The sequence below is a fragment of the Myotis myotis genome, unplaced genomic scaffold, assembly GCF_014108235.1.
Source record: "Myotis myotis isolate mMyoMyo1 unplaced genomic scaffold, mMyoMyo1.p scaffold_m19_p_1, whole genome shotgun sequence".
Taxonomy (NCBI): domain Eukaryota; kingdom Metazoa; phylum Chordata; class Mammalia; order Chiroptera; family Vespertilionidae; genus Myotis; species Myotis myotis.
Window position 1 is genome coordinate 148219960 of NW_023416313.1, and position 142146 is coordinate 148362105.

The 142146-nt window shown below is 46.0% G+C and overlaps 5 protein-coding genes, 1 non-coding gene and 1 pseudogene across 9 annotated transcripts; 2 read left to right on the plus strand and 5 right to left on the minus strand.

Annotated features, from left to right (window-relative positions):
- Positions 1-7919: 7919 nt before the first annotated feature.
- MMP14 (matrix metallopeptidase 14) lies at positions 7920-19473 on the minus strand. The gene is made up of 10 exons (XM_036356005.1): positions 19122-19473; positions 13755-13903; positions 13385-13507; positions 12717-13021; positions 12097-12258; positions 11675-11832; positions 11359-11497; positions 11089-11239; positions 10301-10416; positions 7920-9956 (listed from the first exon to the last, which is right to left on the minus strand). Exons 1-10 carry the CDS (start codon positions 19224-19226, stop codon positions 9625-9627), a joined length of 1740 nt encoding a protein of 579 aa, XP_036211898.1. The 5' UTR covers positions 19227-19473; the 3' UTR covers positions 7920-9624.
- Positions 19474-21805: 2332 nt separating this feature from the next.
- MRPL52 (mitochondrial ribosomal protein L52) lies at positions 21806-26038 on the minus strand. Of its 3 annotated transcripts, XM_036356028.1 has the most exons (5): positions 25904-26037; positions 25751-25808; positions 25609-25676; positions 22349-22413; positions 21806-21985 (listed from the first exon to the last, which is right to left on the minus strand). In XM_036356028.1, exons 1-5 carry the CDS (start codon positions 25929-25931, stop codon positions 21836-21838), a joined length of 369 nt encoding a protein of 122 aa, XP_036211921.1. In that variant the 5' UTR covers positions 25932-26037; the 3' UTR covers positions 21806-21835. The 3 variants fall into 3 exon arrangements, with proteins under 3 accessions (XP_036211921.1, XP_036211911.1, XP_036211927.1); XM_036356018.1 differs by lacking the exon at positions 25609-25676 and having other exon boundaries at positions 25904-26038; XM_036356034.1 differs by lacking the exons at positions 25609-25676; positions 25751-25808; positions 25904-26037 and adding an exon at positions 23013-23036.
- Positions 26039-33349: 7311 nt separating this feature from the next.
- On the plus strand, positions 33350-67067 carry SLC7A7 (solute carrier family 7 member 7). 2 transcript variants are annotated; one of them, XM_036356052.1, is made up of 10 exons: positions 33350-33642; positions 38185-38730; positions 61857-61982; positions 62760-62904; positions 64261-64384; positions 64611-64714; positions 65001-65097; positions 65976-66125; positions 66334-66517; positions 66729-67067. In XM_036356052.1, exons 2-10 carry the CDS (start codon positions 38232-38234, stop codon positions 66833-66835), a joined length of 1536 nt encoding a protein of 511 aa, XP_036211945.1. In that variant the 5' UTR covers positions 33350-33642; positions 38185-38231; the 3' UTR covers positions 66836-67067. The 2 variants fall into 2 exon arrangements, with proteins under 2 accessions (XP_036211945.1, XP_036211938.1); XM_036356045.1 differs by lacking the exon at positions 33350-33642 and adding an exon at positions 36538-37166.
- A 1111-nt stretch (positions 67068-68178) lies between these two features.
- Positions 68179-76589, minus strand: OXA1L (OXA1L mitochondrial inner membrane protein). Its single transcript, XM_036356061.1, has 10 exons — positions 76479-76589; positions 75916-76077; positions 74752-74965; positions 70411-70554; positions 70077-70162; positions 69346-69510; positions 69049-69153; positions 68775-68937; positions 68610-68690; positions 68179-68531 (listed from the first exon to the last, which is right to left on the minus strand). Exons 1-10 carry the CDS (start codon positions 76539-76541, stop codon positions 68404-68406), a joined length of 1311 nt encoding a protein of 436 aa, XP_036211954.1. The 5' UTR covers positions 76542-76589; the 3' UTR covers positions 68179-68403.
- A 9479-nt stretch (positions 76590-86068) lies between these two features.
- Positions 86069-87954, minus strand: LOC118672480 (annotated as a pseudogene).
- A 45042-nt stretch (positions 87955-132996) lies between these two features.
- On the minus strand, positions 132997-133932 carry LOC118664876 (olfactory receptor 49). The gene has a single exon (XM_036325550.1). It carries the CDS (start codon positions 133930-133932, stop codon positions 132997-132999), a length of 936 nt encoding a protein of 311 aa, XP_036181443.1.
- A 1695-nt stretch (positions 133933-135627) lies between these two features.
- Positions 135628-135734, plus strand: LOC118661325. The gene has a single exon (XR_004969282.1). It is a non-coding gene; the product is annotated as a U6 spliceosomal RNA (small nuclear RNA).
- The last annotated feature ends 6412 nt before the right edge of the window (positions 135735-142146 follow it).

Consider the following 142146-nt stretch of genomic DNA (forward strand, 5'->3'; position numbering starts at 1 on the left):
AGGAATCACAATACCAGACATCAAGTTATACTACAAAGCCATCATAATAAAAACATCCTGGTATTGGCACAAGGACAGGCATATAGATTAATGGAACAGAATAGAGACCCCAGAAATCGATCCACACCATTATGCTCAATTAATATTTGACAAAGGAGGCAAGAGCATACCATGGTGTCAAGACAGTCTCTTCAATAAATGATGTTGGGAAAATTGGACAGATACATGCAAAAAAATGAAACTAGACCACCAACTCACACTATACACAAGAATAAACTCAAAATGGACAAAAGACTTAAATGGAAGTCATGAAATCATAAGAATCCTAGAAGAAACCATAGGCAGCAAAATCTCAGACATCTCTCGTAACAATATGTTTATGGATACATTTCCTAGAGCAAAGGAAACTAAGGAGAAAATAAACAAATGGGGCCACATAAAAATAAAAAGCTTCTGCATAGTAAAAGAAACCATCAACAAAATGAAAAGGGAGCCCACTGTATGGGAGAACATATTTGGCAATGATATATCTGATAGAGTTAATATCCAAAATATAAAAGGAACTCATGCAACTTAACAAAAAGAAGACAAACAATCCAATTTAAAAATGGGCAAAGGACCTAAATAGACACTACTTCAAAGTGGACATACTGATGGCCAAGAGACATATGAAAAAATCTCAAAGTCACTGATCATCAGAGAGATGCAAATTAAAACAACAATGAGGTATCACCTCACATCTGTCAGAATGGCTACCTTCAACAAAGCAATAAATGACAAGTGCTGGCAAGGATGTGGCGAAAGGGAACCCTTGTACACTGCTGGTGGAAATGCAGACTGGTGCAGCCATTATGGAAAACAGTATGGAGTTTCCTCAAAAAATTAAATATGGAACTGCCATTTGACCCAGTGATTCCACTTCTAGGAATATATCCTATGAAACCTGAAACAGAAAGAATGGATGCACCCTATGTTCATAGCAGCACAATTTACAATAGCTAAGATCTGGAAACAGCCCAAGTGCCCATCAGTAGATGAATGGATAAAAAAGCTGTGGTACATTTATACCACGGAATACTATGCAGCAGTAAAAAAGAAGAATTTCTTACCCTTTGAGACAGCATGGAGGGACCTGGAGACTATAAAGCTAACTGAAATACGTCAGAGAAATATAAGTATCACATGATCTCATGCATATGTGGAATATAATTAACAAAATAAACTGATGAATGGAGTGGATTCAGAGATATGGAAGCATGGAACAGAATGCAGAATCTCAGCAGGAAGGTGGGTGGGTGGGAGGTAATTAACCAAAGACCTTGTATGCATATTTGCATAACCCATGGACACAGATAATAGGGTGGTGAAGGCCTGGGGTGTGAGGCGGGGGTAGGTTGGAGGGGGTCAATAAGGGAAGAAAGGGGACATATATAATACTTTTAACAATAAAGAATTACTTAAAAACAAAAAACAAAGATTAAAAAGAACCATATTGCTATGAAAGATGTCTGAGATTTTGCTGCCTAGGGATTCTTCTAAGATTTTTATGGTTTCACATCTTACATCTAAGTCTTTTATTCATTTTGAGTTTATTCTTGTGTATAGTGTAAGTTGGCGGTGAAGTTTCATTTTTTTTTTTTTTTTGCATGTATCTGTCCAATTTTCCCAACACTGTTTATTGAAGAAACTGTCTTAACACCATTGTATGCTCTTGCCTCCTTTGTCAAATATTAATTGAGCATAATGGCTTGGGTCGATTTCTGTGTTCTCTGTTCTATTCCACTGGTCTATATGCCTGTTCTTATACCAAAACCAAGCTGTTTTGATTACGATGGCTTTGTAGTGTAACTTGATATCTGGTATTCTGATTCCTCTAACTTTGTTCTTCTTTCCCCAGATTGCTGCGGCTATTTGGGGCCTTTTTTTTTGTTCCATATAAATTTTTGGAGAGTTTGTTCTAGGTCTGTGAAATATGCTCTTGGTATTTTAACAGGGATTGCATTGAATCTATAGATTGTTTTGGGTAGTATGGACATTTTAATGTTGATTCTACCAATCCATGAACATGGTATATTCTTCCACTTGTTTATTTCTTACTCTGTTTTTTCAATGTCCTGTAGTTTTCCAAGTATAGGCCTTTTGCCTCCTTGGTTAAGTTTATTCCTAGGTATCTAAATTTTTTTGTTGCAATGGTACATGGAATTGTTTTTTTAGTTTCTCTTTCTGTGAATTCATTATTGGTTTATAAAAATGCCATAGATTTCTGGTGTTAATTTTGTATCCTGCTATGTTGCCAAATTTACTTATTAAATCTAGTAGTTTTCTGAAGTCTTTAGGGTTTTCTATGTATAATATCATGTCATCTGTGAATAATGACAGTTTTACTTTCTTTTTTCCAATTTGGATGCCTTTTATTTCTTCTTGTCTGATTGATATGGCTAGCACTTCCAGTACTATGTCCAACATGAGCGGTGAAAGAGGGCATCCTGTTCTTATGGTTTTAGTTTCTGCCCTTTGAATATGATGTAGCTGTAGGTTTATCATATACAATTTTTATCATGTTGAGGTATGATCCCTCTATTCCCACTTTGCTGAGTTTTTATCAAAAAAGGGTGTTGGATAGGAGAAACCAAGATGGCGGCATAGGTAAACACCAGAAATTGCTGCCTCGCACAACCACTTCAAAAATACAACTAAAAGACAAAATGGACATCACCCAGAACCACAGGAAGGCTGGCTGAGTGGAAATTCTACAACTAGAAGGAAAGAGAAAAGCGCAACTGAGACTCAGAGGAGGTGCGGAAGTAAAGTGCAGAGGTACGGAGGCGCATGTGGAAAGGGCTGGCAACTGAGGATACGGTTGTCTTTTTCAATTGGGAGGGAGTCTGAAGATCCCGACTGCTCTGAACTCCAATTCCGGGCGACTCTCTGGGCACCCAGACTCATATGGGGAGAAACTCGACTGTCTGGCATTGGTTGGAACTTGAGGGCGGCTTTCTCTCAAAGGTGCTTGCAGCGAATACCAGGACACTGAGACTTGGGGCCTCTTAGGGTAGGACTGAGGAGACACCAAAGCTGCTTGCTCTGCCCTGTTTATCCCCTGAGACCCCGCCCCACCCAAGCTGTGTGCAGAGGCTTTTGCATATGAATGCCCTGGCCCTTTGCAATCTGAAAATTACCTAACAAACTGCAGCTGGGTCAGAGAGACCCAGAACTTCCAAAAGAAGGCCCAAGGACCCACAGCAGTTTGCATTGCTTCACAGCTGGGCCTCATCTGGGCACCACCAAACCCCAAACAAAGAAGATGAATCTGTAGATCTCTCCATAGCTCCTGCTGGGTAGCCTCAGGCAGAGGCTAAATTAGCACCTCCTAAGAGATCCAAGAGCCAGTGTACCCAGTGGTCAGAGTGGGACCATCCAGATTACAACTCCTCAGATCCATAAGGGACACACTCAGGGGGCAGACTCCGTGAGCACCAAAGCCCCACTGAAGCAAGTCTTGCCCTAGAAGGGTGTCTCCAGCACAGAAGTTCTCCCACTGCAGACACAGCTGATTCTCACAGCCAATTGGCTTGGAGGTCAATCCCTCCCAGAAGTACCTACAACAATCAAGGCTTAACTACAACAAACTGTGCACAAAGCCCACAAAGGGGTGCACCAAGAGTGTCTACCTCAGGTAATTGGGGAGGCTGAGCCACTGGGCCCTATAGGACACCTAGCACACAAAGCCACTCTACCAACACAGGGAAGCATAAAAAATGCGGGAACAAAGAAACAGGTCACAAATGACAGAAACGGAGGAAAGCAAACTACTGGATATAGAATTCAAAACCATGGTTATAAGGTTTTTCAAGAATTTTCTAGAAACCACCGATAAATTTAGTGAGATCCTAAAGAAATCTAGTGAGACCATCGAGGTTATGAAAAAGGACCAACTAGAAATTAAGCATACACTGACTGAAATAAAGAATATTATACAGACCCCCCCAACAACAGACTAGAGGATCGCAAGAATCAAGTCAAAGATTTGAAATACGAAGAAGCAAAAAACACCCAACCGGAAAAGCAAGAAAAAAGAATCCAAAAATATGAAGATAGTGTAAGGAGCCTCTGGGACAGCTTCAAGCGTACCAACATACAAATTATAGGGGTGCCAGAAGAAGAGAGAGAGCAAGATATTGAAAACCTATTTGAAGAAATAATGACAGAAAACTTCCCCTACCTGGTGAAAGAAATAGACTTCCAAGTCCAGGAAGCGCAGAGAACCCCAAACAAAAGGAATCCAAAGAGGACCACACCAAGACAAAGCATAATTAAAATGCTAAGAGCAAAAGACGAAGAGAGAATCTTAAAAGCAGCAAGAGAAAAACAGTCAGTTACCTACAAGGGAGTACCCATACGACTGTCAGCTGATTTCTCAACAGAAACTTTGCAGGCCAGAAGGGAGTGGCAAGAAATATTCAAAGTGATGAATACCAAGAACCTACAACCAGGATTACTTTACTCAGCAAAGCTATCATTCAGAATTGAAGGTCAGATAAAGAGCTTCACAGATAAGAAAAAGCTAAAGGAGTTCATCACCACCAAACCAGTATTATATGAAATGCTGAAAAGTATCCTTTAAGAAGAGGAAGAAGAAAAAGGTAAAGATACAAATTATGAACAACAAATGCACATCTATCAACAAGTGAATCTAAAAATCAAGTGAATAAATAATCTGATGAACAGAATAAACTGGTGAATATAATAGAATCAGGGGCATAGAAAGGGAGTGGACTGACAATTCTCGGGAGGAAAAGGGGTGTGGGGGGTTCGGGAAGAGACTGGACCAAAATTGTACACCTGTGGATGAGGGCAGTGGGGGCGGGTAAGGGTGGGGTGGGAACCGGGTGGAGGGGAGCTATGGGGGGAAAAAAGAGGAACAACTGTAATAATCTGAACAATAAAGATTTGATTAAAAAAAAGGGTGTTGGGGGGAGAACCAAGATGGCGGCATAGGTTAATGCCGGAGTTTGCTGCTTTGAACAACTACTTCAAAAGTGAAACCAAAAAAACGGAAGGGACATCACCCAGAACCACAGGAACGCTGGCTGAGTGGAAGTCCTACAACTAGGAGGAAAGAGAAACGCATACGGACACTCAGAGGAGGCGCAGTGCTAAAGTCAAATTCTGAGGTGCAGAGTGCGCGAGCGGGCTGGCGGCGGAGGGCGCGGTTGGCGTTTTCAATCGGGAGGGAGTCCCAGACTCTGAGCTCCAGATACAGGCGAGTCTTTAGGGACCCAGACTCAAACGGGAGAAGCGGGACTGTCTGGCTTCCGTCAGAGCGAGTGCAGCTTTCTCTCTGAGCTTTGCAGCGGGTGCTGGGACTCAGAGAGGCAGAGCCCCTGGGGACGGGACTGAGAGCCGCCATAACTGCTCTCTCTGGCCCACCCTGTTGATCCTGTGCGACCCGCCCCGCCCAAGCCCTGCACTGAGGCTTTTGCCGGATAGCCTCAGGCAAAGGCTAGATTAGCACCTCCCTAGAGGATAGAAGTTCTCTCACTGCTGACACAGCTGATTCTCATAGCTACTTGGCCTGGAGGTCAAACCCTCCCTGGAATTAGCTACAACAATCAAGATTTTACTATAAGACTTCGAACAAAGACCACTAGGGGGTGCACCAAGGAAGCATAACAAAATGCGGAGACAAAGAAACAGGACAAAATTGTCAATGGAAGATATAGAGTTCAGAACCACACTTTTAAGGTCTCTCAAGAACTGTTTAGAAGCTGCCGATAAACTTAATGAGATCTACAAGAAAACTAATAAGACCCTCGATCTTATATTGGGGAACCAACTAGAAATTAAGCATACACGGACTGAAATAACGAATATTATACAGACTCCCGACAGCAGACCAGAGGAGCGCAAGAATCAAGTCAATGATTTGAAATGCGAGGAAGCAAAAAACACCCAACCGGAAAAGCAAAATGAAAAAAGAATCCAAAAATGCGAGGATAGTGTAAGGAGCCTCTGGGACAGCTTCAAGCGTACCAACATCAGAATTATAGGGGTGCCAGAAGATGAGAGAGAGCAAGATATTGAAAACCTATTTGAAGAAATAATGACAGAAAACTTCCCCCACCTGGTGAAAGAAATGGACTTACAGGTCCAAGAAGCGTGGAGAACCCCAAACAAAAGGAATCCAAAGAGGACCACACCAAGACACATCATAATTAAAATGCCAAGAGCAAAAGATAAAGAGAGAATCTTAAAAACAGCAAGAGAAAGAAACTCAGTTACCTACAAGGGAATACCCATACGACTGTCAGCTGATTTCTCAACAGAAACTTTGCAGGCCAGAAGGGAGTGGCAAGAAATATTCAAAGTGATGAATACCAAGAACCTACAACCAAGATTACTTTATCCAGCAAAGCTATCATTCAGAGCTGAAGGTCAGATAAAAAGCTTCACAGATAAGGAAAAGCTAAAGGAGTTCATCACCACCAAACCAGGATTATATGAAATGCTGAAAGGTATCCTTTAAGAAGAGGAAGAGGAAGTAAAAGATAAAGATACAAATTATGAACAACAAATATGCATCTATCAACAAGTGAATCTAAGAATCAAGTGAATAAATAATCTGATGAACAGAATGAACTGGTGATTATAATAGAATCAGGGACATAGAAAGGGAATGGACTGACTATTCCTGGGGGGGAAAGGGGTGTGGGAGATGCGGGAAGAGACTGGACAAAAATCGTGCACCTATGGATGAGGACAGTGGGTGGGGAGTGAGGGCGGCGGAAGGTGGGGCGGGAACTGGGAGGAGGGGAGTTATGGGGGGAAAAAAAAGAGGAACAAATGTAATAATCTGAACAATAAAGATTTAATTAAAAAAAAAAAGGGTGTTGGATTTTGTTGAATGCTTTTTCTGTATCAATTGATATGATCATGTGATTTTTGTCTTGCAATTTGTTTATGTGATGTATCACATTTATCGATTTGCAGATATATTACTGGCTTTGCATCCCTGGGATAAATCCCACTTGGTCATGGTGTATGATCTTTTTAATGTATTGCTGGATCTGATTTGCTAATATTTTGTTGAGGATTTTAGCATAAATGTTCATCCGGGATATTGCCTGTAATTCTCTTTCTTTATAGTCTCTTTATCTGGTTTTGGAATTAGGATAATGCTGGCCTCTTAGAAAGAGCTTAGACTTGTTCTTTCCTCTTGGATTTTTTGGAATAGTTTGAGGAGTATAGGTGTTAGTTCATCTTTGAATGTTTGGTAAAACTCCCCCGTGAAGCTGTCTGGACCAGGGCTTTTGTTTGCTGGAAGTTTTTAAAATTTTTTATTACTGCTTCAATTTTATAAGTAGTTATTGGCCTATTAAGGTTTTCTGATTCTTCCTGATTTTTAGAAGATTGTATTTTTCTAGGAACATGTCTATTTCATAAACAAGATTTATGAACCTCCAGCCAGACTCACCAAGAAACAGAGAGAGGACCCAAATAAACAAAATCAGAAATGAAAGAGGTGAAGTAACAACTATCCCCACATAAATACAAGGGATTATAAAAAAATACTATAAAGAACTGTATTCTAACAAATTGGACAACCTTGATGAAATGGACATATTTCTAGAAAAATACAATCTTCCAAAACTCACTGAGGAAGAGTCCATTGATTTTTAGAGAGTGTGGAAGGGAGCGGGAGACAGAAACATTGATGTGACAGAGATACATCATTTGGTTGCTTCCTGCATGCACCCTGACTGGGCCAGGGATTGAGCCTGCAACTGAGGTATGTGCCCTAGACTGGTATCGAACCTGGGACCCTTCAGTCCATGGGCCGATGCTGGTTAGGACTCTCCTTTTCTCTTGCCCTCATAGCCAATCCCGTTCACCCTATGAGAGAACTGAAGCCACACAAGGAATGTGAAACACCATTTATTTTTTGTGGAAAGGTTGAACAAGGTCAAAAATATCCTTAGAGGGCACTGACCCAGCCCCGCCCTGCAGGTTCCTGGGGTCAATGCCTCTGCCCCCCCACCCCCATCCCTCCCCATGCCCCTTGTTAACAAAAAGGAACGATTTGAAGGGAATTCATATATAATAATTATAATAAAAATATACATTAAACAAAACAAAAATCCCAAACAAGACAAATTTAGCTGAACTGCCAGCACCGTTCACCCCATTTTCCCCCAACCCCCCCAATGCCCCACCCCTGACATCCCTCTCTTTTCACTCCCAGAAGGGTCTCTCACTTTCCCAAGTCCCCAGTACCATGACCACCTTAGGTGGCTGAAGGAGACTTCAAATGGATGGGCTGGGTGGGGATGAGGGGAGGGCAGGACACAGATAGGACGGGCTGAGGGGTGGGGGCATCAGGAAGTGAGGAGGTAACCTGACCAAGAAACAAGAAATGCACAGGCACCTGCCCTCTCTGAGGCTTGCCGACTCGGTGCTGCCTGCTGCTGGGAGCTTTCTGCTCTCTAACTAGGTAGCTACTCTCATTAAGGGCCAGTTGCCAGTCCTCACATGTGCCATCTTTGCTGCTTTTTCTGAGCTCCTTCCCCTTTCCCTCTATGCTCTCTGGTCAGAGGGAAGGCACTAAGCGAGCAGGTGTGCCTTTCTTGGGCTCTTCCTCTAGCGCCAATAAAATGTGCCTTCCCCCAGGTACCAGTCCCCCCTGTGCATCCCTGATGGCCTGCTCAACCTCCAGCTGTCCACTCCTGCTGAACCTCCTTTTGGTCCCATCCTATCCCCTCTGACTGCTCTGCCCCTGGCACTTGCCCCAGCTGCCTGCATTTAAGCAAGCTTCTTTCTCTGTGGCCTTGAGGCTCACCCCCAGGGCTCCGGACTGAGTCTCTTCCTATAGAGACTCACTCCAGGCACTGCACTCCCTGACCTCAGCTCTTCCAACTTGACATCCGCATCCAAGGCTAACATTTGGGAGAGTAGGGCTGTCCAGGGTTTCTGCAGCCTCAGTTCACTCCATAATGGCTCAGGCTCCTTCCACGACGTTCTTGGGGGCAGAAGGAGGGGGAGGCAGATCTTCGTGGAAAAGACTGACCCTCTCTGAACTTCCCTCCCTAGGTCTTACGGTGGCTATGCAGCTCCCCCTTCACCTTCTCTCAGGTTCTCCCCAGACAAAAGGTTAGATTCCTTTTAGCCAGAAAGAGTGGTGGGAGGCTGCCAATTGGGTACACCTGGGGGCCTGCCGGGGCTGGAGTGCCCAGAGCCTCCTGAGGTCAGAGTTCAGAGGTTAAAGGTATGTCAGGGAATGGAAAAGGAGCAGATGACCCCATTTGACCTTTACCAGTGAGGTCTGAGGGTCCTGCCTTCAAGTGCAGAGACAAGACATTCAGATGGGGCTGGACATACACCAAGCTACAGGGGCCCTTGAGGGGCAGGGACTGGAAGGGGTGGCCCCTGTTCAGCCCCCAGGGGACCCATCTAGGGAAGAAGCAATGCCAGGGTTGAGGTGGGAGGGGCCAGTCATGGAACAGAGAAGGGAGGCGGGGTGGGGAGAGAGCTTGGATGGGGTGGGAGCAGCCCACCCACCACCATCTGCTGCCACTGGCCTTCAGAGGCAAAGTCCACGTGGTAGGAGTGGGCGGGCAGCGATGGGGGTCAGACCTTGTCCAGCAGGGACCGCTGGCAATAGAGCAGTCGCTTGGGGGTCCCGTGGCGTCTGAAGAAGAAGACTGCGAGGCCCACCGCCAGCACCAGCACCAGCAGCAGCACAGGCAGCACCACAGCGGCTGCGCTCACTGCCCCGCTGCCTTCCTCGTCCACCTCGATGATGATCACCTCCGTTTCCTCCTCAGTCCCCCCATCTGGCCGGCCCTCCGAAGGGCAGCCCATCCAGTCCCGCAGGGCTGACTTGGGGTAGCCTGGCTCTACTTTCAGCTTCTGGTTGTTGAATTTCCAGTATCTGTTCCCCTTGTAGAAGTATGTGAAGACTGCAGGCGGCAGCAAGAAGGTGGCAGAGAAGACACAGGCGGGGCAGCATCCAGGAGACCCAGAGAGAAGAGCAGAAAGAAAATCTGTCAGTGTGTGGCTGGCTGAGTTAACTCTCCTAACAGCGTTTCCTCAGCTGTAAACGGGGTAATTCTAGTACCAGGCTGGAGGAGTGGTGGGGTCTACGGGGTCTGACACATGGAAAGCACTAGCCCAGTGACTGACCCATGGGAAAGGCTCCACCTTATTATCATTGTCATTATTTTCCCACAATACTCTCCATCTTTCTTCTTCCTCTCAACTATTTGTTCCAATCCCTCACAGACACTTCCCAGGCCCTTCTCACCTTCATCACTGCCCATGAATGACCCTCTGGGAGACTCAGGAATTCCTTCCCAGATCTTGATGTTTTGGGGGTAGTCGTTCTCCACCATCCTGAGCTCCTCGTTGAAACGGTAGTACCTGGTGGAGAGGAGAGGAGGAAGTGGTTGGACACTGGGCACTTCCTCCGAGGGTAGCAGGACCCGGGACTGAAGTCACCAGTAAGGTAAGGACAGCTGTGCACAGGGGTTTTGAGTAATGAGGGCCTGCAGCTGAGAGCAGCGGAAGGTGGGAGGGAGGGCCCAGGCTGTAAGGAGCCACCAGCAGCCCTTAATGACAGTGCTAGGCTGCTGGAGCGGAGGCACCGTGCCGGGGCAGGAGGCGTCAAATGACCAGGTCTGAAATGGTGACCCGGTCACATCCCACTCACTCAGCACCCAATGGAGGCTGCTCATTGCTAGGCAACAACAGAGGCTCAGCCAACTCCTTCTCCAGGGAAACAACCCAGGCATAAAGTGGGTCTTCCTCCAGAATTGAGGGACTCTGGTAGCTGAGGAGGCAGGCCTGGGGTCAAGGGGTTAAGGCAGCCGTGGGCAAACTACGGCCCGCGGGCCGGATCCGGCCCGTTTGAAATGAATAAAACTAAAAAAAAAAAAAGACCGTACCCTTTTATGTAATGATGTTTACTTTGAATTTATATTAGTTCACACAAACACTCCATCCATGCTTTTGTTCCGGCCCTCCGGTCCAGTTTAAGCACCCATTGTGGCCCTCGAGTCCAAAAGTTTGCCCACCCCTGGGTTAAGGTCTTACTTGTTTCCCCGGAAGAAGTAGGTCTTTCCATTGGGTATCCAAAAGATGGCGGCGTCAATCCTATCAGTAGGCAGGCCTCGGCCCAGCTCCTTAATGTGCTTGGGGTAGCCAGGCTCCAGGGACGCTTCGTCAAACACCCAGTGCCTATCTCCTGGGGAGACAGAAGGGCAGGATGGAGGGTCCACTTGGGTTCTAGGGTCTATGGAGGAGTCAGGTGGAATCTGCTCATCCAGGGAGACTCCCCAGACCCAAAGACTAAGGCCTGGTTACCTTTGAAGAAGACAAATTTGCCATCCTTCCTCTCGTAGGCAGTGTTGATGGATGCAGGCAGGCCCCGCCAGAACTGGCCGATGGGCATTGGGTAGCCATCCATCACTTGGTTATTCCTCACCCGCCAGAACCAGCGCTCCTGGGAGGCAGTCGACGTAAGAGTACATTATGTCTTGTCACTTAGTCCTCAGATTCAGTTCCCGAAGCTCCCCCACTGCCTCCGTTTTCGTTTTTAGTCCTCATGCTGCTGTTTCCACCCTGCCTCCCGGGCATGGAGCCCTTTTGTCCTCCAAACCAGCCCACTTCTTCCTCTCACCTTGAAGACAAACATCTCCCCTCGAAGCACAGCCACAGTGTCAAAGTTCCCGTCACAGATGTTGGGCCCATATGTGGGGTTTTTGGGCTTATCAGGGATAGAGGGCCTGGAGGTGGTCCTGGGTTGAGGGGGCATCTTGGTGGGGCCTGACTTACTCCCTGGGGCAGAGAACATGGGAGCACTTCAGACTTGGTGGCAGAGGGAGAGGAAAGGACGGGCATATGGGCAGACAATGCCCTTGGAAAGGGTAGAGAGAGGCTGAAGCAATCAGCTAGGAAAGAACCGAAGAGGTGGACTCAAAAGTGGGAGCAGATAGAGGCAGAGTCAGGAGGGGGATGTGGGGCGACGGGAAGAAACAGGAAGGCCAAGAAGACACAGGCAAGGAGCAGAGAGAGGAGCAGATGCGGGCATGGACTACTTGCCATAAAGTTGCTGGATGCCCCGGCGGTCATCATCGGGCAGCACAAAGTTCTCTGTGTCCATCCACTGGTAAAAGGGCGCCATGATGGCCGAGGGATCACTGGAATGCTCGAGGCCCAGGGCGTGGCCCAGCTCATGCACGGCCACCAGAAAGATGTCATTACCTGGAGGGAGGAGAGAGACTATGATGGAGGCCGGGATCTCTTCCCTCAGGCTCCCAGCTTTCCCATCAGAGGCTTTAGTTTCACACCCAAGCCTGCCTGCTGTTTTCCACTCAGAAAAGCCACCAAACCACCATGCTCTTCTGGGAGGAGGTGAGCGTGCTCTGGGACTAGACCCCAAGCCCAGGAGACTGTGTTGAGGGAAGCGGAGGGCTCTCCCTGGGCCTCTTTCTCCCAGGATGAACTTGTCTGGATAAGCGGGTGATGGGGAGGCTTTGAAGCCTTTGAGGAGTCAGTTATTGGGCGAGAGAAGGAACCACATATAAATAGTTTAAAACTGGATTCCTGCTTTGTTGGAGATCTTTGTGGTCCCTGGTAGCCCTGAGATCTGGGGGTATGAGGTTTTGGGAGGAGGCAGGAGAACCCTGTACAAATGATCTTTGACTCTCCCCAGGGCTCACCATTCAGATCCTGATTTTCGACAGTCCAGGGCTCAGCAGAGTCAAAGTGGGTGTCGCCTCCGATGTGGGGACCTGGGAAGTAGGCGTGTGCGAGGAAGCCACCCTCGCCATCGAAGGGTGTGCTGTCGCCATGGAAGCCCTCAGCAAACATGATCATGATGTCGGCATGCTCATGGCCATTCTCGATGTAGGAATAGGGTATCTCTCGGAAACGCAGCGGTGTGTGACTCTCCCACACGCGGAAGGCCTTGCGGATGGCCTCATAGGTGCGATACTCGCCTACCTTGGGGGTATAATTCTGGATGCTGAGGTCCAGCCACGTGGGGAGAGGATTAGAGTATGTTAGGATCACAAGGGACAAAACTCTCCTTCCCTATACTCTCCCAAGTCTGACTGAACTGCTCAGCCACCTTTGCCACCTCCAGATGCCTTTGCCTCAAGTACTGAGAGCTCAGGGACCCTCAGGCTTTGGCTTTCTGGTCCTGGGGCGTACCCCTTTTCCCTTACAGGCGGTATCTCTCTCGGGGTTACAGCCATTACCCTCCCACTCCCAAGGATGCATCCCAAGGAAGAGGTGAGTATGGCAAGATGCCTCTGAGTCTCTGTAAGCACAACTGATAGGGAAGGGTAACCTGATGTGAGTAAGGCCACTTGCCTGTTAGACTCACCAGAAAGTAATCTCGTTATGCTGCCATTTGGGGCCCTGGATGGCATAGCGCTTCCTTCGAACGTTGGCCTTGATCTCAGCCCCAAACTTGTCTGGAACACCACAGCGGGGGCGCTTCATGGCCCTGAGGTAGTTGAAGTGTGAAGACGGGTCAGTATAGTGTAAGAAAGAGGAAGGTCTTTGGAGGACAGGGGGACTCTCTGGGCCCAGGGTCAGTGTGAGGAAGGTTAGGGTAAATAAAAAGGCTCAGGATCAGCATGTGGCGATGAGGTACAGGGACACGCGTCAGGCATTCACGGAGCAGCTTCTATGGTGCTCAGTGTTTTGTCAGTGTGTGCTGGGCAGAATCCCTGCCAGGGTCCAGCACTTACTTCATGGTGTCTGTATCCATCTTGCCCGTCACTCGCAGACCGTAGAACCTCTGCATGGCAGCGATGGCAGCTGAGAGTGACTGAGGTAAGCGCTGCGTGTGGGTACGCAGGTCCCCAGGGGGCAGGTAGCCATATTGCTGCAGCCAGGCCTGGAGGGAAAGGGATGAGGCTTAGAGCAGCCCCACCTGGCCCCAGGGAAGCCTCCGCCTCCTCACGTTACCTGGCATGCACCCTCCACTTGCTGAGGAAAGGGCAATGAGCCTCCAGCCGGGCTCTGGCAGTGGGTCTGGAGGAACTCCAGGGCTGGACCTGAATTCTGGCCCCGGCCCCAGTATGCCTTGTCCTCTTGGAGCCTCAGCTCTGGACTTTGGCTACAGCTGTCTTCATGGGAATGAGTTTAACTGAGTTCTCAGATGTCTTCTCAGGGTAGAGAGGGGAGAGGCTGAGGCCCTCCTGGGAGGGGGATGCCAAGCCTCCAGGAACCTCAGAGCTGAGATTTTTTTAGAGAAAGGAGGGCAGAAAAGGAGCTAGGGCTGAGGTTGGCTGCTGATAGGGGAAGTTGGGGCTTCTGCAGGTGGTGAGAAGTGTGATGCAGCCAGAGCCAGGATCCTGCCACTGTTTCCATCCAAACGGCATCTGACCTAGGGCCTGGGACCTGCACTGTCCATTTAAGGATCGCAGTAGAGGGTGTGGGAGCTGGGAGTGAGGTGGATAGTCGGTGACGGTATTTTTTTTATTTTAGGTACGTTGTGAATGGTGTAATATAATGCTGACATGTAAAAGCAGGGGTGGGGAACATTTTTCTGCCAAGGGCCATTTGAATACTTATAACGTCATTCTCGGGCCATACAAAATTATCAACTTAAAAATTAGCCTGCTATATTTGGCCAAACATTTAATTATCTCACCCCTAATGCCCTGGCAGGGCCAGACCAAATGAATCCACAGGCTTTTATAATCTAAAGTTAGGTTTTTGGTGTTTGATTGAAAGGACAGCCCTAGCTGGTTTTGCTCAGTGGATAGAGCATCGCCTTGGACTGAAATGTCCTGGGTTCGATTCTGATTCTGGGCCTTAATCCCTGGTCCCCGCATTTGGGAGGCAACCAATTAATGTGTCTCTCTCACATGGATGTTTCTCTCTGTCTCTCCCACTCCCTTCCACTCTCTCTTAAAAAACAAAACAAAAAAAAAACAACCCAAAAAACAAAACAAAAAAAAAATGGAAAAAAATCCTTGGGTGGGGATTAACAAAACAAAACAAACCTGTAAAACCTCATTGAGAAAAAAAAAAATCAACCTTTATTGTAACAGCAATGGAATATTTTCCTAAAGCCTGAAAAGTAAAATGAGCCAAATTATATATGGGATATGAAAATACTTGGATTTTCCTACAGGGAGACGCTACCCCGACAGCTGGTCCCTGATCCAGTGTTGCTTTCCTAAGCAGTCCAGAGGGGCTGCACGTTGCCTGGGATGGGAGCTTGAGGTGCAGAGGGGTTGAGGCTACTGGTGTTAGGTGCTGTGCCCTCCATCCTAGGTTATTAGGATAAATCTCCATGTGGCCCTTCACCTCTAGGCACACGCCCCAGTGATGAAACAGTACTCTTGCATAGGGGCTAGAGGTGATTCAGAAGCAGCTGATTGGGAACCGGAGCCTGCATGGGCAAGAACTGCAATAATGGGTCCTGCCAGTATGGCTCAATGGTTGAGCATCGACCTATGAACCAGGAGATCATGGTTCAATTCCAGGTCAGGGCACATGCCCAGGTTGTGGGCTCAATCCTCAGTAGGGGGTGTGCAGGAGGCATCATTGATGTTTCTATTTCTCTCCTGCTCCCTGCCTCTCTGAAACCAAAAAAAAAAAAAATAATAAAAAATAAAAAAATAAAAAAATAGAGAATTGCAACATGGTTTTGGGAAGTGATCCCCCAAGGATGATGGAGGTAGGGCCTGAGATGTAAACAACCCAGCCCTTCCCCAGCCAACAGGCCTGGCCAGAGTCACCCTAGCACCACCTGCTCCAGGGCCCCACCTCAAGGGTAGAAGGAGTGAAGTTTAACACCTGGTACACCAGAGGGGAGCAGAGAAGGGTGTTGCAGGCGTGGGCCGCTCTCCAACAGAAGAATGCTTGCCTTGACCTGTGCTGGCTGACGCTTCAGCTAGTGCCTGCAGGAAGCCTGCTGTGGCATATGCCTGAGTATTCAGGAAACTCTGTGCCCCTAGTCTCACCTGGACGGTATACACCCCAGGCTTATGACCTGGGTAGGAGTTCAGCTTTGGGGAAGGAGTAGTGACCTAAGCGGAACCGGAAGTCAGGAGGACTGAGGTCAGGCCTCCTCAACCCTCAGGAAGCAAACCTGAGGGGAATTCTAGGACAGGATGACAGAAGGGTGCGTGGCAGACAGGTGGGGAGAATCCACAGCCAAGAGCTCTGGGATAAATCCCTCTCCCTGATGAGTCTTTCAGGAAGGCAGGCAGATGAAAACATTCACACCCACAACCTCCACCCCACACCCAGGAGTTAAAAGTAGAGACTTAGGCAAAAAAGGGACATCCCTGGAGTCAAGGGAACTGCAAAGCTTGGAAAGGAGGTGCCCCTGCCCCACTCCTCCACGCCTAGGCTTTCTCCCCTCACAGGGGCCAGCTCTGAGCAAAGCAAGAACCACAGAGACTGGGGCTGGAACCACAGAAGAGAGGACTCCTGTGTCTGCGGCTGGGTGGGGGCAGGGCTGAGTGCCAGACAGGGAGGAGAGGGCTGTTCTGAAGCTGGTGCAGGACTACGGAGCCTGGTGGAAGGAACCGGCTGCCTGAGGCCTGGGCCACCCCAGCTCAGCCTGGAGAGGGAGCAACTATGTTGGGTCAGAGAACTTTATTGGTTGGCTTTGTCTTGAAAACCGAGTGGTGGAAGGTATTCCCCTAGGGCCGAGGTCGGCCAACGGGCTGTTCTGAAGCTGGTGCAGGACTACGGAGCCTGGTGGAAGGAACCGGCTGCCTGAGGCCTGGGCCACCCCAGCTCAGCCTGGAGAGGGAGCAACTATGTTGGGTCAGAGAACTTTATTGGTTGGCTTTGTCTTGAAAACCGAGTGGTGGAAGGTATTCCCCTAGGGCCGAGGTCGGCCAACTGCGGCTCTCGAGCCACATGCGGCTCTTTGGCCCCTTGAGTGTGGCTCTTCCTAAGCCTTAGGAGTACCCTAATTAAGTTAATAACAATGTACCTACCTATATAGTTTAAGTTTAAAAAATTTGGCTCAAAAGAAATCTCAATCGTTGTACTGTGGATATTTGTCTCTGTTCACTAATGAGTTTGCCGACCACTGCCCTAGGGCAGAGATTTTCAACCTTTTCCATCTCATGACACACATAAACGAATTACTAAAATTCTGTGGCACACCACAAAATATATTTTTTGCCGATACGACAAATAGGTATAATTTTCATACCTTCACACTGGACGGCTATTGTTGTGTTGGCTGTTGTCATTTGTTATTTGACAATCAAAGGGAAAAGAGGTCAATGGCCCTGACTAAATAGTCAAGTATTGCACAGAGTTTTAACATTCTTGCGGCACAGGAACAACAGTGAGCCGCAGCATGCTGCAGGCCAGCTGAAAATTGCTGCCCTAAGGGAAAGTCAAGGGAACCCATCCCACCTTTGGCCCAAGAGTAGAGGGGGTGTGGGGGGCGATCTCTGGCTCTCCAGCAGGCCCGGATGGGAGCCTCTGGGCCTGCTCCTCCCTCCCTCTGCCTCCCAACCCTCCAGAGCCCAGAAGCAAAGGGTGGTTCTGACACTGGGACTGCCCATGACCCACTTAAAGCAGAGACAGGGCTGCTGCCCCTCCCTTAGGGGGCCTAACGGGGCAGGGGCAGGGAGAAGGCAGGGCAGGCCATGATGGCAGTGGGCTGCCCCCAGATGCCCAGGCTCCTACTGTAGAGAGCTCTCCTTTTAGGCCTCAGTGCACACTTCATGCCTGGAAAGAGGACGCCTCCTCCTCCCGGCCAGTGCCAGGATTGGCCACAGGGCAGATTTTCACACTTCCTGGTCACCCCATTCCTAGGGCCACCTTTTCCTTTCAGCCTCAGAGCCCTTCAGGACAGAGAGTGTGTTCTTTCTGGAGATGGTTCCTTGGGGATGGAACCAGGGCGCCGAAGGGGTCGGAGGGAGCCAAGTCCAGATCCCCTCCCCCTTCTCGGGCACTTCCCAGCCCCTCCAGACCGCCCCAGGCACCCAGGCAGGGCCGAGTGGGTTGGGATGTCCCAAAATAAGACGCTGATCAAATCCGTCTCCCACCTTCACCCCAAAATAAAAGGGAGAGAGAGGAAAAACCTCCTCAGACAACTCCCACGCGACTTCCTCCTGGCCGGGTGGGCCAACGTCGGCGAATGGGTGGGGGGCACCGGAGTGGGTCAAGGCCTGTGTGGGCGCCCGGGGCCAGGCCCTCTCCCCATTCCCCCTGTGCGACGTTCCCAGTCTCTATGCAATTAACGCAGAAAAACAATGAACAAAAACAACAAAAAAAGGCCTAAAGGCGCGGAGGGGCGGGGGGCAGGGGAGGAGGCGGCGGCCCCGGCGAGCCCCCGCTCACAAGGAGAGCTTTGTGTGGACGGAAGGGCGGCCAGGGCGCCAGCGCCGGGACCCTCGACGCCAGGGCTCGGGGGCCGGGACCCAGAGATCCGCTCGGGAGGCGGGGGCGGGTGGGGGCCGGGGCCGCTCCGCCGTCCACCCGCGGCCCCACCTGGGCGCTGATGCGCGGGTGGAGGGCGCGCCAGCGGGCAGCGGGGAGCGGGGAGCGGGCAGCGGCCGCAGCGTGGGGGGCCGGGGCCACGGTCCTCCCGGGCCCTCCTGGCCTCCCCGGCGCCGGTCAGCGCGGGCGGGCGGGCGGGCGGGCTGGAAAGTTGCAGAAACTGCAAACTCTCGCACATGACAAGAAACCAAGACAGCGCGGGATCTGAGCGGAGTCCAAATAGGTCTCAGGCTCCCAACCGGTTCCAGAGCTGAGCGCGGAGCGCAGAGTGCAGAGCGCAGAGCGGGGACTGGGGCGGTGGGGTCCGGGGCGGTGGGGTCCGGGGCGGTGGGGTCCGGGGCGGTGGGGTCCGGGGCGGTGGGCGAGGGTCTGACCGGCTGTGAAGCTCTTCCCAGGAAAGCAGTGGGAAGGAAGGCGGCGGCGGGGGTGGGGGAGGTGGCAAAAGTTGGATCGCCAGGGAAGTTTGGAGATGAGGAGGGGAAGGGAAAGGAGGGGGTCCTGCAGGCCGGAGCCAACGAGACCTGGAGAGCCCTCCTCCCCGAAGGGGGCTGTCCCCCGGGAGACCCCGGGCTCGCCTCCGCCGCCGCGCGGCTCCGGGCCGGGCCGGGCCGGCGGAGCTCACTTACTTCGGGGCTGAAGCTGCTTTGGGCCGAGCTGAGGGGGGCGAGCGCGGCGGCGAGCGCGAGCAGAGGGAGCAGCGGGCTGCGGGCGGGCCGTGCGGCGGGAGACATGGTCCGTGGCCGTCCGGGCAGACCGGCGTGCGGCTCCGCGGCGGGGCCCAGCCTGGGGGTCGCGCCGCCCCTCCCTCGGACGCCTTTGTCTCCCGGAGGCACGGAGCTGGGATTCTTGGAGAGCTGTCCGCTGGGAGAGGAGGCGCTGGATCCCGAGCGCGCCTGTCTGCTCGTCGCCTCCCCTCCGTTCTCTGGTCTTTCTTCTGCTTAGTCGGCGAACTAGATGGCGAGCCCTCTCTTGCTCTCTCCTCTGGTCCCTCCCTTTATCCCACAGCCTCTCCTCCCGCCCACGCCCCAATGCCCTCCTTTCCCGGTGCGGACGTGGTTGTTTCAGTCTGAATCCAATTACAGCCAAGAGCCCGGTAAAAAAAAAAACCAAAAAAAGGAAAAACCAAACCTAAGTTGACTTTCTGTGGTAAAGGCTGCCATCTCCAGGGGTTGAGGCCATAGCCGAGAGCAAGAAACTGTGAGTGTGGTGTGTGTGTGTGTGTGTGTGTGTGTGGGGGAGGGGGTCCAAGGGGACGGGATGTGGGAGACTTTCCCCCCCCAGGCATATTTTGGATGGCTCGATTCCTCTGGTATTCAGCGTTTGCCTCACCTCAGATGGGAAGTACTGGGAGGCTCATGGGAAGTACTGGGAGCTCAGTGGCTGGGGCAAACAAGTTCAGAGTCTGGGACGTGGTGGGGGGTCTTCCATGTCCTGAGACTTGGGTTAGGGGATTGTCTGTTGGGACCTGTGACTAAACCAAATTGAATCTTTGTCTCTTATTCTTGACAACCACCTCTGTCCCTGTTGCAAACAAACAAACAAACAAAAACAATATCAGCCCTAGCCAGTTTGGCTCAGTGGATAGAGCATAGGCTTGTGGACTGATGGGTCCTGAGTTTGATTCTGGCCAAGGGCACGTGCCTGGGTTGCCAGCTCGATCCTCAGAGCAGGGTGTGCAGGAGGCAGCTGATCAATGATTCTCTCTCATCATTGATGTTTCTCTCTCTCTCCCTCTCTGAAATCAATAGAAAAAAACCCAACCAACCAAACAAACAAAAACACACACACAACAATATCAAAACCCAACTACCCATCAACAAACCCCACAACCACACTGGATGGGGGGGAGGGTCCTATCCTTGTAGAAAAACAAATGTGCTTCCTTTACTATGCCACTTGCAATCTGACCCTTAAATTAGAACTGGTTGGGGGAGGAGAGGGGTGCAAGGCCATGGACTCTGGGTAAAGGCAAATCAAGTTTGGTGCAATTGTTAGAAGGGCGATTGGAAGTTGGAACTTAAGGATTTAATTCCTTACCCTGGAAAATGAGGCAGTTCCTTCAAGGGTAAAATCTCCTTTAAGGACAGACTAATCTCTGAGAACAAAAGGTGGAGGTATGCAGGGAAGGGGGAGGGCAGGCTAAAGCTGAGAAAGGGAGACAGATAAGAGGTTGAGAACTAGATCTGGAAAGGCAGAACAACAAGCAGGAAAAGTGTGGGAGACAGAAAACTCAACCATCAGCGAAATCTAAGACCCAAGAATTACATTGGTCAGAGAGAGGGGAAGGGAAGGAGGTATTGGGGGATAGAAGGGAGGGAAAGAAAGCAAGGGAAGGAATAACTGGGAGGCTGGACAGAAATTAGGTCTGGTAAGAAACTCCAGAAATCCTAGAGATCCAGGAACTAACACAAGTTTGTGACATGAAAATGGGAAAAAAAGTCCAGTGTTCTATATTGGAATGAGAGCAAACGTTTTTCCACACAGAATCCACGGGCAATAAAATGAAAGTTTTGCCCAGCCAGTGTGGCTCAGTTGATTGAGTTGTCCCTTGCACCAAGAAGTGGTCCCGCGTTTGATTCCCTTCAGAGCACATGCCTGGGTTTCAGGCTTGATCCCCAATAGGGGGCGTACAGGAGGCAGCCCATTGATGCTCCTCTCTCTAAAAGGTTTCCTGGGCCTTGGGGGGCAGCTAACAGGGTTGTGGGAGGTATATGGGATATCCCTAACCCACAAAGCTGTTTTTGGGGTTGAGTATCTCCAGGGCCCCATACGTAAATTGGGGCCAGGAGGACAGTCCTCTCTCCAATTTCTAGGATTCGATCAGAACCAGGGAAACCTCAAGATCCAAATCTTTAGAACATGCAACACCCAAGTCTGGTTCTTCCCATGTCAGCCTTCCCAGTGTCGGTATCCTCTTGGGCCATGTACCTGGTTTAGAAAAACTGACATCAGTTGCTAGCCAAGAAATGGACCTCAGCTGGAAAGTCTTTTTCATTGAAACATTTATTAAATGTGTAACTCTATGCAGACTGAGCTGTGTATAGATTTTTCAAAGCTTGAATGGTGGCTAAGACCAAGTAAACCGCGGCCCCCTTTTCATGTTGGCAGAGAAGTAACTGCTCAAAGTTGGGCCAGTCCTAAGACCTGCAAAGGAGAGGGTAAATATCCCAGAGCAAGATACCCCTGAACTGGAAGGGAGCCAGGGGTGAGGGCCTGTAGCCGGTCCTTCCAGGCAGTGCTCTTACAGCCTGTTCTTCCTGGGGCCCAAACTCTTTTGCTCTGAAGATGGATGGGGAACAACAACAACAAATGCTGGGAAAAAGAGATGAGTTGCTTTTTATTAACGTGGTAGTGGGCTCTTCAGAGCAGCCCCTTTAGGTTTAAGAGCATTTTTCTTCTTCTGTTCTTCTTCCTGCAACTTCTCCTGCTGCCTGAGCTGCCATGCCTGTAATCCAGCATCCATTTCCTGTGACAGCAGTACAACTCGTCTCTGAAACAGACAGGAAAACAGTGTGAAGAACATCTGGGGCTTGAGCTCTGCACCATATATCCTTTCATTCACAGATCAAAGTCAGAGGTTTCAGCTGGAAAATGACACTGCTGACTGGGAAAGGGGTGGGGCCAGGTCCTGGGATGGGAAGTGGGGAAGACAGTAAAATGTGTGGCAGAATGTCTACAACTGGTTCCTGCCCTAGGAGTACCCCCTCTATTCCTTCCTTCTCACAGTACTGTTAAAACAGTGTGAGGGGTACATGTTAGCTTAGGTGTCAACACAGCTCAAGACAAATTACAGTTTAAACTTTGTCCCTCAGATTACATGCAGGTTGCCCTGGATGGGGCTCTAGCAACTCACTGCAAATTTTTCTCTTTGGGCTTGTCTTCGAAGCTGGCCTTTCATCGGAGGAGCAGGGCGGCCATCTGGAGATAGAAGTGAGAGAAAAGGCAAATGTTAGGGATGGCGTGTAGCACCTTGCGAAAGCAGACAGAAATGAGGGAAAAACCAGTTTCTAGCTCCTCACTTCCATTTCACACCCACTGTAAAATTTCCCTAAAACAAGTTCCTCATCTTCAAGGGTGAAGTATGCCAGAACCACCAAGAATAAGCTCCTGGGCATGTTCCTATTGTATTTCACTCACCCCTCATCAGCCTGGAGTTCAAGGTTCCTTGCAATGCTGAATCACCTGTTTTATCTTCATAAAGCCCCCATTCAAGCAAACTGATCACTATTCTACTCACCTCAAATCTTTGCTAAGTTCCATCTAACTCCATAACAAACACCTCTTGCCTTTCCTTCTAGCCAAATTCTCACCCTTAGGCCCACCTGAACCCCGATCTGTCCCAGAAACCCTTCTCTAACCTCTTAAAACTCTCTTCTGAAAGACGTGCATATTACAATTTACAATAGCTAAGATTTGGAAACAGCCTAAGTGCCCATCAGCAAAGAAATGGATTAAAAAACTGTGATACATCTACAGAATGGAATACTACGCTGCTGTAAAAAAGAAGGAACTCTTACCATTTGCAAGAGCATGGATGGAACTGGAGAGCATTATGCTAGGCGAAATAAGCCAGTCGGAGAACGGTAAATATCACATGATCTCACTCATTTGTGGAATATAATGAACAACATAAACTAATGAACCAAAAGATCCAGAGACAGAGAAGCACTGAACTGTCAAACCTCAGAGGGAAGGTGGGGTTAGAAGATCAAACAAAGGACTTGTATGCATGTATATAAGCATAACCAATGGACACAGACACTAGGGGGGGTGAGGGAATGTGCTGGGGGGTGGGAGTGACTGGGGAGAGGTAAATGGGAGAAAAAATAATATTTTAATAGTAATAGCTATGTACGGGTTGGGGGGGTACTTGAAATATCAGGGGGACCACTCTATAAAGGAAAATTGTGTATGTTTCTCATCACAATAAAAAAGAAAAAAAAGAAGTGTATGTCACTCATTTAATATTCATCTATTTGCCTTGGGACAGTTATTGTACTATTGTTTTTAACCTTATTTAGCCATCTCAAATCGTTTTGGAAAGGAGCAGAGCACTAAAGTGTTATCATTTAATTTTTAAAATGTCCATGCTTTGTTTTCCCAGCTAGACTTTAAGTTCCTTGGGGATCAGGGACCGTATTGCTAAGCTTTCACTATAGTGTAGACACATAATAAAAATTTCATAAATATCTGCAGACTTGCTATAAACTATCTCAAATGGTTTATAATGGAGTTAGTAAGAAAGGGCATTTTCAACAAAGAAATAAACAGAGTGAACTCTCTGCCCAAACATTTGAAGACAAGACAGGAAAGAGATATTATTTATCAGTAAAGGGAACCAATGTTGTGTATGCCAGGTGTTTACATTGGTCATTTCATTTTATCCTTCCAAGAACCATATGAGATAGGTATTTTTTACAGATGTGGAAACTGAGAGATACAATTAAGTAACTTGACCAAGACCCACAATGTTAGCAAGTAGAGAAGCCTGGATTAAGAATCAATTCCAGCTGAAGCCGGTTTAGCTCAGTGGATAGAGCGTCAGTCTGTGGACTGAGGGGTCCCAGGTTCGATTCCGGTCAAGGGCATGTACCTGGGTTGCGGGCACATCCCCAGTGGGAGATGTGCAGGAGGCAGCTGATCGATGTTTCTCTCTCATTGATGTTTCTAGCTCTCTGTCTCTCTCCCTTCCTCTCTGTAAAGAATCAATAAAATATATTAAAAAAAAAAAAAAAAAAGAATCAATTTCAGTGTGGCTCAGTGGATACAGCATCGGCCCCCGTAGACTGAAAGTTCCTGGGTTTGATTCTGATTCCGATTCCGGTGAAGGGAACGTACCTTGGTTGTAGGCTCAATCCCCAGCCCTGGTTGGGTATGTCCAGGAGGCAACCAATCAATGTATCTCTCTTACATAGATGTTTCTCTCTATCTCTCCCCTTCCCTTTCACTATCTCTAAAAAATCAATGGAAAAATATGCTCAGGTGAGGATTAACAACCAAAAAAGAATCAATTCCAGAATCTTTCCAATATTCCATAGTACTTCAAGAAGATCCTAGGCTTCCTACAGTAAATAAATAACAAGTAGAAAAAAATCTTCACCATTCTCCTCAGGCAGCAACTCTTCGATTAAGCAAAATCATACTCGTGTAAAATCCAATAGGGTATTAATACTCAGGCCTCTGTGCTGTTGAAGGGGGCCTGGCCTCTGCCCTGTTCTAGTCCTGGCTTTGCTCTTACCTGGTGGGTGATCACAGGCAATTCACATTTCTAGGCCTCAATTTTCCTATCTGTGAACTGGAGCCCTATATGGGGCATGAGGCGTGGCTTCAACTTTTCTAAGGTTCTCCCACATAGGGCTAATATTTCTTTTATTTTTATTTTACTTTGTTGTTTTTTCTTTTTTTAAGTAAAGGGAAGAGCCCGGCCTGTGTGGTTCAGTAGTTGAGCATCGACCTATGAACCAGAAGGCTGGACTCCGGGGAGGCTGGACTCCTGGTCTTCAGGGCACATGCCGGGTTGGGGTCGGTCCTCAGTGGGGGTGCGCAGGAGGCAGCCAATCAATGATTCTCTCTCATCACTGATGTTACTATCTCTCTCTCCCTCTCCTTTCATCTCTGAAATCATAAAAAAGTATCTTTTTTTTAAAATAATAAAGGGAAGAGACCTTTCTGAAGGGCGGCCACCATCCTCACTATTCACTTTTCTACTCCTCTCTCTGTGATGCTCATTTTGGCAGCCTTTCCAGGAGCTCTCCCTGCATTTGGTACCAGATTTTCAATAATGCACTCAGCACGGAGAACTTTCTAAGACCCTTTGAGAAACAGGAAAGTCTTTTCACTCTCTCCCCTGGCGGGACGGGGCGCCCCCAATCAGAACTGTCTTCTGCTGATCTGCACAAGCCTCAAAGAGCCTGTCTAGCTTTATTTCCCACCGGCCTAGTTTAATTTACAAAATAAACAACAGGGCTTCTCCCCCTGTAAAGTTCAATACCTTGTTCGCTCGGACACACCGCCCCCCTGACACCCCCGGCCCCACCCGCTCCCCGCAGGGGCGTTCTCTCCGGGGGACACTGTCCGAGGCAGAGTTAACTCTCCGAGGAGGTCCGCGCTCACCCGCGTACGACCAGTCTGGGAGCTCCGTCAGGGGCCCGTAGCCCGAGGGGTTGGCAGCCATGCCCTGCCTGGGAGGAGAAAACCGTTCGGTTAGGACTCAGCACAGCTTCTGGACCCCCATCTTCCCCAAACCCACACTCACTGGAGTCTCCACTGGCCACCCGCGCGAGCCGCCGCGCTGCCGTGCAGCCTCCGGACACCTGCGGGGAAAGCAGGGCAGAGGCGAGAGAGAGGCCGTGCTGCCAGCCCCGGGTCCCAGACCCCCAGCCCCGCGCCGGCCGCCCAGCCCACTTACTAAAGAGCAGAGCACCGAGAGCAGCCATGCTGCGGGCCAGGGACCGGAAGTGGGCGTGACATCGCCGAGTGGGCGTGGCCTCAGTGGCCACGCGCTACTCCTCGGGGGAAGTAGGAAGCCGCCATCTTGAACCTGGTTTTCAATCACGGGCCCCGCCATCTTGGGTCGTTGTACGGAAGAGAAGGACGAAATTGCGGCTGGGACTTTGGAGCAGATCGGTGGATCATCGTATGCATCCTCGGTGGTGGAGACTCCCCCAGTGGGAGTTGTGTCCTCTGAACTGTTTCTACGACTTCCCTGCAGCGGTTCTTTGAAATTTATATTTAATATCTCAGCGGAGTACCATACACGGTACTGTATACCGGCGGTTCTCAACCTGTGGGTCGCGACCCCTTTGGCGGTCGAGTGACCCCTTCACAGGGGTCGCCTAAGACCATCCTGCATATCAGATATTTACATTACGATTCATAACGGTAGCAACACTACAGTTATGAAGTAGCAACGAAAATAACTACATGGTTGGGTCACAACATGAGGAACTGTATTTAAAGGGCCAGAAGGTTGAGAACCACTGCTTATACTATCTCTCATCACTGTAACATATTTTTCCCAGCCTAAGAGTCACACCTAGAGAGAATCAGAAAGTTCGGGCTCCAGTTTTCACTCATTTATCCAGAAGAGACAGTTTTTTTTTTTGTTTTTTTTTAAAAATATATTTCTTTATTGATTTCAGAGAGGAAGGGAGGAGAGATGGAAACATCAATGATGAGAGAGAATTGTTGATCGGCTGCCTCCTGCACGCCCCACACTGGGGATCGAGCCTGCAACCCAGGCATGTGTCCTTGGCCGGAATCGAACCTGGGACCCTTCAGTCCGCAGGCTGATGCTCTATCCACTGAGCCAAGTCGGCTAGGGCACAGAGACAGTTTTTAAAGTATGCTTTTATTGAATTTTTAGAGAGAGGAAGGGAGGGGGAGACATGATGGCTGCCTTCTGTATGCATCCCAACCATGTGTGCCCTTGCGGGGGTCGAACCGGTGACCTTTGGGGGCACCCCGCTTATGCCCAACCAAGGAACCACACAGGCCAGGGCCTCCGACAAAACCGAAGAGGCCTGTGACCAGCACCGTATTCAGTGCAGGAGAGTCTATGGAGAACAAGACATCGTTATTCTGCTGGAGCTCCCAGTCTACAGAGAGAAGGCATCAAATAATCACACGTGGCTGTAGTATTAATTCTGAGATGAGTGCTGGAAGGGAAGCGTGTGGTGCTGGTGGAAACTTGGTCTGCAGTAGGTGGTCAAGGCAGTAGGTGGTACTTCTTCTTTCTTGGGGAAGAAGTACCAAGCTAGGGTCTGATTCAGTTTTCATAAAAGCAGTCAGCACACCCGGCAACAACCTTGTGAGGTGGGTGCTAGTCAGTGGCAAATCCACATCCGTAGCTCCTTCCTCTTTTTTAACCACTTACTTGCCTTGGGTAAGTCATCCTTAATTTCTTCATTTAAACAACTTTAGCCCTAGCTGGGTTGGCTCAGTGGCTAGAGCATCAGCCTGTGGACTGAAGGGTCCTGAGTTGGATTCTGGTCAAGGGCTCCATCCAGGTTGCGGGCTCAATCCCTAATGTGGGTTGTGCAGGAGGCAGCTGATCAATGATTCTCTCTCATCATTGATGTTTCTCCCTCTCTCTCTCTCCCTTCCTCAATGACATCAATAAAAATATATTTTTAAAAAGTTTAATATATCACATTTGTGCAAACATTTAAAAATTTTTAATTGATCTTTTTAAAGAGAAGGGGGGAGTGAGAGAGAGAAAAAACATTGATTTCTTGTTCCACTTATGCATTCATTGGATGATTCTTTTTTTAAAAAAATTATCATTTCCTTCTGCAAGACTGGGAACTTTTTCCACAGGAGGTGCCTCTGAACTGTGCTTTGAAAGAGGGGAAGGGTGGATCCTCGTTTAAGAAGTAAAAGAAGCTATTTTGATAACAATATGAATAGTATAGGCTAGGGCTGAACCAGAAAAAGGGACAGGGACAAAAGAAACTTGGTTATAAAACACCAGATGGATCCAAAAAACTAAGCAAGGGAAATAAGGCAATATAGTACCATTGTTATCTTACATTCATACACTCAATTTTCACTTATCAAAAACACTGTATACAAATGATTTCTACAGTTTTCATAATAAACCTGTAAAGTAGGTAAGACAGTCCAGAAAGTAATTATACAGACTGTAGTTTTCAGAGATCAGGAAATTGAACCAAAATATGGCTGTGGATTTATTGTTTTACAGTTGCAATAACCACTGAGTGACACCTTTCCTAAGCTGGGTTCCATGTGCCTTTGGCAGGGTCTGAGACAGACAACTGAGGCAGGCAGCACCGGAATCCCATCACATAGTTTATAGTTGGGGAATCAAGCACTGGAAAAATAACCTCAGTGTCCACATTCAAGATTGGCGAGAAAGGTGACAGGCTGGCACTACCACCAATGCTATATCTTTTTAAAAAAAAATATATTTTATTGATTTTTTACAGAGAGGAAGGGAGAGGGATAGAGAGCTAGAAAAATCGAGACCCCTCAGTCCGCAGGCCGACGCTTTATCCACTGAGCCAAACTGGTCAGGGCCAATGCTATATCTTTATAATGTTTATAGACCTGAACCAGCAACATCCCTCTATTCTACTAGCTCACACAGTAGGGGGATACCACTGATTTGTAAAATAAAAAATAGGGTACATGCATTAAAGTGCACAAATAGGGCGGACACTGTGAACTCCACCTGTAGAAGTGAACACGTGTAATACTTTAATAGCTATGGGAATAAAGGAGCTAGAGCTGGAGAACTCTGGGAGCAGGATAGGAAGTTTGACTAGGAAAACTGGGAAATCTGGTAAGGGAAAAGGTCTTGGGAAGGAAGACAAGTTCAGCCTTTGACGTGGTTATTTTGATGTGGCAGGGTGACAACCCATGGGTTGTAAATAGCAGGAAATATGAGTGAGGAGAGAGAGAGAGAGAGAGAGAGAGAGAGAGAGAGAGAGAGAACACTAGTACTGACAGCTAACATTGTCCAGGCGAATTAGGTGCTTTTTTAGCCATTGTGATGAATAATGATGATGCTGGAGAAAGAGCATACATAGAGCTGCCTCATTTTGCACTCTTCCCCTTTTTGCTTGCTTGTGACCAAATTCTAAGGTTTGGGAAATGTCTTCTTTCACATTCCTTCCTTATCTTCCTTCTTAGGTCAGCTCAAGATCAAATCACTGTCACGCTCAGCAAGAAGTGTGGAAACTGCCCTCCCCAGTGTTCTTAGTGGTTAAAGAGTTGCCCCGAGCACTGAAGGGTCATGGATTTGATTTCCGGTCAAGGACATGTACCTTGGTTGCAGGTTTGATCCCTGCCATGGCTGGGGCAACGGATATGTGTGTGTGTGTGTGTGTGTGTCTGTCCCTCCCTCCCTCCCTTCCTCCCTTCCACTCTCTCTAAAAAGCAGTGGAAAAAAATATCCTCGGATGAGGATTAAGAAAAACAAAAAAGTGTGGGAATTGATGGCTAGAAACCACCGACTCACACAATACATTGCTTTGCATATTATTTTATTACTTACCTAATTTATTGTACCATATTCCTTTTCTTTTCTCATGGCTGTCAAATCTCTGCTAAATCAGTATGACCTCGGACTCCACTACTTTTAAAAGAAATATCTTTTCGCCAAACCGGTTTGGCTCAGTGGATAGAGCGTCGGCCTGCGGACTGAAGGGTCCCGGGTTCGATTCCAGTCAAAGGCGTGTACCTTGGTTGCGGGCACATCTCCAGTGGGAGGTGTGCAGGAGGCAGCTGGTCGATGTTTCTCTCTCATCGATGTTTCTAACTCTCTATCCCTCTCCCTTCCTCTCTGTAAAAAATCAATAAAATATATTTAAAAAAAAAAAAGAAATATCTTTTCATTGATTTCAGAGAGGAAGGAAGAGAGAGACAGAAACATCAATGATGAGAGAGAATCAATGATTGGCTGCCTCCTACAGGCCCCTAGCCCACAACCCACAACCCACAACCCCAGCATGGGGCCTTGACCGGAATCGAACCCGGACCCTCCAGACCGCAGGCCGATGCTCTATCCACTGAGCCAAACCAGCCAGGGCTACACTACTTTTCCTTGCCTGATAGCTTTGAAGTCTCCTAAGCAGTGTGCCTTTTCCCCAGGCTGGTCTTGAAGGAGGGTGGCTCTGTGAATCTCTGCGGAGTAGCAATGTTGGCTTTAAAACTGCAAAGCGAGTGTGTCCAAAAGGTATACAAAAGGTAACTATTATTTATAAGTCATCCTTTAGCCTTAAAACATGTGGAAGCATTTCCAAGTGCCTTTTTTTGAACCAGCCCAGCAAATCCCTCTATTGTGGCGTCCACGCTGCTTCTAAGACGCTTCAGATGAAACGTGATTTGGTGACTGCGGCCTCCCGGGCACCCTCAGCCCGAACATTTTTTGTTCAGTGCTGCCTCCTGGCGGCGGCTCTGCTGCCCCACGCCCATCTGGCCGGTGGAGACCACTTTCCTGAGTTTGGGATCTCGAAGCTGACGCAACAGCTCCCCCGAGGGGGCGGGAGTGGAGGACCAGGCGGGAGCCGCCCTTCCGGGAGACCCTCCCCGGCTCCGAGCGCGCGGCTCCCTCTTCCCTCCGCACGGGCCTTGCAGTCCTGAGTCCCTCCCAGTTGCAGCCGCTCGCCTGGGGGCCGGAGGCGGGGTTGCCAGGGTTTGGGGCTCTCGCCCAGACCCCCGTCTGGCCGCCCGCTCGAGCAGGATTGGGGGGGCGGGCAGAGGCAGCTGAGCGCTCCCGGCGGAGGGCGCGCCGCGGGGCGCCGGCGGTCATTTTCCTTTCCGGGGACCGCGCAGCTGTGCCTGGGCCGGGAGGAGGCGGGGGGCGGGTTAGGGGTCCCTCGGCTCTCGCCCTGCGCCGGTATCCAGCACAACCCCCTCCTGTAGCTCCATGGAGCCTGGGAGGGAAGTGAAGGGACTCCGGTGGTGGGGCCAGGCCCCCCCAGGCAGAACCGGTTCGGCCCCCGCAGCTAGACCTGTGCGTCCGGGGGCACCGAGCTCTCGATGGGCAGTGAGGGCGGGCGCGGCAGGTTCGGGTATGGGAAGGCGCGATCCCGGGGCCGCGGGCACCGAGCGAAAGAGGCGGCGGGCTGACCTGCAGGGGCCGGCCGGGGAGTGTGGCCGGGTGAGGGGAGCGGGGCAAAGGGGCAAAGGTGGAAGCGGCCCGCCGGCCGGGCGGGGGCGGAGGGGCGTGGGACGGGGCGAGGGCCGCCCGGAAAGGCAGAGAGAGCCGAGGGCGGGGGTGGGGGCCGGGAGCGGGGCCTGGGAAGAGTTCGTGCTTAAGGGGGCGGGGGGGCTCCACTCTCTCGAAACGACCGGCTGCATTCGCGGGGACCTGAGCCTCCGCGCCCTGCCGTCTCCTCTGCCCTTTCACCGCGTCGCGGCCACCGCACTTTGTTCTCCCGGCCTCCGGAGGCGTCACCGAGCCTGGGTGTGCGACCGAGCGCAGAGCTTTCCGGACCTGCGGGAGCGCATGAGCGGAGGGCCTTTTTGTTTTCCTATTAATGAAACCAGAGGTCCATTTCAGATCATCCTAGGCCTCCCCGCAAACCTGAACATTATACCTGCCCCTTCCTTTCAACCCACCACTATAAAGAAGTATCAACACTTCCAAATATTCCTTGCTTAGGAACCAGAGCAGCAGCAGCTTCTTCAGGTGGGCCAGAAGGGCAAGTTCAAGGGCATCGCCAGAGCCGGGCCGGCTAGGAAATCAGTGTGTGTGTGTGTGTGTGTGTGTGTGTGTGTGTGTGTGTGTGTGTGTGTGAGGGAGGACAGCATTGTTCATCCCTTCATTTATTCTTCCAGCAAACATGTCTTGGTCTACATGTGCCCTGTACTGGGCATAAAGCTCTGCTGCTTGCATTCTAGTGAGGGCGTCGCTCGACAAGCAGTGAGCTCCCAACTCCACTGAACTCCAACTCAGGAGTGGTAGTGAGGGCCCTGGAAGAAAAGGCGAGCATGTCGCTTCTTCAGAGACTCCGCAGGAAGGACTCTGCTAGGTGGTGTTTCAACACAGACCCGAAGGGAGTGAAGGAATGAACAGTAGCTCTGGGAAGAATGTTCCAGGCAGAGGAAACAGCAATTGCGAAAGCTCCTAGTCCGGAGCATGCTTGTGTGGCAGCGGCAGGGCCAGTGTGGCTGGAGTGGAGTGAGAGAGCAGGGGCCAGAGCCGAGGGCAGCTTCAGACTTTGCAGGACTTCCCTCACTTACAAGTTGGACCTGAACCCAGAGCAGGATGAAGGGGCAGGCCCGCCGGGCAGCAGCCTGGCTCTAAAAGGGCACTAAATGATTCTTGGAGTCATTCAGACATCTGGTGCCAGCGGACTCTGGCTTCTATCTCTTAGTGAACTGTAAGTTGGCTCCCATCCACTGAGAGATCCTTAACAACTGCTTACCTGGACAGCCTGTCTCCGGAATAATTTTGCAACATGCAGGTACAGGTTGCACGATGCAGTCCTGTGACCAGCTTTTAGTTGCCTAAAGGCAGCAGTCACAGCTGGAATTCTGAGAATGCACCAGACCCTGTGAAGTGCCACTCCCTGAGAGATTTATGCTGTATCTACATTTAAGAGAATACTTTAAATTGATTTTTAGAGAAAGAGGGAGAGGGAGAGAGACATCGATGTGAGAATGCAACATGGATGGGCTGCCTACTACGTGTCCCCCCCCACCCCCCCTCCTAGGAATCGAGCCTGAAGTCTGGGCATGTGCCCGACCAGGAATTGAACTGACAAACTTGGGTGCATGGGATGATACTCAACCAATTGAGCCGCACTGGCCAGGGCTGTATCTACATTTTAAATTGTTTAATATGGCTACTAAGAAGTTGTCTGCTTCAGAAAGTGTATGTAATGAATTCATTTAATAAGTTCTAATTTTGAATAGAAAGAAGGAGGCTAACAGTTTTTATTCCCAGAAAATCGTATTTCCCTGCTTTTGTTAAATAAACATTCAACAAATATTTAAATAATCCTGGTTTGGAGGGGTGCCAACTCAGCCCTGTGCCAGGCCACCTAAGGGGGCCTTCCTTCGCAACACACATATCACCTGAACCAACTGGGGACCTGAGTTGTGAGTGGGCTTGCTTAGCGTTTAGGTATGTGCTCACCTGTACCCCCACAAGTGACATTCCTTGGCATGTGTTGCTTTACATGGGGGCTGACATGGCACTGAGACTAGAGATGAGGCCACAGAGATCCGTTATTGCCCTAACCATGGATCCTATGCCCTCCACAGGACCAATGATAGTATTTCAGGGGGAGATGCAGAGGAAATGGAATTGTGGGGAAGAGTTGTAAAGGCCCTGAGAAGGTCACTGCAAGTCCCTGGGAATAAATGTAGGGCAACAAGGAAGTTCGGGGGGCTGAGGTAGGGAAGAGGAGGAGCCTAGAGGGGGGCGGGAGGTCTGGGTCCCAGCTCCAGCCCGTCCTCCAGGCCCCTCCCCGCTGCCGCCGCTGCTGGCCAGAGTCACACATATGTTTTCCTGTTTTTCGTTTCGTCGGCACCCTCTGCCTTTTCTGCTCCCCAGAGTCAACAGCTGCTGCAGCTCCAGCCATACTCTGGTGCCCCTTCTTAGCACCTTTCCCTCCCCCTAGTCCCAGCGTGGTAGCCCCTCCTCCTCGCACCTGCCCAAAGGGCAAGGGACAGGTAAGAGGTGGGAGTCGGGGACAATGGGTGAGAGGGGACGTGCAGGAGGAGGATGGAGTTAGAGTCTGAAAATTGACTGATGGAGGAGACTCAAGAGCCTCTTGTTTCCTGGTCCTAGCTCTGACCTCCCTAGGCAGAGCCCTCTGCCCAGAGACCTCAGCCCTACGTTAGTGGAAGTCCTGGCCACAGGAGTAAACAATTTCTTGTTTCACTTTTTTAGAAAGGGGCTGTCGTAGCCGCAGTGGAGCATAGCAAAACAAATGGAGAGCTGGGAGGGAGGAGCAGAGCTTCCCGCTGGGGTGATGGGGCAGTCTAGCTGTACCAGAGCGGATCTGTTTTCTGTTGCTGTTGTTAAGGAGGCAGCACAGACCAGTTGGAGCGAGGAAGGCAGGACATGGGGTCCCTGAGGGAGAAAGTCTCTGCTCACATTTAGCTCCCTGTGCTTGACCGAGGAGCCAAGACCCTGAGCCCTGTGCTGGTTCCTGGAGGAAGGGTGTTTTGGTGTTGCCATTCATGGGTAGGGTCAGGGCAAGGGGTTCCACTGGCTGCCATGCCAGGCACTGCATGCTGGGGGCCCTGCTACCTGCGTTTTCTGAACCCCTGAACTGCAACTTCTCCCACAGGCTGTAGGATGTGTGCTGCCCTGTCATCTCCACTAGGTCCCTAATGCACTTCAGACAGGGGAGGAAGACAAGGGTGCTGTGTACCTGGACCGCCTTTATCTGACGGGGCTCCAGGCTCTGCAGAGTTCTTCTGTAAAGAGCCCTTTAGGAGAGGTCCTGCCGGTCCCAGGCTGCCTAACTGTTGGAAGCAGTGCCCTGTGACCAGGGTTTCAGGGAGGGATGTGAGCTGCCAAAGATGGTGCCTTTCTGCCCATAGCTCTGGTGCTGGGCAGGGATTGAGAAAAGAGGGGGCATCTCTTCTGTGAAGGGTAGCCACCTCTACCCAGTTTGTAGCATTCCTGGTAAGGCCGCTAGGGTATGCTGTTGGCTGGAGTGTCCCAAGATTCTAAGAGGAGTCTTTCACCTTTCAGATACCACTAGCCAGGAGCTAAACCCACAGGTTTCTCTCCCCATCTTCCCTCATGCACTCTCCTTCCTTTATCCCTCCTCATTGCTTTTTTTTTCCTTAACGTCCCATTAGGACACATGCCCACCCCTTGGTGCCAGTGAATTTGGTCTTAAAAGGGCAGGCATGATGAGGTATTTCCACGTGCCTTGTTTGCTTTAGAAGTGGGCACCCTAGCAAGGGCAGTGCTGCCAAGAGGACTTGTAATCCCCGGCAGAGAGAGAGAGAGAAAGGGAGGAGCAGTCAGGAAGGAGATGGATGGGCTTCGTTGGAAGGTGGGCCGCCATAGTTTGAGGACCCCTGGGGTAGAGGCTGGGCAGGTGGGGGTGGGGGTTGGGGGAGGTATGGCAGTGCCAGTTAAGATCTTGAGCTTTATTGGCTAGCCTTTCTCATTGGTTAGGCATCCTGGCATGGACTTAATGCCTGTCTTAAGGGACTGCAGGGAGGATTAAATGAGATAAGGCCTTTAAGTGCTTAGCAGTGTGTCTGGCCCCGATGAGTGCTCAATAAATGACAGCTATCATTCTTATAGGAGTATTTAGGGGGCACTTGGGAGAAAAGGGCAGTCTCCTCTGAACGGATTTGTGGACATAAGAAATGTCTAAACCTGTAGGGAATTTTTAAAATAATATATATATTTTAAAAATATATTTTTTATTTTAGAGAAGAAGGGAGAAGGATAGAGAGATAGAAACATTAATGATGAGAGAGAATCATTGATAGGCAACCTCCTGCATGTCCCACACTGGGGATTGAGCCCTCAACCCGCGCATGTGCCCTGATTGGGGATCGAACTGTGACCTCCTGGTTCATACATAGGTTGAAGCTCAACCACTGAGCCATGCCGGCCAAGCAGACCTGTAGAGAATTTTTATGAGTTTACTTGGGCCAAATTGGCAACATATGCCAGGGAAGCAAGTTCTCATATGGTCCTGAGAATGACAGTTTTATAGTTTCTTTAATGCATTTGAAATTAAGGGAGAAATGTAAAGAAGATTACATGAAGGTGGGAAAAAGTAAGGTGGGGATTAGATTATAGGTTAAGGTTATATGCATTCTTGAGAGTGGTCTTGTCTTAGAAGGAGGTCCTAAAAGGGTGGGCATACATTAGAAGGAGGGGCATTTCAAAGATGTGTAACCCAGATGTACAGAAGCAATGCACAGGGTTCGCTTAAGGCAAAGATAAACCTTTTAGTAAAGAAGTTATATACCTATATATGGGGGTGTGACTACCTAACATGACTTGCCTAGTTAGGAATTTATGATTAGATTATCCTGTGAGGTTGCTTTTCATATAATCTTTTTTTTTTCCCCACAGATTTCAGACATTTGTAAGGGTGGCTTGGGAGAAGCAAGATCTCTGGGAAGGCTAACATCTGGATTACTCTTTTGGTTTAAAAATAAATTTTAAGGGGCTAGGAAGGGAGGGCGTAGGGTAAAGATAAGGTCCCTTGGATTTTTATTCTCTGGTTGTAGAATAACCAAAGAGGGTTTTTAGAAATGTTGTGAAAGGGGACAGGTAGTTGCATTTCAGAATGGATAGAATGTATTTCTTTTGGCAAAAGAGACACCAAATACCATATTTAACTAGACAATAAAGGTAAAATAATCTATGATTTCCAAAAAATACTCTACTTTGTCTTTCTGTTTTGGGTCTGTATGTTCAGGGAAATCTTATTTCCCCATATTTTAAGGAAATTGGAGTTAACTTGTATTTGGGGAGGTGTTTATAAGAATCATGCTTACCTAAAGATCCCGGTATGTCTTTTTAAAGATGAAAGGGCACGTGACAGGGAGGGCATACAGCCAGGGTCTGGGTATAATTTTTTGACCTGGTTTCCTTGGAAGTAGCTTGAGGCTCAGCCATGGGGTACTGGCCCAAGTTCAGGGGCAGCCACTCCTCGCTCTGGGGAAGTGTGCAGAGTTCTCTTAGGAGGGCCAATCACGAGGTGCAGGGATTGCACTCACACTTCCTCTAATCTCAGTCACATTGTGCAATCCTCCTGCCTTTCTTGTTTGGGATGAGAGAAGTGGGCTAGGGTAGGGCCCTTCTCAGCCACTGCCCAGGCCTTATCAGGGCTAATTTGCTAGGGGACAGTTTCCCTGGGGCTGCAGAGCCATGCCCAGCTGCCAGTCCTTTGTTCTGTTCCTTGTCAAAGGAGATTCCTGAGGGAGCGCCTTTCTTATCTCGGAAAGTGCTGAGCCCAGAGCTCCTAGCTGCCCTTTTTTCCAGGGGTGAGGGGCCAGTGAACCTTGGACCCAGACAGTTGCTTAATACTCCTCTCCCCCGCCCTCACCCCCTCCGCCCTTCTTGACTTCTTGATTTGACTTAAGTCCGTAAGCACTTGGCCGGCCATTCCTTTCACTGCTGGCTGAGGACGAGGAGTGGCCAGAGCACAGCTCCTGACCTCCACTGGCTGCTGCCTCTGCAGGAACCTGCTTACACCTCTGGCCAGGTAGTGAGTGCTTCCCGCTCTCTCTTTCAGCCCCACTCATTCTCCCCAGCCCCCTTTGCTGCTGCGCAGTGTCTGATCACCTCCTCTCCCCGGTGCCTCTATCTTTCCACTTGCTTGGCCTGCCTCGCCTGTCTTTCTCTCAGCTGTCTCCTGCTCTGCGGTGCCTGATATCAGCTGCCCCACTTCAGCTGTTTCTTGGCCTTGGCTTTCGGTGCTGTATCTCCAGGGTAGGGAATGGTCATCAGGTGACTCCAATCATCTCTAATTTGGGCTGCACATTTGGATCACCCTTTTCCCAATCATACTGTTTGGGGTGATGCACCTGTGCTAATGTGAGGGCCTTGGTGGCAGGGGATGTAGAATACTGACTGGGAAAGGTATCTGGGAAAGGAGAATAGCCTGTCTTCTTTCAGGGTGGGGGTGAGGCTGCTGGGACTTTGCTAGGGTTGAAGACTTCACCTAAGCAGGTGGATGGTTGTGGGTTTCCAGCAAGAAATCTCTGCAGCCTTTATGTTTGCCAGAGCGAGAATCCTTGGGGGAAAAGAGCAGTGTTGTCAGGAGAACCCACAGATTATTTGCTTGCAAGGTTTGTTCCTCATGTTGCATCTCAGCACGGGTGATAGGTGAGTCTGAAATTGGAGGCAAGACAGACTTTTTTGATGTAAGGCTGAAAAATGCCAGCTCAAATCACTGTGCTTACACCTGGTGACTGCCAGATGATTGCCCTAATTCCTGCTTCTTATCACAGCAGGCTCAGATAGAACCAGGATTGAGCTTTCTATTTTGTAAATCAGGGAGGCAGCACCAGCCTCACAATCATCTCTCTGGGGAATGATTCAAGTTGGGGTTGTTTTGATGAGCCAGATCCCCCACCAGAAGGAGAGTTTAATGGGTGGGAAGCAAGAGAGAGTTCTCTGCCCTGGTAGGTGGAGCGGGTTGCCCATACTGGCCCCTATGGGGGGGAGCGTTCTATGAAATTGCCAACCACCTGATGTATATCTTCCTTGTTCTTCCTTAGAGGGCAATGCCAGGAAGCTGGTGAAGCCTTTCTTCTCCTCCTCCGCCATGGTTAACAGTGCGAAGTATGAAGTGGCCTCCCAGCAGATGGGGGATGCCTCCCCTTTGGCGGAGGAGGCCCTCCCAGGGTCCGAGCAGGTGAAGCTGAAGAAGGAGATCTCGCTGCTGAACGGCGTGTGCCTGATTGTGGGGAACATGATTGGCTCGGGCATCTTTGTGTCCCCCAAGGGCGTGCTCATGTACAGTAACTCCTTTGGCCTCTCCCTGGTCATCTGGGCTATTGGGGGCCTCTTCTCTGTCTTTGGGGCCCTTTGCTATGCGGAACTGGGCACCACCATTAAGAAGTCTGGGGCCAGCTATGCCTACATCCTCGAGGCCTTCGGGGGACTCCTCGCCTTCATCCGACTCTGGACCTCCCTCCTCATCATCGAGCCCACCAGCCAGGCCATCATCGCCATCACCTTTGCCAACTACATGGTGCAGCCCGTCTTCCCGAGCTGCTTTACCCCCTACGCTGCTGGCCGCCTGCTGGCCGCTGCCTGCATCTGTAAGTGGGGCTGGGGCAGGAGGTGTTGAGTGGAGCGCCAGGGCAGAGGCCTGGATGTGAGTCTAGTCAGCCAGTAAGAAGGAGATGGGAAGACATGCATGCCTTTGGAAATGCTTTTATTTAAAAACAATGTTTAATGTATGCTTTGTGTGAAAATTCAAACAGTACCGAAGTGAAACAAAGCCACCAGTTTACCTTTTGCCCAGCTGCCCATGGTAAGCATCACTAGCAGTTTGCGCGCCCTTCCTGACTTTTTTCCTTGCTCTTTCAGATGTAGTTTTGTTCTATGGTTTACAAAAAGGGTTCATAGTCCACATATAATTCTACAGTGTGCTTTTCTCCAGGAATTTATCAGTGACATTCTTTTCTATTTATAGGTCTACTTTAAAAAAATGCTTCATGTTATTCCATGTTAATTTTAAGAATATTGCTTATTTAAATAATCGGTCATCTGTTAATGGCCATTTAAGTTGGTTCCAATTTTTCCAGTCTTACAGATAATGCTCTAGTGAATATCTTTTCGCACATGTGTGACTTTTGCTGTCGGCTAGTTATTAAAACTATTGTAGATGATAAGGTAGGTTGACTTACTGGTGAAACTAATTTTAGGATATGCTGCTCTTGGGGACCCCTCAAACGTAGGTAGATAGTCACATGTCTTGTGTAGAGCAAGGATTATTCCATCTAAGTAAAATTTCTAAGAAAGCTGCATCCCTTTAAACACCAGAATTCTCTTATTTCAACCATCTTTGTTGAAATATCTTTAAAACCAGTGCTATGTCTGCTTGCCTTAATAACCAGACGTTTCTTTTGGTGACTTGGGATTACCATTGCGTATCTCAATTCTTTTTGTTTGATTATGAGGCCTTCCGTGGCCAGCAGGGTGGGTGGGGACGATCGCTTGCTCCTCAGTGGCCTTATGCTGCTGCCTAACTTCAGTTCATCAGGTGTTATTCTTTTCTGCTTTTGATCTGTCATCTCTGACAGCTGTCATTCCTTGATTCTGGCATTGTGCCTACTTCCATCAGTCATCCCCTTTTTAATATGCTATTTCTAATTTGGGAATAGAGGTGTACTCAAACTCTTGTACACCCACATACACTCACACGTACACCCTTGTACAGATACATGCAAAGTAGCCACAATTATTAGTTTGCAGAGCTCCCAGTGAATAGAAGACAGAGTTTTGTGCATGGATTTATGACATGTATTTGAGACAACTCTGGTAGAGTGAAGAGTGCACCAGGCTTTGTTTGAGACTGGGCTCAGTAACTGCACGACCTTAGGCAAGGTGCAGTGACTTCACTTACAGGCTCCTGCAAAAATGAAATCAGATTCAGTGAAAACCATAAATTATGACTTACATGTAACATAAATTATTATATTTAAAATTAGTATATCTCTTGGCTGCTAATAGGACTTCATCCTATCTCTAGTAACTTCAGAGGCACAGAGATCTGGGAGAAGGTCAGAAGGACAACCAAGATTGTAAGAATCTAAGGACATGTGAGTTTCTTCCTTTAACTATTCTTAGTGAATACCCAGGACAAGTCAGATGCTGAGACGTCTGAGGACCTTCTGTCCAGATATGATCTATGCAGTAATATCTCTATTTAACCATAGTCATTCAGGAAAAACCCGAGGAGAAAACCAAGAGGGACACAGACATGGTAACAAATAATTGTCATGCAAGATAATAGGTGTAGTGTAAGGCACCATGGAGCAAGCGGGGCAACTTTCTTCTTGTGGGGAGGAGAGCTTAGGAAGACATCACAGAGACTACAAAGGTCTGAACTGAATTTTGAAAAGATATATAGCTGTCTTCTAGGACATTTCTCACAGGGGTAACTGCACGTAAAAAGATGTGGAGTGCCAAAAGGTACAGACTGTTGAGAGAATTGCAGGTAGTTGGTAGAGCTGGAATGTGGAGTAAGAGACAGGGGAGGAGATAAGGACTGGAAATATAGCCTAGGGTCAGCTCAAGGAGGTTTTATATGGTGCCTAAACAGGTTAGACTTATTTTGGAAATAGGGGGGAACTAACAGTTTTAAGTGGGGAAGTACAACTTGCTTGGTGGGCATGTGGAGAGAGTTTTTGGAAAGAGAGACAAGGTAGGGAGACCGGTTTAGGGAGCTGAAACCTGAGTCCATATGACATGTGGTGGAGGCCTGCCCTCTGGGCAGGGCCTTTGGAACTGAGATGAGGGGGTAGATACAGAAATCGTTATAAGGTGGAATTTCTAGGACTTCTGGATGTGGGGGTGTGTAGGAGGTCTTTGAAGTGATGTTAAGGATTCAAGCTTGGGCAGATGGAAGGTGATGGGCTGCCATCTGAAATGGAAGGTGGTGATGAGGGGGCATCTGGGGCTTCTGTAGGGCTGCTCATGAGGCCCTTCCTTGAGCAGTGCCTTCCTTGGGTCATCATGACCCAGAGTTGAACATTTTCTCACCCATTGAGTCTCACCCAGAAAAGAGGCTGATGTGTGTAAATGATAATGTTTATTAAATGTACAATGTTGAGCACACACGTGTAATTTCTAACTTCCAGTGTTCACTATCAAGGCACCTCCTTTCTAGTACAATGGCCACTGGGAAACCAATCTGGTAATTGGGAGTTACTTGCAGGTTATGAAATGAGAACAAAGGAAGAATATTTCGACTATTCGGAAACAGTTTAGTGCTTGGGTTGGGGCCCATAAAGCATGGAGTGGAAAGAAAGAGCCCCTGCTGTAGGGAACTCATGGTGTGGTGGAGATGGGCAAAAGTAGTCAATTAAACGCATTGTATATGCTAAGTGCTAGGAGTAGGGTGGTGTGTAGCTTGTTTAGGAAGTGATTTCTGCACTTGACACCGAAGGATGAAAAGGAGTCAGGGGTGGGAGAAACAGCCGCTTAGCATGACCTTCAAGGCCCACTTCATCTGATTTATTTGACTCATCCCAGACCTCTCCTCCTCCCTCACCCTGATCTGGCTATACTGTTTGTTATCTTGATTTGCTCTTTTTTAAAAAAATTTTTAAAAAATACGTATTTTTATTGCTCTCAGAGAGGAAGGGAGAGGGAGAGGTAGAGAGAGGGGGGGGGGGAAGAGAGAGAAACATCAATGGTGAGAGAGAATCATTGATTGGATAGGCTGTCTCCTGCATGTCCCCTACTGGGGATTGAGCCCACAACCCGAGCATGTGGCCTTGACTGGAATTGAACCCAGGACCCTTCAGTCCACAGGCTGGTGCTCTATCCACTGAGCAAAACCAGCCAGGGGCTATCTTAATTTTCTTTCAATTTGCCTGGCTTGTTCCTGCTTTAGGGGTCTTCTATTCGGGGAACAATTTTTGTTCCTTTTGCTATATACCCTCAGAACTTATTACCTCATTCCATTCATATCTTTGCACAAATATTACCTTATCAGAGACCTATCCTATTTAAAGTGGTGGCTCTCAGTCTCCCACCTGAGGATATTTTTTACATTGATTTTTTAGAGAGAGTGGAAGGGACAGAGAGAGGGGGAAAGGGGAGAGAGAAAAAAAGAGAGAGAGAGAGAGAGCGAGAGAGAGAGAGAGAGAGAGAGAGAGAGACATTGAGGTGAGAGTACCCATTGGCTGCCTCCTGAACACAACCCAGGCATGTTCCCTGACTGGGAATTGAACCGGCAACCTTTCAGCACAGGGCAGGACACTCAACCACCTGAGCCACACAGGTCAGGGCTATCTTTCCCTCTTGAATGTAAACATCATAAGAGTAGGGACTTTGTTGTGCTCACTGCTGAATCTCTGGCACTTAGTATAGTGTCTGTTGTCTGGAAGGTACTCAATAAATATCTGTTGATGAGGAAAGGGCAAGGACATTCTAGATACAGGGAAAGGCAATGTAAAGGCACAAAGATGAGAAGAATGGAGTGTGGGGTGTGTGTGGAGGATTGTGGGATTGAGGGAACAAAGGGAGGCAAGGGGCTAAAGCAGGAGACAAACCTTCCTAGAGGGTTTAGATTTTATTTTAAAGCATGTGAGGAGTCATTGAAGGCTTCTAAGCAGGGGAACGATGTAGCTGGGTTGGGACAGAAGAGCAAGGCTGGAGGCGGAGACCCTGATAGGAAGCTCTCCTGGAAATCCAGGCAGGAAATGACAAAAGTCTGAATTAGGGCAACGGCAGTCGGGGTATGGCTTATTCAGGAGATGATGTTTCTGGGAAAGGACAGATGGGAGAGTGAAATATTATTATTATTATTATTATTATTTTTAAATGTATTTCTTTATTGATTTCAGAGAGGAAGGGAGAAGGAGAGAGAGATAGAAACATCAATGATGACAGAGAATCATTGATTGGCTGCCTCCTGCACACCCTCTACTGGGGATCGAGCCTGCAACCCAGGCATGTGCCCTTGGCCAGAATCGAACCTGGGACCCTTCAGTCTTCAGGCCGACGCTCTACCCACTGAGCCAAGCCGGCTAGGGCTATTATTATTATTTTTAATTAAATCTTTATTGTTCAGATTATTACATTTGTTCCTCTTTTTCCCCCCCATAGCTCCCCTCCGCCCGGTTCCCATCCCACCCTCTGCCCTTACCCCCCACTGCTACACTGTCCTCATCCATAGGTGCACGATATTTGTCCAGTCTCTTCCTGCACCCCCACACCCTTTTCTCCCCAAGAATTGTCAGTCCACTCCCTTTCCATGCCCCTGGTTCTATTATATTCACCAGTTTACTCTGTTCATCAGATTTTTTATTCACTTGATTTTTAGATTCACTTGTTGATAGATATGTATTTGCTGTTCATAATTTGTATCTTTACCTTTTTCTTCTTCCTCTTCTTAAAGAATACCTTTCAGCATTTCATATAATGCTGGTTTGGTGGTGATGAACTCCTTTAGCTTTTTCTTATCTGTGAAGCTCTTTATCTGACCTTCAATTCTGAATGATAGTTTTGCTGGATAAAGTAATCTTGGTTGTAGGTTCTTGCTATTCATCACTTTGAATATTTCTTGCCACTCCCTTCTGGCCTGCATAGTTTCTGTTGAGAAATCAGCTGACAGTCATATGGGTACTCCCTTGTAGGTAACTGACTGTTTTTCTCTTGTTGCTTTTAAGATTCTCTCTTTGTCTTTTGCTCTTGGCATTTTAATTATGCTGTGTCTTGGTGTGGTCCTCTTTGGATTCCTTTTGTTTGGGGTCCTCTGCACTTCCTGGACTTGGAAGTCTATTTCTTTCACCAGGTAGGGGAAGTTTTCTGTCATTATTTCTTCAAATAGGTTTTCAATATCTTGCTGTCTCTCTTCTTCTGGCATCCCTATAATTCAGATGTTGGTATGCTTGAAGCTGTCCCAGAGGTTCCTTACTCTGTCTTCATATTTTTGGATTCTTTTTTCTTTTTGCTTTTCCGGTTGGGTATTTTTTGTTTCTTCATATTTCAAATCTTTGACTTGACTCTTGGGATCCTCTTGTCTGCTATTGGATCTCTGTATATTATTCTTTATTTCAGTCAGTGTATGCTTAATTTCTAGTTGGTCTTTTTTCATATCCTCCAGGGTCTCACTAAATTTATCGGCGGTTTCCAGAAAATTCTTGAAAAACCTTATAAGTGTGGTTTTGAACTCTATATCCAGTCGTTTGCTTTCCTCCATTTCTGTCATTTGTGATCTGTTTCTTTGTCTCCACATTTTTTATGCTTCCCTGTGTTGGTAGAGTGGTTTTGTGTGCTGGGTGTCCTATAGGACCCAGTGGCTCAGCCTCCCGAGTTACCTGAGGTAGACACTCTTGGTGCACCCCTTTGTTGGCTTTGTGCACAGTCTTGTTGTAGTTAAGCCTTGATTGTTGTAGGTATCACTGGGAGGAATTGACCTCCAGGCCAATTGGCTGTGAGAATCAGCTGTGTCTGCAGTGGGAGAACTTCTGTGCTGGAGACACCCTTCTGGGGCAAGACTTGCTTCAGTGGGGCTTTGGTGCTCATGGAGTCTGCCCCCTGAGTGTGTCCCTTATGGATCTGAGGAGTTGTAATCTGGATGGTCCCACTCTGACCACTGGGTACACTGGCTCTTGGATCTAAGGAGGTGCTAATTTAGCCTCTGCCTGAGGCTACCCAGCAGGAGCTAGGAAGAGATCTGCAGATTCCCCTTCCTTTTTTGGGGTTTGGAGGTGCCCAGATGAGGCCCAGCTGTGAAGCAGTGCAAGCTGCTGTGGGGCCTTGGGCCTTCTCTTGGAAGTTCTGGGTCTGTCTGGCCCAGCTGCAATTTGTTAGGTAATTTTTAGATTGCAAAGGGCTAGGGCATTCATATGCAAAAGCCTCTGCCACAGCCTGGGTGGGGCGGGGTCTCAGGGAATCAACAGGGCGGAACAAACAGCTATGGCTGATCCTCAGCCCTGCCCTAATGGGCCCCGAGTCTCAGTGTCCCGGTAATTGCTGCAAGCACCTCTGAGGGAAAGCCGCCCTAAAGTTCTGAGTTCTGCCCACAGCCAGACAGTCCAGTTTCTCCCCGTATGAGTCCTGGGTCCCCAGAGACTTCCCGGAACTGGGGTTCAGAGCAGTCGGGAGCTTGTGACTCCCTCCCGATTCAAAAGGACAGCTGCGTCCTCAGGTGCCAGCCCCTTTTCGCACACGCGCTCGAGCCTCCGTACCTCTGCACTTTACTTCCGCAGCTCCTCTGAGTCTCAGTGTGCTTTTCTCTTTCCTCCTAGTTGTAGAATTTCCACCCATCCAGCCTTCCTGTAGTTCTGGATGATGTCTGTTTTGTCTTTTGTTGTATTTTTGAAGTTGTTGTGGGAGGCAGCAATTTCCCGTGTTTACCTATCCTGCCATCTTGGTTTCTCCCCTATTATTATTATTTTTAAAAATAAATATTTCTATTGATTTTAGAGAGGAAGGGAGAGGGTGAGAGAGATAGAAACATTAATGATGAGAGAGAATCATTGATTGGCTGCCTCCTGCCTGTCCCCTACTGGGGATTGAGCCCACAACCCTGGCATATACCCTTGACTAGAACTGAACCCGGGACTTTCCAGTCCCAGGCCCACGCTCTATTCACTGAGCCAAACTGGCTAAGGCTGGGAGAGTGATTTAGAAGTTATAATCAGTATAACCAATGACATTTATTGGGATGTCTGGCATAAGGAAGAGGTAGGTGATGTTCACCAGCCTGTAAGTTCTGTGCCATATAGACGGTGAACCTGTCTTATGATCCACTGTATCCCCAGCAAAGAAACAAAGAGAGGAACTCAATAAATGTTCCCTGAATGAAGAGATGTGGTTTCTGGCTTGGGCAATCAGTAGGTGCTGGCATAATTTACAAGGAGGGGGATGCAAATCATGTTGAATTTGAAATGTATTTGCAAGATAGTAGGCAGATGTGCCTATTTGGAGTTCAAGAAAGAGATGGGGCTGGAGATGAGCATTCACCAAATATTCATGAAGTGCTTGCCATCCTCCCAGCACTGATCATTGTCTTTATGGGGAGCTGTCGGTGTGTGTGTGTGTGTGTGCGCGCGCGCTAGTAGAAGGCTAGGATAGGCAACACTACACAAGATTACAATGGATGATGATGAGTGTTGTGATTTGTGAGATGCAAGGAGCCACAGGAGGAGACCTGAACTAGCCTGGGAGTTTAGAAACTCTCCTTAAGGAAGTTTAACATGATACCTGAATGGTGAAGAAAAATTAACCAAGAGTAGAGAGGGGAGAGGAGCCTCTCAGGCAGCAAGAACAGAATGTATGAAAACTTGTAGACAAGAAAGAAAGACATCTTCAAGATGCTGTAAGGAGTTCAGGGTGGGCTACAGTATTGAGTTTAAGGTAGGAAATACAGAGGTAGAGGGAGGGACCGAGGTTAAGGGAGGAGTTTATGGAAAAGACTTAAGCCTGCCTTAGCTTGGTTTGGGGGTATTTTCTGAAACAGTTGGATGAAATTGCTTTTATTTTTTAAATATATTTTTTATTGATTTCAGAAAGGAAGGGAGAGGGAGAGAGAGATAGAAACATTACTGATGAGAGAGAATCATTGATTGGCTCTCTCCTGCACGGCCCCTACTGGGGATTGAGCCCACAACCTGGGCATGTGCCCTTGGCCAGAATCAAACCTGGGCCCTTCAGTCCGCAGACTGACCCTCTACCCACTGAGCCAAACCGGCTAGGGTGGGTGAAATATCTTTACCCTGCAATAAGGTGTTCTCCATGGTTGAGTGCTTGGGTGCCTTGAGTCAGCATTTCTCTCCATTGAGCAGTGCAGAGGATACCCTCATTCCTTGGGAGGCAGCAGTCATGGTGGTTAAGAGCATGGAATCAGACAGGTTACATTTATTAGCCTCAGTTTCCTCATCTCTATAATGGGGTCTCTATCTCATAGAGGCGGGATCTCTATTTATGCCATACTTTCACCTTTTTCTATTCAATCAGTGATAATTTCAAGAGAGCAAATAAAGTTTTCTGCTTTTTTCAGAGTGGCTTACTGTCCCTCTATAGGTATAATCTTCATTTAGAACTGCTGATGAATTACAGCTCTAGATAGGCTAGCATTGCAACAGTCCTAAAAATCACCAATTATTATGTAGGTCAGTGATTTTCAACCTTTTTCATGGCACACATAAACTAATTACTAAAATTATGTGGCACACCAAAAGATATATTTTTTGCCGATCTGACCAAAAAATAGGTATAATTTTGATGCATTCAAACCAGATGGCTGTTGTGTTTGTTGTAATTTTTTTATTTTATTTGACAATCTAAGGCAGTGGTTCTCAACCTTCCTAATGCCGTGACCCTTTAATACAGTTCCTCATGTTGTGGTGACTCCAATTTCATTGTTACAAATTGAACATAATTAAAGCATAGTGATTAATCACAAAAACAATATGTAATTATATATGTGTTTTTCGATGGTCTTAGTGACCCCTGTGAAAGGGGCGTTCAACCCCCAAAGGGATCGAGACCCACAGGTTGAGAACTGCTGGTCTAAGGGAAAAGAGGTCAGTGTCCTTGACTAAATAGTCAGATATTGCATATTTAAAAAATTCTTGCGGGCCCTAGCTGCTTTGGCTCAGTGGATAGAGCCTGCAGACTGAAGGGTCCTGGGTTCAATTCTAGTCAAGGGCTTGGGGCGTGTGCGGGAGGCAACCAATTAACGTATCTCTCACATCGATGTTTTTCTCTCTCTGTCTCTCCCCTTCCCTTCCACTCTCTCTAAAAGAATCAATGGGAAAATATCTTTGGGTGAAGGATTAACATAACAAAAGAGGAGAGAGAGAGAGAGAGAGAGAGAGAGAGAGAGAGAGAGAGAGAGAGAGAGAGAGAGGAAATTGCTGGCTTACGTACATTTTTTGGGTGCGCATGGGTGACTTTACTCACTTCTGACTTTATTGTCAGGGTAATCACATGTTGCCCTTTCTGCCAGAAATTCTTTCTCCCTCCCCCAAACCCAGTACCAGCCTCCATGCCAGTAACAGTGGTCCTGGTACCCATCTGCACCCCTTCACTGCCCCAGGCTGGATGGGTTACCTGGCAGTGACTTTCATTCTTATAATTGCCCATGTTCACTTTTCTGTGAGGGCTGGGGCCTGGGTATTAATCACAGAGCCTGTACAGGCCTGGATCACAGTGGGTGCCCAGTACATGCTTGGTGGGTGGATTAACTAATTCTGAGTTTGGAAGGACCCTTCCCAACCAGAGAGGTATGCAGATGGCCCTTCCTGAGGCTGGTTATTCTGTTTTTCCAGAGTTCTTTGAGGTTGCTCCAGATCCCTGCAGCCATTACCTGAGGGGAGATAATCCCACTCCCAGGCTCACATCCCTGAATCCAAACAGGAAGGCACATGGGGTAGTGGAATGTACACAAGCTTTGGAGCTGGCCTGAGTGACTTCAGTTTTCTTAATTGTAAGATAAAGATAACACACCTACTTTTACTTTTACACTAGCTCTGAAGTCGGAAAGGAAGGCTGAGACTCTCCTTCCTCTTTTCAGGAGTCAGGGTTAGGTGTCCAGAAGTCCAGCTCCACCCAACGGCCCTTTCTTCGGAGCTGACATGCTTTGGCCCACTGCTAGCAGCGTTGGGTCATTCTGTTCCTGCTTACACTTGTCCATCACATGGTCTAGTTTTTTTGTCTAGTTTCTTGCCTTTCGCTGACAAGAGATTTTACCTCCTGTGTCTTCAATCTGCCTGTTATACCAGTCAGCCAGCAACACATCTCCAGGGTCCCCTGTGAACAGAGACTACTGAGTCTTTGTGTCCCTGACACTTGACCTTAGTGACTTGCATGTGGCAGGTGCTTCAAGAAATGTTGATTGGGTGAATGAACAGAAGATATGTTTCCAGATTCAGCTTAGCTGAGAGGGGCTGAGTGCTTTTGGCTCTCAGGGTGGTGGTGGTGGTAGTGGGGGAAGGGGGGTAGTTGTAAGAATTGGGCAGAGGGGAAGGTAGACAGTTTATACTGAGTCTGCTAACTCTTTGGGGACTATAAAGGACTTCGGATCTCTGTATATTTGTCTGAGAGCTTTGGCCACATGTCCCCTGCAGCTTTTCCTGGTGCTAGAATGACTGACTTCGTGTCCTTGTGGCTAATGAGATGGAACAGCCAGATACTGGGCCCCCATCTGATATTTGCCCTTTGCACTTTATTCTTGGAAACTGGTTATTGCTCCCGGAGGGGTTTTCCCAAGAGTCATTGTAAGTTCATGGTGGGGAAACTTTTATTTCATGTTCCACATTCACAGCAACAAAGAAGCTGGAGTCAGAGCCTTGGGTTCTTTCTGATGTGGGGTCAGTGTGCACTTTGGAGCAAACTTCCATCAACAGTGAGGATGTAGAGTCCTGCGCTGGTTGATCCTCAAGGCTCTTCAGGGGTTCACCCTTGGTCTCTTCCTTTATATGTTCTCTTTCTCTCTGCCTCAGAAGAGCCTAGAGGAAGTTGGGGAAGGAATCCCAACCCTGGTTATACATTGAAATTACCTGGGAGGTTTAAAAAATACTCATGGTCCCTTTCTCTCCCTCCCCATTCCCACAACCAAATAGATCGGCACCACTGGGTAGAGGAGTGAGAACTGGCTTGGAGGATGTGAAATGAAGAAGTAGAAAGTCGCTGCCGAGGAGAACTGATGGGGAGCTTGGGAAGAGAGCTTCTCAATTGTCACTGTGCTTTAGGATCACCTGGGGAGCTTGGAAAACATGCTGATGCCAGGGTTCCCCTCCAGTTTCTGACCTCATTGCCTGGGTGGGGCCTGAGCATTGGACTTTGTTAAAGCTTGTCAAGTGAGGCCAATGTGCAGCCAGGATAGAGAAGCGCTGAGTTAAGTGAAGGGTTTAGTTCTGTATGTAATTACTTAAGGTAGCACACCTGAAGCAGGCAGGTCATCAACTTTCCCTGGGAACCCTGCCACAGACCCCTGCATCCGGACTCCTGAGGTGGAACCCCAAAGCTGTAGGTTAACACTCCTCAGGAGATCCTGGTGCTCACTCAGCCTTGGGGTCTTGTTTCTGAGGACCTCAGTGGAACCTAGCTGAGCAAACCAGGAAGGACTAGCCAGCTTTGAGAAGGGAGCACCGGAGTGGTTTAATGAGACCCTCCAGCACAGACTGCCTGCTTGCTCCCTCGGAGTGGAACGGAGCCACTGCAACTAAAGTGCTGACTGAGTTCCAGGAGGCAGAATAGGAGGCATCTGATTCAGTGACCCAGAGGCTCTCAACCATGGTGCCCGAGGAAGCGAAATGGTTCTCTAGCCAGAAAAGGTAAGAGTTTGAGGTCTGCTTTCTGAGAGTTATAAAAGCACCTACAAAGAATGGAAGAAACAATACCTCAAGGGAGCCAGGAAGGGAAAGTGAATTGTGAGGTGTAGAGAGTATCCTAAACCAGCTTTAGGGAACACAAACAAAACAGGCAGTACAGAAAAGGAGAAAAAACTTGCAATGTTTGGCTTTAGGCAACAGAGCTGAGACTTTTTCAGGGAATACAAATCTGATCCTTCTGTGGAAACAGCAGTGGTAGAGTATTCTGGAGACATATGGGTACTAGCAGGCCTGGGCATACCGATTAAGGGGCGTGGCTGTCCCCTGAGCAATGTGACTCTGAGTATATGTAGACCTGCCTAATGGCAGAGACGTGTTTTTTTTTTTTTTTTAGATATATTTTTATTGCTCTAACAGGTTTGGCTCAGTGGATAGAGCATCGGCCTGTGAACTGAAAGGTCCCAGGTTTGATTCCAGCCAAGGGCATGTACCTTGGTTGCAGGCACATCCCCAGTAGGAGGAGTGCAGGAGGCAGCTGATCGATGTTCCTCTCTCATCGATGTTTCTAACTCTCTATCCCTCTCCCTTCCTCTCTGTGAAAAATCAATAAAATATATTTTTTTAAAAAGATATATTTTTATTGATTTCAGAGAGAGGAAAGGAGGGGGAGAGAGAAATAGAAACATCAATGATGAGAGAGAATCATTGATTGGCTGCCTCCTGCACGCCCTCCACTGGAGACCGAGCCTGCAACCTGGGCACGTGCCCTGATTGGGAATCGAACTGTAACCTCCTATTTCATAGGTTGATGCTCAACCACTGAGCCATGCCAGCCGGGCATGTGCGGTTTTTCTTGAACAACATATGATGAAAAGCTTATTCACACCAGTTAAGCCTACAGACCTCTATCCTGCTAATTCCTGTGGGATGAATGGCGTCACTAGTCAGAAGACACCTGAGGTGTGTCATGTGACTTTGAAATTCAAGATAGTGAAGTGAGTGGCAGGTAGAATTTTCATCTCACTGTCAACTGAAGGCTGTGTATGTGAAGGAAAAGAAGGACAGAGAGCAGACTGCCTGATTGTAAATGCTAAGCTACCAGAAAGGTGGACTCTGGCAAGGGACAGAGTAGATTTTTTAGGGATTGGAAGAGATGTGTTTTATAAACTTTAAACTGAAATTTTAAAGGAAAGGAGAAAATGCACAGATTATAGTATAAATCTGGGTATTTTGGAGGCTTTGAGGTATTATATAGAAAGGAGAATAAAGATGAAAAATTTGCTCAGTAATGCATTTGTAGAAAATAGGATAGAAGATGGGTAGTGATGTTTTAGACTCACATATATAAACATTTAAGGCCAATAAACTTATTTGTTTTTTACTTTCAATGCAAGGTAGAAACAATTTCATATTTGATTAGAATATGACATGAAAGAGTATATTTTATTCAAAAATGATGGATTTGCCAGAAGAGCTGAGACTAATGTGTGTATATCAAAGAGAGATGTGCTTGTACGAGGACCTGCTATAATAAGGGATGCCTACTCTCTGGGCAAGGTCAGGTTCTGATTCTTTTGATTGCAGTGAGAGGGAAATTTCACTACACTAACACACAGAGACCTGTCGAAGGATTTTACTTCCCCTGCGAATGTAATGAACAGTACCAGCCAGTTCTGCTTCCAGTTTTGCCTGAAGGTGTGTTTCTTCTTATGGAAGCTAAACGGAAGTTACAGATATGTGGCCCATCTCTTAGAAAGGCACAGACACCAGCCTCTGTTAATCCTATCTGCTTACATTGAGAAGAATTATTACATGGTGTTGTCAGAAGCTCTCAGGATCCACTTAGAGAATTTTTTTGAAGGTCTCTCATAGCAATAGTGCATGGAAATAAATCCTCACCCTAAGGGAAGAAGCATGGTGAACAGAACAAGAGGATAAAAGCAAAAAGAGGTAGGAATGATGTAAGTGTGGACATAGACTGCACACTGTCAGATCAGAGGGAGACTATTTTGCTTTCTTACTAAAGATTATAAAGTTTGTACAAAAGGGAAAATATGGTAGTGATAGAAACCTCAAGTCCCTGAGCATCTTTTACTAAAGTTAATTGCATTCTATTAAAAGCAGTACCTCTATAAATTTTTTAAAAATGGTTTATTATGGCTCTGATTGGGTGACTCAGATGGTTGGGGCATCCTCCTGTACACCAAAAAGGCTGTGGGTTCAATCCCTGGTTGGGTTTGTTTGGGAGGCAACCGATTGATATTTCTATTTCACATTGATGTTTCCCTCCCTCCCTCCCTCCCTCCCTCCCTCCCTCCCTCCCTCCCTCCCTCCCTTCCTACCTCCCTTGCTCTCTAAAATCAATAAATGAGGCTTTGGATGAGGCTTTTTAAAAAAAATATCTGAGACTTTTTTTGAAGGTTTATTATGGAAACTTTCAAACATATCCAAAAGTAGAGTGAACAATATGATGAACTCCCAGGGTTCATGAATGACAATCAACATTGTTTTATCTATACTCCAACTTCCCCAGCCTTACCCCACTAGATATATTATTATTATTTGCTTTTTTAAAAAAATATATTTTATTGATATTTTTACAGAGAGGAAGGGAGAGGAATAGAGAGTTAGAAACATCGATGAGAGAGAAACATTGATCAGCTGCCTCCTGCACACTCCCCACCAGGGTTGTGTCACAACCAAGGTACATGCCCTTGACCGGAATCAAACCTGGGACCCTTGAGTCCACAGGCCGACGCTGTATCCACTGAGCCAAACCAGTTAGGGCTATTATTTGCTTTTTAAAACTGCTTTATTAACTTCACAGTATGTAATGAGCATCTTTCCATGCAATAGGTAAACTCCCCTGCTGACAGAAACTTACAAATTGGGTCAAAACACAACATTCAGTTAGAAACTGGTAAAAGGAGACCCACTGGAAACAAGCAACACCAAAAGGGTCACAATGAAGGTACATCACGAACATGTATGTTTAGGAAGCAGGTGTGTCTCCCTATTAACTTCAGGGAGAACATCAGGATTCAAGGCATTAAGGCAAAATTCATCGTGATGGTGATGGTGCGGGGGTCAGTGCTAACTGCTCACAGACTTTGACTTGACTGCTCTCCCTCATGTTTTCCATTAGCTGTCTCATATCTTTCCAATCCTTTCCATATTCTTTTGTCTCACCCTTGCCTGTGGCTCTCCATGCCTCTGCCCCCATCCCATCTACACTGCAGGATGGGCTGCCCAGGAGGGAGCCACCCATGATTTTCTCCAGGCACACAATATTCACCAGCTTCCAAAGGGAAGCCAAGGCTCTCCTTTATTAGCACCTTGCTCCTTTTCATCCTTTTTTTTATTTTCCTGTTTGGCATTTTCCATGTTGAAACATTTTTTTTAATTGCTTGTTCTCTTTGGACGCCCTTACTCTTGGGCCTATCCTCCTCTGAATCTTGCTGTGAATGCTTGGCAGTGACAGTTGGACCCTCAGACCTGCTCTCCTTCACATCTGCCTCCTACTCTTGGGGTTCCCCTGGTCTGTGGGCCCTCAGGGCACAGAGAACAGGAACCGAGAAGGGTATGGGTTATCTCCGATTCTGACACACGCACTAGCAAGGTGCCACCGCACTAGATTATTTAAGGTAAATCCAAGACATCAAGCCATTGAACCTGTACAGGCTTCAATAGCAATCTCTAAAGCAGCGGTTCTCAACCTGTGGGTCACGACCCTTTTGGCGGTCGAACGACCCTTTCACAGGGGTCGCCTAAGACCATCCTGCATATCAGATATTTACATTACGATTCATAACAGTAGCAACATTACAGTTATGAAGTAGCAATGAAAATAATTTTATGGTTGGGTCACAACATGAGGAACTGTATTTAAAGGGCCAGAAGGTTGAGAACCACTGCTCTAAAGGATAAGGACTTATTTATTATTATTATTTTTTTATTTTATTTTTATTTTTTAAATATATTTTATTGATTTTTTACAGAGAGGAAGGGAGAGAGATAGAGAGTTAGAAACATCGATGAGAGAGAATCATCGATCAGCTGCCTCCTGCACATCTCCCACTGGGGATATGCCCGCAACCCAGGTACATGCCCTTGACCGGAATCGAACCTGGGACCTCTCAGTCCGCAGGCCGACGCTATATCCACTGAGCCAAACCGGTTTCGGCAAATATATTGTATTGATTTTTTTACAGAGAGGAAGGGAGAGGGATAGAGAGTTAGAAACATCGATGAGAGAGAATCATCGATCAGCTGCCTCCTGCACACCCCCTACTGGGGATGTGCCCGCAACCAAGGTACATGCCCTTGACCAGAATCGAACCTGGGACCCTTCAGTCCGCAGGCTGGCGCTCCATCCACTGAGCCAAACCGGTTAGGGCCTAGGACTTATTTATTATTATTATTATTAAACATAACCAGGGAAATGAGGAATCCTTGTGAGGAAGTGACTTTGCTTGTTCAATTTTTGTACCTCCCAGAAAAAGAAATGCTAGGTTTCCTCTGAAATACACTCTAAATTCTAGGCAAAGGGATGCAGAAAAGTTCAGGGCAAGGAATTATAATTTCATAGCCAGGGATTAAAAGAAAAAAGACCAGGAGCTTCTTTAAAGTGAAATTCTGATAAAATAGTTGAAAATTATCTTATTTAGGAAGAAAAGGAGAGTCATCTGAAGAAACCAATGTGATTGAACACATTGCTTTTTGATAAGCTTAGAGTTTTAGAAAGAAGAAGGTGAGAGGTGACATAACTAAGACTAAATATAGGGGTGGCCCAGAACTGCAAGAAGGGTGCCCTGAAGGTTAATGCCCAGCATAAGCTAAGGTCTGAAGAAAAGACTGAGGACGGACAATAAAATGCTCTAGAGCAGTGGTTCTCAACCTTCCTGTTGCCGCGACCCTTTAATACAGTTCCTCATGTTGTGGTGACCCCCAATTTCATTGTTACAAATTGAACATAATTAAAGCATAGTGATTAATCACAAAAACAATATGTAATTATAGATGTGTTTTCCCATGGTCTTAGATGATGCCTGTGAAAGGGTAGTTCGACCCCCAAAGGGGTCGTGACCCACAGGTTGAGAACTGCTGCTCTAGAGGAATGTGCAGAGTGAGAACAGGAAGGGAATGGTAGTTAGTTACATGAAAGTAGTTGGTGGCCAGAAAGCCTAGTTTTCTTCACTAGTATTTCTACACTAAATATTAGTATTTAGTAATATTTAGTAATAATAGTATTTCTACACTAAATATTTCCTAGCAGGGGATTGCTAACCTAGAAAGGGTTAAATTAAAACAACAACAACAGCAGGCTACCAGATGTAGGCCAACAAAAACGCAAGGCCAAGAGCATTAAGCAGGTAGTAATAAAGCATGTCATTGCTTTAAATGTCTCTAACTATCCACTTGCAGACAATTGGAAAGGATTTAGAATTAGTTGAGATGACAGAATCCTGGCATCTCCAGGATCTGGGAGAACAGGAAGGGTGTGAAATGAAGCTGTCGAGCGATGTATTAGGCTATAACAAATACCACCAATTATTGGCTTAAAGCAACACAAATTTATTATCTTTTAAAAAATATATATGTTATTGATTTTTTACAGAGAGGAAGGGAGAAGAATAGAGAGTTAGAAACATCAATGAGCTGCCTCCTGCACACCCCCTACTGGGGATGTGCCCGTAACCAAGGTACATGCCCTTGACTGGAATCGAACCTGGGACCTTTCAGTTTGCAGGCCAATGCTCTATCCACTGAGCCAAACCAGTTAGAGCACAAATTTATTATCTTAACCATTCCATAGGTCGAAGTCTTCACTGGGTCTCACTGGGCAAAATTAAGGTGTCAGCAGTGCCTAGAGGAGAATCCATTTTCTTGCCTTTTGTAGCTTTTAGAGGCTGCCCACATTCCTTAGCTCATGGACCTGTTTCATCTTCAAAGCCAGCAGTAGCTGGTCAAGTCTTTCTTCACCTCACATCACCTCACCTCACCTCACCTCACCTCACCTCACCTCACCTCACCTCACCTCACCTCACATCAATCACATCACATCACTCTGACACTGATTCTTCTGCCTCCCAGGGCCTTGTTCTGCCCACCACAAGGAAGAGGAAGAGGTGGATTCGGAGCATGCTGCACTGACTCTTTGAAGTTGATTCCTGCCCAAATTCTAGGTTCACTTGATTAGCAAAGTTTGAGAGGAAAGGAGAATCTCCAGTAACCTGTATAGATTCACTAAAAACAAGCCATGCTAAGCTAACCTTGTGTTTTGTTCACTTTAATTTTTATTAAAATGCAATATACACCAAGAAGCAGTACACATTATAAGTGTACAGCTTGATGAATTTTCACAAATTGAACACACATGTAACTGGCATCTACGTCATGAAAGCAGCCCTCGAGCCCTTCCTGTGTTCCTCCTGGTCACTCCCCTCTGTCCCACCAAACACACACAAAGGGAAATAAGTCACTGTTCCGACTTCTAGTAGTATAGATTAGTTTTGCCTGTTTTTATGTAAATGGATATAAAGGGTATGTACTCTTCTGTGTCTGGCTTGTTCACTTAATATGTTTGTGAAGTTCATATATATATAGCAGTGGGCAGTTTATTCCCACATGCAGACATTGACCCACACGCTCAGGTGTCTATCCCCCCATGACCCCCAGAAACATAGAAAGACACTTGGCTGAGTGGGGTCAGGGTCCGAGGGCCCAAAAGCCTCCATCCTGGGACAAGGCAGCAGTGTGGCCAGGTGGTGGTGTGGGCCCAGGTGGTGGTGGTGTGGGCTCAGGTGGTGGTATGGGCCCAGGTGGTGGGGCAGTGTCCTTTCTCCCAGAGAAAAGTGCAGAGACGGTGCCGAGACCCCAGGCAGGAGGCCACACTCTCATAGCGATTGGCAGCAGGCAGGCCAGGGGCAGGGTCCTTCCGGATCCTTCCTGAGGGCCCGGCCCGCCAGACTGTTCACAGCTCTCAGGAGGTGCGGGAACCGAGGTACCACTGGCTGGCTGGGCATGGTTCATCCGTATTTTTGTGTGTGTAGTAGGTGGATTATTCTCACTGCTGTTTAGTATTCCACTGTATTGATTTAGCCACTCTACTGTTGATAGGCATTTGGTTTGTTTCTAATTTTTGACAGTTACAATGATATAGTTATGAACAATCTAGTATACATATGTACTAATTTTATTTGAATCATTTGATAGCATTGTTAGATTGTTAGAACAGAGACATGTGTACACAGTTTTCAGAGAGGTTCTTGGCAAACTCTCATGATATTCTTGTTGACCAGCTGGAAAAAGGTGGACTCAGAATAGTTTGGTGGATTCCTGATTGATGTTCTGGAATAATACCAGCATACAGGAGGGTCTATCGCAATAGATTACAGGGCTCTGCCTATACTGGTCAACATTTTTATCCAGTGAAGTTAGTTCAAATGCCTTCAATTTTGTATTTGAAATGGAAGGCATTTGAACTGACAAAATTAAGGCAGATGGGACAGATGCCTAGAAATTCACAAAGGAATGTGAAGTGCCATATTTGGGGATTTTTAAAAAATTCATTTTTATAGGCCCATTAAAGGAGAGGGGAAAGTTCATCAGTTTCAGGTGGGGAAAAAGGGAGTTGTAGTTGACAGTGAATTCAAACTGCAACTCCACAGTCTGCAAATTGTCTGTAGTTTCCTGTGTGTATCTCACGTTTTCAGGGAGACACTGACAAAGTGAAGTGTTGTAAATGCAGAGGAGAGAACTGGGATGGTGAATAGTCTGGAAGCCATATTTGTCACACAAGAGATTGAAGAAACTGGATTATTAGCCTGAAAGAGGGAAGACTCAAGGGGGACAGGATGTAAACATTTAATGATAAGAAGGGCCCTTATGTGGAAGCGGCTTTAGCTTGATTCAGTGTAGCTCCAGAGGAGAGGCCTAGGACTACTGAGTAGAAATGGCGAGAAATGTGTTTTTGGGTTAGTGGAAAGAAGAGCTATTGATCTCTTTTAAAAAAATGGAATGAGCCCGGCTGGTGTGGCTCAGTGGTTGAGTGTTGATCCATGAACCTGGAGATTGCCAGTTCAATTCCTAGTCAGGCACATGCCCAGGTTGCGGGCTTGATCTCCAGTAGGAGGCAGCTGATGGATGATTCTCTCTCATCATTGATGTTTCTATCTCTCTCCCTTTCTCTGAAATCAATAAAAACATAATAAAAAAAAAAAAAGGAATGATTTTGCTAGTTAAGTATTGAGATTTTATAGTCCCTGGGCATTTGAAACAGAAAATGGACTCAATAGTGGCCTAAATTTTGTGTGTTACATTGTATGTATTTAAAACTCGGTGCTGGGAGAATTATAGGTTTATCATTCTTTTTCAGGGACTTCTTAGTTTGGGCATCTACACTAAATCTGGGTACCTGATTCTGAATGGGCCTGCAAGCTTCGTTCTGTTCTGGATCTATTTAGGCGGTTCTTTCCTGGCTTTTAGTTCCAGAGTTGATGCTGGGCCTTAGTGGCTGAACTACTCCAGGAGCCCATGGAGACTGGGTTTAGATGCTTATAGTAGTGACTTCTTCACAGCTTCTCCTTTATCCAAAGCAGGTGTCAAAGCAGGAATGGAACTGCAGCTGAGTCAAGGGTCCAAAGTGATTTCAGCCCGACTTCCTGTGGACTTGGGTCAGTGTTGGGTGGAGACTGAATTGCACCTAGAGATAGGAGGGTAGGGCATCTCTGTCCTTGAGATTAACTTGAAGCTGCCTCTAAATTCTAACTCCATGGTCCTCCCCCCACTTTCCCTGCTTCTGAAGCAGGAGGTGGGGCCTCCGGTCAGCTGTATCCGCTGACTGGGGACAGAGAGCCCAGTCAGCACTGCTGCTTGCCATACCATTTCCTGTTTCATGGCCAAGAGGCCCTGGAGGAAGCTGGGTTTGGGAGAAGGTGCTTTCTTTAGGCAGTTCCTCTGCTTTCTGATTTCTTTCCATAGGATTCCCTTCTCCATTAAAACCAAGCCCCTGTGCTCAATACAGAGAGTAGATCATGGCAATATGGTGGGACAGTGGCTGAGAAAGAAGGTGGAGTGTGGGTGGGCGGTGACTGGTGGGTTAAAGGAGGGATACAAATGGATGGAGTAGAGAAGCAGTAGGGGACTAAAATGTAAACAATCCATGTATTTTCATTTCAGAATTTGTTATAACAAAGGGCAGAACTGAGAGCAGAACCCATGGCAAAGGGCTACAGACTGATTCTGAACCAGAACTAGTCCCAGCCTACTCCCGTTTGGGATTATGGCCCAAGGTCACTCTGATGGCTAAGCATGGATTTTCTGGCAGCATCAGTTTTCCCTGGGTTCCATTTGTAAAACAGAAGCATAATCCCAGGGGTTAGGGGAAGGGTTACAGGAGGAAGAGAAGGGCTAGAGGCAGAAGTACAGTGGGGCATAAAGGATGGGTGACTAGCTGAGGAGGATCAACAGATATGAAAGATTTGTGGAGGGTGAGATAAAGACACTTTAGCCATTTTGTAGGGTGCTTGTGGAGACTGTATGCTTCTGTCTTTAATTATTAACAGCATTGGTGAAAAAAAAAAATAAAATGCCCAGTTGGTGTGGGTTAGTGGTTGAGAGTTGACTTATGGACCAGGAGGTCACGGTTCGATTCCTGGTCAGGGCACATGCCCCAGTTGTGGGCTTGATCCCTAGTGTGGGGCATGCAGGAGGCAGCTGATCAGTGATTCTCTCATCATTGATGTTTCTCGCTCTCTCTCTCCCTTCCTTTATGAAATCAACACACACACACACACACACACACACACACACACACACACACACACACACGGCACTGAGAAGTTACAGGTACATGTTTTGCCCAGCCCTGTGATAAGAGTTGATTGTTTGTTGTCTCTTTTATTAGGCAGAAATGCAAGTGCTTCCATGGGACAGAAATGTCCTTTTGCTAGGATGAGTAGAATAGGAAGGTTACAAGGTAAGGGAGAGAAAGAGACAGAAGAAAGGACCGCTATTCTGAGAGGCTGCTCTTTCCTGCTTCTCAGGATGAAGTAGCCTTTGGCCAGTGTGATGAGGCTAGGACACAACAAAACAGGAGATCTAGGGACACTGAAGGACACGCCACTGCCAGAACTAAGACAGGGAATACTTCCTGACCGTGTTGGTGGCCTGAAGCAGGCAGGCCCAGCACGGGGCCTCGCTTTCTCCACTGGAAAGGCAGGCTGATTCTGACCTTGCCCTTTGTGAGAAGGACTGTTAAGCTGTCCTTGCGCTCCAGTTGCTGAGCCGGGAAGGAAGGAGCAGTGAAGCGATGCACACAGTGGGGATGTGCCTGCCCGTGTAAAGGTTGGCGGCGGGGGGGGTGGGGGTGGGGTGGGGGGTGGGGGGGTGGTTGAGTGACATTCTGCTGAGTTTCAGAATTATATCTTGTGACTCTTCCCTGCCACATCCTGGTGCTGTCGGTCAACCTCACAGCATGTGTGGGCTTCCCTTCTTGAATTTCTTTCTCTGAAGTGGATTGTAACTTTTTTTGTGTGTAGAGGGTGATGGATTTCTCTGAGGTTCTGACAAAAGCTACGAACCCTTTTCTTAGAAAAATGCATATACTTTGGCTATTCCTACATAACACTTTACAAAACATTCCAGGCTTTGTGGAAGCCCTAGGTTAAGAACTCTGGTTCTAAGGGCAATCCATGAATGAACTTTACTGAAGCTCAACCCAGTAAAGGGATTACCTCTACCTCAGGGGAAGGACTTGAGGACTGTTTGTGGCTCTCATTTTTTTGTTGTTCAGCCAGGAAAAATGCCCTGTCCCCATTCCGTAGGAATCTCTGTTCCAAGAATCTTTCCAAGCGCAAAAACAAGCAGCTCAGCTGGCAGGCAATATCAGGAAGTCTGGCCTCCATCCTAAGCCCTGGCTACAAGTCCTGACCTGCTGGCCCAGACATTGGATAAATCACAACAGGACTTGTTAAGGTTAATAGTAATACCACAGCATCAGTGTCCTGGGTCCTAGAGCCCATATGAGGGGGTAGGAGGGTGAAGAGTGGGAAGAAACCATGACTTTTCAGAGAACACATCCTAATTCCCTACAGCTACCAGTTGCCTCCCACTGCTGTGAGCACTTTTGTATGTAAGCAAATCCACATTTACTTTGTTTTGCGGCTCCCATTTGTGTCATCTCGCTCAGTGTGTGTGTGTGTGTGTGTGTGTGTGTGTGTGTGGTACTGTGTATATAGGTGGTACTGGGTATATAGGTGCTCAGCAAGTTCTTTTGCATAATAGTGAGGACATTCTGGGTGGGGTTTCCAGTGCAGTGCAGGTCTGAGCCCAACACTTATTACTGGTACTGGAAAAATTGCTTGGGAGTGTAAGGCCATCTGGATGGTGCAGTCAGTCACCAGTCAGTATTGTTTTTCTTTCAGGTCTCTTAACCTTCATTAACTGTGCCTATGTCAAGTGGGGAACAAAGGTACAAGACTTTTCCACCTATGCTAAAGTACTGGCTCTGATCGGTATCATCATCGCAGGCATTGTTAGACTTGGCCAGGGTAAGAAATAATATCAACTAATACTTGTTAACCATTTTCTGTGTCACAATCCTCTAAGCCCTCTTTGTGCATTATCTCATTTGATAGGCCCTATTATTCCCATTTTATAGATGAAAAAAACTGAGGCTTCAGAATTAAGTATCTTGCCGAAGACCCTACCTATTAAGTAGTGGAGCTGAAATCTGTACCCAGGCACTAATCCCGAAGCCTGTCCTTTAACTCCTATGCATACTGCTTCCCGGTGGAGGATGATCTTGGCAAAGGGGCTGACAGCCGTGCACTGGGAGATGGCTTTTGCAGATTGTCAAGCCCCAATGCTGTGGCTCTGACTGTTGTCCCCTTGGGAGTGAGCAAGGGCAGAAAAGAACTCTTTATACCCACTCCTCTCCAGTATCGAGGCCTGAACTACTCTGATGACCTGGGCATATTGAGCCTTGCCCTTCCTCCACCCTGGATCAGCTCAGTCTGGTGTTAGAAAGGAGGCAGAATTGGGCAGCTTGCAGGGCAGGACAGAACTGCATCACTCCTGTTCTCCAGCCCTTCTCCTAGGAATCCACCTTGGGGCCTTCCCGTCAAGATCCCCATTCTGTGCCCTGCATTTGGCCCATCACTGTAGATGTCTTTCTGATCCCTGTTCCTTCACTGATAGCCTTGCTGCCAAAGGTGTTCTAAGCTACTCACCTGCTGTTAATGATACTTTTCTATTCCTTTACTGGATGACCTTGAGGTTGGGGAGGTCACTAATTCTTCTGCCTTTCCATGTTCTCTGGGTTCCAGGAGCCTCGAATCACTTTGAGAATTCCTTTGAGGGTTCATCATTTGCAATGGGTGACATTGCCCTAGCACTGTACTCAGCTCTGTTCTCCTACTCGGGCTGGGACACCCTCAACTATGTCACTGAAGAGATCAAGAATCCTGAAAGGTAGGTATCTCACCATCAACTTTACACGGATAATGATAGCCTTCATTTACTGAGCTTCTACTGTGTGCCACACAGCATACCACAACCACCGAGATATGTTTTTTATCAACCCCATTTTAGTAGATGTGAAGCCTGAGGCCCAGAAAAGTATTATATCTGTGATCACAGTAACAGAGCTATGTGAAATTTCTTGTGTTAAAAAAAAATTTTTTTTAAGGTCTTTTCACATTTATTCATTCTTCCCTGTATTAAGGCAGGCTGTACTATGGATGCTTTTACAAGACTTTCCTTGCTAGGTCTTTCACTCACCCATATCTCCACACAGAGAACTTGAGCTCATAGACTCCCAGAACCCTTCCTGTTTCCCTTCTGATCCTTTGTTTCTCAAATTCACACTAGCATAGTGGTATTGTCATTCAATGGGATCACCTCACCATTGTTACCCTAAATTACCCTCTAGTTATGCAGGGTGAAGAGCACTGGACAGGGATTCACAGGGCCTCTCCACTGATTTGTTGGATGACCTTGAGGGAGTTCTTGACATCTATCTGCTTACTTATGTCTAAGAGGGTGGTGAATTATATGATCTCAGAGCTTTTCCTGGCTTTGAAATTCAGAAATTCTGGGAACTAAGCTTTGCCAAGGAGTGGAGTTTCTATAAATTTTTTGTCAAAAGAATAATAGATTCCTTTTGGCATTGAGAAACAAAGAATACGTTTGGTACACTTCCAGTGTTGCAACCAGAGCAAACAGAAATAGGATTGAGGCCTGGGTGGTACTTCCACCTACTGGACAGAAGCTGAAAGACTTGAGAGTATTTAGTTCCGCCCCTTTCCCCCCTCCATTCTGTGAAGAATGTTTATAAAGATCATGGCTTTATTTGGGCTAGAGGGACCTTGGGAAGTCTTTGCATTTTTCTCTTGGCCACTGGTTAGGATGGTATCCAAGGTTTTCAAACATATCTCCCAGGTTGCTTATTCATATACACACACTGTTCTTCCTACTGAGGGACTATCTTTTTCTCTGGAGACTTGGCCTTCATGTCTTCTTATATTTCTCAACCTTAGACAATTTTTTCTTATATTTTAAAATTTTTCAGTGTTCACAATTATAAAGAATTCTTGGGTGTAAAACAGAAAACAAAATGAACCCATCTTCCTGTGCTATTATTATATGACACAGTTCTTTATTAATCCTTTATTTTATTTTACTTTATTTTGGCATTGTAGCTGTTTCTCTAAATGTGATTATCCTTTCCCTTGATGTTCTTTAGTTCTTATGAGTTCAAACCTAAGGATTAAAGGAGAGATGAGGATGAGACTACGGACTAACGTATCTACTATTCTATGGTTGTAGGAATTTGCCCCTTTCCATTGGCATTTCTATGCCCATTGTCACCATCATCTACATCTTGACCAATGTGGCCTATTACACCGTGCTAGACATGAAGGACATCCTGGCCAGTGATGCTGTTGCTGTGGTAAATGATTTTCATTAGCAGAGAAGGCTGAGGGTGTTTGTGGGCTTCTAGGTACAGTGCAGCTCTCGAAAGTCCCAGTAAAGAGACAGTCCTTGAAAGGATACTTGGATACTGGGATTGCAAGGAGGTACTGTTACCTCTGTAGTAGAAGGGTTGGATTCCAAGTAGTGGGAATCTAGGGACATGCCTGTCCACGCCTTTCATCCCTAATGACTCTTTTCCTTAGACTTTTGCAGACCAGATTTTTGGAATATTCAACTGGACAATTCCAATAGCAGTTGCATTATCCTGCTTTGGTGGCCTCAATGCTTCCATTGTGGCTGCTTCTAGGTATGAATGGTATCTTTTACTGAAAAGTATTTTGAAAACTATGGCAGGGGGAGGTAGGACTTATAGGGTCCAGACTTTAGTCACTGTGCTCCCCAAATGACATTCACAGCCTCTTTGCTCTTGTTTCCATCAGTAGCCTCCAGCTCTTACTAATCTCTATATTGAGCTCCATTCCATATTATCTACTCTTTTGGAGGTGATGGCAAAGTGAGGGCCCTTTAGCTCATGAACCAGGCTATACCTAGTGTCCCATGTTCCTCAATCTCTCCTGTTTTACTTAAAATAGGCTTTTCTTTGTGGGCTCAAGAGAAGGCCATCTCCCTGATGCTATCTGCATGATTCATGTCCATCGGTTCACCCCAGTGCCTGCGCTACTTTTCAATGTAAGTGATACCAAGGATGAGGCTGAAAGCCAGATTGTGGGGGAAACTTTAGTAACAGTAGAGGCAACTGTCCTAGCTTTCTAAAAAATCTAAAGGAGATTCTAACAGAAAAAAATACTAATGGAACATACTGTGGGCAAGACACTCTGCTAACTGCTGCAGTGGTTCCTAAGAGAGAATCTATCTTCTCTAAGGAATGGTAATCTCCTTTGGTTTAGGATAAGGCATAAAGCACATGGGATTATTTATAATGACTGCCATGATAGTCAGTGATGTGGTGTTTAGGGAGGAAACTACTTCCATGGGGGAAAAGGGTGAACGAGGAAAGACTTCTTTGACTAAGTGCATTAGGTTACGAGAAACATCATCAGAAAGTTCTGAGGTAAAGCAATGTGAAGTTGGATAGTGGGTGCTGAGCTGGAAATATAGGTTGGAGCCATTATGGGGAGGCCTTTAAGCAAAAGATTAAAAAATTTTAAAAACATGTATTTTTTGTTGATTTCAGAGAGGAAAGGAGAGATAGAAAGATCAATGAGAGAGAATCATTGATTGGCTGCCTCCTGCACACCCAACACTGGGGATTGAGCCTGCAACCTGGGCATGTGCCCTGACCGGGAATCGAACCATAACCTCCTGGTTCATAGGTTGATGCTCAACCACTGAGCCACACCAGACAGGCTAAGCAGATTTTTGAGGAATTGTTTTGAGCTATACTTTATAGAAAAGGAATGAGGTATTTAAACTCAGGTGCTAAAGAGGGTGGGAACAGAAAAGGACAGATGGGGAGGCTCTGAGGATTTGACAAAGGAGAGGGACTCGGTAAAGGGGAGTGAAAAACACCTCCAACAAAGGCCCTGAGGAGCTGATTGTGCTTACAGGGAATCATGGCATTGATCTACTTATGTGTGGAGGACATCTTCCAGCTCATTAACTACTATAGCTTCAGCTACTGGTTCTTTGTGGGGCTCTCAATTGTGGGTCAGCTTTATCTACGCTGGAAGGAGCCTGATCGACCTCGTTCCCTTAAGGTAAGTCACCTCCATCCCACCTCTGCTCCATCTGCCCTGGGGATTCTAAGATGGTTTATTTAGAAACCTTTGCCCTGGACTTGCTGGTGTCAGTGTGTTGAGATGAAGGGAATGGAAAGGCAGCTTAGTGCTCTGATCTTCACAGAGGTGGGGTTATTTTAGCTGTCAATCCTGAGCTAACTTCCAGTTGTTTCTTCTGTGCCCTTAGCTCAGCCTTTTCTTCCCCATTGTCTTCTGCTGCTGTACCATCTTCCTGGTGGTCATTCCACTTTACAGCGATACCATCAACTCCCTCATTGGCATTGGCATTGCCCTCTCAGGCTTGCCCTTTTACTTCTTCATCATCAGAGTGCCAGAACAAAAACGACCTCATTGCCTCCGAAGGATTGTGGGTAAGATCTGGATCCTCAGGTTAGCTTGGCTAATGTACTTTTTTTGGCCTTTGCTGAAAATCCTGTTCCAAGTCACCTTTGCCACAGCCCCTTCCTATAGTTAACCCTAAGGCTTAACTGAATTGTCTCCTCAGGCCCAATCCTATTCAGTGCCACTGGAGCTCAGACCAGTTGACCTCTTCTGAGTTTTGATTCAAACTTCTCTTTGTAGCATCTGCCACATGGTACCTCCAGGTCATATGTATGTCAGTTGCTGCAGAGATGGATTTAGAAGATGAAGGAGAGATGCCCAAGCAACAAGATCCCAAGTCTAAGTAAATAACACCCGGAATCCTGAGATATGAAAAGCAGAACCTCATCTTCTACTGGTTGGAGCCAAGGAAGTTGAAAAGGAATCTTACTTCTTTGGAGGCACCTGTCCAGAAGCCTGGTCTAGGCACCTTCAACAACCTTTGAACTTGCTTTTTCTGAGATAGACAGTAATTTATTTGTTTTGCTACATATTGTTCCAGATTTTTAAAAAGGGATAATAAAGCAGACTGTGGTGGGAGCATGTCAGGTGTGGGTTTGGTTATTCTAGTAGCACATTCCCATGTGTTAAGATATTCACTCATCTCTGGGTGTGCCTAACTACACCACTTTTCCTTTAAAAGGATCAATAATGCTCCAAACTTCCTGTCTCCTTTAGAGAGACATGAAAATGTATGGGTGCTGGACAATAAAAGGGTTATGTCCTAAGCTTTGAGTGGCTTCATTTTACATAATGTCTCTGGGGCAGTTCCTATTAGACTGGCAGGAAAACTAAAAACAATCTAATGCTTGAAAGTACCCGAGTATTTCTTCCCTCTCAAGCCCACTGTGGTTCTCAACCTTCCTAATGCCTCGACCCATTAATATAGTTCCTCATGTTGTGGTGATCCCCAACCATAAAATTACTTTCATTGCTACTTCATAACTATAATTTTACTAGTTATGAATCATAATGTAAATATCTGATATGCAGGATGTATTTTCATTGTTTGTGACCCACAGGTTGAGAACAGCTGGATAAAACCAATCACTACCCCTAAGCTGCTGTAGCAAAATGTTAGGGTTGTTAGATTAAAAATGACATCAATTTTCATTTTTCTTAATTACCACTAAGAATTTGAGCCCAGCTGGCATAGCTTAGTGGTTGAGTGTCGACCTATGAATCAGGAGGTCAGTTTGATTCCTCCGGTCAGGGCACGTACCCAGGTTGCAGGCTCAATCCCCAATGGGGGGCATGCAGGAGGCAGCCAATCAATGATTCTCTCTCATCATTGATATTTCTATCTTCCTCTCCCTTTCCCTTCCTCTCTGAAATAAAAATGTATTAAAAAAAAAAAAAGAATTTGAGCACATCTACTTCTTGAAGGATATTTTATAGGTAATCTTGGAGTAAATAAATGTGGTTATTCTATTTAAATATAATCTCAACTTATCAGGAATATCTCTGTGACTGCAAAGCAAATGTGGCTGGAACAACACATTTATGGGTGGAGATCTAAACTCTTAACACCAGGTTACTTCACTGAGACACTTCCTAAGAGCACGGGCCAGCAAGAGCAATCACCATCAACCTGTTCTTTAGTTTTTCTGAAGCACACAATTCACCTCCCCACTTAATAAGTACCAGGAAGCAACATATAATACAGAGGTTTACTAATTCTGTAGATGGAGAGATCACTTGGCTCCCGAGTGCTCTTTTATGCTTAGATGTAAGAGTTTACAGTGGAATCCATTTTAAAACAGACATCTCCATGTCCCATAGTTTCTAGGTCTGGGGCAAGGACCCAGCAAAAATCTTGTTCTAAGGCTGAGTCTTTGGACAAACAGTTAATGTCAGTATGAGCAGGGAACAGAATTCAGCCGAGTGTGTCCCGCCAGGGTTGCTTTGACTTTGGTTTGTTGCTGCTGCTGTTAGGGGTGTTGGGAGGGGGATTTTTACCATGCTGTAGCAGAGGGTTGTGGGTAAAGGTCTGTCGTAAGGGACCTAGGGAAAGAAGAGAAGGTTAATGAACAAAAGAAAGGGAGAAACAATGATAGAATTTAGCCTGAAAGGGTTATTTACCCCTGGCTGCTAGTTCCAAGTGATTCTGCATGCGCCGTTCACGCTCTTGTAGCTGATAGTTGAGTTCAGCATTCTTCCAGCCTATATAAAGAGTCAGACAGTTGGATCTCATACCTATTTTTAGACCACTTTCCCCTGGTCCTGATTCAGAGAACAGGCCCTTACCACTTTTGAAGCTCTTTATGAAGCCTTCCCGTGGAGGTAATCTGTCGGGGTCGTGCACAACACGTTGGGGGATTTTAAGCATAGTGCGTACACCTGGAATCCGGAGGCAAGACACCTGGACCAGGGAAAACATATTCGAGGAGAACCAATACACGAACACTGCCTAGACGAGAAGGAAGAGAAGGTACTTAGAAGCTGCATCCCTGATCAGCCTGCTGGGAGGTGGCTAGGCTAGGAGGAAGGACTTGAAGCTAGCCCCTAAGTCATTACCTACCGAGGGGAAATGGACAGTTATGGGCAAGACTGCCAGGGGTATCACTCTCATAACATTTCTCATCCAGTGGAGGTCAGAACTTTGCACACCAGTCTCAGCACCTAACTGCCAAAACAACAAACAAACAAACAAACAAAAAAAGCAGAGGAAGGGTAGCAATTTTAGTGACTATGGCTCAAATTTCTTACCCATCAATGCTATTCCTCCAGGGAGTGAAGAATGACTATTCTGTACAACTACGTTACCCCTAATCCCAGTTCACTTTGCAGGCCTGGCACTTGGCCAACCTGGACTTACCTCAAGGACACCCCACATTGTAGCAGTGACTACCAGTGGTAATATGTAGGTGGGGTCAGATAGTGTGAGATCCTGGAACCACCAGAGGCCACCTGTCTGTAGGCTGGGCACAGGAAGGTTGGCCATTTCTCTCAAGGAAATGAAGAAGGAGATGAAGATTGGTGCCTATTACACAGGGTAAACAGTATCAGTATCCTTTATCTGAGGGGATATTTTCATTATTCCATTACTGAAAACCACCTGCTTTTTGGATGTCTAGACGAGTGGTTCTCAACCTTGGCTGCACATTAGAATCACCTGGGAATCTTTTTAAAATCCTGATTTCTGGGCCCCATCCTCCGGAAATTGTTTCTTTGTTACTAATGTTGTGGCCACACCCCATAACAAAGAAACAGAATTTCTGGAGGATGAGGCCCAGAAATCAGGATTTTAAAAAGATTCCCAGGTGATTCTAATGTGCAGCCAAGGTTGAGAACCACTGTTCTAGGGCAGTGGTCGGCAAACTCATTAGTCAACAGAGACAAATATCAACAGTATAATGATTGAAATTTCTTCTGAGAGCCAAATTTTTTAAACTTAAACTATATAGGTAGGTACACTGTTATTAACTTAATTAGGGTACTCCTAAGGCTTAGGAAGAGCCACAGTTTGCCGACCACGGGTCTAGGGCATGGGAAACAGGAGGTAATCTAATTGGTTCAGGATAAAATAAGAAAAATATTTTTACTTACCTGAGTCAGAGGTAGAATGAGAGGTTTAAAGAGTTTAATGTCATGCTTTTTCTGATACAATGTCATCTCCGAGGAGGCCCTGTAAACTGTGAAGTGAGGGGAAGTTAGTGGTTGGGCAGATAGTTACATTGGTGGAAGTGGCCATCCTCATCACCTGGCCCATGACATTTCTAACTGACCCTGACAAGCTACTGGAACCATCAGCCCAAGAAGTAGGTAAAATTTCAGGACCTGCCCAGATGTAGCAACTCCTGACTTAGGTTGTTTCCTTCCCCCCGCAGAATGTCAGGAAAAGTGTAAATGTGGTCCCACGCTCATCCTGCAATTGACTCACACTCAGCATGGTCTCCTGCCAACTTGGCCTCTCTGATTCGAGTGGAAAACTTCTGGATCTCTGGCATGTGGTTGTGGATCTTGGCTGCCTCTCGTTGGCCCTTCACAATGAGAGGAAACACCAGGCAGCGGGCAAGGACTGTACCTACAAAATACACACAAGGATTGGAGTAAAATTAAAGCAGTTCTGCAGCTAGAAGGTTGAAGATTTCTAGGTTCTCACTGAAAGGATCTCTCTTATTCTAGTCTTTCCACTCTGTGACTTATACCCAAGGGACCTATACAATGGGTAGGGATATGAGTTAGTTTCTTCAAGGCTAAGTTCTCTGCTTTGACATCACAAAAGTCTAGCAGTAACTTCTCTAAACAAATGATCATGAATCTAGTTTGTTTCCTTGAACAAAAGGCGACAGTAGGTACTTTTCTAGACGAATGGTTTCCAAACTTTTCTATCAATGGAACATCTTCCTCTCTGCTCCCAACTCTTAGTCCTAATATGTATAACAGATAAAATCAAGCTGTCCTAGGTGAGGGGACAGACAGTCTGGCTATAGGACTGTTAAAGTTCTGGACCTGCTTTGCTCAGAGGTACCTTTACAGAACTCTGGGGTTCTCATGAAAAAAGTTTAAAAGCTGCTGTCCTAGAAACCTCTGGAGCAGGAGATAATATGGTGGCCTGCTGTTTTAAGCTCCTTCCTATTTATTTATTTTTTTAAAAAATATTTTTCATTGACTTTAGAGAGAATGGGAGAGGAACAGAGAGATAAAAACATCAATGAGAGAAAAACATCATTAATCGGCTACCCCCTGCATGCCCCCTACTGGGGATTGAGTCTGCAACCTGGGCATGTACTCTGACCGGATATTGAACTGGTGACCTCTTGGTTCATGGGTTGACACTCAATCACTGAACCACCCTGGCCAAGCCCTATTTCTTTTTTTACAATTCATATTTCCTGATTATGCCAACAAATATTTATTTATGGTATATATAGATAAACAAGTGGGTTTGGCTAAAAAGAGATGGGAGTTGGGGAGAGATACAGGTTTAGGCTTTACCAACATTGTGATGATAATGTGCTGTGGAAAGAGGGGAGCTAAGAATGGAACCCAGAATACCAGCACTGGAAATGGGAAGGTGCAGTCAGAAAGTTGGAAGAAAATCAGAAAAGACTGTCACGAAAGCCAAGGAATATATTACCAAGTCTGAAGTGTCTAACATAGAAAGGTCAACTATAAAAAGAAAAGTGGATTTAGCAATAATGCAACTGGCAGTTAAAATGAAGCGGTATTGATGAAACCAAGATGGCAGCATAGGTAAACACTGGAAATTGCTGCCTCCCACAACAAATTCAAAAATACAACTAAAAGACAAAACGGACATCATCCAGAACTACAGGAAGGCTGGCTGAGTGGAAATTCTACAACTAGAAGGAAAGAGAAAAGCACACTGAGACTCAGAGGAGGTGCGGTGTGGAAGTAAAGTGCAGAGGTACGGAGGCGCACGCGGCAAGGGCTGGCAACTGAGGACACGGCTGTCATTTTGAATCGGGAGGGAGTCACAGGCCCCCGATTGCTCTGAACTCTGGTTCCAGTTCTGGGAAGTCTCTGGGGACCCAGACTCATGCGAGGAGAGATTGGACGGTCTGGCAGCGGGCAGCTTTCTCGGAGGTGCTTGCAGCAATTACCGGGACACTGAGACTCGGGGCCCCTTAGGGCAGGGCTGAGGATCAGCCATAGCTGTTTGCTCCGCCCTGTTGATCCCCTGAGACCCTGCCCCACCCAGGCTTCCGCAGAGGCTTTTGCATATGAATGCCCTGGCCCTTTGCAATCTGAAAATTACCTAGCAAACTGCAGCTGGGTCAGAGAGACCCAGAACTTCCAAGAGAAGGCCCAAGGCCCCACAGCAGCTTGCACTGCTTCACAGCTGGGCCTCATATGGGCACCTCCAAACCCCAAAAAAGGAAGGGGAATCTGCAGATCTCTTCCTAGCTCCTGCTGGGTAGCCTCAGGCAGAGTCTAAATTAGCACCTCCTCAGATCCAAGAGCCAGTGTACCCAGTGGTCAGAGGGGACCATCCAGATTACAACTCCTCAGATCCATAAGGGACACACTCAGGAGGCAGACTCCGTGAGCACCAAAGCCCCACTGAAGCAACTCTTGCCCAGAAGGGTGTCTTCAGCACAGAAGTTCTCCCACTGCAGACACAGCTGATTCTCACAGCCAATTGGCCTGGAGGTCAATTCCTCCCAGTGATACCTACAACAATCAAGGCTTAACTACAACAAGACTGTGCACAAAGCCCACAAAGGGGTGCACCAAGAGTGTCTACCTCAGGTAATCGGGGAGGCTGAGCCACTGGGCCCTATAGGACACCTAGCACACAAGGCCACTCTACCAACACAGGGAAGCATAAAAAAAATGCGGAGACAAAGAAACAGGACACAAATGACAGAAATGGAGGAAAGCAAATGACTGGATATAGAGTTCAAAACCACACTTTTAAGGTTTTTCAAGAACTTTCTAGAAACTGCCGATAAATTTAGTAAGACCCTCAAAAAGTCTGGTGAGACCGCCGATAAATGTAGTGAGACCCTCAAGAAATCTAGTGAGTCCCTCAAGGTTATGAAAAAGGACCAACTAGAAATTAAGCATACACTGGCTGAAATAAAGGATATTATGCAGAGTTCCAACAGCAGACTAGAGGATCTCAAGAATCAAGTCAAAGATTTGAAATACGAAGAAGCAAAAAACACCCAACCAGAAAAGCAAAATGAAAAAAGAATCCAAAAATATGAAGATAGAGTAAGGAGCCTCTGGGACAGCTTCAAGCGCACAACATCAGAATTATAGGGGTGCCAGAAGAAGAGAGAGAGCAAGATATTGAAAACCTATTTGAAGAAATAATGACAGAAAACTTCCCCTACCTGGTGAAAAAAATAGACTTACAAGTCCAGGAAGCACAGAGAACCCCAAACAAAAGGAATCCAAAGAGGACCACACCAAGACACATCATCATTAAAATGCCAAGAGCAAAAGACAAAGAGAGAATCTTAAAAGCAGCAAGAGAAAAACAGTCAGTTACCTACAAGGGAGTACCCATATGGCTGTCAGCTGATTTCTCAACAGAAACTTTGCAGGCCAGAAGGGAGTGGCAAAAAATATTCAAAGTGATGAATGCCAAGAACCTACAACCAAGATTACTTTATCCAGCAAAGCTATCATTCAGAATTGAAGGTCAGATAAAGAGCTTCACAGATAAGAAAAAGCTAAAGGAGTTCATCACCACCAAACCAGGATTATATGAAATGCTGAAGGATGTCCTTTAAGAAGAGGAAGAAGAAGAAAAAGGTAAAGATAAAAATTATGAACAACAAATACACATCTATCAACAAGTGAATCTAAAAATCAAGTGAATAAATAATCTGGTGAACAGAATAAACTGGTGATTATAATAGAATCCCCTGATTCACAGAAAGGAAGTGGACTGACTATTCTTGGGGGGGTAAAGGGGTGTGGGGGATGTGGGAAGAGACTGGACAATAATCGTGCACCTATGGATGAGTGAGGGTGGGGGTGGGGGCGTGGGAACCGGGTGGAGGGGAGCTATGGTGGGAAAAAAGAGGAACAACTGTAATAATCTGAACAATAAAGATTTAATTAAAAAAAATAAAATAAAATGAAGCGGTATTAGTAAAAGCCAGATTGCTGAGGATCAAAGAGTGGAAAGAAAGAAGTAAGACCACTGGATACAGAATACCCTTTTAAATAACAGCTATGAGAAGGAGAAAGACAGCATAGTAGAAGTTAAAGGTGAACAAAAGATAAAGGGTAAAGATTTCCTTCCAAGAAACACATGGTATGCTTGAGCATGTTTGTATGTTCAGAGTAGGGCAGTAAAAAGGGAGCTAAAGACACAGGGAGATGATCGCTGGAGCACGTGTAGGAGGCTACAGAGTCTGAAGCACAGTGTTAGCCTGCAATGTGAGTGTCTTCCCAATTCTGGGGTTTAACTGCTTGACCTGACCTTCTACTCTCCTGAACCAGGGCAGCTTCATCACTGTTAACAAGGTCCTCTTGCTCTAACCCCATGCTCACACTCAAATATCTACACTTCTTGAATTACGGATGATGTAGTGGTATTATAATGCCCTTTAGGAAATATAGGTAGAATGTAACTAGTATCATGAGCCTTTATCCCACATTTGAATCATCTGTTTTTTCTGACCCCTAAACTTTTGCACTATTTCCTTGACCCCCTCACAGAACTGCTATTCTTTAAAGTTCTCTCCCTAAGTCCCCATTTTGTCCAGGATCCCTTTCCAGGATGCAGTCCTCTTACACAGAGCAATGGCCCCCCACCAAGGGAGGCCAAGGTCAACATGCATATATTCCAGTAGGTTCTGGATCAATCCCACTGGGGTATATGACCCCAGCCCAAGTTCAGCGAAGCTCTGTTCTGCAGCAGCTTGGACTACATCTGCAGTCTCTCCAGAAGCCACCTCAGTTACTGCTGTGGGTGAGGGCGTTGCAGGAATGACCGGAGGGGCCTGAACCTGTGCAAAAGGAAGCCATGTGTGATATTCAGTAGGTGGGACACAGAAATTGAGGGTTCCCTTACGATAACCAGTACTGCGTTGTTCACCTGACTCTACTTCTTGTTTTCCCAGGTTAGCCTACATGTCCACAGAACTCAGCTCTTAAAAAGAACATTTTATTTCCCCCCCAAAGTAGGAAAATAACTTCCTTATAGTAAGATTTCATGAAAGTTATTTCTAGCATCAGTGCTTTCCAAACTTCATTCGAGTATCACTGTTATGATTTTGTACATACTCAAACTATTGTACTCATTTATTTCCCTACAGTGGTTCTCAACCTTCCTAATGACGTGACCCTTTAATACAGTTCCTCATGTTGTGGTGACCCCCAATGTCATTGTTACAAATTGAACATAATTAAAACATAGTGATTAATCACAAAAACAATATGTAATTATATATGTGTTTTCCGATGGTCTTAGGCGACCCTTGTGAAAGGGTCGTTCGACCCCCCAAGGGGTCGCGACCCACAGGTTGAGAACCGCTGATTTAAAACAACTGAGTTAAGACCAAATTATCTTTAAAAAAAAAAAAAAAAAAGACCAAAATATCTACTTGGTTTCATCCTCAAAAATATCAATATCCATGAAATCATGTAACGATATGCAAGTTTCAATTCTTCTAATACCCACACCTGGAAACACATTTCCTATGGCCATCGGCGGCTTGGCACTACGTGGGAACAGGGGCAGGCACAGAATGTAAACCTCTCTGGCTGTCCTCGCAAACCCCTCCCCGGCGGACCCGAAAACACCCCAAGGAGAGATGCTCCCATTCCGGGGAGCTGTGTGCAGTGTGCAGAGCACTCTCCGGCACGCTCCCCTTCCCGCTAGTCAGAACAAAATAAAAACAATCAACCAACCGAGGAGCACCGCTCCCGCCAGCGCAGGGTTGGGACCGCGTCTTACCTGGGCTTCTGCAAACGAGATGGCAGAGACACTGAGGCCGCGGGGGCCGGGGGCCGCCAGGAGGGCATAGCGGGGGCGCGCGCCGCACCGGCTGGCTGGGAACGGGAGCCCGGCGGCCAGCGGTGGCCGGGGCCACGGCGAGGGCCCTGCGACGCTGTGGAGCTGCGCGCGGGAAGGAGGAGGAGCACTTTAATCCGGAGCAGAAGTCGCGCATGTTGCCCCCGCCCCCCACCCCGCCCCCCAAGAAGCGGGCAGCCCGCTCCCACAGGTGAGGACTGCACTCTCCGCGACCTGCACCTCACCTGCCCCAGGCCCACCCCGCGGCCCACAGTCCAGGCCGAGGTCCCCTTGGCGGGGAGGCCTGTTCCCGGGTTCAGGCAACCACACAGGGTCGCTCAGCCCGCGGGGGCCAAGAAGGTAACCCTTCTGCGTCCTCGGGGACCCGAGGTCAGGGACACAGGCCGGCGAGCAGGGCAGCGCTGCTCGTGCCCCCAGAATGCGGGCCCCCGGCTCGGGTCCCAGGGACGGGCAGCGCCCGCGGCTCAGCCCTGGCGCTCCCTTACTTGCCGCTGGGGCCACAGCAGGCGGAGGAGCTCCCGGCGCCCAAGCAGCAACACCCCCGCCATCTTGACGGGAAGAGGCCTTCCGTTCGCACCTGCGCACTCGGAGCCGCAGCCGCGCGGGCCGGCGCCCTTTTGGAAACGGGCGGAAGGAGCCTGGCGGCCATGTTGGAAGCGGGCGAGAAGGGCCGAGGGCCGCAGCGACACGGCCGCGCGCGCGGGGAGGGTGTTCTGGAGGGTGAAGAGCCACCTAAGTGTCCGGGAACGGAGGAGTTCCCTCCATCTCCAAATCCGTGATTCTCCTGCGACGTGTTGAGCTATAAAATAGCCCCAGGACAGCCTTGGCTGTGTCTGGTGTGGCTTTTTTTTTTCGTGCCCCCGGATGTTCGATTCTTATTCCTAGATAAGATTGTAGTAGCGGATCCAGTGAAACTTACGCTGGCATCTGGCAGAAATGGAAGGAAGGCAGCTTCTAGGAATAAATTACGTCGCAGATTAAAAGCAGAGTTTTAAGCCCTGGCCGGTTTGGCTCAGTGGATAGAGCATTGGCCTGCAGACTCAGGGGTCCCAGGTTCGATTCCGGTCAAGAGCATGTACCTTGGTTGCGGGCACATCCCCAGTAGGGAGTGTGCAGGAGGCAGCTGATCAATGTTGCTAACTCTCTACCCCTCTCCCTTCCTCTCTGTAAAAAAATCAATAAAAAAATATATATTTAAAACACACACACACAAAACAAACAAACAAACAAAAAACAAAAAGAGTTTGAAGAGGAGACCCATCTTTCCCTTTTCCCCTCCTTGGTGGGGCTGTGTGAGGAGCACCTTGTGACCGAGGGGACAAGCCTGGAGGTGCACAGCTAGCATGCAGATGGCTGGGTGGGAAGATAGAGAACCTCTGGACACTTGGTGAAGTCACTGAGCCGCTGCATCGAGCTTGGAACCACCCAGCCCTAGACTTTGTTGTGTAAGATAATTAAAGCCTTTACTGTCTGGATTCTAAGTCTCTGTTGCTTGGGTGTTTTGCTTCTCGAAGCGAATAACTTTTCTTAAAGATACATGAGGTGCAGTTCCTTCCTTCCAAATAAAAAATAGTACAGCTCAGAAAGGCAAAAATTGGTTATACTGGAACCCCTGAAAAGTCAACTACAAAGTGCTTTTTGAATGACAAAGCATACTTGGGAAAGATACAATGGCTGGATAGTATTTCAATCACTGCTTTTTGGGGATCGTTATGAATATACCTGACAGAAATGGTAAAAATAGGAGCCAAAGAAGTAGAATATAGATTTAGTAATAATTAGGAGTATGACTGGTTAATCACATATGTTGGATACTATGGTAAGCAAGCTTTTGTTGCTGTTGTCACTTTAAAGAATCAATACAGCCCTGACCGGTTTGGCTCGGTGGATGGAGCATCGGCCTGCGGACTGAAGGGTCCCAGTTTTGATTCTGGTCAAGGGCATGAACCTGAGTTGCTGGCACATCCCCAGTAGGGGGTGTGCAGGAGGCAGCTGATCGATGTTTCTCTCTCATTGATGTTTCTAACTCTCTATCCCTCTCCCTTCCTCTCTGTAAAAAAAATTAATAATATATATATTTTTTAAAAAGAATCAATACAGTTGCCCTGGCTGGTTTGACTTAGTGGCTAGAGCATGGGCCTGTGGACTGAAGGGTTCCAGGTTCTATTCCAGTCAAGAGCACATGCCTGGGTTGTGGGCTCAATCCCCAGTAGGGGGTGTGCAGGAGGCAAGCCAATCAATGATTCTCTCTCATCATTGATGTTTCTATCTCTCTCTCCTTCTCCCTTCCTCTCTGAAATCAATTAAAAATATATATTATATATAAAAGAATCAATACAGTTAGAACTGATGACAAATACACAGCTAAGGGCACTTGGGGAAAAATAAAACTATCCTGTGGTAGAGAGTTCCTTTGGTGGGCCCCAATAGACCATATCTCCCATTATTTGCACCCTTGTACAGCCTTGTACAGCTACTGTAGAAAATAGTACAGAAGGCCCTTAAACAACTAGAAGTAGAACTACCATATGACCCAGCAACTTCAAGTCTGGGGATATGGAATTTCCTTTCCAAAAAGGAAAGCACTGTGTTGATGAGATATCTGCACCCCCATGTTCTTAGTAGTACTATCTACAATAGCTAAGATGTGGAAAAAACCTAAGTATCCATCCATGGATGAATAGATAAAGAAAATGTGGTATACATATAAATGGGATACAATTCAGCCATAAAAAGATGGAAATCTTGCCATTTGTGACAACATGGATGGACTGGGAGGGCATTATGCTAAGTGAAATAAATCAGACAGAGAAAGAATTACTGTATGATCTCACATATAAGTTTAATTAATAATAAAAATTTATCAAACTCATAGAAAAAGAAATCAAATTATGGTTATCACAGGTAGGGGGGAACTGGATGAAGGTTGTCGAAAGGTACAAATTTCCAGTTATAAATACTGGGGTTGTAATGTACACTGTGATGACTATTGTTAACACTGCTATATGGTATATTTGAAAGTTAAGAGAGTAAATCCTAAGAGTTCTCATCACAAAAATAAATTATTGCTTTTGGTATCTATATGAGATGATGGACATTAAACCTATCGTGATAATCATTTCACAATGTATATGTCAAGTCATTATGCTGTACACCTTAAACTTATACAGTGCTATATGTCAATTTGTATACTAGTAGATATAGATGTGAATACAACTAACTCCATCTCAGTGTCCTGGATTTCTTTCATGCTGTGACCTTTGACCAACTTCATTGGCTTTAGCAAGCATATCAAAGTCTTTTAGTTGATGATTATCTGTGTTCCAAAAAATGTAGCTATATATATAGTAATGTCTGGAATGGCATGACAATGGAGATAAGTATTAAACTGATATATTGGTGATAAATATTCACTTATCACAAGACCACCAAGAGGCATGGCACCTAGCCAGTACTGCATTCTTTGTTCCATTGTCTTGTAAATAATTTGTACCTGAGCCTGGCTGGTGTTGCTCAATGATTAAGCATTGACCCATGAACCAGGAGGTCACAGTTCAATTCCAGGTTTTGGACATGTGCCCAGTGGGGGCATGCAGTAGGCGGCCGACCAATGATTCTCTTTCATCATTGATGTTTCTAACTCTCTCTCCCTCTCCTTTCCTCTCTCTGAAAGCAGTAAAAACATATATATATATTTTTTAATTAAATCTTTATTGTTCAGATTATTACATTTGTTCCTCTTTTTCCCCCCCATAACTCCCCTCCTCCCAGTTCCCGCCCCACCCTCCGCCCTCACTCCCCACCCACTTTCCTCATCCATAGGTGCACAATTTTTGTCCAGTCTCTTCCCACATCTCCCACACCCCTTTCCCCCCCAAGAATAGTCAGTCCATTCCCTTTCTATGTCCCTGATTCTATTATGATCATCAGTTTATTTATTCACTTGATTCTTAGATTCACTTGTTGATAGATGCATGTTTGTTGTTCATAATTTGTATCTTTACCTTTTTCTTCTTCTTCCTCTTCTTAAAGGATACCTTTCAGCATTTAATATAATACTGGTTTGGTGGTGATGAACTCCTTTAGCTTTTCCTTATCTGTGAAGCTCTTTATCTGACCTTCAGTTCTGAATGATAGCTTTGCTGGATAAAGTAATCTTGGTTGTAGGTTCTTGGTATTCATCACTTTGAATATTTCTTGCCATTCCCTTCTGGCCTGCAAAGTTTCTGTTGAGAAATCAGATGACAGTCGTATGGGTATTCCCTTGTAGGTAACTGGGTTTCTTTCTCTTGCTGCTTTTAAGATTCTCTCTTTGTCTTTTGCTCTTGGCATTTTAATTATGATGTGTCTTGGTGTGGTCCTCTTTGGATTCCTTTTGTTTGGGGTTCTCTGTGCTTCCTGGACCTGTAAGTCTATTTCTTTCACCAGGTGGGGGAAGTTTTCTGTCATTATTTCTTCAAATAGGTTTTCAATATCTTGCTCTCTCTCATCTTCTGGCACCCCTATAATTCTGATGTTGGTACACTTGAAGCTGTCCCAGAGGCTCCTTACACTATCTTCGTATTTTCGGATTCTTTTTTCATTTTGCTTTTCTGGTTGGGTGTTTTTTGCTTCTTTGCATTTCAAATCTTTGCCTTGATTCTTGCGCTCCTCTGGTCTGCTGTTGGGAGTCTGTATAGTATTCGTTATTTCAGTCCGTGTATGCTTAATTTCTAGTTGGTTCTTTATCATAACATCGAGGGTCTCATTAGATTTCTTGAGGATCTCACTACATTTATCGGCAGCTTCTAGACAGTTCTTAAGAGACCTTAAAAGTGTGGTTCTGAACTCAATATCCTCCATTGACAGTTTTGTCCTGTTTCTTTGTCTCCGCATTTTTTATGCTTTCTTGGTGCACCCCCTAGTGGTCTTTGTGCGCAGTCTTGTTGTAGTTAAGCCTTGATTGTTGTAGTTAATACTGGGGGGATTTGACCTCCAGGCCAACTGGCTATGAGAGTCAGCTGTGTCTACAGTGGGAAAACTTCTGTCCTCTGGGGAGGTGCTAATCTAGCCTTTGTCTGAGGCTATCTGGCAAATGGCTCTGTGCAGGGCTTGGGCGGGGCGGGTTGAAGGGGATCAAACAGGGCGGGCGGAGCGAGCAGTTATGGCTGCTCTCAGTTCCGTCCCTAGGGGCTCTGCCTCACAGAGTCCCAGCAACCGCTGCAAACCTCAGAGAGAAAGCTGCCTTCGAGTTCCGACCGAAGCCAGACAATCCCGCTTCTCCCGTTTGAGTCTGGGTCCCTAGAGACTTGCCTGGATCTGGAGCTCAGAGTCTGAGACTCCCTCCCGATCGAAAACAACAACCGCGCACTCTGCCGCCAGCCCGCTCCGTGCGCACTCCGCACCTGAGTATTTCACTTCAGCACTGCGCCTCCTCTGAGTCTGGGTATGATATTCTCTTTCCTCCTAGTTGTAGAATTTCCACTCAGCCAGCCTTCCTGTGGTTCTGGATGATGTCCGTTCCATCTTTTAGGTGTAATTTGAATTGGTTGTTCGAGGCAGCAATCTCTGGCGTTAACCTATGCCGCCATCTTGGTTTCTCCCAGTAAAAACATATTTTTTAAAAAAGAATTGACGTATTTAAAATGCTGACTTTTATAATCTGTGAACATGGTAGAACCCTCCATTTGAAAAAAAAAAATTGGTACCTGAGATACTATGAAAAAGTACTGTGCTCAGCTGGTGTTGCTCACTGTTTAATCGTCGAACAATGAACACCGGTTTGATTCCCAGTCAGAGCACATGCCTGGGTTGCAAGCTCAATCTCCAGTAGGGGCTTGCAGGAGGCAGCTGATCAATGATTCTCTCTCATCATTGATGTTTCTATCTCTTTCTTTCTGAAATAAAAAAAATTTTTCTTTTTAAAGTTCTGTAACAGAGGGGCTGGGTGAAAAAAGTGAAGGGATTAAGCAAAGAAAAAGCCTCATAGACACAGACAACAGTATGGTGATTACCAGAGGGAAAGGGGAGCTGGCGGGAGCTAGAAGAGGGAAAGGGGGTGATAAATGGTGATGGAAGGAGAATTGACTTGGGCTGGTGAACATACAATACAATATACAGATGATGTACAATTATACAGCTGAAACCTATAAAATTTTATTAACCAATGCCACCCCAATAAATTCAATAAAAACTTTAAAAAAACATTGTAGCCCTAACTGGTTTGGCTCTGGATAGAGCGTCGGCCTGTGGACTGAAGCGTCCCAGGTTCAATTCTGGTCAAGGGCATGTACCTTGGTTGCGGGCATATTCCCAGTAGGAGGTGTGCAGGAGGCAGCTGATCGATGTTTCTCTCTCATCGATGTTTCTAACTCTCTATCCCTCTCCCTTCCTCTCTGTAAAAAATCAATAAAATATATTTAAAAAAAAACACCCCAAAACAAAACATTGTAACAGCATTTTTCAAGTGGCAGATTATGGAACAGTTGCAGATTTATTCAAGGTAGTTCCTGAAATGATGGAGCTATTAAAGAAAAAATGAGTCATGATCATGTCCTAAGAAGAAAAATTATGATTGTATTCCGCTGAAATCACAGATACTCATGGCTATTATAACAATAGTCAGAAAGCTGCATTTCATAACTTGAAGAGAAATTATAACAGATGTCAGAATGCTTTTTTATGGGGCTATTATGTGTGTTTTTTTAAACAGTGTTTTCAAACAGTTATTTTTGAAATTTTCTAATCCTGTAATAAAATATAATAAAGTCTTCCACAGCTTTAAAAAAAACAAAAAATAAATAAAAATGTATTGTAACAGGTGTCTGTTAGCAGAGGATAATTTACACAGAACTTCTGAGTCATCTGTCCACTCCCATCTACAGCTTTGTAAGTAAATTACCTTTAATACATTGTTTTATTCTATGCAATTGCCTGTATTGTTCTTCCCTCTGACGATACCATCTTATTAAAGTGGCCACTACACCTTTGCCCTACCACTGGGCACAGTTATACTTCAACACTGGAAAAAAGTTTTCAATATGTGCACATGTGCCTGTGCACACACATATTGTCACAATGTGAGGTAGGTGATGGCTCTGTTAAGTAATCTTATTGTAGTAATTATTTTGCAATATACATATATGTAAAGGGTGGGTCAAAAGTAGGTTTACAATAATAAAAGAATAAATTTTTGCATATTCACATTTGCTTATTTTTCCCAACCTGCATATAAAAATATTACATTGTATAGCTTAAACTTATTAATTATATATGCCAATTATATCTCAATAAAGTTTTGGGGAAAGCTCTGAGGAATAGACAAACAATCCTACTAGAACTAATATGTAAATTTAGCTGGGTGTAGGATACAAGGTCAATAAACAAAAATCAACTGCATTTCTAAACACTAAACATGAACAATTTGAAAATTAATAAAACTATTTACAGGAGCATCAAAAACAAGAAACATTTAATAGTAAATTTGACAAAGTATATGTGAGACTTGTACACTGAACATTATAAAACATACTGATAAAATATTTAAAAGGCCTAATTAAATGGAGAGATACACTATGCTCATAGATTGCAAGACTCAGTATTGTTCAGATGTTAATTCTTCTAAAAATTATTTACAGCAAGTTCAATATAAAGTATGGCATTTTAATAGAAATTGACAAGTAATTAATACATTTACATGAAAAATGTAGAACACCTAGAATAGACAAAATGTTTTGAAAAAGAACAAAGTTGGAGGCCTTACAGTATCTGATTTCAAAGTATACAATAAAGCATCAATAAGACAGTGTGGTACTGGCAAAAGAATAGACATTTGGCCCTAGCTGGTTTGGCTCAATGGATAGAGCATTGACCTGGGGACTGAAGGGTCCCGGGTTCGATTCCAGTCAAGGGCACATGCCTAGATTGTGGGCTCGATCCCCAGTAGGGGGCTTGAAGGAGCAGCCTATCAATGATTCTCTCTCATCATTGATGTTTCTATATCTCTCTCTCCCTCTCCCTTCCTCTCTGAAATGTCTATTCTTATGCCAGTGTGGTACTGGCATAAGAATAGACATTTGGATCAAAGGAACAGAATAGCTTCCAGAAATAAATCCACACATAAAATCAACTTATTTTAATAAAAGTGCCAAGGGACCCCTGGTTGCATGGCTCAGTTGGTTGGAGTATAGTCCTGGATTTGGGTTCACTCTCTGTCAGGGCACATATTTAGGTTACTTATAGCTTCTATCACCGGTTGGGGCACATATGGGAGGCAACCAATTGATGTTTCTCTCCCTCTCTCTAAAAATAAATAAAAACATATTCTTGGGTTGGGATTTTCTTAAAAAAGTGCCAACGGAGTTTAAGGGAAAAAGGAAAGTTTTTCCAACAAAGGTTCTGGAATAACTGGATATCCCTATAGAAAAAATTCCGACTCCAACCTTTAGCTTGTACTGCATCTATGATAATAAAAGCATAATATGCTAATTAGACTGGATGGCCGAACAGCGGAAGACCATCTGGATGACCTTCGGGACGAAGCCAGGGCTGAGAAGACCAAGGCAGCCGCTGCGGCTGCGAGGACCGAGCCCCTTGCATGACTTTCGTGCATTGGGCCTCTAGGTACATATAAAAGTTAACTTGGACTGGATCATAGTCTTGAACTTAAAGCTAAAACTATAATTTTCGTAGAAGAAAGCACAAAATAAAACCATGGGAATCGGCAAAAAATTCCCAGATAGGATACAAAATATCACTAGTCATAAAAGAAAAATTTGATAAATAGGACTTCATCAAAATTAAAAACCCTCTGCTCTTTGAAAGACACTATTAGAAAAATTAAAAGGCAAAGCACAGACTGGGAGAAAAATAATCACAATATATGCATTTGACAAATAATTTGTATCTAAACTATGTAAATGAGTTTTCTTACAACTTAATTAAAAGCAGAGCAATCCAACGAAAAGGTAGATATCTACAAGGGTAGATATTGGAACAAATAGCCAAAAGTCACATGAAGAGATGCTCAGTATCATTAGTCACCAAAGAAATGCAAAGTAAAACCACAGTGATGTATGAAAGGGTTGGCAATTCCAAGTATTGGTGAGTATGTATATAATTTAGTTGTAATTTTGATGTGTAACTTTCATAAATTTCTGGTAAGAATGAAGAATGGTATAATTACTTGGCAGGTTCTTATAAAAAACTAAATGTACGCCAAACAATTCTACTCTTAGGCATTTATTTAAGAGAAGTGAAAAATATAAAAAGACTTGCACATAAGTGTTCACAGCAGCTTTATTCATAATAACACCAAACTGGAAACAACTCAAATATTCATCAGTGTGTGAATAAATTCTAATACATTAATACAATGGAATACTATTCAGCAATAAAAGTAATGAACCACTAATACACACATTAACATGGGTGAATGTCAAAAGCACTGTGCTTACTCAAAGAAGCCAGACACAAAAAATACATCATCCAATTCTATTTACATGAAATTCTAGAACAGTAAAACTAATTTATAGTGACAGAAAGCAGATCAGTGATTGCCTGGAGCTGCGAGTGGGTGGGAGAGGGCAGAATTGGCTGCAGAGGGACATGAGAGTAAATATTCTATATCTTAAATACAAAACAGATAAAATTCTCAGAAGATACATGCAATAAGCTGACTACAGAACTAGAACATTTGAGAACTTCACTGGTGATTTCACATGGGACTCCAGATGTTTCCAAAAGTCAAATTGAACGATCAACCTAGGTTTTGTATTTTGTTTTCCCAGTTTTACTAATAACACAAATACAATTCAAATCCCTGAAGTATTCATTATAGTAAAGGGCATACCCTATAACAAATTGTCTGGAATTTAAAATACAACCAAGTTTGGCCTATATCCAACACTTCGAGGGCTCCTTTAAAAATTTTTTAAAATATGTTTTTATTGATTTCAGAGAGAAGAAGGAAGAGGTAGAGAGGGATAGAAACATCAATGAGAATCACCCATCAACTGCCTCCTGCATGCCACCTGCTGGAGATTGAGCTGAAAGCCAGGCACATGGCCTGACCAGGAATCTAACTGTGACTTCCTGGTTATGGGTCCACACCACTGAGCCACACAGGCCGGGCTGGAGGAGTCCTTTTTACCAGCAAGCTTGAGACTGTGATCAGCTTTGGATTATGTTGCTTGACCAAGAAAAGCAAGATTTGCATCGTGTTTGCCAGTGTCACTTATGTCTTCAACAATCAAACATTCTTTCCAGTTCAAGTTGCGAGACAATCTCTGCCAATTCCTTTTATGTCCCCTGTTGACTGGTCATTACCAGTAGTTCTTCAGTCTGACAAAATATACAGTCATAGGAATGGATCTATCACTATTTCTGTTCAGTGCTTTGATGTAGTCCGTAGGTCAGCAAAGAATTTATAGCAACCCTTGAGTATGCACAGGGTTAGGATGTGATGGCCTGACATCTCCTTCATCACATCTCGAACAAACTATTGGGTCCTTTTCATAATTAGTACAGAAGGAAGAAAGACCTTTTCAAAATCCTCAGTGTAATAATTAGGCATAACAAAATAAATCTAGGTCATAACCTGGTTCATCATCACTGATCACGATGCTGGGGCTCTGGGAGGGCTCCAGGACTCAGGACAGTCTGAGGAGGATGAAGCTGGGTCCAAGGTCGTGGCGGAGACGCAGCAGGAGGCAGCACCAGACAGGAAAGCAGAGGTTTTTTTTCAATATTCTATACCTTGATTAGATGGTGGTTTTATAGGTGAATATATTTATCAAAACTCAAAAACTATTTACTTAAATAGGTGCATTTTATGTTATACATTAATAAATTTGATTTATAAGTGGAAAAAGTTTATAGAATTAGTCACTGTTGAACAGTATTCTTGCCTTGGTTTTCTATGTATTGCAAATGAACGTAAAAAATTAGTTTTTGGGATAATTACTTTATTTTTTACTTTTTAAGTATATTTTTATTGATTTCAGAGAGGAAGAAAGAGGGAGAGAGAGATAGAAACATCAATGATGAGAGAGAATCATTGATTGGCTGCCTCCTGCATGATCCCTAGGGATTGAGCCCACAACCCAGGCATGTGCCCTTGACTGGAATCGAACCTGGGACCCTTCAGTCCACAGGCTGACGCTCTATCCACCGAGCCAAACTGGCTAGGGCACTTTATTTTTTTTATTTTAAAGACTAGTTTGCCAAAACTGGTTTGGCTCAGTGGATAGAGTGTCGGCCTGCGGACTGAAAGGTCCCAGGTTCGATTCCGGTCAAGGGCATGTACCTGGGTTGCGGGCATATCCCCAGTAGGAGATGTGCAGGAGGCAGCTGATCGATGTTTCTCTCTCATTGATGTTTCTAACTCTCTATCCCTCTCCCTTCCTCTCTGTAAAAAATCAATAAAATATATTTAAAAAAAGAGACTAGTTTATTTATATTTAGAGAGAGAGAACATGGATTGGCTGACTCCTGCAGGCCCCCCCTACAGGGGATCTTTAGGCATGTGCCCTGACCAGTAATTGAATCAGCGACCTTTTGGTGTATGGGGCAATGAATGCCCAACCAATTGAGTCACACCCGGCCAGGGCTAATGAATATTTGTTGTTTGATAGGTGCAAATAAAGTGCTTTGGGAGTTCTGAGGAGAGATTATTTCTAACTAAGAGAACACCAAGGATGGCTTCATGGAGGAAAACATTTTTTTTTAAAAAAGATTTTTTAAAATTGAATTTTAGAGAGAGAGGAAGGGAGAGGGAGAGAGAAACATGGATGTGAGAGCCCAACCAATGAGCTGCCTCCTGCATGACCCCCACTGGAGAGAGCCCACAACCCAAGCATGTACCCTGACCAGGAACTGAACTGGCAACCTTTCAGTGCACTGGAGGATGCCCAACTGAGTCGCACTGGCCAAGGGCTGGATGCCCTTAGATTCTTGGGCTCTAGTAACACCACCACCTCCCATGGTTCCTCCAGCCTAGGGTGTGACAGCAGCTGCCCACTGTGACCCCTTTCTGGATTGCTTCACTATTCCCCATTTGTCTTCCTAGTCCTTCTGAGATAGACTATGTACGATGTGGAATAGTTGCAATGGATAAAAGCTATAGGAACTATCAAGAAGACAGTAAGACCCTTCCCCCCCCCCCCCACCAGATTTATGGCTTAAAACCCACAGAGACCAGCTCGATCCAACAAGGTGACTGATTTCACCTAATGGTCACCCCTAGCCTCATTATAGACCATGTAATACATTAGCATGCTGTACAACGCACCCCGAGCTGCCCTGATCAGAATGGAAAGCCCATAAAAGAACATGGAATGGCTGATGGAGCGCCTCTGAGAAATCTCCATCCCTTTCCGGGAAGATCCTGAATATTCCCCACCTTATTGGATACCCTACCTCCCCACCCCCACTCCCAATTAAATGAACCTCAATAAAGGAAGCAAATTCCTCTAAAGGGGTCTGGCTGCTCTGTCTGTCAAGTAGCCCATTCTGTCTCATGGCTTCACTAGTAAAATCACTTGCACTTTAAATTCTGTGCTGGAGTTTGAATTCTCTCCTTCATGAAGCCAAGAACCTACAATGGGTCCCGGAATCTCAGGTCCCCAGACACCTGCATCCTCTCTATTTACCAATTCCTTGTGGTACAATTCCTCTGCCATACTTCACGTGGGTTCTGTTTCCTTGCTTGCTCCTGACTAATATATCTTAGTGACAATCTGTAATTGTGTTTTTGCTCCAGACTCGACTGCTTTGTGAAATGGGGCCAGTAATCAACAAATTGCACTTCTGCTTCACCATCTGGCTCCCTATTCAACTCTGCCAGGAGAGGGTGCTAGAGGGAGCTGGAAGGCTAGCGGTGGGAAAAATGACTTGCTCCTTCTTGTTCATTCCATGCGGGCTGCTTATCTAATTGTATTTTCTGTGAGCAGCTCCCAGCAGTCTTCTTCACTCCACCAGTTCTTGTCCTACCGGTCGCTGAATTCGGTTTTTAATTTTTCCAACACTTGCAGAAGCAATCTTGAGACACCAGCATCAGTTGGCTTGTGCTCCCTCCTCAGATATCTGAATTTCAGTTGTGACAGGGCCCTTCTTTAAGCTTCAAAATTCAAATAGCCCTAGCTCTTCCTTCTGTTCCCTCAGCAATGAGGGTGCGAGCTGCTTTCTGCAGTTGCTACTTCTATGCAGCCCGTACAGTTACATAATTAACAACTTTAGACCTACGTAACCATCCTATATATTCAACTCTTTGTTCAAATAATTGGTGTGGTTTCTGTCTCTTGACTGGATCCTGACTGTAACAGTTGTGGAGCTGGATTTTGGGTTTGGTTTGGGGTTTGATTTTGAACATATTGAATTTGCAGTGACAGTAGGCTATCCAAGTAGAGATAAAAATCTTGTAAATAGATGGAAGCACACCACTGGAGTTTGTGGGAGATATAAGGAGTCGGAAATATTTTCTCACTCTCAGCACTGATGTGATGATAGAAACTGTAAGACTACATGAATTCTCTGGGTGAGTTGTGTGGGGAGCTAAGAGCAGACAGTTGACAATGGTCTTATGTATACTCACAAAGAAAAAACATCAAAATTAAAACAAAAATTATAAAATTGAAGATACAAATGTTACTGGAAAGGGGACCTGGCCCTGAGTGGGTCTACATAGGGCCAGGTGGTGGTGTGTGGGTTCTTAACTTTGTGCAGGAAAGATTTCACAATATGAGTTCAGGTGATTTTTAGAGGACGTGTTGTAGGCTGCGGGAATGGCACCAGTGTTAGACCCATGGGGTCAGACCAGACCTTGATTCAGCACCCTGGGTACTTGAATTCAGAATCAGGACTCAAACTATAAGAGAACATCCTATCTAATAAAAGAGAAACATGGTAATTGGCATACGACCGCTACCCTTCCCATTGGCTAATCAGGGAGATATGCAAATTAACTGCCAGCCAAGATGGCCGCCAGCAGCCAGGCAACTTAAAGCGAACATGAGGCTTACTTGCTTCAGTGACGGAGGACTCCAACATTCCCCGCCTGCCGCTGCAGGCCTCTGAGCTGCAACTCTAAGCAACTATGTTACAAATATAGAAGCTAAACAAAACCCCAGAAACCTGCTTTAGTCCATCAGGCTTCAGCCAGCAGGATCGCAACATTGTTTGAAACCTGCTTTCAGCAGCGGAGGCCTAAGAGCTGGAGCCAAGCCTCCAAGCTATAGCTGGCCCAGAATAAAAAAAAAAGAAAAAAAGGAGCGGTTGGGAGCTTCAGTCACTCGCCAGCCTGAAAACAGCCCTCAGCCCCTCAGCCAGACTGGCCAGGCACCCCAGTGGGGACCTCCACCCTGAAGGGTGTGTGACCAGCTGCAAACAGCCATCATCCCTTCACCCAGGCTGGCCAGGCACACCAGTGGGGACCCCCACCCTGATCCAGGACACCCTTCAGGGCAAACCAGCCAGCCCCAACCCGTGCACCAGGCCTCTATCCTATATAGTAAAAGGGTAATATGCCTCCCAGCACCGGGATCAGTGTGACAGGGGGCAGCGCCCAAACCCCCTGATCACCCTGTGGCTCTGTGTGTGACAGGGGGCGGGGCCAAAACCTCCCTATGGCCCTGTTCTGTTCGTGACAGGGGAAGGCGCCCCAACCCCTGATCAGCCCTGCTCTGTGCCTGATAGGGGGAGCTCCCCAACCCCATGATCACCCTGCGGCTCTGTGTGTGACAGGGTGTGGCGCCCCAACCCCCTGATCGGCCCTGCTCTTTGTGTGACGGGGTAGAACCATAACCTCCCCATCGGCCCTGCCCTGAGTGTGAGAGTGGCGGCGCCCCAACCCCTTGATCGGCCCTGCTCTGTGGGTGATAGAAGGCGGTGCCCCAACCCCCACCCCATGGGCCCTGCTCTGTGTGTGATGGGGTAGAGCCATAACCTCCCCATCGGCCCTACTCTGTGAGTGACAGGGGGGAGGTCCTCAACCCCCTGATCGGCCCTGCTCTGTGCATGACAGGGGGTGGAGCCACAACCTCCCCATCGACCCTGCCTTGAGTGTGACGGGGGCGGTGCCCCAACCCCTCAATCGGCCCTACCCTGAGCATGACTGAGGGTGGCATCACAACCTCCTGATCCGCCCTGCTCTGTATATGACAGGGGGCGGCGCCCCAACTCCCCAATCAGCCCTGCTCTGAGCCTGACCAAGGGCTACACCTAGGGATTGGGCCTGCCCTCTGCCACCTGGGAGCAGGCCTAAGCCAGCAGGTCATTATCTCCCGAAGGGTCCCAGACTGCAAGAGGGCACAGGCCGGGCTGAGGGGCCCCCCTCCCCCCGAGTGCACAAATTTTTGTGCACCAGGCCTCTAGTTTATTTATAAAATCACAGAGGTAGAAAGAGTAATTTGTAGAAGAGATGGGCTGAGGAAATGAGTTATGGAGGCAAAGGAAGGACCCTAGAAGCTTGGGAGTGAGGAAGGTAAATGGTAAGGAAAAGGAAACGGGTGGCTTGCAACCTAGTTCAGTATCTAGTTAAAACTATAGTCTGTCTTCCCCACTCTGACTGAACTTGGGCAGAGCTGCAGAACCTAACCCCAGGGCCCCTCCACAGCTGACTTGGGTGGAGCTGTGGGGACCCTCAGGGGCCCGCCACAGGAGGAGATATATAGGTCAGAGCCTCCCCATGAATTCAGTTCAGGCTTTGGATCCGGAATTCCCCTGGACTAGCAGATCTGTGAAATAAAGGTTAAACTTTCCTCCCGCAGAGTGCTGGCTGATCGTTCTGCCTGCACTCGGCCACAACAGTAACGCACCTGGGGGAAGGGATGGGAATGGGGAAGGGAAAAGGAAATGGTGTGGGTGTGCTCCCAGGAGGGGGAATGCACTGAGTCCTCTTCCTAGGGGTTTTAAGGGTGGAGATTTTAGGGACCATCCCAGGGGAAGATCTCAATAGAATATTCAGCAGTTTTCCAGTTGTGTCCTTTCAGGATAGGGGTCTCCGCTGATTGGCCAGCACCAGGGTGGGGGTCATTATTCAATGGGGCTGGTCCTGAGGTCAGCTTTGGTGTCACTTGCCTGGTTTTGCTGTTTTTCTGGGCCTGGAGCTGAAACACAACTGAGGCCTAGATGTTATCTCTAGGGAGGAAAGATCAGTGAGTCCAAACCGTATGACTAGCAATATGCTAGGGGAGGAAAGGTCACCCCGGGGACAAGGTCCCAGCCTCCAAATGTCCTTTGCTAGGCATTGGGGCTTTCTCCACCGTGGTGACCTTCTGTACCTGGCCCATCGTCCTTGCTCTGCTCAAGTCTGTCTAACTAACTGCCTACCTCACTGCTAATATTACAGTGGTAGTGCAGAAGGTTACATAAGTTGTAAGAAAATTTTATTACCTACTGGACTGGGGCTCTCCTCATTACACTTAGTGCTACTATGTGTCAGGGCCCATTATGTGTGTAGTTTACGGCCCACAGTGGTTCTAAGCCTTTTCTCTTCTTTATCCCAGACTGGCTGCCCCTCAGCACCTGTACCTTCCTCTGCTTTCCTTCCACTTTCTTGAAAAAATAAAGAAAAAGGTGAGCCTTTCAGGGCTGGGGAACATCCGGCCTTCGGGTCATATAAAGCTTAGGAAATCGTTTGGTCTGGCTCTGCCAAGGCATTAGGGGTGCGTTAATTAAATGTTTGACCAAATAGAGCAGGCTAATTTTTAAATTAACAATTTTGTATGGCCCATGATTGATGTTATAAATATCTAAATGGCCCTAGCCTGTTTGGCTCAGTGGATAGAGTGTCGGCCTGCAGACTGAAGGGTCCCAGGTTCGATTCTGGTCAAGGGCACATGCCTGGGTTGTGGGCTCGATCCCCAGTAGGTGGCATGCAGGAGGCAGCCGATCAATGATTCCCCCTCATCACTGATGTTTCTATCTCTCTCCATCTCCTTTCTTCTCTGAAATCAATCAATCAACCATTTAATCAATCAATCAATCAATCAACAAGTATCCAAATGGCCCTTGGCAGAAAGAAAGGTTCTCCTTCCCTGCAATCCATTCCAAAATACTTCTCCATTCCCCCCCCCCCCCCCAATCTCAGACAATATACCGAATTTCCTCTTTTTAAGTGTAAACTATCCTTGTGCTCTCAATTCTCTTTGTTTTCTCCCTCATGGGTGCTATAAACATCTAGAATTAAGACTTTCTCGCTTAATTATCTCCTTATGTGTTTAGCTTACACATCTTCAATTTTCTCTTCTCTCCTCTGCCTGCAGACATATTCTTCTTCCCTGTGCTGAAAATAACACAACGCAACATAAGACAAAATAAAAAAACAGCAAAACCCCAAACCTTCATTTGACCTTGGTGCAGCTCAGGCCATTTTTTTCATCCTTGTATTGTTACACGTTTAAGGATGGAACGCCATGTTCTCAATGCACAGTCACTTCTAGTTCCACTCTCGACTTCTGCTCTTCTTCAGCCCTTGTCTCTGTCATTTAAACTGTTCACTGAAAGGCAACCCTAGCTTCCTAGTCATAAAGCACAGTGGATTTTTCTCAGCTCTCATTCTCTTAGACTTCCGTATGGCACTTGACACTGTTGATTATTCTCTTTCTAAAACTCTCCTCTCTTGGTTTTCATAGTCAAACCTATAATTTTCTTCTCATCTTTTTGCTCTAAGCTTTTCAAAACAGTTTGGATGGCTGCATATACTGAGCTTAATTTCCAACTTGTCTATTGCAGTTTGAAGGAGGCGTGAAGAAATAGTGGGTGAAACCAAAAGCTGATTGCTGCTCAGGTGGACTTTGTAGGATGATGCCCCTCGATGTTAGAGTCTTCCTCAGCTTGGGAGGTCTAGATATTTGTGTCTGAGGCTGGTTAAACAACCAATATTATAAGAGACAAATGTTCCCTATATAGTTTATTTCCCTAGCTAGTTAAACCCTGGCAAATTTTGCCTTTCCATTTCCCTTTATTTCTCTAAGTTTTAACCTTTCAGTTTCTAATCCCTTAGATATATTAATTCTATTATTTAGGTATGATCAAGTTCTTTCTTCTGACTCTTTACTTTTTTCCCCCTAATGCTGTGTGTTGATTTTGTCATATTCTTAGAATTCTGGAGGTGTTTACTGCCAACCCTAACTGTAGCTCACAGTGCTCTGTATATAAGAAAAAGCCCTACTTTGTTTGATAGGCTTTTCTCTCTTCTTAAATGTAGAGGTTAGTTAGCATGATTTATATTTTAAAGGGTAAAATGTTTCTGGGAGCCCAGCCGGCGTGGCTCAGTGGTTGAGCGTCTAGCTCTGAACCAGGAGGTTAAGGTTTGATACCCAGACAGGGCATATGCCCAGGTTATGGGCTCAGTCTCCAGTGTGGAGTGTGCAGGAGGCTGATCAATGATTCTCTCTCATCATTGATGTTTTTATCTCTCTCCCTCTCCCTTCCTCTCTGAAATAAATAAAAATACATATATTAAAAAGTTAAAATGTTTCTGGGAGATTTTATGTTTGTTATTCAAGATGTAGAAAGTAGAGTTTATGGTTATATGAAAAGATCTGTCTCTCCACAAATAACAAGAGTGCACTAGAAAAAAAATCATCATTTTATTGAGACTGGATAAGAATAAGAAAAACCATAACCTGGTCTTATAAACAGTTTTTTTTTTTTTGCGTTGTGCTAAGTTATAGGTGAACTTCTAGTTCTTATTGTTGGTTGATACTTATCACAGAGCCTTAGGCCAAATAGAAAGAGAAGTATTGTGAGTTGATGGAAAAAGGAGCCTCTACAACAAATAAAAAAAAGAAGCCTGAAGTTATTTCTCTGTGAACTTTAACTATGATTTATTCCTGATTTCAAACATGGCAGATTTTAGTAGAGCCTTAACATTAGTTCCTGCTGTTGTCATTTACTTTGAGCTCACCATTTATTGCTCACATTTAAAAATACTAACTAGGGATATTTCTCTATTTAAGGTATATAGCCTTTCTCTAATTTTCCCTCTGTTGGGGACAGACCAGACCTGGGTTTAGCAACCTTGGTACTTGAGTGCTGGCTAGGAAAGAATTCAGAGCCAAGACTCAAACTATAAAAGAACATTTATTTGGAAAATCACAGAGGAGAAGAAGTAATTTGCAGAAAAAACGGGCTTAGGAAAAAAGTTATAGAGGTAAAGGAAGGGCCCTTGGAGTTTAGAAGTGAGGAAGGTAAAGGTGATGGGCCTGGGGGGAAGGGGAGGGGAAGGATGAGGGGAAGGGACAGGTGTGGGGTGTGCTCCCGGGAGGGAGAGGTGCTGGGTTCTCCATCCTAAGGTATTTTTTTTTAATTAAAAGGATTCTTTATTTTAAATGCACATGGTACCATAATTCATCAAAATCATTTATAGCAGTTAACCACCTCTTAAATATGATCTTATAAACAATGTGTGGATTCAGTCAGTTTGTTTAAAATTAACTGTCTGCTATGAAGTCTTCTAAGAAAGAAAATTCTGACACGATCCATTCCATTATTAAAGGGGATTAAAAAGAAGCATAAACTAATTTGAATATACTTAGCAATTTCCTAGGTATTGTCCTCTGTATAAACCTGACTCTTTATATTAAAACTGTATTCTGGTTTCCTACTACAAGTAAGAAATTCCTTAATAGTGGCCTAGAAATGAGCTTAATGTTTTGGTGACACATACTTCCTCACCTCCTGATGGTCACTCGGTGCTCATCACCTCTGACCACCTCTGAGAGATGGTCACTGCAGTTTCACCTCTGCTAATCTTCCCAGGAGGACACGCATTCCATTCTAGCCATCGCATCTTAATCTTCCAAATGCCACTGCAGTGGGGAGGAGCCATCACAGATTGCCATAGCAACATAGTCTTTGTGACTCAGTGGATCAACCGCTTTCAGGCACTGTCCAAGTGACACCTGGTATAGCCGATTATTCTTCCCAAAGGTCCACAGCTGGGATTCCCCCCAACCTGTGGCACTTCACGAGTTGGGGTGGGTCTGATGACTGAGTTTCTGACATATCCAGGCAAAGCAGGATACTTGAAACCAATTCACTCTCTTCATTATAAATCCAGATCTGATTTGGGTCACTGTGGTCACATGCTTTAAGCACTACTAGGCCTCCCTTCTGACTTGGGCACCTCTGGACCACCAGATACTTGCTGGTCTGGAAGTGATAAAGCCTTCCATGCTAAAGGATTTTTGGGTATTTTGGCCTTCTGGTGATAAAAATGGGTTGCTGCGCCCTAACTGGTTTGGCTCAGTGGATATATTGTCGGCCTGAGGACTGAAGAGTCCCAGGTTCGATTCCGGTAAAGGGCATGTACCTTGGTTGTGGGCACATCAATGTAAAAAATCAATAAAATATATTTCAAAAAAATGGGTTGCTGGGGTTTGGCATTGGCAGATATCTATATCTCTGGGTAAATGCTATCCAAATACCACTTAAATGATTTACAACCCAACTTCTCCCTCAATTCAACAAGCTCACTGATATTTCCATAGCTTCTTTAAGGAAAAATACTGCTTCTTATATTCATCCAACCAAACGTGTGGCAGCCTCAAGGAGTTGTGTGTCATGGTGGCCTGGCCTTCAGGGGAACCATAGGGTGGCCTTTTTGGGAAAAAGTGTCGGACTCTGGAGCAAGGGATGATGAAAAGCTTACCTCCACACATCCAAATCCGAAATGATATTTCCAGGTTTTCTCCTCCCCAGATATCCATGCCGCTGTCATCCTGCCCGAGTTCATGAGTAGCTTCTATTCATGGCAAACCGCCCTCCAGCCATTGTCGGTGACTCTACTGGTGCAGTAGCTCCTTCTGGTCCTCCGAGCTGGGAAAGGGGAACAGGATCCCATTTGAAGTGCAGTCCCCAGTTGAACCCTCCAGGCACCACAGGGGACGAGCTGTAGGCCAGCGTGTCTGCCCTGATGATATTGATCCCTGGGCACAGGACCGTCTGCTACGCCATCAATCTTGTTTGCTTTGAACTGTAATTCTAATATTTGACTTGGACCTCGGGTGAAATGGGGATAGAATTTTTGGGGAGTGGTCCATGGGGCCCAGATCCCTTGATGGGCACATTCTTAAGTGGTTGAGTCACTTCAATGAAGTTGAAATAAACAAAAAGCAAAACCGTCCAGGTTGCAGATGTTAAAAGGCATCCATAACAGAAATATCGAACTGTGACGCTTTCCATTACAGAACTAGCATAGCTGAAGGGCCATTTTCACTTTCCTGGAGCAAAAGCTGCTGGAGCCATAAACTTGTGCTGGAGGCTGGGTGTGAACTGGCATCAGAGTTAGAAACTCTAGGAATGCAGTCTTGGGGGGCGGGCACGGGCACACTTCTGTGGGCTTTGCCTCCAGGAGCCCCACCAGGTCTTCAAGGCGAAGGGGAGATCCCAGAAAGATCCTCTGGTGATTCTCGCTCCGGCAATGCAGGATTCCGGCCTTCTGGGACTCAGGGCTGTGGCGTCTTCCCTCCACCGTAGCCCAGGTCCAGCCGCACTGGCCGCCGCTGGTGGAGCTGGCTTGAAGAAAACACAGTGCCACGCTAGCCTAGGCCTTGGGGGAAGGGTGGGGTGTGGCCTAGGCCTTGGGGGAAGGGTGGGGTGTGCTCCCGGGTCTTAAGGGTTTTAAGGGTAGAGATTTTAGGGGAGGTCCCAGGGGAAGATCTCAATAGAATGTTTATCAGTTTGCTAGGTGAGTCCTTTCAGGGTTGTGGTTTCCACTGGTTGATTGGCGGCAGGTCCTGAGGTCAACTTCAGTGTTGCTTGTCTGGTTTTGCTGTTTTTCTGGGCCTGGAGCTGAAATACAACTGAAGCCTAGACGTTATCTCTAGGGAGGAAAGATCAGAGGGCCTAAATGGCATGACTAGCGATATACCTTGAGGATGAGGTCTTACCCTACAATTGTCCTCTGCTAGGCACCCAGGGCTTTCCACCCTGGTGACCTTTGGTACCTGGCCCGAAGTCCTTGCTCTACTCATGTCTGTCTAACTGTCTATCACACCTCTTTCTTTTCTTAGGTTGTACGGCTTTTCCCCTTACAGTTGTTGAACTTGGGTACATTGTGAAGTTCAGATGTACAATCTATTTTTATTTTGGTATGAGGGAGTTTTAGAGTAAAAGGTCACTTGGTTAGTAATAACTAAGTCAGGGCAAGAACTCATCCTGGATATACCACTAGCCAAATCAGGGGCAATTTGAGCCTCATAATTAATAATCATAGTAACATAATAATCTACTATCTAAAATGGGAATCCATAAATCCATACCAATGTTTACAAATGAATGAATAAATATATAAAAGGTAGAGAAGGGAATGTCTCCTTCAAGCACAATGCCAGCTAACAAATGTGATAAATGAGGAAGGAGTGATGCAATTGAGAAAGTCACCATTTGGCAATCACCATATTTATAGTTGCTTCTGATAAGATAACCAATGGAAGCTAAAATTAGTGGTTTTTTCCCTCAGAATATGATACTTGTATAGTCTCAAATTATTTCCTCCAAGATTATCTAGTGATTACAAAGGAAAAATAGTAACTTTACATTGGTGTAATCTGGTAGATCCTGATTTAATCAAATAACGAGTGTTAATAATACCAGTAACAGGACTGAGTAGCATCATGTACCTCTGATGTGATGCATTGACAAGGACACAACATTGTGGTGTTCTTGCCAAAACTGCATAAGCTGAATCTAATCACGAGGAGACATCAGACACATCCAAGCTGAGGGATTGTCTGCAAATAACTGGCCTAAAAAGCAAACAAAACAAAAAACAAATAACTGGCCTGTAGTCTTGAAAAAAGTCAAGGTCATGAAAAACTGATGAACTGCCCCAGATTAAAGGAGACTAAAGAGATATGACAACTAAATGTTACATGTAATCCTGGAATTGAGACTGGACTTAAAAAAAAAAAGACAGGACATTGTTGGAACAACTGATAATATTTTACTATGGACTATGGATTAGATAATGGTATTGTATTGATGTTAAATTTCCTTATTTTGATAACTGTACTGGAATTATGTAAGAGAATGTCTTTGTTCACAGAAAATGCACATTGAAGTATTTCAGGGCAAATAGATATGATGATTACAACTTAATTTCAAACGGTTCAGAAAAAACATATACACATACACATACGAAGAAAATGGGGTAAAATGTAAACAGTTGGTGAATCTGGGAAAAGAGTATACAAGAGTGCTTTGCAGGATTCTTGCAACTTTTCTATAATTTGAAATTACATGACAATAAAAAGTACCAAATAAACCCAATCCTGAATTTTTTGGATTACTTTTTTTAAGCTTTATTTTATTTTGTTAATCCTCACTGTTAGGTCGGAGAGAGCCCAGGATCGGATACATGCAGACATGACAAGATAATGGACTTCCCCTGGAATTTCTCACAGATCAAGGTGCCAGACACAGATACCAGCTTCTTCTCCCTGAATTCACATACCCCCACACAGATAAGAACTTCGTCCTGAATATTCCGCCCATTCCCTGCAGCAGAGAATTCCTCAGCTCATGTCCCCGCCCCTCACCCAACCGCAGTATAAAAAAAGCGCCCCCCTCCCTGTTGGCGTGAATCCACTTGCCCTGTCCTTGGGGTACGTGGGTCTCCCGGGGACGCAGAATAAACCTTTTCCTTTCCTTTCTTTTCTGATTCACTGGACTCTATTTCTTGCGCCGCCTCCTGAGCCACCTAACCTAACACTCACCTGAGGTTATCTTTCCATTGATTTTTAGAGAGTGGAAAGGAGGGAAAGAGACAGAGAGAGAAACATCAATGTGAGAGAGACACACCGATTGGTTGCCTCACGCGTGCACCCTGATTAGGGCCCGGGATCGAACCCACAATCGAGGTACATGCCCTTGACCAGAATCAAACCCGGGACCCTTCAGTCTGTGGGCCAACACTCTATCCACTAAGCCAAACTGGCTAGGGCTTGGGTTACTTTTTTAAATAAGATTTTTAATTGTGTATAGTATGCATATTTTTATTGAAGTAATAGAGGCCCGGTGCACAAAAATTTGTGCACTTGGGGGGGAGAGAGGGTCCCTCAGCCCGGCCTGTGCCCTCTCTCAGTCTGGGACCCCTCAGGAGATAACGCCCTGCTGGCTTAGGTCTGCTCCCGGGTAGCAGAGGGCAGGCCCAATCCCTAGGTGCAGCTCCTGGTCGGGCTCAGAGCAGGGCCGATTGGGGAGTTGGGGCGCCGCCCCCTGTCATGCACAGAGCAGGGCGGATTGGGAGGTTGCAATGCCACCCTCAATCACACTCAGGGTAGGGCAGATTGGGGGGTTGGGGCACCGCCCCCTGTCACACTCAAGGCAGGGTCGATGGGGAGGTTGCGGCGCCACCCCCTGTCACGCACAGAACAGGGCTGATCAGGGGGTTGGGGCGCTGCCCACTGTCACGCACAGAGCAGGGCCCATCAGGGGGTTGGGGAGCTCCCCCCTGTCACGCACAGAGCAGGGCCCATCAGGGGGTTGGGGAGCTCCCCCCTGTCATGCACAGAGCAGGGCCCATCAGGGGGTTGAGGAGCTCCCCCCTGTCACTCACAGAGTAGGGCCGATAGGGGAGTTGGGGCACTGCCCCCTGTCACACACAGAGCAGGCTGATCAGGGGGTTGGGGCGCCGCACCCTGTCACACACAGAGCCGCAGGGCGTCCAGGGGGTTGGGGAGCTCCCCTGTATCAGGCACAGAGCAGGGCTGATCAGGAGGTTGGGGTGCCTTCCCCTGTCACGAACAGAGCAGGGCGGATAGGGAGGTTGTGGCCCCGCCTCCTGTCACACACAGAGCCGCAGGGTGATCAGGGGGTTTGGGCGCTGCCCCCTGTCATGCTAATCCTGGTGCCGGGAGGCCTCTCGGCTCCACTGATCCCGGTGCTGGGAGGCATATTACCCTTTTACTATATAGAATAGAAGCCTGGTGCATGGGTGGGGCTGGCTGGTTTGCCCTGAAGGGTGTCCTGGATCAGGGTGGGGGTCCTCACTGGGGTGCCTGGCCAGCCTGGGTGAGGGGATGATGGCTGTTTGCAGCTGGTCACACATCCTTCAGGGTGTAGGTCCCCACTGGGGTGCCTGGCCAGTCTGGGTGAGGGGCTGAGGGCTGTTTTCAGGCTGGCGAGTGACTGAAGCTCCCAACCGCTCCTTTTTTTCTTTTTTTTTTTTAATTCTGGGCCAGCTTTAGCTCTGGCTCCAGCTCTGAGGCCTCTGCTGCTGAGAGCAGGTATCTGGTTTGTTTGTGTTCTATAATCGAAACAATGTATAACTCCAGCTCTGAGATCCTGGCGGGCTGAAAGCAGGTTTCTGGGGTTTTATTTAGCTTCTATATTTGTTACAATGTTTCAAACTGCAAGCTCAGAGGCTGGCAAGGCAGGCGGGGAACATTGGAGTCCTCCGTCACTGAAGCAAGCAAGCCTCATGTTCGCTTCCAGCTGCCTGGCTGCCGGCCACCATCTTGGCTGGCAGTTAATTTGCATATCTCCCTGATTAGCCAATGGGAAGGGTAGCGGTCATATGCTAATTACCATGTTTCTCTTTTATTAGATAGGATAGTATGCATACAGAAGAGTATACACACCAAAGGTGTCCAACTTGATATTTTTATGAAATGAACCCCCCAGGTAATCATAATCTGGGTCAGGATCTAAAACATTACCAACATCTGGAAACACCCTTACCAGTCATTACCTTTATTCTGCAAGGTAACCTTTATCTAACTTCTATTACCACAGTTCAGTTTTGTCTCTTTTTTATATACATAGAATCATACCATATAATTCTTTTTTGTGTGTATTTTTCCCCCAAACATGATGTTTGTGAGAGTCATTTCTTGTAAGTAGCTGTAATTAATCTGTATTTATTTGTTATTTTTAAAAATATATTTTATTGATTTCAGAGAGGAAGGGAGAGGGAGAGAAAGATAGAAACATCAATGATGAGAGAGAATCATCGATTGGCTGCCTTCTGCATGCCCCACACTGGGGATTGAGCCCGCAACCTGGGCATGCGCCCTGACCAGGAATTGAACCGTGACCTCCTGGTTCATATGTCATGCTCAAGCACTAAGCCATGCTCACTGAACCATTTGTTTTCTTTTTTAAAAAATATAGTTTTTATTGATTTCAGAGAGGAAAGGAGAGGAATAGAGAGATAGAAACATCAATGATGAGAGAGAATCATTGATTGGCTGTTGCCTGCACCCCCCCGCCCCCCGCCCCCCAATGGGGATTGAGCCCATAACCCAGACATGTGCTCTTGACCGGAATCAAACCCAGGACCCTTCAGTCCACAGGCTGATGCTCTACCCACTGAGCAAAACTGGCTAGGATGATCATTTGTTTTCTTATTCTTTAATTTTGTGCTGTACTTAAACAGACCATGATTTATTTACCCTTTTTGCCATTGTTGGACATTTGGGTTATGTGGCAGGCTGTCTCTGAGATGGCCCCCACTGATCTTTGCCTCCTGTTTTTCTTGACCTTATATAATATCCTCTCCTTCAGTATGAAGTGGGCCGTGTGACTAGCTTCCAATGAATAGGATATGGCGAAAGTGATAGAATTTCACTTCTGAGATTAGGTTACAAAAAGGCTATGGCTTCCATAGCGAGTGCTCTCTTTTAGAAGGATTCCCTGGGGAAGTCAGTGCCATGTCATGGGGTCGCCCTCCAGAGAGGTCCACATGGTGAGAGGCTGTGCCAGCAACCACATGAGCGAGCTTGGAACCAGATTCTCCAGCCCCAGTCAGACCTGGAGATGACTGCAGCCCTGGGAGATGACTTGAAAGCCACACTGGATTCCTGACTCACCGAATCAGTGAGATATAAATGGTTGTGTTATCAGCTGCTAACTTTTGGGTTGATTTGCTTTGCAGCAGTTGCTGACTAATACAAAATGTTTTCCTAGTTTTGACGATTACAAACAGCATTGCCCAAATCTTATATGTGTAGTACACGTAGGTGGTTATTTCTTTTGGGGTGTATACGTATCTAGGAATAGAATGACTGGGATATAGCTTTAGCAGATATTGCCTTACAGTTTTCCAAAGTAGTTGTATCATTTCATACCTCTACCAATAGTGTAAGAGAGTTTCCGTCCTTCCATTCACTTGAAAATACTAGGCATTATCAGTCTTTTTAATATTAGACATTCTAATATCTCATCTTAAAATATTTTACTTTGAAAAAATTTCAAACTTAGAGAAAAGTTGTAAGAACAGTACACAAAACGTTCATGTTCTATTTACCTATATTCCTTAATTGTTAATATTTTACCATATTTTTCTCTCCCTTTATGTATCTGATGATTCTTTGAGAATAAGTTGAGAACAAGTTGCAGTGTATTTCTTAAGTACTGCAGTGTATTTTCCCCATGCAAAAACACTTTTCTATATAATTACAATATAACTGCCCCAAATCAGAAAACCAACATTAATACACCACTATTATTCAATCAAGAGATCCTGTTAAAATTTTGCCAACTGTCCCATTCTCTCTCTCTCCTTTTCGGCCTAGAATCCAATCCAGTATCAATTTGCATTTAGTTGTCATGTCTATTTAGTCTTCTGTAATCTAGAAAATAGATTTTAAATAGTTCCTTAATGTTTCCCTATCTTTCATGATCTTGGCAGTTTTAAAGAGTGTGCACCTTTCCTTCTGTAAGTACTCTCGATTGGAGTTTGTCCAATGCTTCTTCATGTCCAGACTCAGGCAATGAATTCTTGGCAGGAGTACCCCCTAAAATGATGTTGTGTTCTCTTTAGTGTATCACATCGGGAGAAATCCAATGTCAACCAGTTCCATTGTTAGTACCAGTAAGTTTAACCATGATTACCTACTTAAGTTGTTTTCTCCACTGTGAAGTCATCATTTTTCCATTAGTAATTGAAGAGTGTTTTGTGAGGAGATAGTTCAAAACTATCCCAAGATCATGATCATTTATTCATCAGTATGGACTCAAGGTCCTACTTGATAGTCAGTGGATTAGGACCTGTTACTATCATCATTATGATCATCAGATTGTCCCAGTTTTGGCCAGTAATAACCTTCTCAAGCTCAGTCCCATGTCCTTTGGACATATGCCCATCACTCTTGGAGCATGGCCTTATTTTCTTTCTTGTTGTTAATCCTCACCCATTTTTCCGTTGATTTTAGACAGCGTGGAAGGGAGGGAGAGAGAGAGAGAAAGAGAGAGAAACATCGATGTGAGAGAGACACATTGATTGGTTGCCTCCCGCAAAAGCCCAACTGGGCTGGCTGGGAATTGGACCTGCAACCCTAGTACATGCCCTTGATGGGAATCAAACCCGATACTCTTTGGTATGTGGACTGATGCTCTCACCACTGAGCCATGCCAACCAGGGCAGCACTTCCTTATTTTCTACTACAGTTGGATGTTTCCAGCTCATCTTATACTCTAGTTCTGGAATCAGTCAATTTCATCAGGAGCCCTAGTTCCTTTTAGTGGATGATGGTGTTATGAAACCAAAATATGGGTGTTTAGCATGCTAATTGAAACTATGTGTCTCTTGTATACATTTCTATCTATCTATCATCTATCTATCTATCTATCTATCTATCTATCTATCTATCTATCTATAAATCATCTATTATCTATCTCTCTATCATCTATCTCTTTATCATCTTTCTATCTGTACTTATCAAGTATGAGTTCACACTAATACCTCCAATTCCAATCCAATACCCCATTCCACTTGTGTGTAAGTCCCTTCTTAGGCCTCGATAAACCTCAATATATTTACTTTTTTATCAATCTTCCTGTACATAACTGTTGGGGTAGTAAGAACAGCACCAGATGTTAGACCACTGGGGTCAGAACAGACCTGGGTTCAGCAACCGTGGTACTTGAGTTTAATTAGGAAAGAACTCAGAGCCAAGACTCAAACTATAAGAGAACATTTACTTGGAAAATCACAGAGGTAGAAGTAATTTGTAGAAGAAATGGGCTTAGGAAACAAGCTATAGAGGCAAAGAAAGGCCCTTTGAGCTTAGAAGTGAAGAAGGTAAAAGTGATGCACCTGGGAGGATGGGGAGGGGGAAGGAGAAGGGAAAGTATGGGGTGTGCTCCTGGGAGGAAGAGGTGCTGGGTCCTCTGTCCTAAGGGGTTTCATGGTGGAGATTTTACGGGCAGTACCAGGGGAAGAGCTCAATAGAATACTATATTCAGTAGCTTTTCAGATGTGTCCTTTCAGGATCAGTGGAGACTGATTGATTGGTCAGTGCCAGGGCAGGGGGTCATTATTCAATGCAGCTGGCCCTGAGGTCAGCCGTGGTGTGGCATTGCTTGCCTGGTTTAGATTTTTTTTCTGGGCCTGGAGCCGAAATACAATTGAGGCCTAGATATTATCTCTAGGAAAGAAAGGTCAGGCTGTCCATCCATGACCAGGGATATGCTAGGGGAGGAAAGGTCAGACTGGGGACAAGGTCTCACCCTACGATTGTCTTTTTTGAGGCAACCAGGGCTTTCTGCCCTCATGACCTTTACCTAGGCCATCAACCTTGCTCTGCTCATGTATGTCTAACTGCTTACCACCTAACCAATGGACACCAAAATGAGGGATTTTTGAGTCTGAGTTCATTGTCTCACAAAATTGAAGAATGAAGTCATGAACAAAATGGTTAGTGGAACTGAAGTTTATTAGAAAAGCCAGTCCTGGACAAGGTGCAGCTGGGGTTCCAGGAGCAGGCCAGTGTCCAGAGCTTCCTTTCCACGTCACAGTCGGGTGTTAAAGTCTGTTAGTCCATGGGCAGAGTCCCACATGGCCATAAGCCATGTCAGGGTAGGGATGTGCTCCCCACCACAGGAATGAACATCAGGAAAACCATTGCATGCCAGGGAGAAGAAAGAGGGTGAGAGGAAGCATGTGCCTTTTGATTTAGGGGGTGGAGACAGCCTTGCTAGCTCTTGATTGGTCTTTTCAAAGAATTCTATCCCTGGGATTCGTTTTATACGCCTTACTATCTTGTGATTGGTCATCTGCAAGTTGCCTGTTTTAGTAATATTCATACATTTTAAAGCTTATGTCTTCCTTGCACACCCTTCCTTCCCTGCCCAGTTGGGGTGCTGTAGTAACTCCTCTTCACTGGGTACCCTGGTCCTATTTTCCCTCCCTCCCCCATGGTCCCTGTCCCTGTCTACCTAGCTTCCCTCTGTGTCTCCTCAAAATCTCCCAACCACAAAGATTGCCTTCTTGGTTAACCTTCTTGGTCCTGCCAGCTTCTCAGTCCCAGCCATTTCCTTGGCAAGTATCCACCTTGGTTTGTTGCCACCCTGTGGCTACCTCTTTGGTGGTCACACTGCCACCTTCAAGGGATAGGCAAGGAAGGGCAGGGAAGAGGGCAGAGGAAGAGAGCATCCTGATACTGTGACTCTTAGGCCAGTGTTTTATTTACTGGGTTTCCTAGTGAGAATTCAACAGTCTTACAGAATTATGCACACTGAGGAGTTGGCCCCTAAAGATGTTCCAGTGTGCTGGGTTATTTTATGACTTAAAGTGACTAAAATGTGCAGGATTCAGCATTGTTCAATGAGCATAGGGGAATGAGAAGCAGCAGGAACAAATGTGAAAGAAAATGTGGGGAAAGTTAAACAGTCACTCTATTTGGACATAGAGCTCAACTGCAGTCTTAGTTTTATAGTGAGACTAGTAGCCCTGTGCATGAATCCGTGCACCAGTAGCTCGCTGCTGACCTCCTGCTGATCTGGTTGTGACGTGGTCAGTCCTTATGCTTCACGGTGTAACGACCATTTGCATATTACATCTTTATTATATAGGATAGTTCTCATCAGTGCTTCTGCCCCAGAGTGTGAGCTTGCCATAGAAAGGCTGGGCTGGGTTGGAGTGGGGATGGAAGGCGTGCTCTCACATCTATCCTGGAGTGGAATGCACACGTTAGAATGGTTTTGGAATCAATGTGGCTTTCCCAGATGCCCTGTGATCAAGCTAGACCTATCAGGCAGCTTCAGACTAACCAGGTCCCTGACCCCAGGCTGAAGTCAAAATGGATTCTGGAGGGCAGAGAGATATGTGATCCTCCTCAGCTCTAATCTAACCCAACCACTTTCATTGCTCTGTCCATTTGCTAATAAACTTCTAGAAGTCTTTGACAGACCAATTCTCCTCCATATTCTGTCTAATAAACTAAACAGAATAAGAGTATGATGGTTTGGAATCAAACTCTGAAAAGTTAATGACATTTATCTAAGGTTACAAAGTTATATATACTTTTACAGGTCCAAAGTCTGTGTGCTCAATGCTCCGAAAGGCCAAAACTCAAAATGTCAGTTTGGAGTAAGGAAAGGTTTATTGATTGAGAAGGCCCAGCTCGAGAAGATGGGGGTGCCTTATAGCTCCCACAAGTCCATCTTAAGAGAGCCTAGAATTCAGGCACCTTTATGTCAAAACAAGGGAGGAGAGGTGAGGCAAGGAGGAGAGGTGAGACCAAGAGGTAGATGAGACCCAAGAGGTGGATGAGGGCCAGGAGGTGGATGAGACCCAAGAGGTGGATGAGGGCCAGGAGGTGGATGAGACCCAAGAGGTGAATGAGGGCTGTAGACAGCTAGGCGCCCAGGCAGGGATCCACAGAAGAGCACGGAATTTCTAAATACCTTTCTTTGCTCTTGATAGGTCAGGTTATAGACCTCCTCTGATCTGAGTATGGTCAGACTCCTGTTACCCAGTCCTTCATTTCTTGGGAAAGGCATCTTCAGATAAGGGGCTGTCTTTGCAAAAACTCAAGCCACCAGCAGGATTCCTCAAGCTAACTAGCATATCTCTAGCTGGAGCTTCTAGCCTAAAGGCCTTGGGAGAAATGCAGGCTAGAATTAAGATAAAGAGAGCAAGCATTTCACTCTGCTACAATATGTAACATTTTGGTTCATCTTTGTCAATAGGTAATACTAATTAGCAAATTCATGAATTAGGGTAATGTTAAATAGAATGATTTTTTTTTGGATATAATCATTACTGACAGTCTATAAGTCATAGTTGTTTGAATTCCTAACATGGGCAATTATTGCCCAAGTCCCATTTATCTGACTGTGTAGAAAAGTGGCTAAGAGTTAGGACCCTCTCAGACTGCCCAGGTTTGTATCCTGATGACACTGATTACTATAAGTTTGTCCTTAGGCATGCCAGTTACCTTTCCTGAGCTTCAGATCCCTCATCTTTAAAAGTACACGTGAGGCTTAAGTGAGATAACACATACCATTTGCAGAGTGGTGCCTGGCATGTGAGAGGTGCCCAACAAATTTCAGTTAGAGGTTGTTATTATCATTAAAAATATTTTTATTGATATTTTAGGGAGAGGAAGGGAGAGAGAGAGAGAAATATTGATGTGAGAGTGCCCCCTATTGGGGAAATCAAGTTTGCAACCTAGGCATGTCCCTGACTGGGAATCCAACCAGCAACCTTTTGGTGCATGGAGCATGGGAAGACACCCAACCAACTGAGCCACACTGACCAGGGCTGTTACTATCATTTTAAGCTGCATCTTTTGTAAAAAATTCTGTAACAAATCTAATCAGCTTTTTTGTCTTGGTTCTCCTATAGATATCATGAGTTTATTATTATCCTATATAATAAAAGTCTAATATGCTGAGTGTCTGGTCCACTCAACCAATCAAAGTGTAATATGCTAATGATATGCTAAGGCTGCTAAACCACTCGCTACGACGTGCACTGACACCAGGGGGCAGACAGTCGACCGGTCAACTATGCTATGATATGCACTGATCACCAGGGGGCAGATGCTCCAACCGGTAGTTAGTTTGCTGTTGGGGTCCGGCTGATTGGGACCGAGCGAGATGGGCTGGACATGCCCTGGAGCCTTCCCACAGCCCCTCCGCCCTGCCAGCCAACCCCCAATGCGCCCCCATTGGGGTGGGCCTGCAGGACCTCACCCGTGCACGTATTTGTGCACCAGGCCTCTACTTTACTAATACATGTATAGAGAGCATCCCTATTTGCTTCCCCATTAGTTTGAAATAGATGCGATTGAATTGGTTCATTCTGAAAAAAAGCAGGTTGTTTCCAGCTACAGTTTTCTTCAGTCTCATTGATGGTTCACCATTACCTCACCAGGAAGTGGAAACTGCTCTTCATGAATATGAATGTCCCACCAATGTGACCCACTGTCTCCTGAGAACTTTTCATTCACTGTGATTTGTTTAGTTCCTTTTATTTCAGAAGGGTTTCCCTGCCAAGCAAAACAGAACTGAGTGATTTCAAACTTATATATGACTCCCATTTAAAAAAAATTCTGTTAACAAAGGGAGGCTGAGTGATGTTGGGTGGAGTTTGGATTTGGGAGTCAGAAGGCCAAAATTCTAGTTTCAACACCGCATCTATTTGCAAATATCTATTGTGCATCTGCTGGACATTGAGGGGATTCAAAAAAAGGGTCCAAACCTATGGACCTTCCTCTTAGAGAACTTGCAACCTAGCCAGAGGAAAAACAGCTGTAACATGAGGTTGAAGGAAATAAATGCTGAATTCAGCATCCCATGATATGCTGAGGGGAAGAAAGAAATTGTAATAAGGGGCAGGGAAGAGGTGTCCTGGACAGCCAACACCCCTTCCTATCATTGTGTGCTCTCCTTTGCACAGGCATACCTTGCTTAATTGTGTTTTGCTTTATTGCACTTTGCTTTATTCTGCTTCACAAGTACTGTATTTTTTTTAAAAACAAACTGAAGGTAAGACCTTCCACCAGTAAAAAGGTTATAACTTGCTGAAGGGTTAGCATTTTTTAGTCATAAAGTATTTTTACATTAAGGTATGTACTTTTTTAGACATAATGCTATTCCACACTTAATAGACTACAGTATAGTGCAAACAAGTTTTATGTGCACTGGAAACCCAAAAAGTTTCGTGACTTGCTTTATTGTGGTATTTGCTTTATTGTGATATTCACCTTAGCGTGGTGGCCTGGAATGGAACCTGCAGTTTCTCAAAGGGTTGCCAGTATTAGAGTCTGGAAACCTGGGAATGGTATTTCCCAGACTCCTTTGCTTTTAGGGTTCTTGTGTAGTTTATGGTTTGCCAATACAAGACATTATGGCTTAATTTGGAAAGCAGAAGACATTTTCCCCTCTCTTCTGACAGTGTGGGTAGCGGGGAGTGTGGGCTTCCTGGACACGAGCTTTGGCAGTGGCCCTGGTGCCATTTCACTTGTCTTGGACCTGTCCCCACAGCTTCCAGGAGGTTCCTGACTGCTTGGAAGCAGCTTCTCTCTCTCAGCGTTTACTGCCCAATACAACCAGGTCCTCGGTTGGTTAGAGCATCATCTCAATATGCCAAGATTGTGGGTTCGATCCCCTTGTCAGAGCACATACAAGAATCAACCTATGAATGAATAAATAAGTATAACAGCAGATTGATGTTTCTCATTCTCTATCTTCCTCTCTAAAAATCAATAAACAAACAAACAAACAAAAAAACCCAGCAACTAGGTCTTTGGCAATGCCATGCTCTTTTTCACCTCTGAGCCTTTACTCATCTGTTGCGTCCTCTGTCATGTAATTTGCCCTCCCTTCCACTTCCTTTGTATTTTATCCATCTTTATGTCCCAGCAACTAGTCAGCAACTGTTGCATATCAGTCAGTCAGTCAATCAATCAATCAATCAATATTTTGGGGGGGAGATTAGATGAAGGAATGAATGAAAGAAAAGAAGAGGTTACAGACTTAGGCAGATCTATAAATGGGATGGGGGTGGTGAACATAGGGGACAGGGTAAGCTGTGAGTAGTGAAAAAACAGTAACAATTAGAGGGGTTGGGACAAGACATGGATAAATAGAAATACAGTCCTTTATTGCAGTAATACCATTGGGGTTCTAATAATCTAAAATATATGAAAAAGACAAGCAACATGGGTTGCTAACTGTATGAGCATTTGTTAAATGGAGGCCAAATATGCAATGAGTGGGGAAATGAGTCTGCTACATTTTGAGGGTATGAATAATGAACTACCTGGTAGTAAACCAGTGTGGATGTGATCTATAGAAAAGCACACCAAAGGAGAAGACACACAGGAAGTAGGTTCTATATATGAATGGTGGGAAGGCCACCTAAGGCTTAATAGAGTAGAGCATAATATTTGTATGGTACTTTATAATACTAAACACATTTTTCTTGTGTATTACCCTACTTTATCCTCATAGCAACCCCGTGAAAAAAAGTGTATACTACTAATAAGAAAAATAAGTTTATTTGCTTGAAAAATGTGTTTATTGTGGAAAACTAGCATATATAGATATATGAAGAAAATTACTTTTAAGACCATCATTGTTAATATCTTAATGTTGGCTTCTCAGAACTTTTGTATGCATATTTATTTATTTCTAAAAGCATGGGATCATATTGCATATTTTAGCTTGTGATTTTACTTGAGACATTGTGAACGTATCTGCATGTCATTAAATGTTCTTCTATGAATGAGATTAATGGCTCCATAATATTCCATCTGGCCAACTTATACCAAAATTTATTTAACTAATCATTTATTCCTAACATTTAGTTGACTCCAGTTTTCTCTTCATAAACAATATTGAGGTGAATGTCCTTATAGTTAAGCCTATGAACATATCTTCAATTACATTATTTTATTTTATTTAAAAAAATTTTTTTTTTTAGAGACAGAGAAAGGAAGAGGGAGGGAGAGAGGGAGGGAAGAGAGAAACACTGATATATGTGCCTGACATGCCCAACAGGGGATGGAACAAAAAAGCTAGGTATGTGCCCTAACCAGGAATTGAACAGGTGGCCTTTCGATATACAGGACAATGCTCCAACCAGCTGAGCCATAGCAGTCAGGGATCAATTACATTCTTAAGATAACTGCCTAAAAACGGAATTATTGAATCAGTATGGTTATACATTTTAAGGCTTTTCCCCTTCACATTCCCAGGCTGTGCTCTCAAGGGTTCACACTAGCTGTTGGAGAGCATATATTTCTCTGAATCTTCTAAACATAGGTTATTCTAATTTTTTGGCAATTTTTAGAGGTTGAAATAAACATTCTTTTCATTTTAAAGAATATTTTTAATTGATTTTAGAGAGAGATGAAGGGGAGAGGGAAAGAGAGAAACATTGATGAGAGAGAAGCATCAATCAGCTGCCTCCTGCATGCCTCCTACAGGGGATCGAGCCCACAACCCAGGCATGTGCCCTGACCAGGAATCAAACTGACAATCTGTCAGTGCCACACCAACCAGGGCATATTGTTTTAATTTTTAAAAACAAGAACTGAGGCTAAGGAGGCTAAAGATGGTATAGAGTGGTTGACGGAGCCTGACTACATCCAGGCAACTCCTCAATCTAGCATACTCATGTTCTCCCAGGGATGCACTGTCACCACAGGGCCACATTTCCTCCCCATAAGAAAACAGGTGGGGGTAAGGGGAAGAGATCAACCGAAGGACTTGTATACATGTATATAAGCCAAACCAATGGACATGGACAACAGGGGGATGGGAGCATGAGTTTGTGTGTGGGGGGGAGGGTGGGGGTTAATGGGGGGGATGAGGACACATTTGTAATACCTTAACTAATAATAATAATAATAATAAAAAAAAGAAAACAGGTGTCAAAACTCCCACAAGATCATGGATCCATTAGTAGAATATGACTAGTAGGAGTTAAAGAGTAATTCTGTGTACTTAGTTTTGGTCACAGCCTTCTTTATGCATTGGGTTCAGTTTGAGGCTCTGTAACTAAAACAGACATTTGAAATAGTCCATTGATAGGTCTTAAAAGTGATCAAAGAATTAGAGAAGAGGATCTAGGAATGCAGGGTACTGAGTATTAAATTATTTCTAAGGAGGAGAAAGTGCTAGAAGGAGCTCTGACCTTTGAAGATTTGAAGGCCTGAGCTCAGCGTTTAGTGTTTAGTTGACAGAGGGAGGTACATTTTGCAAGTGAGACACTGGGGAAAGGGTGTGTTATATTTCTTGGAAGTTTCAAAGGGAAGATCTTTGCACTGTTCTCCATCTCAATACTTCTCCAATGCAAAGGACGTGGGAGGGGAGAAGAGACGTTGTTTGACTCTATATAAATGTAGGGAAAGCATGGTGCACCTTGGCGTGGGCTCGGTGAGGCCACTTTCATGCTATTGGTGTCCTCGGGATCTTTTTTCCAGCAGCCAGCTTTCTTTCATGTTTTTAACTATTTTGGGGGGGATGCAAAGGGTGTGTGGGTGAGAAGGTAGGTGGGACGGGGGGGTGGGGGTGGGGCAGCATGTGAAGGTAGCGGGTAGAGGAAAAGGAAGGGCCCGAGAGAGCTGAAACAAGGGAGCATCTCAATTCCTTGTCGGCCCCCTTGTCTCACACCTCTCTGGCCAACCACCAGGCACTTCTTTGGTCTTTATGGGATGAAGGTAAAAATCTAAAAAGATTAAAACAAAATTCTAAAAGGCCTTGTTTTATGGTGGTGGGTTAGAGAGGGCACTGGCCTTAAAGTCTTGGGTTTGTTTCCCACTCAGGCACTCAGTATCTATGTGGACTTGTGCCCGCCACTTTACCTTTTTTAAAAGTCTCAGGCATCCTCACCCACCACAACTAAGACAGTGTGTAAATGGAACCAGGCACAATAAAATGCAGGGACTAGAATAGGTTAAGGGCCTTAACTTGGGGTTCATGAGTAAGCTTCAGAGGGTTTGTGAATTTGTTACGTATTTTTCTGGGAAAAGAGTTAAAATGTTCATCAGCCCTGGCCAGTGTGGCTCAGCTGGTTGGGCATTGTTTTGTGGCACTGAAAGGTTGCTGGTTCAATTCTTGGTCAGGGAACACGCCTGAGTTTCTATCCCCAGTAGGGAGTGTGCAGGAGGCTCAGTGGTTGAGTGTCGACCTATGAATCTGGAGGTCACGGTTCGATTCCCTGTCAGGGCACATGTTTGGTTGTGGGCTTGATCCTCAGTATTGGGCTTGCAGGAGGCAGCCAATCAACGATTCTCATCATTGATGTTTCTATCTCTCCCTTCCTCTCCCTTTCTCTCTGAAATTAATAAAAATATATTTAAATAAAAACAAACAAACCAAACACCATAGGCTGGGTTGCTTAAAAACAACAGAAATTTGCTTGGCCAGTGTGGCTCTGCTGGTTAAATGTCATCCCATGCACAAAGAGGTCACTGGTTGATTCCCAGTCAGGGCACATGCTCAGGTTTCAGGCTTGATCCTCAGTATGGGGTGTGCAGGAAGCAGCAGATCAATGTTTCTCTCTATTGGTGTCTCTATCTTTCTCTCCCTCTCCCTTCCTCTCTCTGAAATGAATAAAAACATGTAAAAATTATTAAGAACACACACAAAACAACAGAAATGTAGCCTTGGTCCATGTGGCTCAGTTGGTTGAGCGTCCCAGTCAGGGCACATGCCCAGTAAGGGGTGTGCAAGAGGCAGCCAATCTCTCAAATCAATAAAAACATATTTTAAAAAACCAGAAATTTATTTCTCTTAGTTATGGAGGCTGGAAGTGTGAGATCATGGTTCCAGCATGGTTGAGGGGGGGCCCTCTACTGTGTCACAGGATTCTCATTTTATCTCATGTGGTGGAAAGGGATAGAAAGTTCTGTGGGATCTCTTTCATAAAAGCACTGATCCCATTCATGAGGGTTCCACCGTAATGACCTTATAACCACCCAAAGGCCCCACCTCGTATTACTATCACCTTTGGGGGTTAGGATTTTAACATATGAATGGGGGCATAAACATTTAGATCATAGCAGACCATCTCTTTTTCTTGGTTAGAAATATTTTTAGCACTTTTGAGTCATTGTGACCTCATTCCAGTGAGGGGTGGGTCTGGAATTAGAAGCTTTGCCCTCATAAGGACCCCAATGAAGAAGAGACTAAAAAGGAAACCACGAGAGAAGAATTGGATCTCATATTAAGATATATTATAGATAGAGTAAAATACAGTCCTTTAAGACATGTAATTGAATGCGTTTTGACAAATGCAATAACTGTGCTATGATAACAACAATTAAGATACAGAAGCGCCCCACCCTTAATTTTCCTCCTTTAATCGGTTCCCTCTCTTGTCCCTAGCCACTGGTAACTGCTGATCTGATTTCTGTGCCTTTTGCCTTTTCCAGACTGTCACATCAGTGGGATCATGCAGTATATACTTAGCCTCTAGTGTCTGGCTTATTTCACCTAGTACATACTTTTGAGATTTATCCACATTGTTGCATGTATCATTAGTTTAGTATTCATGGTATGAATATTTCATAATTTGTTTATCTATTCACCAGTTGATGGGCATTTGGGGTTGTTTCCAATTTGGGACTATTTTGAATAAAGCTGCTTTGAACATTTGCATATAAATCTTTGACTAGCTATATATTTTCATTTCTTTGGGGTAAATATCTAAAAGTGAGATTGCTGAGTTGTATGGGAAATGTATGTTTCACTTCATAAGGGACTGTCAATCTGTTTTCAAAAGTGGTTGTATCATTTGGCATTCCTAGTTAGTAATATACGAATTCCAGTTGTCTACAGAGTCTTCACGGGGTCTTTTGCATACACACACGCTACCTCCCCCTTGACAATGGTCATTTTGGGAGGATCACTTTTACTGTGAAAGCTCCAGAAATGGTTTCATAATCTATTTCAGTAACTCATTCTAATGGTTAGCATAACCATTAGGTTTCACTGCTGGGAAACTCCCCTGTTGAGAAATAGAGAGTATCAAATCCCAATCCTCTTTACTTCTGACTGTTCTTCATCACTCTCTGATTTCTCTTCACCCTTTTTATTAGGATGACCAAAATCGACAACTTTAGCCAATTAACCAATTTTATCTAATTTATTCAAAAAAAGAGTAAAATACCTTTCTAGGCTTTCCCTACTCACTTTTTTTTTTTTTTTTTTTTTCCCTACTCACTCTTAAGGTTTTCTTATCCGTCCTCTGATTTTAGTTTGTAGACAGAAGCATTTTCTGGTGATTCATCTTTTCCTTCAGTCTGACTCTTGTTGGAAGCCCTTCCTCTTCTTGCCTCCTCAGCACTATATCTCTCCGGCATCTCCTATATTCTCTGCTTTGGGGATTGGTAGTGGCATCCGCCTGCATGGGCTCCTTGTGTGGGAACAGCAAGGTCTTGGTTTATTCTTAGGCACTCCCTGTGTGCAGAGCTCTTGCTTCCCTTTTCCACGCTGTAGAAGGCAAAGAGAGAGAGAGAGAGAGTTATGTGATGCTGTGTATCTAGGAAAGGCCCTGTGATCATGAAAGTCCTGGGTTTTTATTATCCAACCAGAGGGAGGTATTCATTTCCCCTTGAATAGAGCCACAAGCTCTTTTTCAGACTGGAGCGGGCTATTTTGCATAAAACAAAGAAGTTATACATTAGCACGGAATAACTGGCTCTTCTCAGTAGTTGTCTAACAATGACTAGAGACAATGGCTTAATTATAAGCCACACAGTTAACAGACTCATAGCCTACACACAACATCTTACGAAAATTTCCATGTTCCTTTTGTAAGAGATTTAAATTGGTTTGTGGATCTAATGAAGAGCCTACTTTGTCTTTTCCATTTCCTCACTGCTTCCAAATAAGCACTTCAAGCTGATTTCAGCCTCCGGCCTCTGCCAAAGCAGTTCCCACAGCCGGGGTGCCCTCCCTCCTTTCTTTTGCATTTCTATTATTCACTTCTTTTTCAAAGCTCATTTCAGGCATGTCATCCTTTAAGTAGTTCTTGATTTTTTTTTTACAACTTCAATCCAGGCTGAGCTCTACTGTCTGTGAACATTCATTACTAGTACACATAATTTAACTCATAATTCTTCAGTTGTATGCATCGGTTAATTGTCTTCATGAGCTACTTGAGAATAGAGACCACATCTTGCTCATTTTTGGATTCTAGCACAGGTCCTGGAAACATGAATTTTTGTTGAACTGTAACTGGACAACCAAGGAGCCGGCTGCCTGTCACTACTTCAGCAGATTAAGCAGAGACAGGGTTGAATCATATGTGAGCATTTATTCCAATACTGCCAGCAGTGTGGGAGAGCAGCAGGTCACCCACAAAAATCTTCTCCTCATCTGTTAGAAACAAGGCGAGCCCCACACCAGGGGTCCTGGTAGAACACAAAGGATACTCGGGAGCCAGACAGCAAGGCAGATATCTTTACTCCTGCAGGAGGGTGCGTACGCACAGGGTCTGGCAGCACGTGCACACTGAGTGGGCAGTCCGCTCAGGCTTTTATGTCTGACGCACGTCATTTGTTCCTCACTCTTGATTGATCAAAGTTTGGGCTCACACTCTTGTGTGATTGGCTAATTTAAAGAGAGAGAAACATCCATGTGAGAACAAAACATCAATAGACTGCATTTTGCATGCCCCCTATGGGGGCTCGAGCCTGCAAATGAACCACACTGGCCAGAGCTCAACCTTCTTATTCTATTTATGTTTTTTAAAAAATGTTTTAATTGATTTTTTTTAGAGAGAGAGGGAGGGAGAGGGAGAGAGAAAGAGAAACACTGATATGAGAAAGAAACATCAATCAGCTACTTCGTGCACACACTCCAACTGAGGTCGAACCCTGAAACCTGGGCTTGTGCCTTGATGGAGAATCAAACTGTTGTGCCCAGATTTCAAAGTTCCCAAGACCTCCAGGGAGCCAGTCAGTCCGATGCAAAAGCAAAGAGTCATTTATTTCAAACCTAGGTTTGGCTCCCCTGCCACACTCACCGATGCAATGGTAAGCTCCAGTGGCCGAGAGAGAGAGGCCTGATGGGACAGGGGGTTTTAAAGGGGGGTGGAGTGAGGGCAGGAGAGGGGACTGTGGGCCCCGCTGATTGGCCAGGCGCGAGTCGGTCATAGTGATGGCGTGCACTTCCCTTGATTATTATTGGTTAGTCCAGAGAAATCCTGGGTGTGGCTAGTAGCGGCTTCTTCCCGTGAGGAAGCACATGGTACCATCCCAAAATGGAGGACCCAAGGCAAGATGGAGGGCGCACATGGCTCTGTCCCAAGATGGAGAACCCAAGGCAAGATGGAGGGCGCAGTCCTTGCCCGGCTCCTGCTGCCGCCGCTCGAACTCGCCACAAGGCAGGATGGCCCTCCCGCATAGCCCCCGCAGCTGGCCTGCGGGCAGACTGGGACTCCAGCGCGTCTGGGCAGCAGAGGCCCAGCAAACGGGGTGCGGCCGCTGGAGTGGCCCAGCTCTGGAGGAGCGGCATCCGCTTGGAGCAGGCCCGGCCATGGGGCCGGTGCACTGCAGCATGGCGGCCTCCCCGAGCTAGGGCACGCGCCCCACTCCGCCGCCGCCGCTGCTGCACTGGGCCCGGTCCGGGGGGCAGCGGGCGGGTGGCAGCCCACGCCGGGCTCCCACCGTGGGCTGGGGAGCCAATGCCCCCCCCATGGGGCCCAGCGGCTGGCCCACGCAGGCCCCGGCCCCCCCGACCGGGCCCCAAGGGCCGCATGGACCCCTGGCCCCAGCACGGGCAAGTGGGGAGCCGACCACGGGGGAAGGGAGGGAAGAGCCAGGCGGTGAGGCCTTCCGCTCCCATGACCTCCCCCGCGGTCGGTCGCCGCCCGGCCCCACCCCTCGGCCCGCCGCCGGCCACCACGCAGCCGGCCCGGACACTCGGACCCGCTCCGGGGAGGCCGGCGGCCGCGGAGGGATCCCAGAGCCCAGCGGCCAGACTCCTCCTCCCGCACCGCCCGGAGAGGCGGGCGGCGCGCCTTTCATTCCCCCCTTGTCTTGGAACTTCTGGCTCAATCATGAGACGGACTGCAATTCTATTCCACCAAAACTATCAACTGAACTATCCCTATAAGGTTAACAAATGGTCCAGTGGAAGTGAAAGAAACCATTTTAGATTTAATAACTTCTATTGAAATAGGATCTTTCTTCTTAGAATTCCTCCATGGTTATCACAAAAAAATCAAATCAAGATTTAGTACTATTTGCCTTGAAGAGGCTCAAGCATTCCTGTTTGTTAGGACAGAATGCTTAAGTGCCCTCCCAGGAGGGAATAAATCCCTTCAGATATCGCCAGATTCCGGAGGAATTACATAAGGGGAAGAACATACTGATCTACTCTAAGATTTTCTGACTTTCCTTGCTAATTCCTTTTCATGGATTTAAAACAAAACAGTAACTGTTGGCATAAAACCTACCTATGCATAACTATGCCCCAAACCTTCTATTCTAAACAGGCCTTTTTTTTTTTCCAGCTTTACTACCCCTGACATGGGCATGGTGACTCAGGCCTGCAAGGCAGTATACAGGCTGCCAACTGTTAGCTGTCTCTCAACAGAGTCCAAAACCTGATGGGCACCCTTTCCTGCCCAGTTGGGCACCTGCCCCCTTGCCAGCTAGACACCCTTTACTTTTGGGGGTCACCCCACACAGCTCCCTTCCAGGACAGCCAACATACCTGCAAAAGAATCAAAGGTTCTACTAAACATGTGATCCTATAAATTGTCCTTGTCTCTTTGGAGCCTTGTCCATGAAGATGCAGGCAGTATCTAAGTGTATTACACAGTATTGTGGGGGCTCCTGGTGACAGGAGTGATCGCGAGCCATGTTACCGGCATCAGGCAGGTCGAGCACGCCGTAGCTTGAGCTTGAGCGGGTTGCATTGATCTCGATCGATGCTCCATTTGGTGATGAAGTCTTTCCGGGTCATGGATGGATCTGCTGACCGCACGTGAGTGTGGTGGACCCAGGTCGTGACGCCATCTACCTTGAGAGCGGTGGGGGTCGTCAGCACCACAGTGTAGGGACCCTTCCAACGTGGCTCCAAGGTCTCCCGGCGGTGCCTTCTGATGTAGACCCAATCTCCTGGTCTGTGCTGATGAGGAGTTGGGGTTGGGCTGGCCTCGTAGATGGCGCAGAGACGTGGCCAAATGTCCTCATGTGCCTTCTGAAGCCCTCTCAAAGAAAGAGATAGTTCTTGATTTTCAAATTCAGCGAGAAGGTCAGCTTTAAGGTTAGGAATGATAGGGGGTGGCCTGCCAAACATGATTTCATAGGGAGTAAAGCCCAGGGTGTATGGGGAATTCCTTACCCGGTAAAGGGTATACGGTAGGAGAGCCACCCAGTCCCCACCCGTCTCCATGGTTAATTTGGTAAGGGTCTCTTTTAGAGTTCTGTTCATTCTTTCTACCTGACCCGAACTCTGGGGTCTATAAGCACAATGTAATTTCCAATTTGCCCCAATAGCCCTGGTTACTACCTGTGTTACCTGTGAAATAAAGGCTGGCCCGTTGTCGGACCCTATCATAGCAGGAAAACCATACCTGGGTAAGATGTCTTCCAGCAGCTTCTTGGCCACCGTCTGAGCTGTTTCATGCTTGGTTGGGTATGCCTCTACCCAGCCAGAGAAGGTATCTACAAATACTAAAAGATATTTATAACCATACTTCCCTGGTTTAATTTCAGTGAAGTCGACTTCCCATTGTGCTCCCGGTTTGGTGCCTCTGAGCCTGGTCCCTCTTTCATTTGATCCAGCTCTTGTGTTTGTGAGTTGACAGGTCTTGCAGGCAGATACAACCTGATCTATCTTGATATCCTGCTGGTGAATCTTGATCCCGGCATGTCGGATTAAGTCCTTCATTTTCCGGGTTCCCAGGTGAGTGGACCGGTGCATATGTTCTAATACCGTGTCCCCGAGCCGGTCTGGCAGTATGAGTTCCCCTTCTGGTGTATGCCACCATCCCTTTATTTCCTGGGCTCTGGGGAGCTTTCTGATGCATTGCAATTCTTCCTGGGAGTACTTGGGCTGGTCTGGTAAGACTGGGTCCCCTGGGTCTGGGAGTTGTAAGGCCATGGTAGGGACCGAGGTAAGGGCTACTGCCTTCGCAGCCTGGTCAGCCTTTTGGTTACCTCTTGCTACCGGGTCATCGGCTTTCTGGTGCCCCTGGCAGTGGATTATGGCTAACTTGGCAGGAAGCCATAAGGCCGCAAGCAGATCGAGAATCTCCTGCTTATTTTTTATTGTCCGTCCCTCTGCCGTCAGCAGCCCTCTCTCCTGATAGATTGCCCCGTGGACATGAGCTGTAGCAAATGCATAACGGCTGTCTGTGTAAACGTTAAGCCGCTTCCCAGCCCCCAGTGTCAGTGCCTTAGTAAGGGCGATGAGTTCTGCTCGATGGGCTGACGTCCCAGAGGGCAGGGCCTCCGCCCACACAGTGTCCATTTCAGTGACCACTGCTGCACCCGCATACCTGCACCCGTCCCGCACGAAGCTGCTCCCATCCGTGAACCAGGTGGCCTCTGCATCAGGGAGGGGCTGGTCGGTCAAGTCCTTCCGGAGTCCATGTACCTGCTCTAGGATTCCCGCACAGTCGTGTAGTGGGGCATCTAAGTCAGGGTCGGGCAGCAAAGTAGCAGGATTGAGGGCCGCAGTGGGGTGGAACCGCACTCTTGGAGGGTTGAGTAGGAGGCTCTGGTAATGGGTTATACGTGCGTTACTCATCCATCTGTCAGGAGGCTGCTTCAGGACTCCCTCAATGGCATGTGGGGTTGTGATCCAGATTTCCTGCCCCAGGGTCAATTTGTCAGCGTCCTTGACTAAGAGCGCTGTTGCCGCGATAATTCTCAAGCACGGTGGCCAGCCGGCAGCTACAGGATCTAACTTCTTGGACAAATAAGCCACTGGGCGGCTCCAGGGGCCTAAAGCTTGAGTCAAGACCCCTTTCGCTATCCCTTTGTGTTCATCCACAAAGAGGTGAAAGGGCTTTGTAATATCTGGCAGGCCCAGGGCTGGGGCACCTAGAAGGGCCTTCTTTAACTGCCTAAAGGCAGCTTCATCTTTCTCAGTCCAGTCAAACGCCCTTCCCTCTTTGGTAGCTTCATATAGGGGCCTGGCGATTTCGGCAAAACCCGGTATCCAGAGGCGGCAGTAGCCGGCCGATCCTAGGAATTCCCTTACTTCTCTTCGGGAGGTGGGAGTAGGGATTTTCAAAACAGTCTCTTTTCTGGCATCCGATAACCGCCGCTGCCCGCCCTCTAGGATGTATCCCAGGTAACTCACCCTTTCTCGACATAACTGAGCCTTCCTCACGGATGCCCGGTACCCTAAGGCCCCAGGGTGGCCAATAGATCTTGGGTCCCCCGCTCACAGTCCTTGGCTGTGTCTGCAGCAATCAGGATGTCATCTACATACTGGAGGAGGGTGAGGTTGGGGTGTTCCCTTCTGTACTCACCCAGGTCTTCGTGCAGCGCCTCGTCGAAGATGGTGGGCGAGTTTTTGAACCCCTGGGGTAGGCGTGTCCAAGTCAGCTGTCCACTGACGCCCTCCTCTGGGTCATGCCACTCAAAGGCGAAGAGGTGCTAGGGGTAGACTGAAGAAGGCATCTTTCAGATCTAATACCGTGTACCAGACTTTAGAGGGCGACAAGGAGCTCAAGAGAGTGTACGGGTTTGGGACTGTTGGGTGTATGTCCATAACTCTTTTATTTACTTCTCGGAGGTCCTGTACTGGCCTGTAGTCGTTTGTCTGGGGCTTTTTAACTGGCAGTAGGGGAGTGTTCCACGCAGACTGGCAGGGAACTAACACCCCCAAGCTCTTCAGTCTCCTGATATGAGGCTGAATTCCCTTCCGTGCCTCCTGAGGCATGGGGTACTGCTTGATTCTTACCGGATCTTCTCCTGGTTTTAGTTCTACCAGGACTGGGGCCCTGTAGGCGGCCAGCCCCACCCCTCCTGTCTCTGCCCATGCTGTTGGGAATTCTTGTAGCCATTTGTCCATACTGCCCTCCACCAGGGAAGTCTTCTGGTAGAGGCGATATTCATCCTCTAGCCTCATGGTCAGGACCTGAATGGGGCGGCCCTCCCCATCGGTGACCTGAGGCCCCCCCTGTCTGAAAGTTATTTGAGCTCCAATTTTGGTCAGTAGGTCCCGTCCCAATAGTGGGTATGGGCATTCCGGTATTACCATGAAAGAGTGGGATACCTGGCCTGTTCCTAAATCTACTGTCCTTCGGGTAGTCCATGAATACTGGCTCATACCAGTTGCTCCTTGCACCCAGGACTTTTTATTCGCCAGTTTTCCTTGCGGGGTACGGAGGACCGAATGTTGTGCCCCGGTGTCAACAAGGAAGTTAACAGGAGTCCCCTCCACTCTGAGAGTTATCCTGGGCTCGGGGAGGGGGTCTGAACCCTGTCTCCCCTAATCACTCAGTTCACCCAGCTCTAAGACCTTAACTCGGTCAGTCCTGTCTCCCTTCTCACCGGCCTTCTTCGGACATTCTCGAGCCCAGTGCCCTATGTCCATGCAAAACTTACATTGATCCTTCCGTAGCCCCCGCCTCCCCTCTTGGGTGGTCTGCTTACCTCTTCCTTTATTGCTTACAAGCTGTCGGAGGCGACGGTCTTGCCCCGTGGGGAAGTCCATGGTCGTAGCCAGCAGGACCCTAGCCAGGTCCCGAGCTTGCCTACTGCTAGTGGCAGCCACGACGCGAGCTTGCCTGTCTTCTGGAGACTCTCGGTTATTGTATACCTTCTCTGCCACTGCCAGTAAATCCTGTAAACTCTTCTCTCCCAACCTATCTACTTTTTGTAGTTTCCTTTTAATATCCGCGGCCGATTGGTTTACAAAGCTTATGATCACAGCTGCCTTGTTTTCAGGAGCTTCTGGATTCATGGGGGTGTAGGTGCGGTAAGCCTCCATGATCCGTTCTAAAAAGGCAGCTGGAGACTCATCCCTTTCCTGCTGAACATTCCCCACCTTGGCCAAATTAGTTGGCTTTCTAGCAGCCATTCTGAGACCCCGCATTAGGGTCTGACGGTAGACCGAAAGCCTCTCCTTACCTTCTGCCGTGTTGAAATCCCATTCAGGCCTAATTAAGGGAAAAGAGACATCTATCTGGACCTGGTTGGCAGTTGGGTTTCCGTCCACGCCTGGAACCATTTTCCGGGCCTCATTGAGGATCCTTTCTCTCTCTTCCGTCGTGAACAGAACCTGTAAAAGCTGCTGACAGTCGTCCCATGTGGGCTGATGGGTGAAAAGAACAGAATCTAGCAAGTCAATAAGTCCCCCTGGTTTCTCAGAAAACTTGGGGTTTTGTGCCTTCCAGTTATAGAGATCGGATGTGGAAAAAGGCCAATAATGATAGGGCTGGTTGCCATCCGCATCCGGGGGTCCAGCGGCCCGTAAGGGCAGGGTCTTGATAGTGGAGTCAGGTGCTGCAGCAGAGAGTTCCCGCTGAGCCCTCTGCCAGGTGAGAGGCGGGCCTCCTACCGAGGCCACTCCCAGAACTCCGCCCCCAGCCACTCCCAGAACTCCGCCCCCAGCCACTCCCGGCGTGGAAGGTTCGTCCCCCGGTGGGCTATATGGGGGAGGAAAGATTAGTTCTTCTTCAGTCCCCCCCTGCAGGATAGGGAGGGGAGGGGCTGAAGGCTGGGTGAGAGTCCTCCTCCTCTCCTCCTTTTCCGTTCTCTGCAAAGCAAGAATGGGCTTCGGCCCAGGAGGACGTGGAGGTAGGAAGGGCCTGAGCCAAGATGGCGGGTCTTCCACGAGGTCCTGCCAAGTAACAATGTAAGAAAGCTGACCAGGACGTCCCCCCTTAAGTTGGGAGACGACATCCCTGACTCGGCGGATGGTGGGGAGGTCAAAAGTCCCCTCCGGCGGCCACCCAACGTCCAAAGTTGGCCACTCCCTGGAACAAAAAGTCTGCAATCGGTCTTTCCGAACCTCTGCACTGAGGTCGTTGGCTCTTTCCCTTACCTCTCTGAAATGATCGACCATAATGCTTAAAGGAGTAGTTTGAGTCTGTCCCATAATGTCCGTCCAGTGAGTCCACAAAATAAAACCAAAAAGACACAAACACAAACAACAAACGGGCCCGAAAATACAGCCTTCCAACTCCATGGAAGCAGAACCAAAACAGGCTTCCAATTCCATGGAAGCCAAACCCGAAAGCTAGACAATGGCCTTATACCAGACTAGCTAGCAGGAGCGACCTGCTTTCCGCGAGGGGCATATCCATCCCTCCTGGGGGGGCGGAACGTCTTCCAACTCCCCCCTGCCTGTGGTCTTTATTGGGCGCGTCCACCTAGACCCCTCAGGCAATTACAGATTCCAGAAACGAGCTCACACCGAACAGAACACACAACAAACAACAACACACCTACCGCGCGGTCAGTCAGACTCTTCGGACTGGGGGTCCCTCGATGGTCCTGGGAATCCCGGACGAGCCCCCAAAATGTTGTGCCCAGATTTCAAAGTTCCCAAGACCTCCAGGGAGCCAGTCAGTCCGATGCAAAAGCAAAGAGTCATTTATTTCAAACCTAGGTTTGGCTCCCCTGCCACACTCACCGATGCAATGGTAAGCTCCAGTGGCCGAGAGAGAGAGGCCTGATGGGACAGGGGGTTTTAAAGGGGGGTGGAGTGAGGGCAGGAGAGGGGACTGTGGGCCCCGCTGATTGGCCAGGCGCGAGTCGGTCATAGTGATGGCGTGCACTTCCCTTGATTATTATTGGTTAGTCCAGAGAAATCCTGGGTGTGGCTAGTAGCGGCTTCTTCCCGTGAGGAAGCACATGGTACCATCCCAAAATGGAGGACCCAAGGCAAGATGGAGGGCGCACATGGCTCTGTCCCAAGATGGAGAACCCAAGGCAAGATGGAGGGCGCAGTCCTTGCCCGGCTCCTGCTGCCGCCGCTCGAACTCGCCACAAGGCAGGATGGCCCTCCCGCATAGCCCCCGCAGCTGGCCTGCGGGCAGACTGGGACTCCAGCGCGTCTGGGCAGCAGAGGCCCAGCAAACGGGGTGCGGCCGCTGGAGTGGCCCAGCTCTGGAGGAGCGGCATCCGCTTGGAGCAGGCCCGGCCATGGGGCCGGTGCACTGCAGCATGGCGGCCTCCCCGAGCTAGGGCACGCGCCCCACTCCGCCGCCGCCGCTGCTGCACTGGGCCCGGTCCGGGGGGCAGCGGGCGGGTGGCAGCCCACGCCGGGCTCCCACCGTGGGCTGGGGAGCCAATGCCCCCCCCATGGGGCCCAGCGGCTGGCCCACGCAGGCCCCGGCCCCCCCGACCGGGCCCCAAGGGCCGCATGGACCCCTGGCCCCAGCACGGGCAAGCGGGGAGCCGACCACGGGGGAAGGGAGGGAAGAGCCAGGCGGTGAGGCCTTCCGCTCCCATGACCTCCCCCGCGGTCGGTCGCCGCCCGGCCCCACCCCTCGGCCCGCCGCCGGCCACCACGCAGCCGGCCCGGACACTCGGACCCGCTCCGGGGAGGCCGGCGGCCGCAGAGGGATCCCAGAGCCCAGCGGCCAGACTCCTCCTCCCGCACCGCCCGGAGAGGCGGGCGGCGCGCCTTTCAAAACCAGTGACCTTTTGCTGCACAGGATGATGCTCAACCAACGAGCCATACCAGCCAGGGCTTGTTTTTCTGTTTATTTATTTACTTATTTTTATTTTTAAAATCTCCTCCTTTCTTGTCTTTTGGAGTGATTAAATCCCCCCACCACCAATTCCTTCCACTAATGCTATGAATTCTATTTCTTTTATTTTAGAGGCTTCCCCAGAATGTGTAGTATGTACAATTAACAAAGTTTAAATTTCATCAATATCTTATATTCTTACTATATAATATAATATATAGAGGGTTTTTTTGATTCTCCAAATTAAATATTATTATTATTTAAAGTAATCATTGTCTTTTGTTCACCATTTGTTTTTTACATTTTAGTTATTTTTTATTTAATTAATTTATTTTAGAGAGGCTTTCTAAATGGCCTACTTGCTCAGGTTCTGTTTGACTTAAAATGTCTTTTTTTTTTCTTCTTTTGGTTAATCCTCACCCAAGGATATTTTTTCATTTATTTTTAGAGTGAGTGAAAGGGAAGGGAAAGGGAGAGACAGAGAGAAACATCAATGTGAGACACAGTGATTGGTTGCCTCCCTGAATTGAACCCAGGACCCTTTAGTCCGCAGGCCGACGCACTCATCCACCGAGCCAAACTGGCTAGGGCTTAAAGTGTCTTTAGTTTGCTGTTGTTTTGCTGAGTATGGCCTTTTAGGTTAATAATATTTTATTTCATTACATTCTACTGTCTTCTGATTTTTTGTTGCTTCTTTTGGATAGCAGATAGTCTAACTGTTCTTTTGCAGAAGATATATTTTTTCCTATCTGGTTGCTTTTAAAATATTCTCTTTGCTTTTGGTATTCTAAAGTTTCATGAGAATGTGTCTGGTGTATGGTTTTCTTAAAAATATATTTTATTGATTTTTTACAGAGAGTAAGGGAGAGGGATAGAGAGCTAGAAACATCGATGAGAGAGAAACATCGATCAACTGCTTCCTGCACACCTCCTACTGGGGATGTGCCCGCAACCAAGGTACATGCCCTTGACCGGAATCGAACCTGGCCCATGCTCTATCCACTGAGCCAAACCAGTTAGGGCTGGTGTATGGTTTTGTTAAGCCTCTTGAATGTGAGGATTGATGTCTTTCACTAATGTAGAACCTTTCCAGACATTTATCTCTTAGAATATGAATTCTCTCTATGTAATCCTTTCACAACTCTGATTGATTTACACTGGGCTATCTCACTGCAATCACCATTTCTCTCTCTCTCTCTCTCTCTCTCTCTCTCTCTCTCTTTTTAAAAAAGACATCTTTATTGATTTCAGAGAGGAAGGGAGAGGGAGATAGAGAGAGAAACATCAATATGAGAGAGAATCATTGATAGGCTGCCTCCTGCACACCTCCCACTGGGGCTGGAGCCCGCAACCTGGGCATGTGCCCCTGACTGGAATCGAACCTGGGACTCTTCAGTCTGCAAGCCAACACTCTATCCACTGAGCCAAACTGGTTTAGGGCCACCATTTCTCTCAAAGTCATTTTTATATTTAATGTTTCTATCTTGCTGCACTGCATTCTGGATAATTTCTTCACATCTATTCCGAATTCACTTATTCTGTCTTCAGATGTATCCAAGCTGAATTTTAGCTTGAAAATTAAGATTAAAAAATATTTAGTGATATATAATTGACAAACAAAAATATGCTTATTTAAAATATACAATTTTGTGAGCTTTAATATATGTATATATTGATTAAACCATCTTGAAAATGAAGATAAAATTCTTATCATATAAATTTCCTCACATACCTTTGTAATTAATCTTTCCCTCTATCTTCAAACCAAGCAAAACTAATCTACTTTCTATTATAGTTTAGTTTGCATTTTCTTCAATGTTATATAAGTAGAATAATAAATAATAATAAATTTAACCAAGGAGGTGAAAAATCTGTACACTAAAAACTATAAGACACTGATGAAAATAATTAAAGAAGACACAAATAAATGGAAAGATATTGTGCATTGTGTGTTAATAGACTTAGAGAGTGAATATTGTTATAATGTCATACTACCCAAAGCAATCTACTCCCTCCCATCTATCAACCCTCTGAAGATTTCAAGCAATCTCTACCAAAATTCCAATGGCACTTTTTTTTTTTTTACAGAAATAGAAAAAACAATCCCACAATTTGATGGAACCATAAAAGACCCCAATAACCAAAGTAATCTTGAGAAAAAAGAACAAAGTGAAGGCATTATACTTCCTAATTTTAAATTATATTACAAAGTTGGAGTAATCAAAACAGTATGGTACTGGCATAAAAACAGACACATAGATCAGTGGAACAAAGTCCAGAAATAAAATCATGCAATTAATTTTCAACAAAAGAGCCAAGAATATACAATAAGGAAATGAATAGTCTCTTCAATAAATGGTGTTGGGAAAACTGATAGTCACTTGCAAAACAATGAGACTGAACTTGCACCATTTACCAAAAAGCAACTAAAAATAAAGACTTGAACATAATACCTAGAACAAAAAATAGAACACAAAATATAACTTATTTTCTATGGTCATGAAATGTCTGAAAGCATAAGGAGAGTCAATATGATGTTAACAACTTTTAAAAATGCTTCTTGGGTATTTATGCTTAAAAAAAAAAAAAGGAATTGTGGCCCTGGCCAGTGTGGCTCAGTTGATTGAGTGTTGTCCCATGCACCGAAAGGTCACCGGTTTGAATCCCAGTCAGAGCACATATCCAGGTTTTGGGTTTGTTCCCCGGTTAGGGTGTATATGAGAGGTAACCGATTGATGTTTCTCTTTCTCTCCTTCTCTAAAATCAAGAAAAACATATTAAAAAATATAAACGGTGTTATAGCCATATTTGTGGAGAATTGACACCTGGGTATATATCACCATTTATTTAGAATTTCATTGTTTTCTTTCATGGATGTTTTATAATTTTCAGCATATAAGTCTGGCACATATTTTGTTAGATTTACACTTAAATATTTAAATTTTAAAAAATTGATTTTAGAGAGAGAAGACAGGAAAGAAAGAGAGAGAAACATTGATGTGAGAGAGACACAGAGGAAGAAGAGCTTGATGATGATCTGAGTACATTAAATATTATATTTAAAAGATGGGTAATCGCTGCAAGCACCTCCAAGAGAAAGCTGCCCTCAAGTTCCGACCGATGCCAGACAGTCCCACTTCTCCCGTATGAGTCTGGGTCCCTAGAGACTTGCCCGGAACTGGAGCTCAGAGCCTGAGACTCCCTCCCGATTGAAAACGACAACCGCGCCCTCAGCCGCCAGCCTGCTCCCTGTGCGCCTCTTTACTTTAGTATTTTATGTCCGCACCGCACCTCCTCTGAGTCTCGGTATGCTTTTCTCTTTCCTTCTAGTTGTAGAATTTCCACTCAGCCAGCCTTCCTGTGGTTCTGGGTGATGTCCGTTCCGTCTTTTAGTTGTATTTTTGAAGTGGTTGTGCGAGGCAGCAAACTCCGGTGTTTACCTATGCCGCCATCTTGGTTTTCTCCTATTCTCAGTACTCTTAATGGGCCTCAGAAACTCTACAAAGTGGGGCAAGGTGCTTTCCAATAGGGTGGGTCAACTGTCTTTCTCCCAGGCAAAGCTGCCTGTATAACAAATGTCTGCATGAGAAAGATGATTTCTACAGCTTGAGGGAATGACTCAGCACAGGAAACTGGGGTGTCTGCTTCCTGAGCTCTAACCCCAGAGAACCGATCCTGGCTTCTGCTCACATAGTTCTTGTCCACTCTGCCCTCCCTCTGTCGGAGCGCAAAGTGAGTGTCTCCACAGGGAATTTTGTGTGTTGGCTTTTTAAGAGGGTGCCTACATTCCAGCCATCACTCCCTGGCCAACAACAACCATGCTGCTTTTCACAGCCAGATGTTATGTGGGTACCCTTCTCAGTTCTGGTGTTCTCTGCTGAGTGGTCCAGCTTGGAGATTTGAACCCAGAGTTCTCAGTGGCAACCCCCCACAACTGAGATATTGAGAGAAGTTTTCTTGAAATGCAGGCAGATAGAGCAGGGGTCCAGTGGGAAACAAAGGCAGGTGGAACACGGGCAGGGGCAGACGCTGCCGGGAGCCGGTCCATCCTGCTGTTTTAAGGGACCTGGCATATATGGCATACTGTTCTTAATATGTTTGCTCACCTTCTTGGCACTATGTGTTTTAACCAAGGTCACCTCTCTGAGAAAGGTTGTTTCCCCAGGTAGGGATTTTCCCCTGAAGTTAGGGAGGGAATAAAACCCTTTAACTAAGTGCCAGGCGGGTAATTAATCACTTTAACTATGAACAATCATGCTTAAGCTACATAATCTTTACTCCCTGGAATGGAGATAAGAAACGCCTTAACCTTTGGAATAGAGATTGATAGGATTGGAATCAACTGGTATAAATACAGATGTAACAAGACAACAGGATACAGAACCTAGACACAGAACCTAGACACAGAGCTCACACAGAACATAGACACAGAACCCACACAGAACCTAGACACAGAACCTACACAGAACCTAGAGACAGAAGAACTTCACTGGAGAGAACATGGCAAAAGATCTTGGACAGAAACTGGCCACAGAACCTAGAGACAGAACCTAGAGACAGAACCTGGCTGAAGAACCTAGAGACAGAACCTGGCTAGAGAATCTGGATAGAACATGGCAAGAGAACCTGACTAGAACCTGGTGACTGAACCTGGCAAAAGATCCTGGACAGGACCTGGCTACAGAACTTGGCTGGAGAACCTGGCTACAGAACCTTGCGACCGAACCTGGCTGGAGATGCTGGACAGAACCAGTCTGGAGAACCTAGCGACAGAACCTGACAACAGAACCCGACTGGAGATCCTAGATAGAACCAGGAGAGAGAACCCAACCATGCTGGTCAACTGAACGCTGCCTCCGTGTCATTCCTTCTTCGCCGACTCCGTCCACACCTTTGGGGACCCCTGGACCTGCTGGGGTTGGACCCCAGCAAGACACGGCAGTTTGAGCAAGCCTAATCAAAGAAACCAACTATGCTGAAATAATATAATGTTTTTGGACACAGAGTGCGAGGCATGGGAAACCAAGGGAGGGCCTGCAGCAATAAGGTGTATCGACCCATAGGAACAGGGAAAGTTCAGGTCTGTTGCTAGGCCAGAACAATGAGGGAATTAATCAGGTGGCAACACAGATAGATAAAGAGCAGGCTTATAGCATATACCCCTAGAGTACAAGGCTTCATGGGCAGCCCATTATTGACCCCCTCCACTCCCCACCAGGAGTCTGAATCTGCTTATAATATTTTCTGAAAAAAAGGGGAAAAAAGATTTTCTGCACTTTTGCTTAAATCTTCTGGTCCAGAGCTTATTCTTCAGCTTTGCAAGACATGATTTGACTATCTTGGCTATCCGCTTCATTATTTCTCCATACATATACTAGAAATATTTCTGAAATGTATTATAAATATACTAGAGGCCTGTTGCATGAAAAGATTCGTGCAATACACCTTCCCTCCCCCTGGCTGCTGGCACCGGTTTTCCTCCGGCACCCGGGACCCAGGCCTTTGCTCTGGCCGGAGCCGCCTTCCAGCCCAACAACCCCGGGTCCCCCACGGGAGGGCCAGATGAGGGTGGGGTGGGTGCCCAATCGCTGTGGTCCTGCCCGCCAGCCACAGGTCGGGTTGCACACGGGAAGTCCGCTGCCCGGGTTGCAGATAGCAGGCCCGGATGGCAGCGGGGTAGGCAGGATGGCGCTGTCCCACCGTGCCTGCAGTATGCAAATTAGCTGCCATCTTTGTTGGCGGTTAATTTGCATATCATGCTGATTAGCCTATGGGAGGCGTAGCGAAGGTACAATCAATTACCAGGTTTGTCTATTATTAGATTAGATTCTTGTTGAGGGTTTTTTTTTTTTTTTTTTTTTTTTACCAATTTTGAAAGGCTTTCTGCCCCTCCTTGGCTGAAGGAATGTGTAGGATGGTGTAGAGCAGTGATGGTGAACCTTTTGAGCCCGGCATGTCAGCATTTCGAAAAACCCTAACTTAACTCTGGTGCCGTGTCACATATAGAAATTTTTTGATATTTGTAACCATAGTAAAACAAAGACTTACATTTTTGATATTTATTTTATATATTTAAATGCCATTTAACAAAGAAAAATCAACCAGAAAAATGAGTTCGTGTGTCACCTCTGACACGCGTGTCATAGATTTGCCATCACTGATGTAGAGGATGTGGAATGCTAAGCTTATAATTACAACTTAAAGATTAAGAAGCTCAGATATAGGCTAGGGCCAGAAACATTAAGACATAGCAGACATGGAAGTGGCATACTGAGTTTTTTTGTATTCTCTGACGAAATTGCATAAGTCACTAATGATATATGTAAGAAAGCCCTATAGATTTGAGTACAAGGTAAAAAACTGTCTAGGAGGGGATAGTTCATGGAGATCAGGACAGGAGCTGCATTTGCAGAGAAAAGGAGGCAATTTTCCCCTGTCCTCAGGTCCAGCTCATCTTTTTAAAAAATATACATATTTTTACTGATTTCAGAGAGGAAGGGAGAGGAAGAGAGAGACAGAAACATCGATGATGAGAGAGAATCATTGATTGGCTGCCTCTAGGATGAAGCCTGCAACCTGGGCATGTGCCCTGAGTAGGAACTGAACCATGATCTCCTGGTTCATAGATCAACACTCAACCACTGAGCCATGTTGGTCAGGCCAGCTCATCTTTTTAAGAGGAGCTTGTTCATTTTCTCACTAAATACCTGTTTCACTTGTTTGTTCCTCAGGGTGTAGATGAATGGGTTAAACATCGGGGTCACCACTGTGTTGAGCAAGGCCACAACCTTGTTCCTGTCCTTCCCCTGGTCACCCTTGCCCAACCGGATATACATGAAAATGCAGCTGCCATAGAAGAGAGACACAACAATGATGTGGGAGGAACAGGTTGAGAAGGCTTTCTGCCTCTCCTTGGCTGAGGGGATGCGTAGGATGGTGTAGAGGATGTGGCCATAGCAGGTGGCCGTCACAGACAGAGTGCCCAGTAAGCTGAAGTTGGCCACAATAAAGCCCAGAAGCTCTATCAGACTTGTATCTGCACATATGAGTTCCAGGAGTGGAAAGTTGTCACAGAAGAAATGATTAATGATATTGGGGCCACAAAATGGCTGCTGAAATGCGATGAAAGCTGGAATGATGATGAGGATGAATCCTGTCATCCATGAACAAAGCACTAGCTGGACACAGACCCTTTGGCTCATGATGGTGGCATAACGCAAAGGATTACATATGGCCACATACCTGTCAAAGGACATCCCTGCCAGTAGGAAGAACTCTGTTATGCCCAGGAAGAAATACAGGAAACTTTGTATGAAACAGCCTAGTAGGGAGATGGTCTTATATCCGGTCAGGATATTGGTTAGCATTTTGGGGAAGATGACTGAGGTAAGCCAGATCTCCAGGATAGCAAAGTTGCGGAGGAAATAGTACATGGGAGTGTGGAGGCGCCTGTCTATGAGGGTGATGACCACGATGAGGAGATTCCCCAGTAGAGTGAGGAGGTAGGTCAAGAGGAGCCCCAGGAAGATGAGCATCTGCAGCTCACAGGCATCTGAGAGCCCCAGGAGGACAAACTCAGTGACAGTGGTGTGGTTTCCCATGGTTCCTCTGACCTCTTCTGGAATGACCAATCAGAGGTGTGTAGCATTTGGAGCTGTGATGATCTGGGGAATCTGAGGCCACCTAAAACTGAAAGGAAAGAGGAATGAGTGTCATACTTTGAATGGAAGGAATCCTTTATTTCTGTGAAGGACATAACTTCCCACCACTGACCACACAGGCTTACTTTGCAGAGCCCCTGTCTTATGTTTGGTTCCTGGTGTGTCTGTGTGTTAGAAGAGAAAGTGGTGATCTGCAGGGTGACCTAAGTAAGATCTCAAACCAAAAATTATCCTTGCTTACTTTTCTTAACCGAACTTCTATTACTGATTCTTCAATGAATTCTTTTGTGTTAATATTATAACCTATTTTCAACATTTAAAATTTTTATTTTATTTTTTATTCAATATTATTTTTATCTTCATTCTAATACTGGGTCTTCATTCATGAGTAGTTCATATTTGAGGTGGTAACTTTTCTGCTTTACTTAGTCATTCATGATATAGATCCATATCCTGGGTAAACTGATTTAGAATGTGTAGACACTCTACTGCTGTTTCAAGATTACCTGAATCTCTGATGTTTTTCATTAGTATTTGGATTAATAAAAAGGAAAGAGGAAATCTGTGAAAGAAAAGCCCAACTCTCACAAACAAAAATATTCAAGTAATATATGCATAAATAGAAGTTCTTTAGTGAGAGCTTAGATTCAAGGTTCTTAATGATGTTCCAAAAGATATATCCAGATTCTCCTCTCATTACATCTTCCAATGGGCTCTAGCTAAAATAGGCTCTTTGTGATTTTTTGATTATTTATGCATTTCATGCACTTGTTCTTTTGCATGTGGCATTCATTCTGTTTGGAATCATCAGCCATTCAAATCTTATTTATCCTTTAAGTCCCTTCTTCACACATGCTGTTTTTTCCTATGGAGACTTTTCTTCTGAATTAATGATTCTTTCCTCTGTATCCCACACAATGTTATTATGTCTCATTTAATTTTCATTGTGTTTTGTTTTTCATTTCTTGCTTGAGTCAAAAATTTCTTTATTAATCTTTGCATTTTATATAGCCCTTAGAACAAGTTACTTGAAATAATCAGATTTAATAAACACTTACCAAATGAGTGAATAATACCTCAAATGTGTGAGAGATGGATTTGGTGATGTTTGACATACAAGAGGCCGAGGACATATCACTTATGTAATATTTCCTAGGGGACAGCAACTTTGCAGAGTCATACTACATTGGCTCATCTGAAGAGTTTGCTTTTCTTTATAAAGAGGTGGAGATGTCTCCCCACAAACATTTTTTTTTAAAGTATATTTTATTGATTTTTTACAGAGAGGAAGGGAGAGGGGTAGAGAGTTAGAAACATCGACGAGAGAGAAACATCAATCAGCTGCCTCCTGCACCCCCCCCCCCCCCCGGGATGTGCCCGCAACCAAGGTACATGCCCTTGACCGGAATCGAACCCGGGACCTTTCAGTCTGCAGGCCGACGCTCTATCCACTGAGCCAAACCTGTTAGGTCTCCGCACAAACATTCTTAAGGGTTACTCTCCATTTTTGAGATGGTCTAGAGTTTGAACTAGGAAGTAGACAGTGGTCTTGTTGGGTCTGCTAGACTGTTCCTAGCAGCAAATAAAACCCGGGAAACCCTTTAAAAGATTTCTCTTTTGAAGTTTGCATCCTTGGAGCTCACTTTGGCAGCATATTTACTATAATTGGAATGATGCAGAGAAGATTAGCATTGCCCCTGAGCAAGGATATCGTGCACATTTGTGAAGCGTTCTATATTTTTAGATCTGGTGAACACCACTTGCCCCTACCTGGTGACTCACTGAGAACATATCCCAGGCAACTTGAATCCTGCCAGAGGATTTTTCAGTGACTGAACCAAACAGGCAGCCAATAGATGGAGGCAGACAAAGGTAGATTTCATTTTTTTTTTTTTTGAGACTTTTGCTCACCTGCTCCAGGGTCTGGTGCTGGTAAAGGCCAGCCTTGGTGCACAGCTTGATCCTCGTTGTGCACAACCAGGCACAGCAGAGCCAGCCACAAACTGTGGGCCACTTTGTAACTCCAAATGGGTTGCGTAGGGCCAGTCATAGGCTGTGTCTGACACTGGCCTGCACCAAGAGGCTCCAGAACCAATACACCCAGTGGCTAGCTTCAGACAACATCAAAACAGTATCAAATCAGCTTCACAAGAGGCATATCCAAAGGGAAATCAAGTGGGATTTATTCCTGGGATGTAATGTTGATACAATATCTACAGATCAGTAAATGTGATACATTACATAAGTAAAAACAAAGGATAAAAACCACATGATCATATTAATAGATGCAGAAAAAGCATTTGATAAAATCCAGCACCCATTTATGACAACCCTCAGCAAAGTGGGAATAGAGGGAAGATACCTCAACGCAATAAAGGCCATATATAACAAACCTATAGCCAACATCATACTCATGGGCATAAACGAAGTGTTTCCCTTAAAATTGGGAATAAGCTCTTGGGTGGCTCAGTTGGAGCATCATCCTGTACACCCAAAGGTTGCGGGTTTGATTTCCAGTCAGGACACACACATCCTGTACACCCAAAAGTTGCGGGTTTGATTTCCAGTCAGGACACACACATCCTGTACACCCAAAGGTTGCAGGTTTGATTTCCAGTCAGGACACACACATCCTGTACACCCAAAGGTTGCGGGTTTGATTTCCAGTCAGGGCACACACATCCTGTACACCCAAAGGTTGCGGGTTTGATTTCCAGCCAGGACACACACATCCTGTACACCCAAAGGTTGCAGGTTTGATTTCCAGTCAGGACACACACATCCTGTACACCCAAAGGTTGCAGGTTTGATCCCTGATTGGGGCACATATGGGAGGCAACAACTGATGCTCTCTCACATCAATGTTTCTCTCTCTCCCTTTCTCTCTCTCTAAAAATCAATAAAAACATATCTTTGGGTGAGGATTCAAAAAAAAAAAAATCATGAGCAAGACAGGGATGTCTGTTTTAACCATTCTTTTAAAATGTTTTTATTGACTTCAGAGAGAGGAAGGGAGAGAGAGGGAGAGATAGAAACAGCAATGATGAGAGAGAACCATTGATTAGCTGTCTTCTGCATGCCTCCTACTGAGGTTAGAGCCCGCAACCCTGGGCATATGCCCTGACCTGGAATCCACTGTGACCTCCTGGTTCATGGGTTGACATTCAACCACTGAACCACACAGGCTAGGCTGCTTTCACAATTCTTATTTAACATAGCACTGCAAGTCCTAGATACAGAAGAAGAAATATTAGGCAAGAAGAAGAAATAAAATATATCTTAATTGGAATGGAAGAAGTAAAACTGTCATTATTTGTAGATGACATAATACTGTATATAGAGAAGCCTAAAGATTGCACCCAAAACAACTAGAACTGATAAATTAATTCAATAAAGTAACAGGATACAAAAAATATCCAGAAATCAGTTGCATTTCTATACACCAATAATGAATTATCAGATAGGGAAACTAAGAAAACAATTTCAGGGAGAAACTAAGATGGCGGCATAGGTAAACACCGGGAAATTGCTGCTTCCCACAACAATCGATAAATGCATCAAAAACACAAGGTGGACATCATCCAGAACTACAGGAGGGCTGGCTGAGTGTAAATTCTACAACTAGAAGGAAAGAAAAGCACACTGAGAGCGGGAGGAGCTGCGGAGGTGGAGTGCAGAGATACGGGGGCTCGCGTGCGCGGAAAGGGTCTGGCACCTGAGGACCCGGCTGTCTTTTTGAATCCGGAGGGAGACACAAGCTCCCGACGGCTCTGAAATCTGGTTCCGGGAAGTCTCTGGGGACCCAGGACTCATACGGGGAGAAACTGGACTGTCTGGCAGCGGGCGAGCTTGAGAGCGGCTTTCCCTCAGAGGTGCTTGCAGCCATTGCCGGGACACTGGGACTCGTGACTCCTTAGGGCGGGGCTGAGGCTCGGCCATAGCTGCTTTATCCGCCCTTTGATTCCTTGAGACCCCGCCCTGCCCAGGCTGTGGCAGAGGCTTTTGCATATGAATGCCCCGTTCCTTTGCAACCTGTAATTACCTAACCGCAGCTGGGCCAGATAGACCCAGAGCTTCCAAGAGAAGGCCCAAGGCCCCACAGCGGCTTGCATTGCTACACAGCTGAGCATCATCAGGGCACTTCCAAACTCAAAAAAAAGGAAGGGGAATCTGCAGTTCTCTTCGTAGTTCCTGCTGTGTAACCTCAGGCAGAGGCTAAATTAGCACCTCCTTAGATCCAAGAGCCACTGTACCCAGTGGTCAGAGGGGGACCATCCAGATCACAACTCCTCAGATCCATAAGGGACACACTCAGGGTGCAGTCTCAGTGAGCACCAAAGCCCCACTGAAGCAAGTCTTGCCCCAGAAGGGTGTCTCCAGCACAGAAGTTCTCCCACTGCAGACACAGCTGATTCTCACTGCCAATTGCCCTGGAGGTCAATTCCTCCCAGTGATCCTACAACAACCAAGGCATAGCTACAACAAGACTGTGCACAAAGCCCACGAGGGGGTGCACCAAGAGTGTCCACCTCAGGTAACTGGGGAGGCTGAGCCACTGGGCCCTACAGGACACCTAGCACACAAAGCCACTCTATCAACACAGGGAAGCAGCCAAAATGCGGAGACAAAGAAACAGGTCACAAATGGCAGAAATGGAGGAAAGCAAACGACTGGATATAGAGTTCAAGGCCACGTTTATAAGGTTTTTCAAGAATTTTATGGAAACCGCCGATAAATTTAATGAGTCCCTCAATAAGTATAGTGAGACCATGGAGGACATGAAAAAGGACCAACTAGAAATTAAGCATACACTGACTGAAATAAAGAATAATCTACGGAGATCCAACAGCAGACAAGAGGATCCCAAGAATCAAGTCAAAGATTTGAAATACAAAGAAACAAAAAATACCCAACTGAAAAAGAAAAAAGAAAAGAGATTCCAAAAATATGAAGATAGTGTAAGGAGCCTCTGGGACAACTTCAAGCGTACCAACATCAGAATTATAGGGGTACCAGAAGAAGAGAGAGGGCAAGATATTGAAAACCTATTTGAAGAAATAATGACAGAAAACTTCCCCTACCTGGTGAAAGAAATAGACTTCCAAGTCCAGGAAGCGCAGAGAACCCCAAACCAAAGGAATCCAAAGAGGACCACACCAAAGCACATCATAATTAAAATGCCAAGAGCAAAAGACAAAGAGAGAATCTTAAAAGCAGCAAGAGAAAGACAGTCAGTTACCTACAAGGGAGTACCCATACGACTGTCAGCTGATTTCTCAACAGAAACCATGCAGGCCAGAAGGGAGTGGCAAGAAATATTCAAAGTGATGAATAGCATGAACCTGCAACCAAGATTACTTTATCCAGCAAAGCTATCATTCAGAATAGAAGGTCAGAGAAAGAGCTTCACGGATAAGAAAAAGCTAAAGGAGTTCATCACCACCAAACCAGCATTATATGAAATGCTGAAAGGTATTCTTTAAGAAGAGGAAGAAGAAAAAGGAACTCTTACCATTTGCCACAGCATGGATGGAACTGGAGAGCGGATAAATACCACATGATCTCACTCATTTGTGGAATATAATGAACAACGTAAACTGATGAACAAGGACTGATCCAGAGACGGAGAGGCATTGATTGGACTGTCGGGCTTTGGAGGGAGGGTAGGGGAGGGTGGAGGTAAGGGGGAAAGATCAACCAAAGGACTTACATGCAGGCATATAGGCCTAACCAATGGACACGGACAACGGGGGGGTGAGGGCATGAGTGGGGGGGGGGGGTAGAGGGTAACGTGGGGACAAGGACACATATGTAATATCTTAATCAATAAAAATATATTAAAAAAAAACAATTTCATTTACAACAGCATAAAAAAAAGTCCTGGCCAGTGTCACTCAGTGGTTAGAGTGTCAGCCCATGCACCAAAGGGTCATGGGTTTGATTCCTGGTCAAGGGCACATACCTGGGTTTCAGGTTTGCTTCCTGCCCTGGGTTGGGTGCATGCGGGAGGCAGCCAGAAGCAACCAGTGGATGTGTCTCTCTCACACTGATGTTTCTCTCTCCTTTTCTTCCCCCTTCCACTATCTTTGAAAAGCAATGGAAAAAATATCATCAGCTGAGGATTAACAAAAAAAAAATATGTAGGAATAAACTTAACCAAGGATGTAAAAGACCTGTACTCAAATTATAAGACACTAAAAAAAGAAATTGAAGAAGATACAATGTTCTTAAAATTAAGTGGAAGCTTATACCATGTTCATGGATAGGAAGAATTACTATCATTAAAATGTCCACATACTCAAAGAAATCTATAGATTCAACATAATTCCTTTCAAGATAGATGTATTTCACAGAACTAGAACAAATATTCCAAAAATATATATAGAACCACAGAAAAAAAATTCAAATAGCCACAGCAATCTTTAGAAAGAAGAACAAAGTTGGAGAAATCATACTGCCTGATATCAAACTATACTACAAAGCCACAGTAAACATGGTACTGGCAGAAAAACAGACATATAAATCAATGAAACAGAACAGAGAGTCCAGAAATAAACCCATATCTTTATGATCAATTAATATTTGACAAAGGAGACAAGAACATACAGTGGGGTAAAGATAGTTTATTCAAAAAATGGTGTTGGGAAAATTGGATATGTGCAAAAATATGAAACTAGACCACCTTCTTACACCATACACAAGAATAAACTCAAAATGAATTAAAGACTTAACTCTTAGACTTGAAACCATAAAAACATGAGAAGAAAACATAAGCAGTAAAATCTCAAACATTTCTCATAACAATATATTTTTTTCTGATATATCATCTCAGGCAAGGGAAACAAAAGAAAGAATAAACAAATGGGACTACATTAAACTAGAAATTCTTGCATGATAAATGAACAAAATGAAAATTTAGTCCACTGAATGGGAGAACATATTTGCCAATGATACATCTGATAAGGGGTTAATAATAAAAATGTATAAAAAATGTATACAACTCAACACCAAAAAAAATCCACAATCCAATTAAAAAGTGGGCAAAGGACCTGAATAAACCCTTCTCCAAAGAGGACATACAGATGGCCAATAGCATATGAAAAGATGTTCTATGTCACTAATCACCAGAGAAATGCAAATTAAAAGCACAAGGAGATATCACCTCACACCTGTCAGAATGGCTATCATTAATAAGTCAACAAATAAGTGAAGGTGAGGACATGGAGAAAAGAGAATCCTTGTGCCCTGTTGGTGGGAGTGCAGGTTGGTTCAGCCACGGTGGAAAGCGGTATGGGGTTACCTCAAAAATTAATAATGGAACTTGCCTTTTGACCCAGCAATTCCACTTCTGGATATATATCTGAAGAAACCCAAAACACTAATTGGAAAGAATATGTGCACCCCTATGTTCATTGCAGCATTATTTACAATTTTGAAAGTAGCCCAAGTGCCCATCAGTAGAGAAATTTTTTTTTATTGCTTAAAGTAATACAAAGGGTATTACATATGTGTCCATTTTCTCCCCCCCGCCCTAGACAGTCCCCTAGGCTCCCCCATCCCCCAGTGTCTTATGTCCATTGATTATGCTTATATGCATGCATACAAGTCCTTTGGTTGATCTCTTACCCCCCTACCTCCAAGAAATTGACAATAAAACTGTGGTGCATTTACACAATGGAAAACTACTAGGCTTTTAAAAAAAAGGAAACCTTACCTTTTGTGAAGGATAGCACTGATGGACCTGGAGAGTGTTATGTTAACTGAAATAAGCCAGTCAGAGAAAGACAAATGCCATATGATTTCACTTTCATGTGAAATTTAATGAACAAAATAAACTAACAAGCAAAATAAAAATAGACTCATGGATACTGACAGCTGTCAAAGGGGAGGGTGTTGGGGGCTGGATGATCAAGGTGAAGAGATTAAGAAAAAAACAACTCAGACAGATAACAGTATGGTGATTACCAGGGAGAAAGGGTGGAGGGGGGAGATAGAAGAGGGTAAAGGGGGGATAAATGGTGATGGAAGGAGACTTGACTTGTGGTGGTGAGCACACAATACAATATACAGATGATGTGTTATAGAATTGTACACCTGAAACCTATATAATTTTATTAACCAATGTTACCAATAAATTTATCCAATAAATTTATC

Coding starts and splice junctions, on each gene's coding strand:
- MRPL52 (XM_036356028.1), bottom strand. CDS start 25,931: ATGGCTGCTCTCGGTGCTCTGCTCTTTA. Junction 22,414..25,608: donor CCCAGACTGGTCGTACGCGG/GTGAGCGCGGAC, acceptor TTCTATCTCCAG/ATGGCCGCCCTGCTCCTCCG. Junction 21,986..22,348: donor CCCAAAGAGAAAAATTTGCA/GTGAGTTGCTAG, acceptor TGTCTGTTTCAG/AGACGAGTTGTACTGCTGTC.
- SLC7A7 (XM_036356052.1), top strand. CDS start 38,232: ATGGTTAACAGTGCGAAGTATGAAGTGGCCTCCCAGCAGATGGGGGAT. Junction 65,098..65,975: donor TGCCTGCGCTACTTTTCAAT/GTAAGTGATACC, acceptor TTGTGCTTACAG/GGAATCATGGCATTGATCTA. Junction 66,126..66,333: donor ATCGACCTCGTTCCCTTAAG/GTAAGTCACCTC, acceptor CTGTGCCCTTAG/CTCAGCCTTTTCTTCCCCAT.
- OXA1L (XM_036356061.1), bottom strand. CDS start 76,541: ATGGCGGGGGTGTTGCTGCTTGGGCGCCGGGAGCTCCTCCGCCTGCTG. Junction 70,163..70,410: donor GGCAGGAGACCATGCTGAGT/GTGAGTCAATTG, acceptor CTCACTTCACAG/TTTACAGGGCCTCCTCGGAG. Junction 68,691..68,774: donor CATAAAGAGCTTCAAAAGTG/GTAAGGGCCTGT, acceptor CTCTTTATATAG/GCTGGAAGAATGCTGAACTC.
- MMP14 (XM_036356005.1), bottom strand. CDS start 19,226: ATGTCTCCCGCCGCACGGCCCGCCCGCAGCCCGCTGCTCCCTCTGCTC. Junction 11,833..12,096: donor GGGCATCCAGCAACTTTATG/GCAAGTAGTCCA, acceptor TCTCTGCCCCAG/GGAGTAAGTCAGGCCCCACC. Junction 10,417..11,088: donor TACTTCTTCCGGGGAAACAA/GTAAGACCTTAA, acceptor CCTCTCCACCAG/GTACTACCGTTTCAACGAGG.
- LOC118664876 (XM_036325550.1), bottom strand. CDS start 133,932: ATGGGAAACCACACCACTGTCACTGAGTTTGTCCTCCTGGGGCTCTCA.